We start from the raw sequence: 144179 nt of genomic DNA, 5'->3' as shown, positions 1-144179 counted from the left end.
AGGATAGTTTCATTGTCACAATGACAGTTGGGACAAATAGTATCCACCTGCATTCCTCTCTTTGCCAGAATTGCTTTGACTGGGAGCCACCCTTGATAGCACCTCCACAGGAAGATTCTGATTTTTGAAGGGATTTTCAGGCTCCATAAAAACTTCCACCATTTAGTCATGCTTGTATAGTCTGAAGGAGATCCCTTCCCATCCAGCTCCATAGCTACTGCATATCCACTTCTTGTGGTGTAAGCCCCACGCTTATCATAATGCCAACTCAGCTTATCCTCTTGTCTAGTTTTAGGGAGAGGGATTTGGAGAATACTGTTTATGTCCTCTTGCTCAAAAAATTCTTCCAGAAGATCTCTTCTCCATTGGCCCCTTTCATCTATTAACGCTGCAACAGGGGTATCCAAGTTCATGTTGGGAGAGCTCAATATTTGGAAAGTTTTTTCCCTGGGCAGCCAAGGCTCTCCATTGCCAATCCTCCATCTCATCCCAGCAGTGATAACTTCCCTTGCCCAAAGGATGCTCCTCCAAGTGTACGACCCTGATCTTGGGCAATTTGCTTCTATGAAGGAGCTGTTCTTATAATATCTATACTTATAGATCTTGGCTAGCAAGCTTTCTGGCTTAGTTAATAACCTCCATCCCTGCTTTGCCAGAAGGCTCCTGTTGAAATTTTCTAAGTTTCTGAACCCCATTCCTCCTAAGCACTTTGCTTTACATAGATTTTGCCAAGTAGTCCAGTGTATCTTCTTTGTCTCATCTGTGCTACCCCACCAAAAACGGTTGCAGAGTTTTTCAATAGCCGAAAGCAGGGCCTTTGGGATCTTAAAACAATTCATATAATAGGTTGGGATTGCTTGTATGACAGCTTTGAGAAGAACTTCCTGAATTTGTCAGTGAATTTAAATTGTGAATTCTTGAATAAGCAATGAATTCTTGAATTTGGTATTTCGATTTTTAAATATAAAATTAATTTTAAATGAAATGAAATAAATTGAACATTATATTCGGAGTGTAAGTACAAATTTAAATTGTGAAAAATTATTTGAACTAAAAACATAATTTAAAATTATTTGAACTAGCAGGGTCTGTATTAAGTAATTCAAAATGTCAAAAAACCTTAAGGTTTTCATGGACATACAAATCTGGGGCAAGAAAGCAGGAAGGTTAGTAATGTAGCTATTTGCTGATGTGGTTCCGAAAACTGCTGAAAATTTCCGAGCTCTGTGTACCGGTGAGAAAGGAATGGGCAAGTGTGGAAAACCACTTCACTACAAGGGCTCGACATTTCATACGATCTATCCGAATCACATATGCCAAGGTGGAGATTTCGGAAGTAGAGATAGAAAGGGTGGCGAATCAATATATGGCTTAACTTTTCCAAATGAGAGCTTCAAGCTTAAGCACACTGGAGTTGGTATTTTATCAATGCCAAATTTAGACCGGACAATGCCTCCCAATTCTTAGGAAAAAATCGCATTTTGATGGTGAGCATGTTGTGTTTGGTGAAGTTGTGGAAGTTCTACGAGACTATTGTCGCGGTGTGATTGATAAAATGGAGAAAGTCGGGTGTTCGGCTGCTTGTACTTCTGATATAAATTGTTCGCCTGGAAATATTCCGGACTCGAATCTTTGAATTTATAATCGGGATCGGTTTGAGGTTTGATACTTTAACGAACCTATGCAGATATTCACAGGGCTTGTTTGGTTAAAGACACTTAACCACGTGATCTAAAAGATAATAATCTGGGAGTCACGGACTCAGGCGAGATTAATACCGAAAACTACTCCTAAATTAAAACAATCCGGAGATTGCGGGATAAAAAGCACTGGGCTTGGTTTTTGATTGATTGATTTGTTGATACAAAAATAATAAAGCTCTGAGCTATTTATAGCTCCTCATAATTAAGACTCCTAATTTAACTAGGACTAAGACTCTGAAAGCAAATTACTCCTATCGAGCTACAAACTCCTAATAAAATAGAAAAAGCAATAATAAAAAGGCTTTCCGTTGGGCCTTAATCCCTGATAAGCCCACATGAAGCTCGATCCGGTAATTATTTGGGCCGGTGTAAACAATGCCCCCAACAAGTCTGAAATGTTTATCTTTTGGGCTTGTTCTCCCTTCTCAGTGCTTCCAAGCCCACTACTGAGGCCCAAACCATTCGAAAAAACTTAAAGGGGTGCGCATCTATTGACCTTTCGGTACCCCCTTTAAGCCACGTCGTCTCCAGCTGTTCTCCACGATGCCACATTTTGGCCCCACGACCTTTCGGCTTCCTCTGATTTTGTCATTTAACAAAAATACCATCTCATTTCTTCACTCACCTATTCTCTCTGCATTTATCAAGCTTTCTCTCTCCTCAGCAACCTCGAGCAATTCACCAAGTCTCTTCTGGTAAGTTTTCGCCCTAGCTTCTTTCATCTCTGATTCACCTCTTTTAATCATTCGCCCAATCTGAGAAGTTTTCATTTACAGTTATCATGGCTGCCCCCAACGATACCATCGCCTCCCAAGTGACCGATAAGATTACTGAGATCCGTGCTGCAGCTCCAAATACCGACTTTCAGGTAATAATAAAAACTAATGACAATCAAGAATGCGTCGGTCCAATTCTTGTCTCGCCCAGCCATCTGTGCGACATTGCTACCCCGTTCCATGAAGAAGTACCACCTCGCTTTTCACTCCCCCATCAATCGTCTATCTGGGTGAACACCATGTTCCGAAACTGGCCGACCGAACACAAGGGATACCAAGAATGGGTCACCAGACTAAAACCCCACTTCGGCCAACTATGGAAGGACATAGGTCTTTACGACATGATCAACCTCTGCAAAGCAAGCAGGCCGATAGCGAAGCACTACATTATGGGTGCCTCTCTCTTTTGGTCGACCGCCGTTCATTGCTTCTGTTTCAAGTTCGGCATGATGACAGTCACTCTGTTGGACATGGCGGCCATTCTCAACGTTCCAATCATCGGCGAGCGTATATCGCCCAATCTTGACGCTGAACTGCCCCCATTCAAACTGACAAAGGCTCAACGAAGCTACGGCCCCTTCATAAAACTGTTCATGGGCGAAGAACATTACAAGCCCGAGGTGAAGGAACACATTGCCTTCCTCGCCTTCTTCATAGCCAAGTTCGTCCTCTGTACCTCCTCCTTCAGAGTGACCACAGACTGCTTCACCCTGGCCGCTGCTCTTGCTGAAGGGCGAAAATGCAACATTGGGGAGTTCATGCTTGCCCATCTGTACCGAAGCCTGAATGAAATCGCCCCTCACGGCGAAAAGAGAACCTTTCAATGCCCAAGTGGGCCCCTGTGGGTGTTGCAATTGTGGCTGGCCCTATACTTCCCTGAGCTCTTCGAAGTCGGCCCTCAGATCAAAGCCGAACTTTGCGGCTACCAATTAATCGCCGCTGGTACTCGCCTGCCTCACGTGTTGGACGTGTTGGAAGTTTTTACCAACTCCGTCAGGGCTTCGGCGTTGTTCTGCCCACTCCTCAACTTGAAGTATCTCCCTTCATGGTTCTTCGTCGCCTGGGATTGTGAAAATACAGATGAAGCTAAGGCCGATCCATGGGTGAAACTAGGGGGACAATACTGGGGCAGTTCTCTAAAGTCACGAAACCTTATCGCCGGTTTGGAATATAATCGTAGCAGCATTGAAGCCTATTGCCCCAATTATGTCGCCCGCCAATTCGGCTACTGTCAAGGAATTCCCTGTCCTTTGTTGATCTCCGTCAACAACCGCGGGACCTATAAACCATCAATCGAAGATTACCCTGACCTTCAGTTTATTCTTCGCCTTAACCGTGCTTATCTTCCCCCAATTTCTGAAATTTCTCGCCCTTCTCTTTCCCCTTCCTGTACCTTAGAATATGAAAGCTGGTGGGCTTCAGTTATCGAGTCTTTCTTCGACCTCTCGCCCAAAGAAATACTAAGTCTTCATAATTTTCAATTACCTCCTTTATCTCGAAACCCTACTCATGCCGATCTGTTTCTTTTGCAGGCACCAAAACGCCCCCAATTCGAAGGTAATCTCTTTCACCTCTATGAAATAGCTAAATTCGAACGCTTTTACAAATTTAAATACGACCCCCTAGATCGCCCTGGTATGAACCTTAGGATGCAGCGCCATAGGCGAATGACTAGGCAGAAATATGATGAAAAAATGAAAAAGGTCTGGAAAGAACATTATGAAGTCAAATATCCCTACGATTTTTACCTTGCCCATATTCGCCCAAAATTTAAATATAAGAGCCCACCAGTACCTAAAGTTAACATGTCTACACCCAACCCTATAAAACTTCCAAAGAAAAGGGTAAAAAAACGAAAACCCGAAATAACAAGTGAAGGTGTAACATATACCGGCATCAGATGCCCATCTGATGCTGAGGCGATAAATGAACTTGTCCGAACTGGTTATGATAGAATACCAGGTAAACAGGTCTTTTTATTCGAATTCCCCTATCGGTTTCGGCCATTATTTGCGTTCTAATTTAATTTTCTTTCAGTTGGCGTGCCTCGATGGAACAAAGGGGACGTCTTTGACACTGATGGCGAGGGGGAAGTTGAAGCGAAGAAGGCGAGACAAAAACGCCCGGCGAAAAAGCCATCCAAGAAAGAGCCGAAGGCAAAGAGGGCGAAGAAAGACACAACGGGGTCTCGTATGTTTGACCCTGTTCCTAAGGAAGCCCCGTCTCAACCCAGCGCCCACTCTTCTTCCAGGGGCGACACAGAGACGGCCGATGATCAGACCGGAGATGAAGGTCGTTCAATTCAACGGTCTTTATCCCAAAAGGCCCCTTCAGACGCCACCCCTTCTGAGACAACCCCTACAGTATCTCAGATGCTGGCTTTCTCACCGCGGCCGACGCTGCTATCGCCGCTGAGTTCGTCTCTGGCCAATTTACCGGCGCGCCTTGATGCCCAAAAGACTAAGGTAGCCCTTATCGATTACTTGTCTTTATGATAGTAAATCCGCAGCTGATATTTTATTGTGGCAAAACTTGGCAGATCCCTGATGACACACCCGCTGATCAGGACGATGTGGCAGCTAAGGCAGCGGCGTTCCTGGATTCTGATAGTGACGAAGAGGATTCGCCCCTCCCAGAAAGTGAGATGCGCGAAGTGACCAGCAGTTCCACCGAGAACTGGGGCGATCATCTGGACGTCATTGCAGAACTGAAGTCCCAAGGCACTACTCTTTTCAAATCGCCCAAGGATCTCGAGCGGCTTCAGAAGTCGGCAACTGCCTTGGCCGATGCTCCTCCAGAAGTTCTCAGTGAGAAAGCTCGAGGTGCAATGGTCAAGCTCTCTGCGTCGCTCCCAGCTTTCCGGGCGATCTATGCTGAATCGACCACTATACAATCCAACTATGATGAGCTGATCGCCCAGGAGAATGCTGCCAAGGAAAAGCTGGAAGGGTTGAAGGTGAACGTGAAATCGGCTGTCTCAACCCTTAAATCTCGCCGCGATAACGCCAAGGATTTGAAGGCCAAAGTCGCCGCCTTAAAGCTGGAGCTGGAAAACGAGGAAAAAGCTATTGCCGAGCTCGAAGTGTTGATGGACAAGGACCTTCTTGAAGGTGTTGGTGTAAAGAAGAATCGAAGCGAGCTGAAGCAGGGCCTTGCCAACCTGAAGCCTAAGGTAGCTGAAGCTCGTACCCAATTCAACACCCTTCGCAGCGAGCTGGGCGACATATTCAGCCATTTTTGAAGTTTTATAAGTTCGGAACAATTTATATCGTTTCATTTCTGTAATAGTTTTGAATTTTAATACTATTTGATCGGCCTTGTGGCCGTATCTTGTTACAATTTGACAATGTTCCGGTTTTGTATTTTAATCGGCCAGGTAGCCGAAAGTTTCACTTTCTGTTTGCATTTTAATCGGCCTGTGGGCCGTATCTTGCTTTTGCTGCAATTTTAAAGTTTATTCGGCCACAGAGCCGAAAGTTTTACCCTATATTCGCATCTTGTTTGATTATTTTCATTTTATCGGCATATAGTTAGTCCGATTCGAAATAATGTTTATAAAAACTAATTACATGTTGAGAAAAACGGAGAACCCGTTGAAAAAACTCAATCAGTGCGAACACGCCGAATTCCTAAGTGGTATGATCAAATAATCGGCGATTAATAATAATTGTAACATTTCAGGATGCTTGCAAGTTTACAAACAGCACTACTCTTCGTCGGCTCCAAATAACCGACGGTCTACGCCCTCCCAACAGCTAGGAACGTATTTTTTTAGGAACTGACCGTTGATCGCCCTGTCGTGTTCTTCCCCATCAATGTCTGCCAACAAATAAGCACCGCCTGTTAACTTGTTGACCACGACAAAGGGTCCTTCCCAGTTCGGGCTCCATTTGCCAAGCCGAGTGTCTTTGTGGCCGATAGGCAAGACTGCTTTCCATACTATATCGCCCACCGTAAAAGCTTTCCGTCTTACCCGTTTGTTGTAAGCTCTCTCGACCCTTCTTTTCTGGGCTTCTAAGTGGTCTAACGCCGTCAGACGTTCCTCGTCGAGGTCAAGAGAATCTATCACCATTTTGTCAAAGTAGTCTTCCTTGGACAACTCGCTCTGGTATCTGCGGCGAGTAGACATGACGGTTAGCTCCATTGGCAACATCGCATCATAGCCATAAACTAATCTGAACGGCGAAGTCCCAGTAGCCGACTTCTGACTTGTTCTGTTCGCCCAAACAGCTTCTGATAAAAGCACATGCCATTGTCTTGGGTTTTCTTCGATCATCTTTTGAACTATGAGCTTGATAGCTTTGTTCGTGGCTTCGGCTTGTCCGTTGGCCTGGGCATAGTATGGTGTTGAGTGTAACATTTTTATCTTCATTTGGGAAGCCCACCAACTTATATCGCCTCCTGTGAACATCGTCCCTTGATCTGTGGTTATGGACTCGGGCAAGCCGTGTCGGTGGACGATGTATTCTTTGAAGAACTTGATCACCGCTTCTTGTGTCGGCGACTTCAAGGGTTTAGCCTCGACCCACTTGGTGAAGTAACAAGTGGCGATGATCACAAAAGTATGACCGTCAGACGAGCCGGGGTATACTTTCCCTATCAGGTCGACCGCCCATCCTCTGAATGGCCAAGGCTTGATGATGGAGTGCAGGTCTTCGGCCGGGACGTGTTGTATTGGGCCGAATTTCTGACAGGCTTCGCATCCTTTGGCATATCTTATGCAATCTTGTTCCATTTTCGGCCAATAAAAGCCGTATTTATGGATGAGCCACCTCATTCTGGGGCCCGCCTGGTGGGCGCCTGCTATACCTTCGTGTACTTCGGCCATGGCAAGCATCGCCTCTTTCGGACCGATGCATCTGAATAGTAGCCCTTCAAAGCCCTTCTTATATAACTCGCCGGCTAAGACCACGTAATTAAGGGCTAAAGTCCTCAACCTCCTATTTGTGGCGTCTGGTTTTTCGAACCACTTCAGGAGCTCGTCCCTCCAATCTTGGGTGACGTCCAGCTGGTAAACTGAGAACTGTCTTTCGTCGATCGTGATGCCCCCGGTGTGGAGGTTCGGTGTTTCCCTCTCTATGGCATCGAATTCTCGGTTTACCTTGTAACCGCTACCGTGCTGAGCTAGGTCGTTTGCAACGCCGTTGTCGGCTCTCTCCGTGTATTCTATTCTCGTGTCTTGGAATCCTTCGATCAGGTGTTTCGCCTTGTTGCAATACCTTACCAATAGCTCGGACTCGCATTTAAATTCTCCTGTCACTTGTTTAATGACTAGCAAAGAATCTCCTTTCACGCTGATCGCCCGTGCCCCTAGCTCGGCCAAAATCTCAAAACCGAATATGAGGGCCTCATATTCTGCTTGATTGTTGGTGCATTCGAACTGGAGTCTGAATGATAGCTGGTAGGATGCCCCCAAGGGTGTGACGATGTGTACTCCCGCGCCTGCCCCCTGGCTTGTCCTAGATCCGTCGAACCACATTTCCCACACGGCGATGTCGAAGGTCGTGATGTCTACTTGACCAGATGTCTCTTCCTTGAGGGTAATACCAGGGTGATCGGCCAAGAAGTCTGCCAATACTTGTCCTTTTACTGCTCTTTGAGGAACGTACACCAATGTGAATTCGGACATTGCAATCGCCCATTTTCCAATCCGATTCCTCAGGTATGGCTTTGATAAGATATACTTAATGATGTCGGTCTGGGATAATACATACACTACGACCGGCAACATATAGTATCGCAGCTTGCAGCATGTGAAGTACAGGCATAGACACATTTTTTCTATGTCGGTATAGCGAATCTCTGTGTCCGTCAATCCTCGGCTTAAGTAGTAGACTGCTCTCTCAACCCCATCGTCCTCTTGGGCGAGCATACATCCTAGGGATTCGTGTGCAGCCGATAGGTATAGCAACAACGGCTTATTCGGCTTTGGAGGGGTCATTACCGGAGGTTTCGCCAAGTATCCTTTCAAATCATCGAACACCCTCTGTTGCTCGTCCGTCCATATCCACTCATCGGTCTCTCTTCCCCTCAGCAAAACACTCCAGCTGCGAAGTCGGCCTGCTGTGTTTGCTATGAATCTTCTTAAAAAATTGATTTGACCGATGAGCCTCTGGAGCTGCTTCTTGGTTTTGGGTGGTTCAGCATTGATGATCGCCTTGGCTTTGTTCTTATCTATTTCTACTCCCCGCTGGTGAACCAAGAAACCCAAGAAGTTTCCAGCCGAAACGCCGAACGCGCATTTCAGAGGATTCATTTTTAACCCATTACGTCGTATACGCTCGAAACCTTTCCGGAGGTCGGCCAAATGCTTTTCGCCGGTGTTTGATTTGATTACGACGTCGTCGATGTAGACCTCAAGGCATTCAAGGCCTCTGAACATCTTGTTCATCGCCCTCTGATATGTTGCCCCTGCGTTTTTCAAGCCAAAGGGCATCACGACCCACTCGTACGCCCCGATCGGCCCGGGACATCTAAAAGCCGTTTTGGAGATGTCCTCTTTGCTGATTGGAACTTGGTTGTACCCAGAGTGAGCGTCGAGGAAACTGAGTATTGTGTGTCCGGCTGCCCTATCAATCAGCATATCGGCCACGGGCATTGGGTATTCGTCCTTGGGCGTGGCCAGGTTTAGGTTCCGAAAATCAACGCATACTCGTAGCTTCCCGTTTTTCTTCATTACTGGTACGATGTTAGAGAGCCATTCGGTGTATTGGGCTTCCCGAATAAACTTGGCATCTTCCAGCCGCTTAATCTCATCTTGTATGAGAGTATCCACTTCCCTGGACATTCGCCGGGGAGGTTGCCGAAATGGCCGAAATTCGCTCTTTAATGGAAGCTTATGTTCGGCGATATCAGGATCAAGGCCCGGCATTTCTTCGTACGACCAGGCGAAGCAATCGCGGAACTCAATGAGTAAGTCGATCAGTTGCTCTCTGAATCCTTCGTCCAGTCCTGCGTTGATGTATATGGGTTTGGGCGATTCATCTGTCCCCAGATTGATTTCGAGGAGATCGTCCTGTACTTGGGCGGGATCATCTTCTAACTTCCCGGTTGCCAATCGTATGTCCCCGATCCGCAGCGATCCTGTTGGGTCCTGCTCCTGATCCTCATAGATGCATTCGGCCGAACCAATATCATACAGCGAGGTTAACTGTCTAATCTTCTCCCTCAATTCTTTATGGCGTGCTATCATTTTGAATCTTTGAGGATGGTGGATCGGCCTTTGCCCCCGAGGGTCACTGATACCGGCCGATCCGAGTTAACAAGTAAGCGAGGAACGCTCGTTTCCCCTTTCGAACTAAGGGATTGTATGTTGCGCACCTCTTCATCGTACAAACGTGCTTCGAGCACGTTATGGTCCTCGCCGAAGGGGTTGGGGTCACCCTGCACGACTTCGGCCTCGCCGTCATCTCGCCATATGAAGAGCATCTGATGCATAGTTGAGGGTATACACATGTTGGAGTGTATCCAATCGCGGCCGAGCAAAATGTTGTAGTTGCTCCGGGCGTTGACCACGAAAAACCCTTCTTCGGTTTCTACTCGCCCTACCTTGATTCTGAGGGTAATGTACCCCTCGGCCGGAGTCTCGCCCCCTGCGAAGTCAGTCATGTAAACGTCGGTTGGGTCAAGCTGATCCCGAGTTATGCCCAATTTCTTGAGCATTTTCGCCGGTAGTATGTTGACACCAGCCCCGTTGTCGATGAGGACTCTGTTAATCGACACCCCGTTTAGATCGGCCTTGATATACAGCGGCCGAATATGCCTGGTCATCCTTGTTGGAGGTTTACTGAGGGATACTACCGCGGTATCATCGGCGCTATCTCCTTCTGGTACGATTACATCACCTTCCAACGTTGCCTTCTGCCCTGGTTTACTTCTGTACGAGTTGGGAAGTGTAACCACTTTCACTCCGTATTCGTCCCTTACCACCGGGACCCAGGCTTTCAACATGCCTTTCTTGTGTGAAACGACGACCTCGCGGTCTCTGGGCAATCTCGCTTTAATCTGGCCATCGTGGTGCGATACCAGTACGTCCTTGTAGGACGATCGGCCGTTGGAATTTTCATCCTCCTTGTGAACTACTGCCGCAGCAGATACATCGGCCGCTTGTTTTTCGATCTTCGGTATCCATACCTTCCTTACCTTGGCATTTCGCCTATCAGGTGATTTGGTGTCCGCGTCGGCCTGGTTCCTTGCCCCCAGTCTCTCGGTTATTGGCCTACTCCCGTGCTGCTCCCTGGGAGCCGAATCTGCCCCGTGATTCGCCCGCGACTCCTGTCACAGCCTTTGCATTCGCCTCTTCTGGGTTTTCGTCATACGAGGGGTCTCCTCCGTTGGCCGAAATATCCTCTTGAATACATTAGTGGCAGGCCTCCGTTGTGGCTCATGCCTCTGCCACTGTTCTGTGGGCGATCTCGGTTTAAAGGTCTTGGGATGCTTCCTCGTGTTCTCGCTTCCCTTGACTTTAAAACACGTACTGCATGATGGGCACGTCATATCTGCAGTAGGCGAATTATATCGCTTCCTCTTCTGTTGTTGAGGTTGCCTTTTTTCTCCTCGCCACTTAGAACCATCGGTCTCTACTCTTGGCTTGGGTCTTCTTGGATTCCACTTGCTCCGTATCTGCCCTTGCTCCAGGTAGCTATCAAAGTGAGGCCGAACTGTGTTAATAGACACGTATTTGGCATCGGCCTCTTTCTTTGTTGGGAACAAAAGTTTCCCTTCGTTAATCGCCTTCTGAACCACGTTTCTGAAGTTTACGCAGTTGTTCGTACTGTGCCTCCAGGAATTATGGTACTTGCAATAATCCTTACCGACTAGCTCTTCCGACGGTGGAATCGTATGTCCTTCGCTTAGGGCAATCTGCCCATCCTTCAACAGGGCATCGAATATGTCGTCGGCCTTAGTCAAGTCGAATGAATACTCTTTTTGTACCACCGCGGTCTTATTCCTTTTAACAAAGCCAGGCTTTCGCAAGGCCGAACATTCCAGGGGTTTCGTTCCCAAAAATTCGGCCATGTTGACCTCATCCTCGGAACCACTATCCTCGCTATCGGACACCAAGGCCACGTCGAGCTGGTCTTTGTAATAGGTCCCTTTAGATGCGCCTCTCCTCTGCTCTTTTTCCTGGAGGAGTCTTTCGTAGCTAGTCACCCTGTTCGTTAGCTCGAACAAGTCGCGAAACCTGTGGCCCTCGAAGTGTTCCCTCATGGCGAAACTCATTCCTCTTACCACCATGGGTACGCAATCGGCCTCTGACATTTTGGTGGAGCACCTAGTCCTGAGATTTCTAAATCGGCCGATATACTTTTCCGCCGACTCACTCGGTAGTTGGGAGATTCGGGCGAGGTCAGCTAGGGTGACATCAGGTGGTGCTCTGTAAAACTCTTCATGGAAGAGGATCTCGAGATCCTTCCATGTGTCCACCGAATTGGGCGACAATCTAGAGTACCACGTGAACGCCATTTTCGTCAAAGAGCTGGCGAAAAGCCGGAGCTTCCAGAAATCGTGAGCGGCTGCTTCGCCGCATTGGGCTGAAAACCGGGCGACATGTTCAACCGTCGATTGGCCCTTCTCCTCGCCCGAAAACAAGCTGAACTCTGGCACTTTATACCCCCTTGGGAAAGGATATAACTTGTCGATCCAGTCTGGATACGGTTTCATGTACGATGGGCGAGGCATAGGTCGAAGGTCCACCCCGAGCCTTTCTAGCATGTCCACGAGTTGCCCTTGATTGTATATACTTGGGTCGCCCCCCTCGGAGTACGATCGTTCGCCCGTGTTGGGCTCCTGGGTGTTGGCTCCAGTAGCTTCCCCTTGTGGTCTAGCCTCGCCTTGTGGGTTGGACGAGCTTGCTCCTGGATGATCGGCCCTTCCTGAGAACTCGGCCTCGTTCCTTGTTAAGAGCTTAACGGAACCATATGTATACCCCATCTTGTTGGGTTGTTGTTCGGCCGAACCACCTGGTTGACCAAAACGGCTCGGTGTTTGGTTCTGTTCGGCCCTTCTGTACCCTTGATCGTTGGCGGATTGCCCAGAGAATAATCGCCCTAGGTTCTCCATTGCCTTGTTGAGGCCATCTAAGTTCCCTTGGATCTGCCTCTGGACCGACGTTTGGTCGGCCATGATGTTCCTCATTACTTCGGACATCTGATGCATAGCACCGTCGAACATTTGCTTGTTCTCTTGCGCTATTTCGCCCCTCATGGCCGAGAAGTCGGCCTGTGATAAAGAAGGGCGAGAGGGAGGAAGCTGGCGTGAGTAGTCTATCATGTCATCGGTCGCGTCGTCGACCTTGTCCTTAGGTAGGCTCCCCTCGGCGTCCGTTGTATTCGGCGCCTTGCTTGATTGGTTCACCTGTTTGTCCTTGGCCATGGTTTCTGCTCTATCCGAATCTGATTCGTCTACTATGTCACCTTCCTTCCGTTGTTGTCGGCGTATAGACCGAGCGTGCCTGGAATCGTCTTTAAAGTCCGTTTTTGTGCTAACCATAAACTGTTCCCCAGTGGAGTCGCCAAAAGATGTTCGCCTGGAAATATTCCGGACTCGAATCTTTGAATTTATAATCGGGATCGGTTTGAGGTTTGATACTTTAACGAACCTATGCAGATATTCACAGGGCTTGTTTGGTTAAAGACACTTAACCACGTGATCTAAAAGATAATAATCTGGGAGTCACGGACTCAGGCGAGATTAATACCGAAAACTACTCCTAAATTAAAACAATCCGGAGATTGCGGGATAAAAAGCACTGGGCTTGGTTTTTGATTGATTGATTTGTTGATACAAAAATAATAAAGCTCTGAGCTATTTATAGCTCCTCATAATTAAGACTCCTAATTTAACTAGGACTAAGACTCTGAAAGCAAATTACTCCTATCGAGCTACAAACTCCTAATAAAATAGAAAAAGCAATAATAAAAAGGCTTTCCGTTGGGCCTTAATCCCTGATAAGCCCACATGAAGCTCGATCCGGTAATTATTTGGGCCGGTGTAAACATAAATACAGCAGTTTATCCACCACGTATAATCCCAATCAATGAGATCCTTTACTAGAGATACATCACAGTCAATTGGCTGCAAGGATTTTTCTTTCATCTGTTCCTGTTAACAAGCAGCTAACACAATCTCTCAGCAATTCTCAAATTTTACCAAGTTATCAACAAGCTGAGTCAACTCACTCTAACTCAGCCACAAAACCTTCCCAAGTTTCATGACTCAGATTAAGATGTCAAGTTGAACAGACCTAAATACATCAGAAAATCTATCTCATAATTCTAATTACTCATTTGAATATTAAAAGATTCAGAAACTTCAATTCTTGTCTAGTAAACATTTCTTATATTTTAAATCTTTATCAGATTGGTCACTACTTAAATTTTTAATTAACAACCTAAAATCTAAATATTAAAACAAGACAGTAATTAAACAAATTGGATCAACCAACTTTTTAATCAATTTCAAACTGTTAACAACTGCAGTACCCAAAATAAAAAAACCATAGAAATTTCATTAGTTCATAACAAAATTAAACTATAACATAGAAAAATTAACACCAAATCTAACCCTTTACATCCAAAAAAAAACCCTAGATCCCCAATTTCCAACAAACCAAACCCTAAAAACAAACCCTAATCTAAGAGCTGGTAAACTTAGTAACAGCCTTAGTCCCTTCAGAAACAGCATGCTTAGCCAACTCCCCAGGCAAAACCAATCTCACAGCAGTCTGAATCTCGCGAGAAGTAATGGTAGGCTTCTTGTTATACCTAGCCAGCTTCGAAGATTCCTGAGCAAGCTTCTCGAAAATATCGTTAATAAACGAGTTCATGATGCCCATAGCCTTGCTGGAAATTCCGATATCAGGATGAACTTGCTTCAGCACCTTGAAAATGTAGATCTTGTACGTCTCCACGCTCTTCTTCGTTCTCTTTTTCTTCTTGTCGGTCACGGAGGCTCCTTCTTTGGGAAGCTTTTTCTCCGCTCGTGGCTTCTTCTCCGCCGCCGCTGGGGCTTTCTCCGCCGGCTTCTTCTCGGCGGGTTTCTTCTCCGCTGCCTTTGGTGCCATCTCTTCGGATTCTAAATTCTTTTGAATTTGAGGAGAAATTTAATTGTTTTGAGTGGTTCTGGTAAGTGAAGAGTTACGATTGTTGTTTTGTTTATATAGAGAGGAATGGAGAAATGTTATTGGTTGGTTTTGGTGTCATGCGGATTGATGACGTGGATGGTGGAGATGGAGATGGACGGCTGGATTTGGAAGAGAGGTTTGAATGAATTTTGGTTTTAGCGGTATTTGTGAAATTGCGATTTTTGGGATTGTGGGATTTCGCGGGTCTTTTTTGAAGTACAGTATAGAAGAAAATTTAACTTTTTTCTTACAATGAAACAAAATCTAAAATCTTTGAAAATACAATTTTTTTTTGTTTTTTTTTGGCTTAATTTCTTAAAAAACCCCCACCTTGCACTTTTTTTTCGTTTATACTCTGACCTTGTAAAAACATCATTTGTACCCAATTTTGGGTTTTTATGTTTCATCCCTACCCAAAAGCATTAAATTGTACTCTTTTCATTTAGAAAAGAGTTAAAACATACTTTTTTCTATTTTTAAAAATACAAATAAATCCTTAAACTTAAAAAATGATCAAATATATCCAAATAATTAATTAATTTTTTTAATTATATAAAATAATAAAAAAATTATTATAATTTTTAATTTTTTTGTTGGAAATATTTTTTAAAAAAATTAAAAAAATTAAAAAAATAAACAAAAAATTCGGAATTTTTTTTAAAAAAAATTAAAAAAAATTATTATTATTTTTAATTTTTTGAAGAAAATGGTATTTTTGTACTATTAATAACTTTAATATCTAATTAGTATATAAGTTAAAAATGAAGGATTGTTTTAAACTCTTTTTCAAATGAAAAGAGTACAATTTAATGCTTTTGGGTAGAGATGAAACATAAAAGCTCAAAATTGGGTACAAATGGTGTTTTTACAAGGTCAGGGTATAAACGAAAAAAAAATGCAAGGTGAGGGTTTTTTAAGGAATTAAGCCTTTTTTTTTTTGTATACAATTGGTATTATATATTAGAGGACTTAAGTGGCAATATGCCCTTAAACTTGTAAGCAATGAGCAATTAACATATAAATTAATTTTGTGGGCTAATCAGTACACGGACTTTGTGATTATGGGCAATTTGGCCCATTTTGACAATTTGTCCCCTCAATTTGTAAGTTAATTGTCTCTTAAATTGGCAATTTGCCTCCTTAACATGTAAGTTAATTTGCCAAAATGTGCTAATTGCCCATAACAACCAAATTCGTGTATTTATTTGTCAACAAAATTAATTTATGTATTAATTACCCATTACTTACAAGTTGAAGGGGCAAATTGCTACTTAAGTAAAAAAAATAATAGTTGTAACTTATTAAAAAATATGAACAATGCGATACATGTGAAAACAAATAAATATAAAGACTAATGTAAATTGTCCAAATTACTAACCCAAAAAAAATAAGAAAAAATAAATCCTTAGAGAGCAACTTCCTCTCGTAACTTGTCAGTAGAGTGACTTCGTTCCTATCCGTCTATCATTTTTTCGAGCTTATGGTCTCAAAAAGTATGAAACGCACAAGATGTAATGGGACCGTTTGGAGGAAGCCAATTAAAATGAAGAAGAAGAAAAAGAGCGTAAAAGAAGACTCATTGATCTCCTTTTTTTTTGTTCGAAGTCAATGAATTCCTCTTTCTCTTACGCTATTTTAGTTGGAAAAGCACGGAAGTTTAAGGGTAACTGTAGGTCGGTGGCTACCTAAGGAAACTCCGATTCGATCCATTTTATATATAAAAAAAATATTCTATATGAATGTACAAATATAAAGATAATTAAAATTAAAAAGATATTGATAAAAAATTAAATTAAATTATCATCATAAATTAAATTAAATTAACTTACCATAAAATTTTGCATGCATGTACAATATTGCTAAGACAATTAAAAATTAAATCAATATATTTATAATAAATTAAATTAATCATCATGACTAAATTAAATTAAATCAAATTACCATACATGTATAGGAATGTTTACTTAAGGCCCATATATAGCACAGGCCCAGCTGTAGCATTTGCCTCTCTGTCCAACGGCTAGCAAATATTTAGCGTTAGATGAAGAACAATCAAACGGTCAAGAGTGAATGAAAAAAATAAGACCGTTGGAAGTAGTAGTAGAGGCTAAGGAAGAAGATTCATAACGTTCTCTTTGCTCTCTTCCTATAAAAAGAAATAAGACCGTTGGTAATACACAGTGTTTCTCCAAATTCAAAAAATTATAATAAATTCACAACTCTCTCCAGATTCTTTTCTTTTCGTTGTTTTTGATTTGAATTTTTTTTTTGTCTTTAATAATTGATTTATTTGGGTTGTATAATTGAAGGACCAGAGACTGTTCAAGATTTTGTGATTGGCAAGAAGAAGAATCAGATGAGATGCCTAATCAATTCCTTTTTCTTCCTCATGAGGTCAGTTTTTATGTTGATTGTTTCTGTTTTTGAATTTCTTTTTATTTTGATTGTTTCTGTTCTTGGGTTCCTGCAATTTGGTTTTGATGATTATAAAGAATATTTATTTTCTTGCAATGTTTTCTGAAATATTGGTTCTCTTAATTCTCTATTGATTGAATTTTTGTGTCTGTGTATTCAAGAGAATGTTGTGATTCTTCTGCAAGTGGTATTCAATTTTGATTTACATTGTCAATTGTTTATGTGAATCTGTTTAATAGAGTCAAATTTGAAGCAATTTGGTAATTCCTTTGCATTAAAAGATTGTAAGTTGGCTCATGTACCTGCATATGTAATACCGAATTTAAAGACTGAAAAAATGTATGAAAATCTCATGATTTGCACATATGCTGTATTAGTTGCTATGCCAAGTTTTCTTATTGTCATTGAGGCTGTAAACATTGTCATAATGTAAAACAAGTTATGTTGATCTATCTAATATCTTCAACGAGGCTGATCCTGAGGCTGATCCTTAATCTGTTACAGTTTTTATTAATTTTAATTTTCAACAAGGCTTTAAATTTTATCCTTGTCTTATGGACCTATGGTTTGTTGATTGGGTTGTTAGAAATGTGTAGTAGTCAGTGATGAAGAAATGGTGTAATTGTCACTTAATATGATAAACCTATGATTACATAATTAATTTTTTCAGTCTTTTTAGTTAATTTTAGATTATATTTTGTTTATTTCTGTCATGATTTTTTAATTAACTGGTCAGTTAGATTGAAAGGCAGTGCGATGATTTGTGTCATTGGTCTCGTTCGTCTTAATGGCATACTGCATAGTGTGCCTTGATGACCATCCTGATATATCACCACCACCCATATTCTGAGTCCTATACAGTCAATTTATTCAATTGCTAATATCTGATTACCTTTTCTTGTTGCACTGCTGTTCTTTGGAAGGCTCTCGAGTACGATCGAGTTTCTAAACCTGTCAAGTTTTGATACTTTATTCAGCAGGTTGTGTCCTTTTAGCAACTTGGCCTTCTTCCTCCAGCCTGTTGGCCATTGATTACTTGTCTATGATGAAGAGCAATTCTTTTCATTTCAATGAACATTTTTTTTTACTCTTCTTCTTTTTCATCTGTTCCTTTCTTTGGTAGGGAATGAATCAACAAAAGATGCCAATTTCTTCTTGCTAAAGATGCCAATGTCAAGAGGTGCCGTCAGAAGCGCATGTTCATTGTTATACTCATCGATAAGGCACCCTCAGAAGTACTCCTACCAGGCGAAAAGGACTGGAAGATCTGGATGTGGCACATGGGTTTTTCCTCCAGCTACTGGAGGAGTATCTCTGAAATTTTTGGAGCTCAGTTTTACAAATCATGCAGCAGCAAGCACAGGGATTTTCTTCGTTTTTATGGGTATTTTTCTCAAACTTTTTTGTATGCAAACATCACAATCATTACAAGCAAGAGTTTCCATTCATTTTACTGAATCCTTAGTGTGTTTGTGTAGATGTTTCTCATGGATTTTACATGTGCAGATTTGGGAATATGGTTGAATGCAAGAAACAAATGGGGTGTTCAATAGTTTTTTTTTAAAAAAATTGACTAAATTACATCTCATTGATAAAGTAACTGTATAAAAACAATATCCGACCGCAAAGATGCATTCTATATTTATTTCTTCTTTGTTCCTTATCACTTAAATATTCTGTCTTTGATGAACTACCTATACAATTATTTATGTTATGAATAGTTTTGTATACTTGAAAGGTATATTTATAAATTGCATATGAATAGATGTGGTCCCCTTCTTTACATTTTCATTTCAGATAATTGTTTTGTGCTTTGTTTTTACTCTAATGAATTAAATTTGTCTTGTGACATTGTAGTACTTGAACTTGATAGTTTTATGTTTCTCGATGTTTATGTTGCTCTTCCTGCAAATCTCTTCGCTTGCCCCATCTGACCAGCACATTGGCTGCTCTATGTTTGCAGTATTTCACACCTTGTATCCGAATGGATGGTGAAAGTATGGCTCGTGTTGCTGAACCTTCGATCATTTGCATTGTTGATGTGCGGGGGATGAGAGTGAAGCATCAAGACGCAACAAAACTGCATTTCTTGTGTGCATATGCAGGTAACTTGTTTAGTTGCATTTTTTTTATAAAATATTGACAAAATTTTACATTTTGTTTTATCCATAGAATTTCAAAATTATAGGAAAATAACTGCCTTTACACAATATGATTGTAATGTCCTATTTGATTTTTAAAGGTGAAAATGGCATATGATTAAGAATTGAATTATATCCAAAAGAACACGATTATGGTCCTCGTAGATGGCGCGTAATGTGTAGATAGAAATATAAGAAGTGAGAATTAGTAGGATGATACCTGGAGCTAATTATATACATTATGTGCGCCTTGGAATTGAAACTGCACATCACAGAACATTTTCTATGTCTCCATGAATGGTGGTGAGGCTAGATAATTTCTTATTTTATTTTTTAACTTTTCAGATCAGTTTCTATCTTTCTACATAATTGTAGCTCTCAGTGTACAGCCACAGATATTGTTATCAGCTGCCCTTTTTGCACATTTCAAGTCTTTTCATGTCCGTCGTAATCGAACTTAGGGGGTTTTGACAAGAGAATATATATACCTCTCCTAGCCAGATCTGAAAGCCAGGCAGCACATTAAGGTACCATTTTCGAAATCATCTACAATTTATTTCCAAATTTTTGTGTTTGGAATAAATGAATGTATTAAAACAATTTTTAGAATTGAAATTTTGGAAATGAGTTTAGTTATAATTTGAGGAATCGTAAATCCAACTAAAATATGTGGAATTTGCTAATGAATTTCAAAAATTTAAAAGAACAATTTTATTGGACTAAATTGTCCGTACTTTATAAAACTATTTATTTTCATTCTCTTTTACTTGTAATTTTAGCTACTAATTTTTTTCTATCTTTTTTTTTTAAATTTCCATCTCTATTTTATTTACATATATATTTTTATCTCCAATTTTTAAACATCATTTTAAATCATTTAAAAAAAAAAATTACTTAGAACCAACAATTAGCCGTAAAACACAATTTTGCATAATGAAAAAGTTAAACAATAAATTGATAGTGTAATTGAGGGCTATAGTGTAATATCATAATATTAAAACAAAACAATGTTTAAAAGGATAACAAAATACTTAAAGTCGGAAATTTAGGTTAAAACGGGGCAAAATATTCAAACATATATGATTACTGGCTGTGCGAGCGCACGAAAGGTCCCGTGCGTTCGCACACACCGTCCGCCCGCACACTGACGTGTAGCCCCCGAAAAAGTTATTTTCCGGGCGCTTCGCCACTTCTCGATACTCCCGACATGCTTCCACTTAATTTTAACATATAACCCAATTCAAATCTCACCAAAAACGACAATAGAAACGCGATTACGATTCATTTAATTCGTTTAAAACGAAATAACCCTTATTCATTAATTCTCGCAACAAAAAACGTCGAGTTTACCTCGATTTGAAGCCCATAGATGATAGAGAATGAAATTCTGAACAAATCGATATAAAAAATTCGTGATTTGGACGAGAAACGGTGAAATGGCGGCGGATCGATGATGATCGTCGTTTTTCTTTCTCTGCTCTTGATCCCTTTGTTTCTTTCCTTCTTCATAAGGACATATGTATCTTGGCTAATTAGCCATTCTAAGTCCTTCATTTCTTATCTCCCTATATTTGTGGAGCTATCTCTCTGCCCTGGCTTTTAGGTTAGGGTTTCTTTTCTTCAAACTGAAGATTTCTGCTCGGATTAGTTCCGTTTCTCTTGCTATCTGCTTGTTGTGATAATACCTATTCCCTGAGGAGAGTTGGCTGATATGTGCGCCAATCTCAGACTGACGGAGTGTTCGGCGATCAATTTGGAAGACGTGGTAGACGAAGATATCGAAACAAAGGCTGAACTAAGCCTAGTTTGCAAGCTGTTCACCAAGAAACCTTACAATCTACCCATATGCGCAATGCGTTGAACAATGCATGGAGGATGGCGAAAGGTTTTGAGATGAAAGAGATATAGAGGATAATCTATTCGTTTGCGAATTCTTTTCAAAAACAGATAGAGCTAAGGTTATGCGTGAATCACCGTGGCACTTTGATAAACAACTAATCATCTTTGAGCCCATGATGGGGAATATGCAACCTAACAATTTGGGACTGAAGGAATGTCCTACCTGGCTACGTATCTATGATTTACTGTTGAACTGTAGGGGAAAAGCTGCGATTGGAAAAATATGCGGAAAGGTAGGGAGAGTTCTTGAATGGAACGATGATAATGATTGTGTATGGAACAGGTTTTGTCGAGTGCGGGTGATGATTGATGCCACTAAACCGCTGATTAGAGGGACGAAGGTTGTCGATTGGGTGAGAAGTGTTGGATTTCTTTCAAATATGAAAGAGTCAAATTTTTTGTTATTGGTGTGGGCTCTTCGACCACACTATAGCTGATTGTGAAACAAAGCCGGATGAGACGGAAGTGACGGAGTGGCCATACGGTCCTGTGTTGAGAGCCACACCTAGGAAATGGTTGATGATGGAACAGAAAAAAAATCTCAGAGCAGTGAGGACAATAAAAGAAGAAACGATGCTGTTGAAGATGAGGTTCACGAGGATGAAGTCAACAGGCCACCGGCGGTTAGAAGAGTATTGAACTTGGGTGGTAATGGTGATGTTACTGAGGTTGAGAATCTCTTTAGGGCGCAGAAGCTTGTTCACCATGATAAGGAGGGAGGCGTAGGAACGACGTTAGCTAAAAATAAAGTCCCAATGGATACATGTGAGGGCTTTGTGGATGTTGATGTAACTCAGGTTCAAAATACTGATCAGATAGCAACATTAGCGCGTATTGCTACCCTAAGCAGTAATAAAGCCACGAAGAAGTCTACGTGGACGCGAAGTAAAAGTAACAGAGGTCAGGGAGTGGGAGAGGGGGAGAGCTCGAAGTCCGGAGGAGGTTCTAAACGGTCCCTTATCAAAGCTCAGATCTTTTTATGGATCCAAATAATCTTTTCTCTAAAAAAGCAAGAGATGGGTTATTGGATAAGTTCGACAATATTGAGATATCGGCGGAGGTTGGTAAGCAACCTCGCCGGATGCAATGAAACTCTTCAGTTGGAACCTCCAAGGAGCGGGGAATCCTTGGACGGTACGTGCGCTTAAACATTTTGTTTCTCACTATTCCCCGGATATGTTTTTTTTTAATGGAAACCAAACTCGTTGATAGTGAATTGGTTAACATTAAAAGGAGTTTTCATTTGTTTAATTCCTTTACGGTTGATTGTGTTGGTCGCAAAGGTGGATTAATTCTCTTCTAGAAAAAATCCATTGTTGTAGATATCGTTGGGTTCTCTAGTATATTGTGTTTTCTTCGGTTGATGAGTCGGTTAATTTCAAGTGGTGTGACATGGGTATTTATGGGTGGTCTAAAACGGGTAACAAATGGCGTACGACTGATCATATGCGTGATGTTTGTGTGGGTCTATAAGGGCCGCTTCTCTGCTTTAGCGACTTTAATCTTTGTTTGTCTCATGATGAAAAGTTTGGTGGTAGACTTCGAGAGCAGAGAGAGATTGATGGATTTCGTAACGCTCTTTATGATTGTGAAGTAGAAGACCTGGGATTTGAAGGACCCGCGTTTACTTGGTCCAATATGCGTAGCAACGATCAGAATATTCAAGCTCGGTCCGATTCTTTTGGACACTTTAAATGACCCCATCTCACGAGCTGCCAAACCATACCGATTTGAGAACATGTGGATGATGCATGAGCAGTGTGAAGAGGTTATCCGAGATGCATGGAGATTTGAAGTTGGTGGGAATGTCGGGTTGATGGGGAAAATTGAGGCCTGCGACAATGTTCTCAAGTCGTGGGCTTACTTGAATTTTGGTAGTGTTAGACGAAAGCTTAAGGATAAGTTGAATGAGCTTAAAAAACTGCAGGATGTGCCTTTTACTGACGTGATTAAGGCATATTTTAATGCGGTTAACAGTGAAATTGATGATTTGTTGTTTAAGGAAGAAACAATGTGGAAGCAGCGGTCTAGAGCAGATTGGTTGCGGGAGGGAGATCGTAACACTAAATTCTTCCATAATGATTCCGAGTATGCCAGGCATTACGGGTTGGCTAGAACCGCCGCTAGAGTTCTTGAGAGCGGTTTTTTTTTTGCCGACTCTATTTCGAGATGCCAAGGAGTATGTTGGGCATTGTGACCGGTGTCAACGAGTGGGGAATATCTCGAAGCGAGATGAGATGCCATTGACCTCAATTCAATAGGTAGAAATATTCGATGTTTGGGGGATAGACTTCATGGGGCCATTTCCGATGTCTCATGGGAATCTTTTCATTTTGGTTTGTGTAGACTACGTGTCAAAGTGGGTAGAAGCGGAGGCTTTACCTATGAATGATGCTAAGGTGGTCATACGGTTTCTAAAGCATCTTGTGAATCGTTTTGGCACGCCTAGAGTTGTCATAAGTGATGGGGGCTCACATTTTTGCAACCGGGAATTCGAAGCCTTGATGAGAAAGTATAATGTTTACCACCGTGTTGCAACCCCCTACCATCCCCAAACTAGTGGGTAAGTTGAAGTCTCGAACCGCGAGTTGAAGAGAATCCTAGAGAAAACAGTGAATGGGTCAAGGAAGGATTGGTCTTTGAAGCTGGATGATTCATTGTGGGCATATAGAACGGCCTACAAGACTCCACTTGGTATGTCACCCTTTCGAATCGTCTATGGGAAGGCATGTCACCTTTCTTTGGAGTTGGAGCACAAGGCCTATTGGGTGATTAAGAAGCTCAATTACAATTTTAAAATGGAGGGTGAAAAGCGACTTCTTCAACTTAATGAATTGGATGAGATCCGGGTGATGCACATATCACCCCTAAGGTTTTGAAAGCGGGGTCCTTTGTGGTGCTATACAACTCGAGATTGAAGTTGTTTCCGGGCAAGTTGAAGTCCCGATGGAGTGGGCCATTTAAAATTAAAAAATATGGCAAGTCATGGAGCGGTGGAATTGGAGAATTCTCAAGGCGAGACCTTTAAGGTCAATGGGCATCGATGCAAGCCGTATCTCGAGCCTTTGACCAACCGAGTGGAAGATAAGATATCTTTCACAACTCCTACTTGAGTCCACCATGCGACGGTCAAGCTTTCAACTCTAAACAAGCGCACTTGGGAGGCAATCCCAAGCAGTTTGTTTTCACACTTTCACCTTTTACTAGTTGTTTGTTGTTTTAGTATGTTTGATGTTGTTATTTTTCTTAATTTTTGTTTAAGATAACGTCCGGTATGTTTCGGTTTTGGATGTGTAGGAGATTGGAATGTGTGCAAAAGTTTGAAAAAAATCTCCCTCCCTTTATAAGGTGTCTCGAACCAAGACACCTTGCTAATGGTGTCTCGGAGGCAGATTGTAACGTCCCGGATCGAGACACCCATTTCACATGGGTGTATCGGTCCGAGACACTGATTAAAAAGGGGGGGGGGATTTGAAATGTTTTCATTCTTCTTTACACACTTGGATTGATGATGTGGCGAAATCGTGGCCTTTCAAATAGAAAAACACACCACAAAGATCAATGACATGACAAGATCTTAGCCCTTCTCCTCCTCCATTTGCATTTTTACCATAAAAAGACCTCCAACACTTCATCTTCTCTACTTTCTTTTCCTTATTACGCATAAACTCCATAACCAAAGAAGATAGGATTTGGGTGGTTTATTCTACAATTGGCAAGAAAGGACCTGGATTTTAATGACAACAAGTATGTGATTTTACCCCCGCGTGTGATTGACATCGATCACTTGAGAGCGGGAGCGTATGTGAGCAAGGGCAAGGTGGTTGGCAAGTACAAGAGGGACAATTGGGAAGCTGGGCATCCGGGGCAACCAATTACGGAGCGGATGCAAGGATCGCCTAGAGAGGAACCGACACCAAGGAGGCCGAAAGAGCCGGTTAGAAGGAAAGGAAAGGAAGCGGCCGGAACTAGTGCCAAAGGCGGAAATGTCCACGAAGGAGTGCAATGGGAGCCTCCGGCTTCGAATGTCTCGCAAGGCGGAAGTGATTTTGAGGCAATGCAAATTCGGTTCATGGATGACCAACGAAAAATGTGGGAGCGTATGGAGTATAGGCAAAAGAGGCTTCAGGAGCGCCAAAGGCGACAAGAGGAAAAGCTAAGGGATTACTTCAATGCCCAAGGAGGCCCACGCTATCCTTCACCTACACCATCTCCGGATCCACCGGCGTTTGACTAGCGAGATTTGTTTTTTCTTACTCTATCTCATAAAATTTCTTGCTTAGGGACTAAGCTAGAAATAGCGTGAGGAGGGTTGTGAAATTGTATCTCGCTTTATCTTTATCGCTTTATGTTGTGTGTTTACTTATCATTTTATGTTGGTGTGTTTTCCTTATGTTTGTGTCGTTTTGAGTCTAGTTGTTGTAGGATGTTTGTGTCACCTCCATTAAACTCTTGTACCAAACTTGAAATGTTATCAGTGGAAGTTAGTGAATTTGGCAATTATTTGAAATGTATCAACTTTTGCTATCTCTTGTAGTTGAATGCCATAATGCATGTTTCTAGCCTAAACAATTATTTTCAAATGCTTGCTTAATAAGATGTGTATTGGTATGACATGTTGCGAAGGGATAGTGGTGAAATTGACCTTTAGTTGTTGATTCTTGAATTTGACGGTTTAGCTTAATACGGATGCATGATTTGCGATAATTTTGAAGAATTTGTGTTATCTTAATTTTGAGCATGTTTTGGCATAAGAACATAAGAATTGAGCATGAGGCATAACACCACATTTATTTTTTTGAGCATATTGAGCCTAATTATTTATTGTGAGTGTCGTTTTGTCTGAAATTCCTAGAATTTGCTCGGTGTCCATTCGAGATTGCATTGTTGAGTGATTGATGATTAGATGAGTGTGACATTAGTTGTAAACATTTCGAGAGACCACTTTTAAGCTTACCCCTTTTACCTCTAGAAAACACAAGTTTGGGTCTAGACCTTTGTTGATATTACCATATTCACTCATTAATTCCGTTCTTCCATTTCCACTTTAAACACCGGAACTTGACTTGAGAACTAGTGTAAGGAGGATGAGGTAGTAGCTTGACGAAAACAAAATAGTTTGAACTTGTAATGTGCGGCATACTCGGAATCATGGCAAGCACTCAAAATAGGCATCACTTCTCATGGCGATATCTAGTTTGGCAACACCTTGGTATGCCGACATTGCTAATTATCTATCCTCGGAAAACATGCCTCCGGATTTGACTCATCATCAACGGAAGAAATTTTTATCCGACGTCAAGAGGTATTTATGGGATGAACCCTACTTATTTAAGATTTGTGATGATGGGATGATACAGAGATATGTAGATTTGGGAGAAGTGATGCCTATTTTGAGTGCTTGCCATGATTCCGAGTATGCCGAGCATTACAAGTTCAAACTATTTTGTTTTCGTCAAGCTACTACCTCATACTCCTCACACTAGTTCTCAAGTCAAGTTCAGGTGTTTAAAGTGAAAATGGAAGAACGGAATTAACGAATGAATATGGTAATATCAACAAAGGTCTAGGCCCAAACTTGTGTTTTCTAGAGGTAAAAGGGGTAAGCTTAAAAGTGGTCTATAGAAATGTTTACACCTAATGCCACACTCATCTAATCATCAATCACTCAACAATGTAATCTCGAATGGACACCGAGCAAATTCTAGGAATTTCGGACAAAACGACACTCACAATAAATAATTAGGCTCAACATGCTCAAAAAAATAAATGTGGTGTTATGCCTCATGCTCAAATCTTATGTTCTTATGCCAAAACATGCCCAAAATTAAGATAACACAAATTCTTCAAAATTATCGCAAATCATGCATCCGTATTAAGCTAAACCGTCAAATTCAAGAATCAACAACTAAAGGTCAATTTCACCACTATCCCTTCGCAACATGTCATACCAATACACATCTCATTAAGCAAGCATTTGAGAATAATTGTTTAGGCTAGAAACATGCATTATGGCATTCAACTACAAGAGATAGCAAAAGTTGATACATTTCAAATAATTGCCAAATTCACTAACTTTCACTAATAACATTTCAAGCTTGGTACAAGAGTTTAGTGGAGGTGACACAAACATCCTACAATAACTAGACTCAAAACAACACAAACATAAGGAAAACACACCAACATAAAGCGATAAGTAAACACACAACATAAAGCGATAAAGATAGAGCGAGATACAATTTCACAACTCTCCTCACACTATTTCTAGCTTAGTCCCTAAGCACGAAATAAAATAAAAGCAAGAAATTGAATGAGATAGAGTTAGAAAAAAGAAATCACGCTAGTCAAACGCCGGTGTATCTGGAGATGGTGTAGGTGAAGGATAGCGTGGCCCTCCTTGGGCATTGAAGTAATCCCTTAGCTTTTCCTCTTATCGTCTTTGGCGCTCTTGAAGCCTTTTTTGCCTATACTCCATACGCTCCCATATTTTTCGTTGGTCCTCCATGAACTGAATTTGCATTGCCTCAAAATCACTTCCGCCTTGCGAGACATTCGGAGCCGGAGGCTCCCATTGCACTCATTCGTGGACATTTCTGCCTTCGGCACTAGTTCCGGCCGCTTCTTTTCCTTTCCTTCTAACCGGCTCTTTCGGCCTCCTTGGTGCCGGTTCCTCTCTACGCGATCCTTGCATCCGCTCCGGAATTGGTTGCCCCGGAAGCCCGGCTTCCCAATTGTCCCTCTTGTACTTGCCAACCACCTTGCCCTTGCTCACATACGCTCCCGCTAGCTCTCAAGTGATCGATGTCAATCACACGCGGGGGTAAAATCACATACTTGCTGTCATTAAAATCCGGGTCCTTTCTTGCCAATTGTAGAATAAACCACCCAAATCCTATCTTCTCTGCCACCTCGGGAATCTCTTGCATCATTCTAATAAATCGATATCCAACATTGACTTGCACATCCGCATCATCGGGGTACTTTAGAGCCTTTAAAATGAGCAAGTCCGCTCTAGCTACCTTGCTATACTCGTTGCGCCCGCAATATGTGAGCGCATACTGCTTGAGCACCACTATTGTTCTGATATCTCGCACTTGATTTAATTTGGCCGTGTGGACATCAAAAGAAGGCTTTCCCAATGCTTCATTCCATGCCAAATTATCATCAAATTCGTCGGACCCCGGCATGTATTTGATTCCGTAATCCCACATGGAGAATTCCTCCCTCAATTCGCCCAAGGAGTACTCCCGCTCCTTGCCACCAAATCGAAATGTCATGACTGTATCATCGGTGGGTGACTTAACCAAAGTAGTGACAAACTCATAGGTGAGCGCCTTACAATGATCATGCGATGACGTCGCCATCTTGTCTAATTGCAACCACCCTATGAGTTGCTCCACCACTTCAAAAATTGCTAATTTTCTCATTGAAGCCCAATCAATAACAAAGGGCGGGGCTATACCTCTATCCGCAAGTTTTCCGTACCTCTCACCCTCCTCTACCGAACGTATTTGGAATGGAGCCTTGAATCGCCGAGTCAAAGCGGCCGGAGTGTTAACCCCAACAACTCTAGAACCGGAGGCAGTTGTCTTGCGGGAATGACAGATTGCCCGTGGTGGTTGCTCATCTTGTTCTTGCTCAATAGGCGGGTTGGAAACTTGACCGGTGGCTTTTGATGATCTTAATGTTCGAGACATGGAGATTAGCGAAAAAGGTGTTCTAAAGTGGTGTCGGTTTTGAATTTTTGACCGAAATAGGTGATGGTTAAGGCTTTATAAAAATTTGGCTAGAGGGAAGAGAGTGGAGCTTTTGGTTATTGAGTTTATGCTTAATAAGGAAAAGAAAGTAGAGAAGATGAAGTGTTGGAGGTCTTTTTATGATAAAAATTCAAATGGAGGAGGAGAAGGGCTAAGATCTTGCCATGTCATTGATCTTTGTGGTGTGTTTTTTTATTTGAAAGGCCACGATTTCGCCACATCATCAATCCAAGTGTATAAAGAAGGAGCCAATGAAAACATTTCAAATCCCCCCTTTTTAATGAGTGTCTCGGACCGAGACACCTTATAAAAGGGGAGGGAAATTTTTTTCAAACTTTTGCACACATTCCAATCTCCTACACATCCAAAACCGAAACATATCGGACGTTATCTTGAACAAAAATTACGAAAAATAACAACATCAAACATACTAAAACAACAAACAACTAGTAAAAGGTGAAAGTGTGAAAACGAACCGCTTGGGATTGCTTTCCAAGTGCGCTTGTTTAGAGTCGAAAGCTCGACCGTCGTATGGTGGACTCAAGTAGGAGTTATGAAAAATATCTCATCTTCCACTCGGTTGGTCAAAGGCCCGAGATACGGCTTGCATCGATGCCCATTGACCTTAAAGGTCTCGCCTTGAGAATTCTCCAATTCCACCGCTCCATGACTTACCACATTTTTAATTTTAAATGGCCGACTCCATCGGGACTTCAACTTGCCCGGAACCAACTTAAATCTCGAGTTGTATAGCAACACAAAGGACCCCGCTTTCAAAACCTTAGGGGTGATATGTGCATCATGCCACTTCTTTGTTTTCTCCTTGTATATCTTAGTATTCTCGTAGGCCATGAACCGGATCTCATCCAATTCATTAAGTTGAAGAAGTCGCTTTTCACCCGCCATTTTAAAATCGTAATTGAGCTTCTTAATCACCCAATAGGCCTTGTGCTCCAACTCCAAAGGAAGGTGACATGCCTTCCTATAGACGATTCGAAAGGGTGACATACCAAGTGGAGTCTTGTAGGCCGTTCTATATGCCCACAATGAATCATCCAGCTTTAAAGACCAATCCTTCCTTGACCCATTCACTGTTTTCTCTAGGATTCTCTACAACTCGCGGTTCGAGACTTCAACTTGCCCGCTAGTTTGGGGATGGTAGGGGGTTGCAACACGGTGGTAAACATTATACTTTCTCATCAAGGCTTCGAATTCCCGGTTGCAAAAATGTGAGCCCCATCACTTATGACAACTCTAGGCGTGCCAAAACAATTCACAAGATGCTTTAGAAACCGTATGACCACCTTAGCATCATTCGTAGGTAAAGCCTCCGCTTCAACCCACTTTGACACGTAGTCTACACAAACCAAAATGAAAAGGTTCCCATGAGACATCGGAAATGGCCCCATGAAGTCTATCCCCCAAACATCGAATATTTCTACCTATTGAATGGAGGTCAATGGCATCTCGTCTCTCTTTGAGATATTCCCCACTCGTTGACACCGGTCACAATGCCCAACATACTCCTTGGCATCTCGAAATAGAGTCGGCCAAAAGAAACCGCTCTCAAGAACTCTAGCGGCGGTTCTAGCTGACCCGTAATGCCCGACATACTCGGAATCATGGCAAGCACTCAAAATAGTCATCACTTCTCCCAAATCTACACATATCCGTATCATCCCATCACCACAAATCTTAAATAAGTAGAGTTCATCCCATAAATACCTCTTGACGTCGGATAAAAATTTCTTCTGTTGGTGATGAGTCAAATTCGGAGGCATGATTTCCGAGGATAGATAATTAGCAATGTCGGCATACCAAGGTGTTGCCAAACTAGATATCCCCATGAGCATTTCATCCGAAAACCGTTCATTAATATCAACACCCAAAGGAATAGACTCCGGAATTTCTAACCTCGATAGATGATCCGCCACTACGTTCTTCGTACCTTTCTTGTCCCGGATCTCTATGTCAAACTCTTGCATTAGGAGAATCCATCGAATGAGCCTCGGCTTTGCGTTTTGCTTAGTGAAAAGATATCTCAAGGCGGTATGATCGGTATAGATGATGGACTTTGATCCGAGCAAGTATTGCCGAAATTTTTCCAAGGCAAACACCACCGCCAACATTTCTTTTTCGGTAGTGGTGTAATTGAGTTGCGCTCCCGCCATCGTCCGGCTAGCATAGTAGATCACATGCACCTTCTTATCTTTCCTTTGACCCAATAAACACCCCAAAGCTTGATCGCTTGCGTCACACATAAGCTCAAAGGGTAAGCTCCAATCCGGAGATGAAATAATAGGCGCCGTCACAAGAACCTCTTTCAATTTCTCAAACGCTTCATGGCACTCCTTGGTAAAATCAAAAGGGGCTTCTTTTACTAACAAGCTTGTTAGGGGCCTTGCGAAATGAACCGGCGATAAAAACCCGCATGGCCCAAGAATGCCCATACTCCTTTAACCGTGACCGGAGCAACTAATTTCTCAATGACCTCCGTCTTTGCTCTATCAACCTCAATGCCCGCTTCCGAGATTCTATGCCCAAGCACAATACCCTCTTCTACCATGAAATGGCATTTCTCCCAATTAAGCACCAAGTTGGTCTCCTCACATCGTGCCAACACACGCTCAAGATTTGCCAAACAACCGTCAAATGAATTACCAAAAACAGAAAAATCATCCATAAATACCTCTATTATATCCTCCACCATATTATTGAAGATCGATGTCATACATCGTTGAAAGGTTGCGGGGGCATTGCACAATCCGAAGGGCATCCGTCTATAAGCAAACGTACCGTAAGGGCAAGTGAATGTTGTTTTCTCTTGGTCATCCGGGAAGATGAGTATTTGATTATACCTGGAGTAACCGTCAAGAAAGCAATAATATTTGTGTCCCGCCACTCTTTCAAGCATTTGATCAATAAACGGTAGAGGGTAGTGGTCCTTTCGGGTCTCCGCGTTCAACCTCTGGTAGTCGATACAAACTCTCCACCCGGTCACCGTTCTTGTAGAGATTTGTTCCCCCTTTTCATTTTCCACTACTGTCATTCCTCCCTTCTTGGGTACGCATTGAACCGGACTAACCCAACCACTATCAGAGATTGGGTAGATGATCCCCGCGTCGAGAAGCTTCACTATTTCCTTGTGCACAACTTCCTTCATGTTCGGATTTAATCTCCTTTGCTTTTGAGTACACTTCTTGACTTCATCCTCAAGGTGGATCTTGTGCATCACCACTTGAGGACTTATGCCTCGGATGTCGGAGATTTGCCATCCCATGGCTAAGACATGACCCTTCACTACTTCAACAACTTGCTTCTCTTGCGCTTCCGAAAGCTTGTTAGAAATTATGATCGGAAGCGTCTCATTTTCTCCCACAAAAGCGTACCGGAGGTGGTTAGGTAGGGGTTTCATCTCCATTTAGGGTGGTACTTGAGAGGATGGAGGTGTAACCCCCACATTCATGATCAAAGTTTCGGTGTTGAGTGCATCTTCGTCGGAATATTCATTGTCAAGCTCATCAAAATGGAACGTCACCTTGGAAACCTCATGAAAGTTCACATCCCTCTCGTTATACCTTCTCTCGGATCGAGACACTTGAGTGGGGGATGTGTCTCGGTCCGGGACGTTAGCTCCTGGATGGCCATTCCTTATGTCTCGATCCGAGACACCTATAGAAAGAGGGAGTCTCGATCCGAGACATGAGGAATAGTCTCCAAAAGCTTGAAAATTTTCCATACTTCCTCGATTAACCGCTTCCAAGTTCGCTTCAAGTTGATCCTTCACGAGGTCATCTACCAAATCAATCCTCATACACTCTTCCTCCTCGATGGTACCCTCATAACTTTCTTCATATCAAACTCGACCATTTCTTCATCAATTCTCAAGGTCAACTTCCCACCATGCACATCAATCAAAGCCCTTCCGGTGTTCATAAAGGGTCGCCCCAAGATCATTGGGCACTTCTTGTCTACCGCATAGTCCAATATAACAAAATCAACCGGAAAGATGAACTTATCTACCTTGACAAGCACATCCTCAACAATCCCAAACGGCCTTTTCAACGAATGATCCGCTAGTTGGAGTACCATCGAGGTGCTTTTCACAGTTTGGTCTCCACATAGTGTCCTGAAAAGAGGTAAAGGCATAAGATTAATACTAGCACCAAGATCAAATAGGCAATTTATAGAACTCATATTTCCTATAGTGCAAGGTATAGAAAAACTCCATGGGTCCTTCAACTTAGCCGGTAGATCATTCAAGATGATTGAGCTACACACTTCCGGAATGGGAACCGTTGCACCATTATCCCAACTCCGTTTGTTGGTAATGATGTTCTTCAAGAACTTGGCATATTGCGGCATCTCTCGGAGTGCATCCGTCAAGCTAAGATTAATTTGCAATTTCTTGAAGATCTCAAGGAACTTATGAAATTTTTCGTCCCCTTGAGCTTTCCTTAACCGGCTTGGAAATGGGACCGGTGGTACAAACAGTGGCGGCGGTGGCGGCCTCACATAAGGCTCTTCAACCTCGATAACCACTTCCTCACATTCCTTTGGTAAATCTTGACTTCAGCTTGCTATATCAACAACAATTTGAGGCTCATCCTCCTCAACAACATGCTTTTTCCCATTGGCTTTCTCAAGGTTTCTCCCACTTTGGAGCTCTACCGCTTTAACATGTTCTCTAGGGTTATTCTCCGTAGTGGATGGCAATCCCCCTTGAGGTCTACCTTGAAGATTGATAGCAAGTTGTGAGATTTGAGTTTCAAGCATTTGATTAGTGGCGGCTTGGTTCTTTTAAAGTTGCTTCATCTCTCTTATCTCCTCCATCAACTTGCAAGCATATTCCCTTCATCCATATTTCTTTGAGGTTGAAAACCGGGGGATGTTGAGGTCTAGCACCCGAATTGTTGCCATGACCTTGATTGTGATGGTAATTTTCTTGTTGTTGTGGAGGTCTATTTCCACCTTGGAAGCTTGAACCCGCTTGATTAGACCCTTGAGCATTGCCTTGGCCCTCTTGGTTTCTCCATCCAAAGTTAGGATGGTTCCTCCATCCGGGATTATAGGTATTCGAGTAAGGATCATTTCCTTGCATTTGACCTCCCACATAGTTCACTTGTTCACTCCATGCTTGACCCGTGGCATAACACTCACTACTATCATGATTGAAGTCCCCACAATGTTCACATCCCTCTTGGACATATGCCACCGGAGCATTCCGGGGGGTCACTTGCTTCTTCAAGGCATCGACTTGGCTTTGCAAAGAGGCATTCATGGCCTTCATAGCTTCAAACTCTTTTGATTGGTCAAGTGTCATTAATGCCTTTTGAGCCGATGGTCTTCTTCTTTCCGAGGACCAATTGCTACTAACCATTTCCAATTTCTCAATCAATTCATTAGCTTCATCAAACGTCTTTTGCATCAAAGAACCACCCGATGCCGAATCAATGGTCGACCTTGTAATCTCACCCAAGCCATTATAGAATATTTGGAGCACATGCTCCCTTACAAGGCGATGATGAGGGACATGTCTTTGGAGATCTTTGAACCTCTCCCAAGTTTCATAAAGAGATTCCCCATCATATTGATAATAGTCAATGATGTCTTCGGTTAACTTTGCGGTTCTCCCCATCGGAAAGTACTTATAGAGAAAAGCTTGAGCAAGGTCCCGCCAATTATGGACTGATGCATTCGGTAGTGAACGAAGCCACAAGCTTGCATTATCTCTTAGTGAAAATGGGAACATTTGGAGCTTGATTTGATCGGCGGTAATATTATGAAGCTTGAATGTGTCCAAAACCCCCAAGAACTTTGCAATGTGTTCATTCGGATCCTTGCTCGGTAGTCCATAGAAGGCGCATCGATTCTCTAGAAGTTGAATCGTGCTAGGCTTGATTTCAAAAGTGGCCGCGGTGACCGGTCGAGCAAAGCACCCATAGGCGGCGTTATCCACATCCGGGTGGAAGAAGTCCCCCAAAGTTTGCCTTTGCGCTTGATGGCCTTGAACTTGAGGGTGGTCTTCCCCTTGTTGATCTTGCCGATTTCTCTCATCGAGTGGAGGAGGCGGATGTTGCCTCACTCCATCGACTTGAGGATGATATTGCTCTTCCTCATAATCATCTTCCCCATGTTCCATGATAGCGGGCCTACGATTTTCCCGTCTCACACTTCTTTCAAATCCCCCGAGGTTGGCTTGGAACTGTTCTAGTGGAAGATTCGCCCTTCGTGTATTGTGCATACACTATAGTTGATCTCCTACACAAACAACAACAAGCAAACCACGCGTAAACCCGGAAAGAAGCAAAAATAACAATAGTAACAAAAAAAAACAGAAAATAAAACTAACTCGACCGAACTACAACTACTTTCAATCAATCAATAAACACTCGTCACTCCCCAGCAACGGCGGCAAAAACTTGTTAGCAAAAAGCCAACTCGTAGTAATCCAGAAGTCGGATATCGATCCCACGAGGAGTGAATCTAGAGCGATTGACGAGAATGAACTTTAGTTGTTATTCAATTCGTTTAGCGCAACAAACAATTGGATTTAGATTCAAGAATCAATTTAACACTAACAATTCAACTAATCACCAACTTGCAACTAACAACTAGAATTGACAATTAATTTAACAATTGTAAAAGACTAAAAGCGATTAACTATAAACGAGAATTCAAATGATAAAAGAGGTTTGGAGGTCAACAATCCACCTAGGTCATGCATTATCGGGGTTAAGGTCTAGGGTCATAAAACGAGGGCCGAGCATTTCTAAATCACAATTCCCGCTCTCTCGAGCCTCAAAGAGCTACAAAATCACAACTAATCAAGCTTAACCTACTCTCGTAGAACTAAACACAATTAGGGCCATTACAGTAAATCACAACCCAAATGCCACTTAATTACTAACCCACTCTCATAGTGTCACTAATTAAGCATCTAATTCCAATTAACAAACCCTCTCTCAAGGTGAGTCTTAATCTAACAACAATACTTAGGTAGCTAATCTAAGCAAGCCTTAAGAATATTAATTAGAACATCAACACAAACCCTAACCCTAACCCAATCATGCCTTAACTAGGATTCATATCAACCCCCAAATAAAGGGGGTTTAGCCACTCATGCTTAAAGCAACACAAGCAAACAATGAATAAGAACAATAGAGCATTAGAAAGTAAAGAGGGGTTACCTTAATTAAATGAGTAGAGCAATAAACCATAAGAGATAATAAAGATCCAATAATAAATAAGCTTGCAATAATTATGAAGACCTTACAAAGCAATAAAAGCTTCGAAGCACCAACAATGGTGGAAGCTATGGAAAACTAATTTCTAAAAAGATTCAATCTATTCTAAGAGAAGCAACTTTTCAAAAGGAATAAAAATCTGAGTATTAATTGCTTAACCTAAAATAGAGATAAAGTTGTATTTATAGTCTTTACAAATGAGGAGATAAAGTCATCCTAGTACAAGTTGTGTCTAGCTAAATGGGGAAGTGGGCCTTGAGCCTTTGATCCATTGAAAGAAAGCTGAGATCCTTCATCTAGTGCATGTCTCGGATCGAGACACCTAAGTTGAGGGAGTGTCTCGGTCCGAGACGATAGTTTATGGGCATTCTGCCTATCAGTTCCTTGTGTCTTGGACCGAGACACCTATGTAAAGGGGGTGTCTCGATCCGAGACAAGGCAAAATGCCTTGTTTCCTTGATCATTTCGCTTCCCGGCTTCCCTCGCTCCTTGCTTTCGTCGATTCTTCCCATATTTGATGCCAAAATGCTCTGCAATGCTCTCAAACACCTGAAACGCTCACACATGCAATAAGATATACAAAATACTAGAAAAAGCACGGTGAAACATAGCAAAAGCATGCAGAAAACAAATCAATACATAGGAGTATTTTACTCCTATCAGGAGGTGGTCACGGCATTGAAGCAGATGGGAGCTTTGAAGGCCCCGAGCCCTGATGGATACATCTTATTGGTATATAGTTGGAAAAGAGGTGGTGAAATGTGTGCTCAATTTTATGCTTACCGGGTTGATGCCTGCGGACACGAATCACACCTTTATTACGCTTATTCCCAAGAAAATGCCGCCAAAATCGATGAAAGACTACCATCCTATTAGCCTTTGCAATGTTGTGTATAAGCTGATCGATAAGGTTCTTGCCAATAGACTCAAAACGGTGCTGCCTTGCCTAATTAAAGTGTCTCAGAGTGCGTTTGTCCCAGGGCGTCTCATTACGGTAATGCGTTGATAGCTTTCGAGCTATTCCATTCTATGGCAAAGAGATCTCAGGGTAAAAAAGGGTCGATAGCGCTAAAGATGGATATGAGTAAGGCCTACAACAGGGTTGAATGGAGTTTCATTGAGAAAAAGCTATGGTGCAAATGCGGTTTCCTGAGCATTTTACCAAGCTTATTTTATCCTGCATTTCTTCGGTCTAGTTTTCCTTTATGGTTAATGGTGCCCCCCATGGATTTCTTAAGCCTCAGAGAGGTCTTCGTCAAGGAGACCCGCTATTGCCATACCTGTTTTTGTTTTGTATGGAAGGATTATCAGCCCTTTTGCGGCGTGGAGTCAATGTCGGGGATATATCTGGTAGCCGTATTTGCAGGGGGGCTCCAAAGATAAACCACCTTTTCTTTGCAGATGATAGCATCTTATTCGCTCAGGCTACAATGAAGGAATGTAGGGCGCTGAAGAATATCATTGGGACCTTCGAAGAGGCTTCGGGACAGCTTGTTAGTTTTGAAGAGTCTGAGCTTATGTTTAGTGCCAAAGTCGATCAGGCTAACCGAGATTCTATACAACATCTTCTTGGCATTCAAGTGGTGGGTCACTTCAAGAAATACTTAGGAATGCCTACTATGGTGGGTCGCTCTAAAAAACCAATATTCGCCTTTCTCAAAGATCGACTGCACAAAAGCGTTCTTGGGTGGAAGGAGCGGTTTCTGTAAAAGGCGGGGAGAGAGGTGCTAATTAAATCTATAGCTCAATCTATACCTACTTATATTATGAGTTGTTTTGCTTTGCCCATCTCATTTTGTTCAGAGATGCAGAGCATTATAGCTAAGTTTTGGTGGAGCAGGAGCGATGATAAGAGGAAGATTGCTTGGGTGAGTTGGAAGAAAATTTGTAAAGCTAAGAAAGATGGAGGTCTCGGATTTCGTAACTTGCGTGCCTTCAACCTTGCGATGCTTGCAAAACAGGCTTGGCGATTTATTCAATCTCCACAGTCTCTTTGTGCTCGGGTGTTTAAAGCCAAATACTTCCCCAAGGTCGAGTTTCTTCAAGCTTGTTCGAGACCCGGGTCGAGCTATGTATGGAACAGTATTATGGAAGGTAAAAAGATTATTGATTCGGGTATTGCGTGGCGTATAGGCAATGGACAATCGGTGAACGCGAGGAAGGATAATTGGATCACTACAGCTCGGTATATGAAGCCTCTTGGCCATTTTGATGCTCCCGCAGATTGTAAGGTCAGCTACTTCATCGACGCTCCATCCGCAACGTGGGACAGAGATAAGCTAGCAGCGATGCTTAACCCGCAGGAAGTTACTGATATATTAAAAATCCCATTGAGTAGAAGACTGCCTCCAGACAAGTTATTTTGGCCTCTTAACAAGCATGGTTTTTATATCGTTAAGTCAGGATATTATAGAGCTTGTGAAATTGCTAACTGTGATGATGCGAGCTCTTCAAGTTCGATTGAGCAGAATGGGTTGTGGAAAAAGTTATGGAGGTGCCCGGTTAAGCCTAAAATTCGACACTTTCTGTGGAGGATCTGCCATGGTACTCTTCCATGTAATGATAATTTGATGAAGCGATCAGTCCCGGTGATGAATTTCTGCCAGCGATGTGGAGTAGCAACCAAGACAGATGTGCACGCCTTGAGAGATTGTGAGGAGGTTAGGGGCCTGTGGCTCTCTTCGCCTCTGAGCCTAAGGACAGACACATTTCAAGCCTCTTCAATGGTGGATTGGTTGACAATGATGTTTACGGTGCTGAAGGGAGAGGAGGTTCAGGACTTTCTCACGTGCCTTTGGGTTATATGGAACGACCGTAATAATATTGTTTTTAATAATAAGCGCAGGCACGTATCTATGTTGGTCAACTGCGTTGCTGAGTTTCGAAGGAGAAATGGGAATGTCTAGGTCGACCCTCGTCGTGTTGCAGGTCCTGAGGAATGGGAAGCTCCGCCGATGAATATGGTTAAAATCAACACAGATGCAACAGTAGTAATTCAGTAAAATCTGTTTGTGGCAGCTGCGGTGTGTCGCGACAATGCTGGGAAGGTGGTTAAATGCGGGGTGAAGATATTGCATGGCACTGTTGACGTTGAGACTGCAGAAACATACGGTATTCTTTTAGGGTTGCAGCTGCTGGGAGATGTTCAGGGAATGCAAGTCATGGTGGAATCTGAGGCGCTTAATGTTATCCAGTGTTTGCAGCAGCCCGAGATTGCTATAGATCATACCCAGCTCATTATTGAAGATTGCTTAAAGTTGGCTAAGGATAGAGAGGTTGTTTTTCGACATATTCAGAGAAATGGTAATGTAGTTGCCCACGCCCTTGCTAAATGGGGTGTTTTCTTCGGAAAAGATAGATTATTTGACGGTGAAATTTCTTTCCCGGTCAATGAACTTGTATCTTCTATTTATTAATCAATAAAGCTCATTTTCTCTAAAAAAAAACAAAATAAATGAAGTGCAATTATTAACAAGTGGAGTGAAAAATTCACGCTCTATTAATAATTTTAATATTATTAATTTTAAATATTTATATTTATAATATTTAATAAGTTTCTATTATAAAAAAAATATAATGTCATTTCTATCTTATAGTATTTTTAATAAAAAAATTATAAGGTCATGGGCATAAAATTATAAAACAAGGCTTAATGGCAAAAAAAAACCTAAACCTTTACGACTTGTTGCAATTATATCCAAACATTTTAATTTTTGCAATAATATCCAAATTCCATTATTTTGTTGCAATAATCCAAATTGCACTATTTATGTGAATTTGTTTGAGTTTTTTGCCATTTTTTGGGACTTTTATTATATTATATTATACATTAAAACATAATAATAGTCTAATATCTTCATTGAAAACAACAAATTTAACCATCAATTTGACTATTATTACTATAAAAAATGCAATTTGGATAATATTGCAACAAAAAATGCAATTTGGATATTATTACAAAAATTAAAAGGTTTGGATATAATTGCAACAAGTCGTAAAAGTTTGAGTTTTTTTTTACCATTAGGCCTATAAACAATTCTAGAATTCATTCAAATCTATAGAATTCATTTCAATTCTAAATTTTATATTTTTTCATTTCTAACGGCGTAATTCATTTAAAATGAATTCTAATTGACAGTTGGAAATGTTCCAAAGAGGGCCTTAAATTTAAAGGAAAACTAAAAGAGTAAACTTTAGAGATTAAATTTGAGAATTACAAAACAGTTTCAAACATGGCGAGTGGAACCAAAAAAAAACAATGAGCTAGCTCAAATAATATATGCGTTGGTCAACAATTGCTACATCGTGAATTAAAGTGGTCCCATAAATGCTCTTCATTTACAGCCCATTGTGCTCTTCATTTACAGCCCCTTCGTGCGACACATTCTGCTCTTCATGTACACCCCCGCCCAATGGCACATTCTGCCCCTCATTCATAGCCTCCTCCGGTATATCATTGTTCCCCTCAGGAACATCCTCCTCTCTTACACTAGGTATTTCAAACAGCTCCCGAAGCTCTGCTGAAAGCCCATCTAATAACTCATCGAAGTTTCCCCATTTTTGCCACTGGTCCTCAACCTGACTTGGCCTCTCAGTTTCCTATCGCTCATCACCAGCAGGGCCCTCCTGATTAACTTCTTGATTGACCTCATCAAGGTCCCCTTGGTTCCACAGTCCATCAGTAGCAAGTAACTCTTCATAAAGCCCTCACTAACCCTATCTATTCACATCTGCCACTGCTCATCATCGTTTGCCCCCTCATTTTGGCCCTCACTCACCCCATCTTTCTGCCCCTCGTTCAGCTGCTCATTCAGTTCCTCACTTAGTCCCTCATTCAGACTTTGATTTTGTCCCCCCTCAAGCCCCTTAGTTGGAATTTGCCCCTCACTACTCCCCGCACTCACCAACATGTGTGTCCACAGGGGGGAGTTCAAGTTCCCATTTACCTTGAATCGTTAGTGGCCCTTGACTTGCTGACCTTGTTCTCAACCATGACCCCTGGCTCCTTGGAGTTTTCACCCCTGTTCCCTGACTTTGTACCCTTCTGATCGCACCTGGCCCCTCTTTTTTGAAGCCAAGATCCCCATGCTTCGTCCAATTTTCCTGACTCAACACTAGGCCCGGTCTAGAGGAGGAGGACTAGGACTTTTCTTAGGCTTTAACTTCCTAACATCCCCAGCGGAGTACTCCCTAACGTACACCTCAACAGTCCCCGCCTTTGCCCCAGTCCTAGCCATTTCCATAAAATGCTCCTCATAATTAATTGGTTTTATCCCTTCGTTATATTCTACGGCTGTATCTTTCCAATGGTAGTCAACAAGCTTCTTGGGTAACAGTTTTGCCACCCATTTATCAAACTTAGCCATTCTAATGACATCAAGGTTAAGGATATTAAACTCTATAGATCACTAAACTTTCCTCAAATTACAGAAAGGTCACTAAAAAAACTTTTGTTACAAAATGGTCATTGAAATATAACTTTTATTACAAAGGGATTCAGCCATCTAAAACGTTGCGTTTTAAGCAAAAACACATCATTTTTGCTTACGTGGCAAGCCAAATTTACAAAAAGGAACATAGTTCAATGACCTTTTTGTAATAAGAGGTATTATCTAGTGACATTTTTGTAATTCACGAAAAGTTTAGTGTTGTTTTTGTAGCAACATAAACATTTTTGTAGTAAAAAGTATAGTTCAATGATCATTTTGTAACAAAACTTTTTTTAATGATCTTTCTGTAATTTGAGTAAAGTCTAATGATCTACAGAGTTTAATATCCTCAAGGTTAAATACCCTACTCTTCACTTCCCCGTTATGATATCTCCACTCCCCAAGTTCCCCACCAATGTGTAAGTTGATAATAAAATAATTTACATCTGCTGTGGAAACTGAAAAACAGAAAATAGGCAACAATACATTCAACCAACAAACCAACCAACTAACAAACAACAACCATCATTAAACAACAATACTTAATTGTATAAAACAACAGTTCCAACACATAAAGACATATTAAAAACTCAATTATCACAGTCACCAAGCATACAAAACATATTCTATTATTTAAAAAAGCATACAAAGCCAAAAGAAATGGTCTCAAAGCAATCAACTAATTTCTCTCTAAAAAATAACCAATTTGACATGTTTCTAATTAAGTGGTCCTATAAATTCATCAACTTTAACAGTCATCAACCCCGCCAATTTCTTAGCACAAATGTCCGATAAATTAGACTACAAGCGTATGCTTGAACTATATCCATCAAGCCATACCGAGAAGTTCCAGAAATCCTATCTCTCTTCTGGACTCACTCTTTTCTTTTTGTTTTCCTTTTCTCAATCATTTTTTCTTCATTTTTTTTGCACCCACACAAACTTCAAACCAGTCAGCCATGTTAGTGAAGTTAAAATTTCTAACCAACCCACAAAAAATCAAATAGCCAGTTACTAAGTTTAATTTTCTTACCTTTATCAAAAAACAATCTTCAACTACTCTCTTGATCACTTTCTTCTTCTTTGTTGCAGATGTAATGTTCTCTTTTTGTATGGTTTTTCAGCGAATTTTCTTATATTTTTTACAAAGGTGTTCTTTTTCGGTAAAGGGTGACAATGTTGAACAATGGAGGAAGAATGGGGAACAATGAAAGGAAGAATGAGAAAGAATGAAAGGAAAATGGAAAACGATCAAACCCTAGGTCGGCCTCAGTTGAAGGAACTAAAAAGACGAAGAGAGGAAATAATATTTGAAAAGAAAAGAAAATAAAACGAGACTGAGGATGAGAGAGAGGGAAAAGAAAAAGTAAGAGAGAGAAACAGAAAACTTACCGCGTTTAACTGTCATTTTATTTTGTTTAATCTTTTTTAAAAAAGTCAACTGACAGACCCTGACACAAAGCAAGCAAATGTCAGACATGCGTGCAGGGGGGACAAGCGCCGCCAGATGGTGTCTGGACGAGGAATCGGGTGCCACGTCGGCAAAAAATGAAAAAAGCGCCGAGTAATTCACTCAGGGGGTTTTGTGAGCGCCGCCATAAAAATGAGGGGGTTTTGTGCCCGTTTTTAAACTTTAGGGGGTTTTGTGCACGTACCCCTAAAGGGCCATGGGTGATTAATAGCCTTATTTAATAAATTTCAATCTTTTTATCCGTCTTAGTTTAGTGATTTTTTTATCTTTTTCGTTCTATTCTATTTCATTTTTGAATTGAAAAACATTTTTGTTGTATTAAAATATGATTATACTTAGGATTCTAATCAATTGGGAGAATAAAAAAAAAAGAGGACGGGGTGTGTAAACAGAACTTCTGCTTAATTTAGTGATTTTTTTATCTTTTTCGTTCTATTCTATTTCATTTTTGAATTGAAAAACATTTTTGTTGTATTAAAATCTGATTATACTTAGGATTCTAATCAATTGGGAGAATAAAAAAAATAGGATAGGGTGTGTAAACAGAACTTCTGCTTATACAGAAATTCTGTTTATTATTCTTATTCGGGTGCACCTACTAGTTATATTTGGCTTAATCATTAAAAAATGTCAAACCTATACGTCTTGTGTTAGTTATGTAACCAAAACTTTTAAGACCATCAGATTTAGTCAATTTTGCTATATTCAATTTTTTTAAACCATTTTTGAATCGAACCGAAATTATTATCTCCATGTCATCCATGTCAACAACTCAGCAAAATTAGCTGACATGGCACATCTCAAACCACTAACCTAACTTAACCTAACCAATTATCAAATCAAGTAAAATCAAATTCAATTCACTTAAATCAAATTAATTATTAATTAATTATTAAAATTTATATTTTAATTATCTCAATATTATAAATTAAAAAAAATCACCGCCACACTTTTTTTACCTCGCCGTCTTTTTTCCGACGTATATTCAAAATAATTAATATTTTCTAATTAATTAATATAAGTAAATTTTTTATTAATTTTATTAAATTTAAATAATTTTTTAAAAATAATATTTTTAAAAATCCGTTCATCTTTCTCGTGACGCATCCGCCATTAAGACCCACCGCTGCCGCTGAAAACCGACCGCAAAAAAGGAACAGATCTACTCCTTCTCAGGCGAGAAGCAAGACTGCTCTGCTCCTTCTCAAGAGCAAGGCGACCTGTTCCTTCTCACGCCTGAGAAGGAGCAGATGGCTCCTTCTCAAGCAAGAAAAGAGCTCCCCCTTCTCGGTCGAGAAGGAGCAGAGCAAATATGCTTCTTCTCGCTTGAGATATGCTCCTTCTCACCTAAGATCTACTCCTTCTTTGTTGGATTTTGATGGCGGCGGGTCTCGGTGATGGCGGGTTTGTCACGAGGAAGACGATTTTTCTTTAAAAACATTTAATTAAAAAAAACAATTTTATTCAATTTATCTAAATTGAATAAAATTAATTAAAATGTTACGCATACTAATTAGAAAAAAATAATTATTTTGAATATATCTCGGAGTCGGAAAAAAGACGGCGAGATCGAAGGAGTGTGGTGGTAATTGTTTTTATATTATAATATTGAGATAATAAGAATATAAATTTTAATAATTAATTAATAATTGATTTGATTTAGTTGAATTTGGTTTTTCTTGATTTACTATTTGGTTTGGTTAAATTGGGTAGTGGTTTGTGATATTGCCATGTCTTCTAATTTTGCTGAGTTGGAAGTGACATGGGGGATAATAGTTCTCGTTTGATTCAAATATGGCTGAAAAAGAAACTGAATATAAATTGGCTAAATCTGGTGGTTTCGAAAGTTTTAGCTATAACTGACACACGACGTATAAATTTGATATTTTTAGTGTTAAGCTTTTATATTTTGGTCCTCCTAATTGTTCGAAAATCAAATGTTTTGTTCTCTCACTTGATTATGTCAACAATTTAGTCTCTCCGTCTATTTTTGGTATTAGTCAACTAAGTTAAAGGATTTGAGGGTAAATTAATTTTTTGATTTAATTCTTTGACTCGGTTGTCTAACATCAAAAATGGACGAAAAGACTAAATTATTGTTTATAACAAAATTGAAGGAACAAATCGTTTAATTTCCAAACAAAAAAGATTAAAGTGTAAATTATAACATATGTGAAGGTTCTCATAGTGATTTGCTCTAAAATAATTTGACAAAATAGTATTTACATAGTCTAACACTTTAAATGAAGATTTATAAATTTTTAACGTGTCAAAATTATGTTGCAAGGTGGTTTAAATGACGAGTTATAAATTTTTAAACTTGTTAAAATTATTTTAAATTTAAAGTATGGTAAAAATATTTTTTTTGTTTTTTTAATATTTATGAATTTTATTGTCAATAAGTTATATCTATATTATATATGGAAAACACAGATAAAGAGATGGACATACATATTTATATTAATGCTCTTAAAAGTTAAAACTATTAAGACAATTTTTCTTAAAGTTTATATACTGTTTATACAAACTAGCTATTCAGATATTGTTTTTATAAACGAAAGTTTAATTATTATAATATGCTTATTATTCAATTTTCAACAAAATGATCAAAATTTAATAAAATTATTAAACAATAATTTTAAATATGGTAAAAATAATTTGTTTTTTGTTTTTTTAATGTATATGAATTTTTTTGTCAATCAGCTATATCTATATTATATATGAAAAAAACAGATAAAGAGATGGACATACATATTTATATTAATGCTCTTAAAAGTTAAAACTATTAGAACAATTTTTTTTAAAGTTTATACACTTTTTATACAAACTAGCTATTCTGATATTGTTTTATAAACAAAAGTTTATTTATTATAAGATGATTATTCAATTTTCAACAAAATGATCAAAATTTAATGTTCATGATTTTTAATAATTCCAAAGATATTTTTTTTAAATTTCTAATATAATTATATACATATTTATTTTATTTCAAATAATATAAATTAACAAAACAGTTATATTTTATTTAAATTATTTTAAATTGAATTAGTATATTGACGCATAAAATTGTTACAGAGAAGGAAATTAAAAGAATTTATTATTAGATTATTCTTTATTTGTATAATAAATAAAAGACTAATAAAATATAAATTAAGCCACGAAAGTGAAATTAGTATAACTAATATCTGCAACCTATTGAAAATATTAACAATACGATATATGTAAAAATAAAAAATAATATAAAGACCAATGTTAATTGTCCAAATATTTAATCCATGATCATAAATGTATAATCATGGATTGTAACACCTAACTTGGGTTTTACTATTTGCCGCCCTTTTTACTTAAAACCACCCCTACAAAAGATATTTTCGCCCTTCTAGCAAAACTAAAACAAAAAAAAGTCTCTCAACTCATTCGAACAAATACGTAAAAAGTCGATTAAAATGACGGACAACGATTATAATTCGCCGGGTAACGATTATCAATGTTCGGAAACAAATTTTTACGGCTTTTCCGAAATAAAAAACGATTTTTTTTATTTTCTAAATTTTAGAGGGATGTCCCGGGGGGGACAAATTAAATTTTATAAACTGTTAAACGTAATTATTTATGTTAAACGTAATTTTATAAATTGTTAAACGTAATTATTTATGTTAAACGTTATTTTATAAATTGTTAAACGTAATTATTTATGTTAAACGTAATTTTATAAATTGTTAAACATAATTATTTATATTAAACATAATTTTATAAATTGTTAAACGTAATTATTTATGTTAAACGTAATTTTATAAATTGTTAGACGTAATTATTTATGTTAAACGTAATTTTATAAATTGTTAAACGTAATTGATTACAACGATCAGTTTTTTTTTCTTCAGAACATGGGTTTGATGGATATTAAACTCTGTAGGTCACTAGGCTTTTCTCAAATTACATAAAGTTCACTAAAAAAAACTTTTGTTACAAAATGGTCATTAAACTGTACCTTTTATTACAAAGGGGTTCAACCATATAAAACGTTGCGTTTTACGCAAAAACGCAACATTCATACTTACGTGGCAAGCCAAAATTACAAAAAAGAACATAGTTCAGTGACCTTTTTGTAATAAAAGATATTATCCGATTACTTTTTTGTAATTCACAAATAGTTTAATGTTCATTTTATAACAACATAAACATTTTTGTAATAAAAGGTATAGTTCAATGACCATTTTGTAACAAAAGTTTTTTTAGTGACCTTTCTATAATTTGAGTGAAGTCCAGTGATCTACAAAGTTTAATATCCTGGGTTTGATACCGATGCTGTAATAATTAGTTGGGCTAAGAATATTACTATAGGGATTGAGTTTGAGTTAATCATTTCGTCTCATAAGAGCGGGAGAAAACGAAAACTTTTGAGATGTGCTCGGGGTGAGTGTTATAAAGGTTCGGTCACAGATTCAGATTCAGCCGTACGAAAAAATATTAAGTCATACTACCAATATTCAGTAAATATTAAATCGATTAAGTTTTTAAAATAAGTAAAATTACAAAAACAATTAATTATATATATATTTTTTTATAAGAAAACCCGGCTGCGACGTTTTCGGTCGCAGCCGGAAACAGCCCCTTGAAGGGGGACAGCTAGGGGTATGCATCGGTCGGTTAGGTTCGGTAGTGGGAGTTGCAAAATCGACGGTTCCGATTAACAAGGAAATGAAAAATCAAATTGCCTATTTTTTTTTCAAAAACTGAATAATTTATAACCAAAATTTAATGGTCGGTTCAATTCGGTTTTGGTTCGGTATTATGATTTGGGCCTTACATAAGGCCCATATTAAAAAAATATACAATTGCAGTTAAAGCCCATTGAATTCATATTTATACAGAAATTTTCAGAATCCCCTTAAAGTTTTACAGTAATTTTCTAACCCCCTTAACAAAATGTACAAAATTTATACAAATCCATTGATAAATACAAAAAGAAGACAAATGAATCTATTCTTGAGCAGCAGCAGGAATCAATGAGCAGCAGCAGCACACAAGAGATAAGGTGGAGAATAGAGATGTAGTACAAGAGTTAAATTAGAAGAAAGCTGTAAAGAAAAATTAAAACAAAATACAAACAAAGAGAACAAGTATAAGTTTAAAAAAGCAAGTTTTGAAAGCTGTTAAACTTCACAAGTTTTGAAAAATTGAAACTAAAGTTTTTCAATTTGCAAACCAAAATAAATTTTTTAAAAAATGGGGCTTAGAATTGTGCTTATCGTTTCATTTGTAAAGCGACCAAAATATCAAATGATATGGTGGCTCAAAAAGGTGCCAAAACATCATACCAGAAAACTGAAGGCTTCACAAAATCTGAATGTGGTGGAAGCTTCATCACAGCCCAAAATACTAATTCAAAATACTTTAAATATAGTTATAATTTTAAAAGACCTAAACACATTTATAAAGTAGCTTGAAAGTTTCAAACCATAAATTAAACAGTTTCAAAATAGCTTGAAACCTTTGAAAATAAATACAATAAAGTGAGAAAATCTTACTTGAAAAACATTTGAAAAGAAACATAAGTATGAAAGTTAAAAAAATCATACTTGCACAAAGTCAGCAAATGCTTTGTTTCCACCATCATATTCTGATCAGAAGGGACAAAGTCAAGGACAAATTGATCCTTAGATCAATTTTCATTCAGAAGGGACAGGGGCCAAAATTGATCCTTGGATCATTAACCATTCAGAAGGGACAGAGACCATGTAAGAATTCGCTTCCACCAGAAGGTCCAAAACACTTCATGTGTTTCCAAAAAACAAAAAAGCAACATCTGATTGATTCAAGTTGCAGGTGGACCAATATTTGGCAACTCTGGAATAACAAAAAAAGTAAAGAAGTTCAGAATATAAATGTGAAACTAAAGTAAAAAAATTGAATATGAAAATAATAAGGAGAGAGTTCATAACCTTTCTTAAAAGAGTCCAATTCATCCAAGCATTCTTCAACAACAAGAGGGGCCTTATAAGCTCTTAGCCAATCTTGTGTGCAGATTAAAGCCTCCACCAATTTAGGAGTTAAAGAACTCCTAAAGCAATCTAGAACCCTTCCTACAGTACTGAAAGCTGATTCTGAAGCTATAGTGGAAATGGGAACACCAAGAATATCCATTGCAAGCTTTGATAGAATTGGAAAACGTTGAGCATTTTGCTTCCACCAGGATAAAACCTCCAATTCATCACCATCTTCTACCAAATCCTCACTGAGGTATATTTCAAGCTCACTCTTTCGAGAACTTGCAGTTCCCATTTCCAATCTATGTTGCTTAAATCTAGCATTGCTGACAGAAGCAGGCTTTCTGTTCCTAGTACTAGTTGAACCAGGCACAACAGAGGCTAAGACATTGCCTCCTTGAGGTTGAGCCAACTCAGACTGAGAACTTAGAGAATGTACATTGTTTCCACCACATTCATACAAACTAACATACTCATTAGACAAAACATTTAACTCATCAACCACATATTTATACAAGCTACCACCCTTTTAAGGACCAAACATGATTTTCAAATTATATTCCATTCCCTCCAACTTAGAGATAGAATAAAAAATGCAAGCAAAGAAAATAAGCTTATTTATTTTTTCAGGATCCCCCCAATACTTATCAAATTTGGTTTTCATTTTTTCACCCAATATTCTGACCTCACTATCCTCACTCTCAATCATATCACACAAAACTACATTTAAATCACATATTTCTTGGAAATGCATATTAGCAGTGACATACAAAGACCCAGAAATTCGTAAAGTGACAGAGTAAAAGTGAGATAGACAATCAGCAAATTTTCTAACCATTTCCCAGTCAGTTAAATCAGGAACGCTTTGTTTCAAATCAGTTTTAAAAGAAGACTCATCCTCCCCATACTTTTCAAAAGCCTTTTCAAACAAGCAAGCAGTACTAAGCATCAAAAAAGTTGAATTCCAATGAGTAGGCACATCAAGACATAAAGATTTTTTTGTTTCAATCCCAACAAAATCAGCAGCCTCTTTAAATTTTCTAAACCTAGCAGGACTATTTCTGATATATCTAACACAATCTCCCACTTTCTTAATAGAAATATTCAAATCTTTCAGACCATCACTCACAACAAGATTTAAAATGTGTGCTATACATCTCATATGCAAATATTCCCCCTTAGCTACCCCGGTTCCTCATTGTAGTAATTTTTTCCTAAAGCCAGAAACTGCTGTATCATTGCTACTAGCATTATCCATAGTGATAGTAAATACATTTTTAAGACCCCAATCAACCAACCAATTCTCTAAGGACTTAAATATCTATTCACCCCTATGGCCAGTTACAGGCATGAAAGCTATGATACATTTATGCAACACCCATAAATCATCAACCCAATGGCAAGTAACACACATGTAATTAATCCTCTGAATACTAGTCCATGTGTCAGTCGTTATACTAACCTTTTGACTATGACTCTTTAAAAGAACTTTCAACTTTAACCTCTTTTCTGCATACAATTTAAAGCAGTCCCTAGTCACAGTTCACCTAGAGGGTATGATAAACCTTGGACAGACAATGTTCATTAGTCTTTTAAACCCTAACCCCTCAACAAACCTAAATGGAAGTTCATCAACAATGATCATATAACATAGAGCATCCCTAACAGCATCTTGACTAAATTTCCAGGCTCCCACAACAACATTATCATCAATAGCATTCAAAGAGTTTACAACTGGAACCATTGTTAACAAAGTTTGCCTAGTGTGTTTACTATGTAGGTTTTTAAGGCAGGCAAGCATGTGTGCTCTCAAAGTAGAGGTACCATTCAGTTTAGAGTGACAATTATAGACTCGAGTGATAGGAGTGAAATACTCCTATAATTAGAGTGCTATTTTCGTATGCTTTTGTATGTTTTCACCTCGCTTTTCTATAAAAATGTATACCTTATAGCGTGTGTGTATGTTTCAGGGAATCAAGAGCGTTGCGGAGTGTTTTGAGGCCAAAAGAGTGAAGAATCGTCAAAAGCGGAAGTCGAGTGCGAAAGTCGGAAGCAAGCGAAGACTTCTTCCCCATCTCAGAGGGTGTCTCGATTCGAGACACCCAACTTAAAAGCCCATCTCGATTCGAGATGAACTAGAAGAGGGGGCAGTAGGTTTTTATAGGATTGTCTCGAATCGAGACAATTCCTTAAGTTGAATGTCTCGATTCGAGACATGAAGAAAGGAGGAATCTCAGCTTTTTCTCAACACTTGCTCATGGTTTCCTCATTTGACCAAGCACACTTTTATGAGTTGTCTCCTATTTCCTCATTTGTAAACACTATATAAACCATTTTATCTCCTTTTTAGGTTAAGTGTGATTTGATAAAGAATCATTGTCACCTTCATTATTGTAGCAACAACTTTTCTCTCAATTCATTAGTATTGTTCTTATTGTTCTTCCTAATTGTAGTAAGAAATCATCATAGTTCTTTGTGTTCTTAAAGTTATTTCCAGATTTTGCTATTTTGGGAAAGTTATTCAATACAAGTATCATTTTAATTATTGAAGCTTCATTATCTAGTTCATGCTTTTAAGATTCATTTATTATTCCAAGGTACTAAATCTTTACTCTATGTTTAATCTTTGTTATTGCTTAATTAATTGTGTTATGATGATGGTTAGTGGCTAAACCCTTGTTTAGGGGTTGTTATGATTGCCATGTTGCTTTGATAGGAGGTTAGGGTTAGGGTTTTGGATTGAGTTGGTAGTTGTGCTCCTTGGACCTAGTGCTTAGATTAAAGTGATCTCTTAATCTATGATTTGTGATGTTATTAGGAGGGCGAGAGCTAACTAATTAGATTATACCTAAGGGAGTACAAGGTTTAATCCTAGATGCACTAGCGTGATTTAGGATTATCTCGGTTGTGAAGTTTGCTTGATTAGTTGACTTGATTAGTTCTATCGAAGTCTATAAGCACGAGAGTGGATTAGACTTCGGTATTGTTAATCAAGATTCGACTCGTTCACTTCCGGCTCGAGAGAGCGGAATTGGTTCCGTAGAATAACTTGACCCGACCTAGAATCCAATTACCTTGACCCGAACCGCCTAGTTATTACTTTGGCATGACTAGCAACCTCTAAGCTTTTACTCTTATTGATTTAAATCTTGTGTTAATTAGTGGATTATTTAGTTGATTGTTTAGTTAAGTAGCATTTTGATTAATAGTTGTTTGTTTGATCGTTTTAATCGCAACCAAAACCAATCTTTCTATTGCTTTCCGAATTGAATTTCACAATCAATTTCCTTCACTTTAAACCTCTAGCCTTGTGGGTTCGACCTCGACTTGTCGAGTACTACGAGTTGGCTTTTCGCTAACAAGTTTTTGGCGCCGTTGCCGGGGACTAGGTTGCGTTTAATTGATTGAAAGTATTTTGAAATTCGGTCGAGTTAGTGTCATTTTCTGTTTTTGCTTTTTGTTGTTCATCTTGCGTGTTTTTGTGATTTACGCTCGGTTCTCTTGTCTTTGTTTGTGTAGGAATTCACCCTTTGTGTATGCATAATACACGACGTGCTAACCTCCCACTAGAACCTTTCCAAGAGGATCTCGGTAGTTACGAAAGAGGCGTGAGAAGAAGAGCCCGAATTCCTTTAGTTATGGAGGGTGACGGGCATGATTATGAGGTAGAAGAAGGATTCAATCCTCTAGTGGATGAAGGGGAACAACAATATCCACCCCCTCCTCCGCTAGAGAATGTGAATCAACCAAGGCAACAAGAGCGACCAAGGGATGCTCACCCTCGAGTGCACCCGCAAGTGCAAAACCAACCGAGGCAAACTTTGGGCAAGTTCTTCTTGCCGGATGTGGATAACGCCACGTTCGGATGTTTCGCTATGCCGGTTCAAGCGGCGACTTTTGAGATCAAGCCTAGTACTATCCAACTCTTGGAGAACCGTTGTGCTTTCTATGGGTTGAAGCATGAGGATCCAAATGCCCACATAGCTAAGTTTTTGGGTGTTCTTAACACATTCAAGCTTCATGGGATAACCGCGGATCAAATCAAGCTCCGGATGTTCCCCTTCTCTTTAAGGGATAAAGCTAGTTTGTGGCTCCAATCTCTACCCAATGAATCGATCCATACTTGGCGGGAGCTAGCTCAAGCTTTTCTTAACAAGTACTTTCCACATGGCAAGACAACAAAGCTAACCAAAGACATTCTCGAGTTTGTGCAATTCGACGGGGAGTCGCTCTATGAAGCTTGGGAGCGTTTTAAGGATTTACAAAGGAGTGTTCCCCATCATAAGCTTAACAAGGAGCATGTGATTCAAATTTTTTATGATGCAACAAATGTCACCACTAGAGCCACTATTGATGCGGCTTCGGGGGGGTCTTTGATGCAAAAGACATATGAAGAGGCTCTTGAGTTGGTAGAAAAGTTGGCCATGGTTAGTAGCACATGGGGGCCCATGGATAGAAGAGCACCGGCTAGTCAAAAGTCGGTAATGACGCTTGACCAAGTTAGAGAAATGGAGGCTATCAAGAAAAAAAACGTTTCACTTCAAGCGCAAGTGGATGCCTTGAAGAAACAAGTTGCTCCAAGAAATGCTCCGGTGGCCTATGTCCAAGTAGGATGTGAGTTTTGTGGGGATTTCAACCACTCGGGAGGCGAATGCCTAGTTACGGGGCAAAGTATGAGTGAGCAAGTGAACTACATCGGGGGTCAAAGGCAAGCCGATGATCCTTATTCCAACACTTATAACCCCGGATGGAGGAATCATCCGAATTTCGGGTGGAGAAATCAAGAGGGGCAAGGCAATGCTCAAGGATCTAATCAAGCGGGTTCAAACTTTCAAAGTCACAATAGACCTCCACAACAACAAGGTCACTATCAAGGGAACCCCAACCATGGGAACAATTATGGTGGTAGACCGCAACACCCTCCCGGGTTCCAACAACCAAGGAATACGGATGAGGGAAATGTGATGGCAAGGATGATGTAAAAGTTAGAAAAGATGGAGCTTGAGAATAGACAACTTCACAAGAACCAAGCCGCTACTAACCAAATCCTCGAGACTCAAATCTCCCAACTTGGCCTAGCCCTTCAAGGTAGACCTCAAGGAGGATTGCCCTCTACTACGGAGAACAACCCAAGGGAGCATGTTAAGGCGGTAGAGCTCCGAAGTGGGAGAAACCTTGAGAAAGCAAATGGGAAGAAGCATGTTGTGGAGGAGGATGAGCCTCAAATTGTGATTGATATAGCAAGCTCAAGCCAAGAATTACCAAGGGAGCGTGAGGAAGTGGCTATCGAGGTTGAAGAGCCTTATGTGAGGCCGCCACCGCCACCACCGTTTGTGCCGCCGGTCCCGTTCCCAAGCCGGTTGAGGAAAGCTCAAGGGACCGAAAAGTTTCATAAGTTCCTTGAGATCTTCAAGAAATTGCAAATCAACCTTAGTTTGGCGGATGCGCTTCGAGAGATGCCACAATATGCCAAGTTCTTGAAGGACATCATTACCAACAAACGAAGTTGGGATAGTGGCGCAACGATTCCCATTCCGGAAGTGTGTAGCTCCATTATTTTGAATGACCTACCGGCTAAGTTGAAGGATCCAGGGAGTTTTTCTATACCTTGTACTATAGGAAATATGAGTTCAATAAATTGCTTATGTGATCTCGGTGCTAGCATTAATCTTATGCCTCTAACTCTTTTCAGGAATTTATGTGGTGATCAAACCGTGAAGAGCACCTCGATGGTACTCCAACTAGCGGATCATTCATTGAAGAGGCCGTATGGGATTGTTGAGGATGTACTTGTGAAAGTGGATAAGTTCATATTCCCGGTTGATTTTGTCATATTGGACTATGCGGTTGATAAGGAGTGCCCAATGATCTTAGGGCGACCCTTTATGAACACCGGGAGAGCTTTGATTGATGTGCATGGTGGAAAATTGACTTTGCGAATCGACGAAGAAACGGTTGAGTTTGATATGAAGAAGGTCATGAGGAGTACCATCGAGGAGGAGGATTGCATGAGGGTTGATTTGGTTGATGAATTTTTGAGGGATCAACTTGAAGCGAGTATGGAAGTATTCGATCAAGACGGAACAAGAAAATTTGAGCTTCTGAGTTCCCCAGATGAGTGTCTCGATTCGAGACACCCTACTTATGATGGTGTCTCGATTCGAGACACTACAAAAAAGCAAACAGTAGCTTCTGAAGGACTTGTCTCGAATCGAGACAATCCCATAAATAGATTGTCTCGAATCGAGACAAGACAAAAAGGGAGGGAATCACTTTTTTTTGAGATTTCGAAGGTCACGTTCCATTCCGAAGAGTTTGGTGATGAGTCATCCGAAGAAGATGAGCCCGAACAAGAGAATTTGAGCAAGAATGAGGGAGTTACTCCTCCTTCCTCCGTTGTGCCTCCTATTGTGGAAATGAAGCCCTTGCCGACACATCTCCGGTACACCTTTGTGGGAGAAAACAACACGCTTCCGATCATCATTTCCAACAAACTATCGGCGGCTCAAGAGAAACAAGTAGTGCAAGTGGTGAAGAGTCATGTGCTAGCCATGGGGTGGCAAATTTCCGACATCCGAGGGATAAGTCCTCAAGTGATGATGCATAAAATCCACTTGGAAGACGAATCTAAGAAATGTACACAAAGGCAAAGGAGGTTGAACCCGAACATGAAGGAGGTTGTGCACAAGGAAATTGTGAAGCTTCTAGACGCCGAGATTATATATCCGATTTCGGATAGTGGTTGGGTTAGTCCGGTTCAATGCATGCCTAAGAAGGGAGGAATGACGGTTGTGGAAAACGAAAAGGGGGAACAAATCTCTACAAGAACGGTCACCGGATGGAGAGTTTGTATCGACTACCGGAGATTGAATGCGGAGAATCGCAAGGACCACTATCCCCTACCGTTCATTGATCAAATGCTCGAAAGAGTAGCGGGTCACAAGTATTATTGTTTTCTCGATGGATACTCCGGCTACAACCAAATTTTGATCTTTCCGGACGACCAAGAGAAAACGACATTCACTTGTCCCTACGGTACTTTTGCTTATAGACGAATGCCCTTTGGATTGTGCAATGCTCCCGCGACCTTCCAACGATGTATGACCTCGATCTTCAACGATATGGTAGAAGACATAATGGAGGTATTTATGGATGATTTTTCTGTTTTTGGTGATTCATTTGATGATTGTTTGGCCAACCTTGAGCGTGTGTTGGCAAGATGTGAGGAGACCAATTTGGTGCTTAATTGGGAGAAATGCCATTTTATGGTTGAAGAGGGAATTGTACTTGGGCACAAGATCTCGGAAGCGGGCATTGAGGTTGATAGAGCAAAGACGGAGGTTATTGAGAAATTAGTTGCTCCGGTCACGGTTAAGGGAGTCCGGGCATTCTTGGGCCATGCGGGGTTCTATCGCCGGTTCATCAAGGACTTCTCGTCTATTGCACGGCCATTGACAAGTTTGTTAGTGAAGGATGCGCCGTTTGAGTTCACAAAGGAGTGTCACGTTGCTTTTGAGAAACTAAAGGAGGCGCTTGTGACCGCTCCTATTATTGCATCTCCGGATTGGACCCTTCCTTTCGAGCTCATGTGTGATGCAAGCGACCAAGCTTTGGGATGTGTGTTGGGACAACGGAAGGACAGGCGGGTGCATGTGATCTATTATGCAAGCCGGACAATGGCAGGAGCGCAACTCAATTACACTACCACCGAAAAGGAGATGTTGGCGGTAGTCTTTGCCTTGGATAAATTTCGACAATACTTGCTTGGATCCAAGTGCATCATCTACACCGACCATGCCGCTTTGAAATACCTCTTCACCAAGAAAGATGCCAAGCCAAGACTCATTCGATGGATCCTCCTAATGCAAGAATTCGATATTGAGATTCGGGATAAGAAGGGCACGGAAAATGTGGTAGCGGACCATTTGTCAAGATTTGAGAACCCGGAGCCAATTCCTATCGGTATGGAAATCAACGAGTGGTTTCCGGACGAAACACTTATGGCGATCCGGGAAATGGAAACTCCATGGTATGCCGATATTGCGAATTTTCTCTCATCCAAGGTAATGCCTCCGGATTTGACACACCATCAAAGGAAGAAGTTCCTTTCCGATGCTAAGAGGTTCCTTTGGGATGAGCCTTATTTGTTCAAGGAATATGGAGACGGCATGTTGAGGCGATGTGTTGCTTTGAAGGAAATGATGCCCATCTTGGAAGCTTGTCATACATCCGATTATGCCAGTCACTACGGAGTGGCAAGGACCGCCGCTAAGGTGTTGGAGAGCGGGTTCTTTTGGCCTACTTTGTTCCGTGACGCTAAGGACTTCGTAAGCCATTGTGATAGATGTCAAAGGGTTGGCAACATCTCTAAACGTGATGAGATGCCATTAACTTCCGTGCAAGAGGTGGAGATCTTCGATGTGTAGGGGATAGACTTCATGGGACCATTTCCGATGTCACATGGGAATCTTTATATTCTAGTTGGCGTGTGTTATGTTTCGAAATGGGTAGAGGCGGAGGCCTTGCCTACAAATGACGCTAAAGTAGTTTTGAAGTTCCTCAAACGGTTAATGAATAGGTTCGGCACCCCAAGGATTATTATTAGTGACGGTGGGTCACATTTTTGCAACCGGCAATTTGATGCTTTGATGAAGAGATACAATGTGTACCACCGGGTCGCTACTCCCTACCACCCGCAAACAAGCGGGTAAGTTGAGGTCTCCAACCGGGAGTTGAAGCGGATACTTGAGAAAACGGTGAGTGGTACTCGTAAGGATTGGAGTTTGAAGCTTGACGACGCGTTGTGGGCATATCGCACGGCAATCAAAACGCCATTAGGTATGACCCCTTATCGCATTGTGTATGGGAAAGCTTGCCATTTACTCTTGGAATTGGAGCACCGGGCCTATTGGGCGATTAAAAAGTTGAATTTTGATCTCAAGGCGGCGGGGGAAAAACGCTTATTGCAATTGAATGAATTGGAGGAATTCCGGTTCTCGGCATACGAAAATGCGAAGCTCTATAAGGAGAAGACCAAGCGTTGGCATGACGCCCACATTTCCCCCAAAACTTTTGAGGTAGGAGCTTACATTGTGGTGTACAATTCGCGGTTGAGATTATTTCCGGGCAAGCTTAGGTCCCGATGGAGTGGGCCATATAGGATTCGGAGTGTGGCGAATCATGGTGCCATCGAGTTGGAGAATCAAGGAGGGGAAACGTTCAAGGTCAACGGACACCGTTGCAAGCTTTACTTGGGGCCTTTGACGGATCAAATTGGGGAGCAATGCTATCTCGACCCCACTACTTGAGTTCACCACGTGACGGTCGAGCTTCGACCTTAAACAAGCGCGCTTGGGAGGCATTCCCAAGAGGTTCGGTTTTATTGCTTTCCCTATTTTTCGCTTGATTGTCATTATTTGCTTTTCATTTTGTTTTCTTTATGTTCAAGATAACACGTGGTATGTTCGGTTTTTGGATGTGTAGGAGTCCGGCAAGTCGATTTGTTTCGAGAAATCTAAGTCCCCCAAGTGAAGAGAGGCGTAGGGTATTTCCTACCCCTGTCTCGAATCGAGACAAGCTACTTAGGAAGCTGTCTCGATTCGAGACAAAGTAGGAAAAACCTACTGCCTCTTCAGTAGGTGTGTCTCGAATCGAGACACTCCTTTTAGGAAGCTGTCTCGATTCGAGACAAGATCTTTAAAAAGGGAGGACTTATTTTTTCTCATTGGTTCTTATTTAATTCACATGGATTGATGACGTGGCTCGATCCTAACCCTCCAAGATTCAAATTTGTGACATGGATCAACAAACTCCAACAAATCTTGGCCTTTCAATCCATTGCTATGAATTTAGCCATAAAAAGGACTCCATCACTTCATCTTCTCCACCATTCTATTCCAAAAATAGAAAACCTCCATATCCAAAAGCTTCTTTCTCTTTCATCTAGCCAAAGCTTCCACCACCCCTAGCCGCCACATAGTCCGGCCAAACTAAAAACCGAAACCACTCTCGGACACCCTTTACGCCACTCTAGCCATGTCACGAATTACACGATCAAAGAAGACCGACGCGCAAACTTTGAACCCACCACCACCGGAGGTTGAACCAACGCTAGGGACCTTCCGTTTCAATCGCAAGAAAAGTGCTTCCGGGTCCAATGTTTTCGGGGTTAACACTCCGGGGGCTCTTCGACACCGTTTTGATACGCCTTTTGATATCCGTACCGAGGCGGAAGGGAATTTGTTCAAGACCCTTAAAAAGAAAGGTATTTCCGCTCCATATAAGATTTGTTGGGAGAGCATGAAGAAGTTGGGAATCCATGGGGTTGTAGCACCCTATCTCGCTTGGTTGGATTTCACAAAAATGGAGGCTTCTCCACATGAGTATTGTGAGGACCTTACCTATGAGTTCTTCACCACAATCAAGCCATCACCAACAAGCGAGACAACTATCACTTTCCGGCTAGGAGGGAAAGAGCGGGAATACACGTTGGCCAACTTGATTGAAGATTTTTCGTTGTGGGATATGGGATTGAAGTTTATGCCGGAAGAATTTGATGACAATTTGGCTTGGAATGGGGCGTCGGGTAAAGCGGTGTTTGATAGCCACAATGCGAAGCTCAATAAAGTGAGGGATATCGGTGCCATAGTCTTGCTCAAGTGGTATGCTCATTCCTATGTCGGGCGCCATGAGTACAACAAGGTAACACGATCGGATTTGCTAATTCTTCGAGTACTCAAGGATCAAACCAACCCGGATGTGCAAGTTAATGTGGGCTACCGATTCATGAAAATTTTGTTAGAAGCTCCGGAAAAGAAGAAGAAACTCGGACATGGTTGGTTTGTGATGCACTTGGCAAGAAAAGATCCCGAGTTTGATGAAAGCAAATACAAGTTGTTGCCTCCAAAGATGATCGATGTGGATCATCTCTCGCATGGGGGCTATGCAAGGAAACAACGGGTTGTTGGAAAATACTTGCAAGATCATTGGGAAGACAACCATCCCGGCGTTCCTTTCCCTAGAGCGAGTCAGTGTGAGCCAAGAGAAGAGCCCATTCCGAGGCGGCCAAAGGAGCAACCTAGAAGAAAAGACAAGCATATGGCCGGCACTAGTGCCGAAGGTGGAGAAGAATTCGAGGGTGTTCCGGAGGGAGTCCAATGGGAGCAACCGGCTCCTTATGATTTCGAAGCGGCTCATAAGGCATTTGTGGAGGAACAAAGAAAAATGTGGAAGAGGATGGAGTACAAACAAGACCGCACGCATGCTAGGCTAAGGAGGCACGAACAAAAAGTGCAAGAATTCTACAATGCTCAAGGCGGTCCGCGGTTTCCGTCTCCAACTCCATCGCCCGAGCCACCCGAGTTCGATTGAACTCTAATATTTGCTTTCTCCAACTCTAACTCATGCAATTTTCTGTTTTATTTCATTGCAATGCGGACATGGCATTGAAATAGTGTGAGGAGGGTTGAAAAGTGAATGTGTTAGAGTTTTATTTGTGTTATCTTTATTGCTTTCTTGTGTTAGGATTGTTTAGTTTATTTTCTTGCAAGCTTTGTTATTTTGTTAAGTGTTTAGGTTGTAGTGTTGCCTAGCACTAATCTCTTGTCTTGAGATCATGTTTATGGAAATGAGAATTTATGCAATTTTCGAAAATTTGTCAACAATTAGTATCTCCCGGTTTATGAATGTCTAAATGCTTTTGTTTAGTCTAAGCAATTTATGGTTGATGCTTGCTTAATGAAATGCAATGGAATTAGACATGTGTAATTAGCATTCAAACGAACCTTAAAATGGTGTGATTTTTGGGTATGATCGAGGTACTTGATTCGGATTCATGATATGTGCTTTAAATTGAAATTTTTGTGTCACTTGGAGTATGAGCATATTTTGGCATGAATTCATAGGATTTAAGCATGTGAGCATGACACCTTTTTTGCTAATTTTTGAGAGCATTTTGAGCCAAATTAATTATTGTGAGTGTCATTTTGTGCCGGAATTCCTAGAATTTGCTTAGTGTCCATTCGAGATTACATTGTTGAGTGATTAATGATTAGATGAATATGGCAATAGGTGTAACCAATTCTAGAGACCACTTTAAATGCTTACCTTGTACCTCTAGATAGCCAAGTTGGGCCTAGACCTTTGTTGATATAACCGTATTCACACACCAATCCCGTCTTCCATTTCCACTCTAAACACCCGAACTTGATTTGAGAACTAGTGTGAGGAGGTTGAGGTAGTAGCTTGAGGAAAAAGAAAAAAATTGAACTTGAACTTATTAGAAAGTTTTATGCCTAGAAAGAAAAATCAAAACAAAGAAAGAATAAAGGAAAAATAAGAAAGAAGAAGAAAATTACAAAAATAGAAAGCAAGAGGAAAAAAAAAAGGCATTAGAATGTAATAAGAGTTCAAAAAGAGTTTAATTGTGCTAAAATTCCAAGCTAACCCAACATGTTGATGTTAATGTATTATCTAGTTCCAAGTCAAGTTTTAGCCTAAATATCAACTTCGACCTACCCCGACCCTTGGCCAAGTTACAACCCCTAAAAGTCCATATGATAATTGTCGATCACCGAGCTAAGTAGTGGAGCTTAGGACTATGAGCAAACCTATGGGAATTCCGTGTTTTGTGTGCTTCATTTCTTTACCTTAAACACTTGAGTGTGAAAGCGAAATCTTGTGAGAAATATTTGCTAGTGTTTAATGCTTATGAGTGATTGCCATTGTGTTCATGTTTTGAGATTGACCAAATGCTCGCATGTCCCTTAAATGATAGTACTCTCGTGATTGCCGTTGAAAAGATTTGTTTAAATTGTTGACTTGTCTTGAGTGCCATCTTCATATGTCTTATCTATTGCATTCTTCATTTGTTTGCATGGAACATGAGTTGTTGACACTAGACGATTGCATTTGCATCTTCATCGATTGGGAGTATTTTTGTTGACTAGTAGTCGGTTTTTGCTAAGTTCTTGATTCCTAGCTGTTAAGTGAGTCTTGTTCTTACTTGAGGACAAGCAAGAGTTTAGTGTGAGGAGGTTTGATAGGAGTGAAATACTCCTATAATTAGAGTGCTATTTCATATGCTTTTGTATGTTTTCACCTCGCTTTTCTATAAAATGTATACCTTATAGCGTGTGTGTATGTTTCAGGGAATCAAGAGCGTTGCGGAGTGTTTTGAGGCCAAAAGAGTGAAGAATCGTCAAAAGCGGAAGTCGAGTGCGAAAGTCGGAAGCAAGCGAAGACTTCTTCCCCATCTCAGAGGGTGTCTCGATTCGAGACACCCAACTTAAAAGCCCATCTCGATTCGAGATGAACTAGAAGAGGGGGCAGTAGGTTTTTAAAGGATTGTCTCGAATCGAGACAATTCCTTAAGTTGAATGTCTCGATTCGAGACATGAAGAAAGGAGGAATCTCAGCTTTTTCTCAACACTTGCTCATGGTTTCCTCATTTGGCCAAGCACACTTTTATGAGTTGTCTCCTATTTCCTCATTTGTAAACACTATATAAACCATTTTATCTCCTTTTTAGGTTAAGTGTGATTTGATAAAGAATCATTGTCACCTTCATTATTGTAGCAACAACTTTTCTCTCAATTCATTAGTATTGTTCTTATTGTTCTTCCTAATTGTAGTAAGAAATCATCATAGTTCTTTGTGTTCTTAAAGTTATTTCCAGATTTTGCTATTTTGGGAAAGTTATTCAATACAAGTATCATTTTAATTATTGAAGCTTCATTATCTAGTTCATGCTTTTAAGATTCATTTATTATTCCAAGGTACTAAATCTTTACTCTATGCTTAATCTTTGTTATTGCTTAATTAATTGTGTTATGATGATGGTTAGTGGCTAAACCCTTGTTTAGGGGTTGTTATGATTGCCATGTTGCTTTGATAGGAGGTTAGGGTTAGGGTTTTGGATTGAGTTGGTAGTTGTGCTCCTTGGACCTAGTGCTTAGATTAAAGTGATCTCTTAATCTATGATTTGTGATGTTATTAGGAGGGCGAGAGCTAACTAATTAGATTATACCTAAGGGAGTACAAGGTTTAATCCTAGATGCACTAGCGTGATTTAGGATTATCTCGGTTGTGAAGTTTGCTTGATTAGTTGACTTGATTAGTTCTATCGAAGTCTATGAGCACGAGAGTGGATTAGACTTCGGTATTGTTAATCAAGATTCGACTCGTTCACTTCCGGCTCGAGAGAGCGGAATTGGTTCCGTAGAATAACTTGACCCGACCTAGAATCCAATTACCTTGACCCGAACCGCCTAGTTATTACTTTGGCATGACTAGCAACCTCTAAGCTTTTACTCTTATTGATTTAAATCTTGTGTTAATTAGTGGATTATTTAGTTGATTGTTTAGTTAAGTAGCATTTTGATTAATAGTTGTTTGTTTGATCGTTTTAATCGCAACCAAAACCAATCTTTCTATTGCTTTCCGAATTGAATTTCACAATCATTTTCCTTCACTTTAAACCTCTAGTCCTTGTGGATTCGACCTCGACTTGTCGAGTACTACGAGTTGGCTTTTCGCTAACATCGAGCACAATACAAACATTTAGCATTTAAGACTACACCGTTTTCATCACAGACCCTTTCAAAATGATCCCAGACAGGAGACCTACTTGCCATTTTCCTCCTCTTTCTTGTTTGGGCAACACCCTCTACAACAGGCACAGGTTGAGGGCCATTTGTGCCTTCAACCATCAACGACGCGGCAGCAGCAGCAGGAGCAGGATTGGGAACATCATTGTTCTCAGTCCCAACTTCATGAACTGTGGGCATCTGCAAAGAGTAAGAAAACACAATTAGCATCAAAAGATGAAACAGTTATAAACATTTGAAACTTAAAAAATAAAACTAAAAGCATAAAGCTTACCGTCGAATTTGTTGCCATTAAGACTTAAGAGGATGCAGATCAACAAGAAATGGTTCAAATTTCAGAGGGATCAAATGTTGCTTCCACAAAAAAAATGCAATCAGACAATGGATTTCTAATTCCTTCCGAAAGAAACAGATCAAGGCTTCCACCACTTGTTTTCTCAAAAAATCAGAAAAGAAATTTGTATCAGACACAATCAAATACAGCAGTTTAAACGAGAAACGAAATTTGCATCAGAAAAAATCAGACACTCACCTTTTGAAGTCAAGTGAATCATTGCTCAAAGTTAGATCCATGAGAAACAGATCAAACACCAAACATACATGAACAGAAAGATCAATTTAGCAACACAGCCCAGAAATCATCGCATAAATATATTAACAAATCACAACCCAGAGAATGAAACACTCACCAACGGTTAGTCTGATGTCCATAAAAGAAAGGAATCACCGGTCAAAAGTTAGATCCATGTTCCATAAGAATGAATATGTCAAAAAAAAATCAAACAGAAACAGTTAGAAGCAGGAACTCAACCGAATCAAGGAAGGAAAAAATGGTAAACCACTCACCGATGATGTTATTCACATAAACTTCAGTTTTTATTAACTGGGTGTTAATAAAAAATAGATGCATGTTCCTTTAAGGGAGACCAAAGGTCGAAGCCTTCGAAATATAACATCAGTCAAGAACTAAAAATGGTGGAATCTATCTGAATAAAAACCCCAAAACAAGAGTTTAATGGAAGTTTAGAGGATAAACCATTGTTGATTGCATAATAATAGGGTTTGAAAGGGTCGTGTTTTGAAAATCGAAGAGAAGAAGAGAATGGAGTCTGAAATTTTCAGAGAGAAAAGAAGAGTCTGGAAGATGAAGAGAGAAAAGAGGCGGTGAGAAATAAAATTAGAGTTAGGGTTTTTTTAAGAGGCATATAAATACCCTACACAAAACACATCGGTTTGTGTAGGGTAATCAGCGAGCTTCATACGTACTGGGACCAGTCCCACGTGCAGCACTCCCTCATCAAAACGATGTCGTCTTGCTGGATCAGTTTTTCGGTTAAATCAGTGGCTTTCTAACCAAGACCAAACCGATTATCAAAAACCGATATTTTCACCCTGTTGAAACCAAACGGTGCCGTTTTGTCCTTTAATACCGAATTGAATTCTAATTTTCGGTTTAATTCGATTCGATTTTCGGTTTAATTTGATTTATGCACACCCCTACGGACAGTCACGTAGAATATGGTTTTATTTTGAATGGATTGAGAGGTTTTAGTTTTGTATAGAAATAGGAAAAAGGGTAAAGTGTAGGGACAATGGGTAGTAAAAAGAGGCGGTATTTAGTAATCCAGAAAGAATTTTAGATAATATATATGCAATTATGCAATTGGATAATTATTGACTATATAAATAATTACAATAAATATATATAACTAAGAAAGTTATATTTTTGTATGATGATTAAGATTAAATAAAATATTAATAAAACATTAAATTGGATTACAAGAATTTATTTGAGGAAATTTCACCTCTTACGCCTTTTTTTTATATTCTTTGCAGTGATACTCTCTGAAAAATAGTCTTATCAAACGTGTAGATGATAACTTCTTCATTGAAAAGGGTGTTTATGTAAGAAGCCCAATTTATTTGAGGCCCAAACTTAATAGGCCCAGCAAGAGCATGTCCCTCTCTATGCAACGGCTAGAAAAATCGCAATCGAAAAGCAATATAAAAGCAACAGCGTTAGACGAAGAAAAAAATACGACCGTTGGAAATAGTAGTAGTAACAGAGGGAGGCTCGTGTAACATTCTCTAAGCTCTTCTCTAGAAAAATAAGACCGTTGGTAATACTCAGTGTTTCTCCAAATTCAAATAATTTAAATAAATTCACAACTCGCTGCTCTGATTCTGTTCTCTCCGGCGATTCCTTCTCCAGGTTCTTTTCTCTCTGATTCTAAAATTCTTTCTGTCTTTAATAAAGATATGGCATTTTAATTTTTTTCATTATTTTGTTTGTGTTTGGGATCTTATAATAATCTTATTTCATTTGATCGTTTTTTGGGTTTCTTTTTATTTTGACTGTTTCTGTTTTTGGGTTTCTTTTTGTTTTGAATATCTATGTTTTTGGGATGATTCCTGCAATTTGGTTTTGACTGATTATCAAGAATATTTATTTTCTTGCAGTGTTTGGATTTCTTTATTCGTTATTGCTTGAAGTTTTGTTTCTGTGTATTATTCAACTCATAAGAGTAAGTGTATCCAATTTTTTAGATTTACATTGTCAACTAATTATCTGAATCTGTTTAAATACAGTCAAATTTGAAGCAATTTGGTAATCCATTTGCACTAAATGATGATAAGTTGGCTCATGTATCATCTGACAGAGGTGTCTAAATCTCAATTTTTTGGACTTTGGAATCATTTTTGAGCCTCGGTGACAATATTAGGGTGATTTTTGAGCCTAAAAGAACATTAAGATCATGTTCTATTAGAGTTATTTTTGAATCTTTTCCCGTTAATTATAATTTATAGAAAAAAATCTTTGACTTGTTTAGAGACTGAATTGTTATGTATGAAAAGCACATGATTTGCACATTAGTTGCTATGGGTGCTGAGAGGATGTTTTTGCATTTATAGTTATAATGTTGCACTATTAATTTCTCCCTAATACCATAGACTTATTCAGCCTTTTGACATGTATAGAAAATAACTATAAGCCATGTCCTCAAACAAGTTTTCTTTTTCTTTTCCATTTTCCTTCTGTTGCATCATCCTCTATGTTTGATGACCCGTATTATGATGCTGCCGTTGTTATTTGTGTAGGCTTCAGAAGCTGCTGAAGTTAAACTGATTATGCTTTTGTCAGAGGAAGCAAAATTTAGTATATAGTTTGTATGCAGTATCATAGAAATACAATGCAAAATCAAGTGACACAAAATATATGATATTATTGTGGATACCACTATTAAATTTTGATTTTTGGTCTTCATTTGGCATTAGGATTGATGATGATATGGGCATTCTCAATCTGATTCTGAAGCAGGGCATTTTCCCCAAGTCAATGAGTACTTCATCACCATCAGGTTGAGTTTGATGACATGACGACGAAGGGCATGCAGCTGGAGAGTGGGGGCGTTTATGCTCTCCTCAAGCAGTTTTGGAAGTGGGGAATTTCGTAATAGATATAGATCAACTGAGGAGCTCAAAAAAGCCATAAAGAATGTAGTTGATGGGCTTTTGAGGGCTTTGACATCTCAGCTGCTACAGGTCGAGAATAATTCCTGTTGGTGATGAAGATGATATTGTCATTGAGGCTGATTAATGAAGCATTTTCCATGATTAAGGGGATTAAAAAGAAATGAGCGATCATATCCGAACCAGTATGCATTTTCTATGAGCAGGTTCGATAATCATCTCGTGTTCAATACTCCATAGTTATTATATCTTGTGCAGGCTTCACAAACATTAAGCAATATAACTATGAAATGCGCTTTTTTTATGAACGTTGAACCGACAAGCATATATCAGCTGCGCTAAAGGTTAAATTAATATAAATATTTTCATAATTTAAAAATATTGTCATTGAGGCTGTAAATATAGAAAGACCTCATATAAATACTGTCATAATGTAGAGAACAAGTTATGTTGATAATCTTCTCAATGAGGTTGATCCTTCATCTCTTCTACAGTTTTTATTAATTTTTAAATTTCAACAACTCTAAATTATTTTCATTTCATTGAACATTTCTCTTTACTCCTCTTCTTTGTCATCGATTCCTTTCTTCTGCAGGAAGAGTACCTTCTTGCTATATCACTGGTTCTTAATGTCAAGAGGTGCCGTCAGAAGCGCATGTGTTCATTGTTATACTCACCGACAAGACACCCTCAGAAATACTCCTACCAGGTGAAAAGGATTGGAAGATCTGGATGCATAGATGTTTAAGGTGTCCCTGGACCAATGGTTTTCTCCAGCTACTCGAAGAGTATCTCTGAAATTTTTGGAGCTCAGTTTTTCAAATCATGCAGCAGCAAGCAGAGAGTGGTCAGCCGCGGTCATTCTCTACACAGGGATTTTCTTCGTTTTTATGGGTATTTTTCTCAATCTTTTTTGTATGCTGCACCAATGAAGTGCTTATGTGTTCCTGATGCTGAAAACAACACAATCATTACAAGCAAAAGTTTCTCATGGATTTTACATGTGCAGATTTGGGAATATGGTTGCATGCAAGTGTAGGGTACAATATCACAAGTCACCGCAAAGATGCATTCTATATATTTCTCATTTTTATTTGCTCTCATTCACTATTGGTTACCTAAAGAATTGTTCCTTGATTCAACAACAAATTGATTCTCACTTCTTGATTTTAGACTAGGCACTTAAATATTCTGTCTTGGATTGTTAATTTTGTGATGAAACTACTACCTATACAATTATTATGTTATGAATAATTTGTGTACTTGAAAGGATATTTTCATTTCAGATAATTGTTTTGTGCTTTGTTTTTACTCTAATGAATTAAATTTGTCTTGTGACATTGTAGTACTTGAACTTGATAGTTTTATGTTTCTCGATGTTTATGTTGCTCTTCCCGCTAATCTCTTCGCTTGCCCCGTCTGACCAGCACATTGTGGCTGCTCTATGTTTGCAGTATTTCACACCTTGTTTCCAAATGGATGGCGAAAGTGAAAAGCTAGTTTCAAATCTTTTTAGCATGGCTCGTGTTACTGAACCTTCGATCATTTTCATTGATGATGTGCAGGGAATGAGAATGAAGCATCCAGACGCATCAAAACTGCATTTCTTGTGCATATGCAGGTAACTTGTTTAGTTGGATGTGGGTACCGAGCCTAGTGCTTCGTCTTGCATCTCTTTATATCCAATTTCTACTCAGAAAGGGAAGCATAATGGCATCTTCTTGCATTTCCTCCCCCCCTTAAATATGGTCTTTCTAGGTAATATTCTGAGTTTGTCTTCAGATTAATATTGACAAAATTTTACATTTTATTTTATAAATAACTGCTTTACACAATAATTGTAATGTCATATTTGATTTTGATAAAGGTGAAAATGGCATGATTAAGATTATATCCAAACGAATAATAATATGTGTTTTTTGGAATTTGGAAGTTAACGGAGACAAAAGTAGGTTCAATGAAACTGCACTTTGCGCCTTGGAATTGAAACTGCACTTTACAGAACATTTTCTGTAAAAGATAGCTAGCTGTTCTCATGTCTTTATGAATGGTGGTGAGGCTAGATAATCTCTTATTTTACATTTGTAGCTTTCTCAGTGTACAGCCATAAATCTTGTTATCAGCTGGCATTTTTGCACATTCAAGTTGTTTCATGTCCGTCGTAATCAAAATTAGGGATTGTTTATGCATTTCACTTGTTCTTGCAGCCCACAAATACTCCATAGTTTCTTTATAATCAATGAACAATGCTAAGTGAATTAGGCGGCAGTTTCGACAAGCGAATATGCATACCTCTCCCAGATCTGAAAGCCAGGCAGCACATGTTCAAGGTACTATTTCTGAAATCATCTAGGCCTTTAATTTATTTTCATTATTACTAGGATTGGATACAGGTCACGAGCAGGTCTCGGAGATAGATTCACAACTTACGGGGATGTTAATTGATGCAAAAGGCCTGCGTCAAAGGTATGTATTGCTTAATAGAAAATACTTGAACCTAGGAATTCATCTTTAATATTTGCAACAATAACTTCGGGATTAGTTAGTTTGCTCGGTTTGATGAATAATACTTTTTCCTATGGTTCTATAATATCAAGTCCTGCAGGCCATCATGGCCACTGCATTTAATTGACCATTCAAATTGCTGATAATTTTATAAATACATTAGGAATTCCTAGATCTATACATAGTTTTATTCCTAGATCATTACTATGATAATGAACCACTAAGCTTGTAGTATTTTGGTACAAGCTGGACCAGTAAAAAAGCAGAAAAAAGAAAAGTTGCCTATATGAAATTCAAATCTCAAAAAGTTAGAACAGCATGCCTATCAAATTATTATATACAAACTCAAAAGAAGTACTAATAAAATCTTTCAAATAAATTAAAAAACTAGTCGAATACCCGCGCAATTGCGCGGAGTAATATTATTAATTATCTATTTTGTTTAAATAAAAAATATAGTAAAATTATAGATAAAATTTAATACAAAAAAATAAAATTTTATATATAATCTATAAAACATATAAAAGAACATTATTAAAAATCTCTTAAATTTAGCGTACTTTATTTTATTCTGACTTGTACTAACTAACTCTAATAACTGAGTTTTTTTGAAAAAACATTGTCTATAATACATTTTGTTTTACTTTTCACTTCACTAAAAAAATATTTGTTGGATGTTTGAATTTATTTCTTTGAAAAAAAAAATTGTATTGCTCGGTATTCTTTTTATCTGGTTGTTATGAGGGGTAGATCATATATAATATTCTCTATAATTGAAAATAAAGCAAGCTTTTGAATTTTGATTTGTAACAGAGTTGGAATGACAATTTAAAGAAATTGTAAATAATATTTTCGCTACTAATTTCTGCAATTGATAACAATTTTTTTTTTCATTATAAAAATTTGCTTATTATTGATTATAATATAAAATTTGAATTATGACACATAAAAAGATATATAATTTTTTTGACCATTTTCTAACAATAAATAATTTGTTGAACTTATTCTAAAAATAGTGTCGGATTTTCCGTAGGTTGCAATTTATTAAAGGGTTTTTTAGACGACTACCTTCAAAACACCTAAATATTCTCAAGAGTACCTATTGAGTAAAATTAATTAAAATTTACGATCTGACCAAAATTTGTTGCAAAAATAAACTTTTTATTTTGAAAACTACAGTTTCTAACGAACTCCCAAATTTATTTCCCTTTGCATCGGTTCGTCAAATCCTACTTCGCGACCTTATAGCGGAGCATCCATGGCGATTTTTCTTTCAAGATCGATGAAGCATAGACGAACAAGATGGATAACTCGGTTTGTGCATCTTGTCCTCTAGGTGCTGCTCTTGTTTATATTCATCTGGATTGATTTTTCTTTTTCTTCACGTTGACAGAAAGATCTATTAGAGAATACTTTCTGCAAATTCAAGCAAAATATTTTGATTTTCATCTAATAGAAAGGTCTATTAGAGAAGCAGTTCACTGGGCATCGATTGGATAGATCTATTTGTGATTGGTTCTTGTATGAAATGTCGATTGGATAGATCTATTTGTGATTGGTTCTTAAATGAAATCATTTCTCAAGAAGATTCCTTTAAGGTATTTTTTTCTAATCAAAATCATCATTTTTTTATTCTAAAAAGCAATTCAGTATTAATTTGGCATTTTTAATTTATGGAGCTCTTTTCATGTGTAGTCTTCATCTTTAAACTGGTTTCTTGAGTTTTTGTGGGAATTTTCCTGATTTTGTGAATTAAAAGGTTGGTTCTTCATTTGATTTAAGTTTAAATTAACTAGCTTTTATTTAACTGGATTTCTTTGTTTAATTTATGTTTTGTTCCAATTCAGGCATTTGTTTAAGGCTAGTGATGGAGGAACAGTTGCTTTGGATTAGCTTAAGTATTCTGATATTGGCCAATGCTCTTAGTTTTGATCCTTTTAATCTGAATTTTTGTACTTTTAATTTAGTTAATGGTGTATTAGCTGAAATTTGTCTCGAATTTGTTGTACAATTGTAATTTGCAGTTGAACAAGGTGTTTCTTATAAAAGTGATCATGTAATATCAGTTAACCAAGGTGTGGATAATTTTTATTATAAGTTTACTGACTGCTTACTAGCTGTTTACTTAAAAAAAAAAAACTAATTTACTATTGTTTATTTTTCAAATTATAAAATTTTAAAATAAAATTATTGCTTAGTTTACTTTTAGTATTATAAATTATGTGCGAAATTAGTTTCTTTTCTTATAAAAATTGAACACGTTTACTATAAGTTTACTCAAGACATTTTGAGTAACCTATTAGTACACCTATATCAATGTTAAAGGGATGTAAAATAAGTTTTATTGGTTAACTTTTAAAAATATATTAAAAAATTTTAGGGATATTTATTGGTTAACTTTGGGTTACCTAATAGTTGAAAGTGTAACCTATCAGGAAAAGTATTTGGTAATCATTTAGTAGACCTTTAGTAATCTATTAATAAACATAAAGTCATACTATTCCGATTTAAATTGTTTTATTATCGGTGAATATTAGAAAATCTATTAGTAAACTTTTTTGGAAACCTTAGGTATCTTAATAGTACACATATTTTTATAGTATACTGATACAAAATTAGTGAATTTTGGGATATCTATTAGTTTCCATTAGATAACCTATTAGTAAGCACTTAAAATTCTATTAACAAATATTAAAAATATCCTTACACAATTTGATTTATTATTTTAGTTTTTATAAATTCAGTAGTTGTTTAGTAAACTGTTAGTGAACTTGCAAAAACTATATGTATTTTTTTTTGTAAAAATATTGGTCTATTATAAATTAACTTACGGCCTACTATTAGTTAACTAATAGGAAGTTAACTATTGGTCTACTATCAATTCACTATATTTGTTTGTCCTTTACGATTGAGACTCTGTTGGATATTTTTATTAAAAGATGGAAATAATATTTTGATAAAAAGCTACAATTTTTACAATCAATTAATTAAAAGATAAATTTACTATTGATTTACTATCAATTTTATAAATATACAAAAATAGTTTATCTTTTGATTTACTAAACGAGTAGTTAACTAATGGTCTACTATCACTTAACTAATAGGTGTTTAACTATTGGTCTACTATCAATTTCCTAACGGTCTACTATTAGTTAATTAATAGGTAGTTAACTATTGGTCTATTATCAATTTACTATATTTATTTGTCCTTTACGATTGCGACTTTGTTGGCTATCTTTTAAAAAACAATATGGAAATAATATTTGTAAAAAGATACAATTATTAAAACATAAATTTATTATTAATTGATTTACTATAAATATTATAAATATGTATAAAATTAGTTTATCTTTTGGTTTACTAGACGAGTAGTTAACTTACGGTCTACTATCAATTAACTAATAGGTAGTTAAGTATTGGTCTACTATCAGTTAACTAATAGGTAGTTAACTATTGGTCTACTATCAAATTACTATATTTGTTTGTCCTTTCAGATTGCGACTTTGCTGGATATTTTTCTTAAAAAATGAAAATAATATTTTGATAAAAAGATACATAAGTGACGGCGGCCCCTGCACCACCAGCTCCAGCAGAAGTTCAGCCTACCTTAGCCGCCGTCAAAGTTCCCGTTGAAGTTGTATGCTAGTTTTTTGTAATTTGTTTAGATATTGTTTTGCTGCATATGTATTGTTTGCTTATGGTTTTTAGAGCCGCGGTGAGTTCAATTTGGGTTTTGCAGTGTTAAATTCATAGAAAAACATTAATCTTCCGCAGTTAAAGCTCCTTTGAATAGAGCTCTTGAAGATGTATAGTAAAGGGATTTAGAGAGAAGATATCTTTTGAAAAGCAAAACACTGTCTTTTGAAAAGAAAGGTTATTCTAGGTAAAAGGTGGTGTTAACATCAAAAACGTCATTCATTTTGGAATATTATAAATTGTCTAAAACGCCATTCATTAAGGAACGGAAGGAGTATCTACGAGTTCACTAACAGTTTACTAATGGTCTACTATTGTTTTACTTAAAAATCTATTAGTAAACATTTAGCAAACCTCTAGTAACCTTTTAAAAAACAAATTAAAAGTAAAGTTCATCAACATATCTTTTTAAAAAAACAAATTTTAAGTCCTTTTAGAAGGAGAGTTAAAATTGCATACTATGGTTTAACAAATAACCTGATGAAATTTGGGGTTCTGAAAAGTAAAGTTCATCAACATATCCTCTTGGTCCAGCAACATCTCCTTCTCTAGCCGCTTTAAGTATACTGCTTGTGCTAATTCCATGAGACAATTTGATTTTAATATTTTTCCTAATGCATATTCGCTCTTTGCCTAAGTATTTTTGACAGAGCTTGTGCTAAGTGCTAACTCCATGAGACAATTTGACTTTAATATTTTTTCTAATACATAGTTTGACAGTATTAAAACATCACTTCACCTTCTCCCCTACAAGTTGGACAAATAGACACTTAATATGTACAAGAAAACAGAGACATAAGCAACAAAATACAATAATAATCTTATGTAAATTAGTGAATGTATATTCATATAAAATGAAATTATAAACTTTTCTTTAAGAGTAACAACAATCAACCACATGAAGAGTATGTTGTTTAAAGTAACTGAACCTCTTTTTTAATGACTCAAAATTAGCATCCACTTTTCCATTCGTTAATCACAGACACACTAAATCAAGAATTATCAATTTGAATGATAAATAATCAAATTTACTACAATTTCAATGTGCTTGTAAAGATAAATTCAACTTATTTCTACTCACAATTCTTTTCTCCCTATCTTTTTTAGAACAATAACAAAACATAATCATTTGTCTCCAGTAAGAGAAAATGTTAAACAGATCTAAACTTTTTTAACTTAGCTTTCGCAAAAGCCATCACTTTAAGGGTACAAAAAACCATTAATCTTCTTATCAAATAATTCTCGCTGTACAGTATAAAGGTGCGGATTTTGGAGGTGGGTTTTGGTCCGTTAGTGAAATAGATTGGTCTGTTGAGAGAACAAATCGACCGATGACTGTTGACGGAGAAAGCAAAACTCAACTAGTGACCGTTGACAGAGAGAAAAGCTGTGCCGCAATTTTCAATATTTTTAACAGTAAAAACATCAAGTTAAAAGGTAAAAGAGAGATTGAGAAAAGAGGATGATATATTATTGAAGGAAGACACGCGCGATCGTATTATTGAGATTATTTAGGTGTTGTGCGGTGGTCAGCCTAATTTCCTCTTTATTAAAAATCAAAATTATTATCTCATTGTTAATTGTGGCTCAAAACTTTTATAATATATATTAAATAAATAAAAACTATGAGAATAATGAAAGTACGGGTTTAAATTATTTGAGTTTGTGAGATTGAAATGAATAAATTCAAGCATAACTAAATTTATAATTATCAGACAAATAAGATGTGTTTTAAAAATCGGACCGGCCCGTTCGGTCGGACCGGTTAAACTGCGAACCGGTCAGTGGTCCGGTCTGAAAAGGCAAAAAACCGGATATACCAATGGCAATGAATTATCTCAAATAATATAAACATTAGACGGCAATTTGCTAGGTCATGTTCTTTTCACAAATGTTCTCCTCTCTCCAATTATAAAAATAAAAAAAATAATTATTCTTAAACTTTACAATATTAAATAAAAAATTACAAAAAGACACAAATACCAAAAGCTGGTTGATCCCGTTGTCCTTATATTGCAGCCTGCAAAAGTACAAAATTGTATATCTTTTTATGTGTCACCATGAACTCCATAGATTTGAGAAATAAAATGGACATAGCATCTTTATAAATATCAATATATTGTTGATAAAATACACAATAAACGATCTGCTTGCTTCGTTTTAGCAGATTGGACTCTTAAAATAAACTATTCCCCTTTGCTGCCAAAAATAAATTATCAAATTCACCATGTTAATCAATCTATAATATAACATGCACTGGCCCAAAAAGAGCTCATATGGGCTAATTCGGGTTTTTGAGCCCAAAAGCCATCAACTATCCTTTTGTTCCTATCTTAGCTTAATAGTTATCTTTTTTAGTCATTATCTTATTTTTAGTCATTATCTTAATTATTTAGTTTAGTATTATCTAAATAAGAGATTGTATCTCACTAGACTAGGTTTTCTATTTTAGGGTTTGTCCCCTATAAATAGCTAGCTTTAGGTTTTATATTAACTACAACTCAAATCAATCAAACAAATACAACTTCAAAGCCCTGTGCTTTTCTATCCCCAACCTCCGCGGTTGGTTAATTTAGGAGTAGTTTTCAGTATTAATCTCGCCTGAGTTCATAGCTCCCAGATTATTACTATTAGATCACGTGGTTAAGTGTCTTTAACCAAACAACACACTTTTCTGACTAAATTTCGGTCTAAAGCATACTTCCATACAGAACCCATCTATAAATTCAAAGATTCGAGTTTGGAAATATTTTCCTGCGAACATCTTTTGGCGACTCCACTGGGGACGTGTTATGGTTGACACAAGGACTGCATTTAAAAAGAAAGTGTCAAATTCAGACTATTTGCAAGCTGTGGTGCGATCATAGTTTTGATCAAATCATGTCTTATTATTCGAGTCAACTATCGGCGATCGTAGAGAATATGAGAGCCGAACGTGCTGCTATCCAAAGGGAGATTAGGGCCGATTTTAATAAATTAACTTCGGCTATAAATAATCTTGCCAAAGTGTTAGGAGGCGAACAAATCAAAGAGCCAGTTTTTGAGTACGAGATTACCGAGTTTTCTTTAATCTCTACTAAGGAGATCGATAGTGTTGATGAAATATACACTGATGATGATATCGACGCCGATCTTAATGTTAGCGATATTGAGAAAGAAGAGGCTTGCATCAATGATGATTCTAATATCAGTATTGACCTTGATAATATCAAGGCTGATATTGCTAGGCGAGTCAAGGATACTGGGGGGCATGGGCAATCTCTTTCCCTCTTAAGAGATCAAATGCAATCGGTTTTTGTACAAGCCGATATTGTTGAGGATGAAAACGCCGAGAGACAAGGCCGATCACCATTCGCCTTGACGAGTCATGCCGAATTGATTGTTAAGAATTTACCAAGGTATTCGTCGCGGTCAATGATTCTTGGAAAATGGAATGGAATTTTCAGTCAAGGTACAACTTATTTTTTACTATGCTTTCGGCTAAGAATTCAATATATGAATGATCAGAATAAGCCGATTTATAATAAAAAAGTTCACTTTAAATTTTGGACAATCTATTTGAAACAACCACGAAGAAAAAAGCAGATCGTCCAAATTGAAGGTAAGCCGATCACAATATTACTAATTGATTGATGTTGTGTTAAGTGGTCGGTTAAAAATAGGTCTTCAATAAATAGTCGACCAAATAGCAAAATGAGCATAATGGTTTGGATCGGCCCTTAAAGTTTTTTTTTGTGGCCGATTAAAATAGTTGGTTGTTTCAGGAATCTCACTTACTCCGTAAATAACTAATCAAGTTGCATGGAATTCAAATAATGGACAAAGGTGTTAACCAAATATTGGTATTAAAGATCGCCCAATCAGGTGAAAGTTGAGATTAAATGAATGGAAGTGAGTATGTAGCAGGTGATATGGCAATTCTTTGGATGAGAGTAGTGGGCTATTAAAATTGATATATCAAGAAAAGGAGCAGTTTTGGCATTAATTTTTAATGGATCGCCCAATTACTTATTCATAGACTTGGCCGATTAATTATATCGGCAAAGATTGGGCATCAAACTTAGTTTTTTTATTCGATCTCAACAATGACCGATTAAATCATTGGACAAATGAGAGACTAAAAATACATCACAAAAATACGTCTTCTCACCTTTCTTGACATCAGCTAAAAAAACGTGGGGGGCATTGTTTGCACTGGCCCAAAAAGAGCTCATATGGGCTAATTCGGGTTTTTGAGCCCAAAAGCCATCAACTATCCTTTTGTTCCTATCTTAGCTTAATAGTTATCTTTTTTAGTCATTATCTTATTTTTAGTCATTATCTTAATTATTTAGTTTAGTATTATCTAAATAAGAGATTGTATCTCATTAGACTAGGTTTTCTATTTTAGGGTTTGTCCGCTATAAATAGCTAGCTTTAGGTTTGTATTAACTACAACTCAAATCAATCAAACAAATACAACTTCAAAGCCCTGTGCTTTTCTATCCCCAACCTCCGCGGTTGGTTAATTTAGGAGTAGTTTTCAGTATTAATCTCGCCTGAGTTCATAGCTCCCAGATTATTACTATTAGATCACGTGGTTAAGTGTCTTTAACCAAACAACACACTTTTCTGACTAAATTTCGGTCTAAAGCATACTTCCATACAGAACCCATCTATAAATTCAAAGATTCGAGTTTGGAAATATTTTCCTGCGAACAAATATATATAATCTATATTCATAAATAAAAATATAATCTATAAAAACATGCATTAAAACTGAATTATAGACTTCATATATGGTAATGGAAATGACGTATAAGCCACATTCCCAGCCATTGATCACTTGTTTAGGTGAAATAATAATCGTCAAATTAAAAAAATTTAGAATTATATAAATAGAAATCAGAAGAGAGTTTGTATTGTAATAGGAATAGATGTTTGAGATAAATGTAAATAGTTTATCAAAAATTCATTAAAAATATTAAAAGTAAAAGAAGTGTTTTAAAAAAAGAATCAATGAGAGGACTCCGTTGGTACTCTCAATTATATAAGTATATATAGATGGAGAACAATTATATCACGTACACCTAGTTTAAAAAACATCAAATAACATTTCTTTCTCAACTTTTTTTTTTTGTTATTGTTAAAAGCACATTTCTATTTCTTTTTTGCTTATTGACCAATGTTTTAGAGGAAATTAGACTCAACACTATTAAGAATAATTCCAAAAAAATTCCGGCGGTGTTTGGGTCGGTTGTTGGGTTAGATTGGGTCGGGTTTTAACCTTTTAATTTAAAAAAATAAAAATTATTTTATATTTAAATAATTATTTAATTTTTTAAAAATTATTGAATTTAAATTTCTTTAGTGGGCCGGATAGCGGCTATAAAATCATTCAAATATCGAAATAAGTTTTTTTAACAAATACCCTACATGTGTCAAAATAATCTAAATTTTACTAGAGCAAAAAAGAAAATTGAAAAATACAATTACCAACTTTCAAATTGCACAAATAACTTATTTAATTTAATAAATACGGTCAACTATTATTAAGGAAACCAACTGTCATAAAATTAAAAAATCCTACAAAACCTCAAACTTACATATATAGAAAAGATTTTCAAGAATATTCAAGAATCATTAATTACAATAATAATTTATTTAAAAGCAATTCCCATTTATAGCGGCAAATATATGATTATTCAAATACATGATTCTTCAAACCAATAACAATTTATTTAAATCAACTGTAATTATTTTTTCAAAAAAAACCGATTTGAATTTTTTTAAAATAATAAAATTTTATTATGACAGAGTTTGGAAGGAAGATCTTTATGTGGACATTAAGTTTATTTTCAGTTAACTAATAGTATACTACTACTCATTAAAAAATATTAATTTATTTTTAATAACTCAACATTTAGTTGAAAAGTAAAGTTAACATGAAGTTAACATGCAATTAACTATTAAGATATTATTATATAATCCATTCTCATGTTATCTATAAATTTACTACTTCAAAAGTTTCTTTATTTTGACATTGTGTTTACTTTCAGTTAAAAAGTATACTATTACTCATTAAAAAACATCAATTTGTTTTTAATAACTTAACATTTGGTTGAAAAATAAAAGTTAACATGAAGTTAACTTGCAGTTAACTAGTAGGATATTATTAATACACCATTGGTTAACCAACTAGAAAATCAAGCCATAAAATACAAAAATTGATGTTGCTTCGCGGACATAAATTACAACGATATATCAGATTCAAATGAATAGAGAATACAAAAAAATCGAACAAAAGAAATACAAAAACTCCATCTTGTTAAAGAAAAAATAGCACTTTTGATTCCATCTTGTTGTTGTTAACAACGAATCATCTCTCTTCTTTAAAACTATCGGAGCCGTCGTCGCTGCCGTTGAGAAAGATAAAGAATATGGATTTGTTGTTGTACTTGGGGATGGCACGAACGGTTGGCGATGAGTGGGTGGCTGCCGGAGCGGAGATGAAGAGATCGCCGGTGGAGAGAGGAGAGCCGAAGGAAAAGATTTCGCAAGAGGAAAGAGAAGAGATCGCCAAATGAGAAGAAGATGCGGACCACCGTAGGAAAAGGAAAAATTGTTGGAGGAAAAGGAAAAAGAGAGAAACAATTAAAATGAAATGGAAAGATTTGGTTAATTGGGTAATGGAGAGAAATATGGCAAAAATCTATGAAAATCTAAGAGAAATGGAAACATGCAAATCAATTATGAGAGTTTACCAATAATGAGAGAATCATGGGAGGTTACCATTTTAGGTAGTTGTATTTTGCTAATTTAAAAAGTATCTTTTTGCAAAGCAAAATCATTAAATTCAAATTAGAAAATTGGTAATAGTATAATTCAAAATGGACTTTTGCTCCAGTAAAATTCAAAATAAAATGGCCTAAGCTAGTAACCTGGGTAATTTTCTCTATCGAAATTAAGTGCTATCAGCTTAATCAAGTGCTATCATCAGCTTATTTATTTATTTTAAAAGTGTTGTTCCCAATAAAAAGTGAGTTTGCTTAACTAGATTGACTCGTTAAAAATAACACAAAATAAAAATAAAAGCAAACACATAAAAGCAAAAACAACCTAAGCTCCATGATATTAGTTCATGCAATGAAATAAAAATAAAATAGAACTGAAATATAACACGAAAAATCCGACTTGGTAGCATCTCACTCTTTTTCCTCAAATAAAACTCAGGTTTTTTTCTTTTTTGCCAAAAACATAAAACTCAGGTGTTAAGCATAAAATATGTTTTTCCATCATATTCGGAATGAAACCTTTCTAAGTAGTTAAAGATTTTGTTGCACCATCCTCTCACGCTATTTTTTCGCCCTTTCCACCAATGCATTGGCACTTCTCAATTCACCCCATGATATTAGTTCATGCAATGAAATAAAAATAAAATAGAACTGAAACATAACATGAAAAATCCGACTTGGTAGCATCTCACTCTTTCCTCAAATAAAACTCAGGTGTTCAACATAAAATATGTTTTTTCATCATACTCGGAATCAAACCAAAGCTAAGTAGTTAAATATTTTGTTGCACCATCCTCTCCCACTTCTCAATTCATCCCATAGTCTTTTGGAGCATCCATTGTTATTGATATAACTCGCTTTGCTTTTTTCTCCATCATTTCAAAGAATCTATCTATTTTTCTTGAGATAGACTCCTAAAAAACACTCTAGTGGTCTTAATATGGGGTCGTCGTTTGCATTGAAGTCCAAGTTTGCATTGAAAAACCCCCGGTTATTATTTCAATCAAAACTTTGATGGTTGATATCATACATGTCAGAATAAGAATCACTAGCTTGTCATTGGCCATCTAGCTTGACATCTGCTCCAGTGTGATAAAAACTCCCACAAATAAAATGCTAAAATCAAGCCGAACTTAGACGATGTCATACTTTTCTCGGTAATGGTGCCAAAATTTTGTTGGTAAAAATTTGCAAGCACACGTACTCGTTATCTTACTTATTATTAATACATTGTTGATTAAAACACACGGCCTATTAGAACAATAATCAAAAACTAATTGTTACAAGAACCCATAAATTCAATTAATACTCCGAAGATATTTAGCTACTCATAATTATAAAAATCTCAATAATTAAATGGCATAGTTAATAAGAAAAACAACAATATATATCTAGGGTTTTTGTCTAATTATCAAGCGAACCTTTATGTTTGTTGTGTTTTATTTCGAGCTTCATGAATCAAAAACGCATCGGCCAAAGGTTATATTGCAACGTGAGACTTTCTTTGCTCCAAATCCACTCCAAAATGAATTCGATTGCAATGATAAACACGATTAACACACTAAACGACTCTTCCTATCAAACATCATCACACTTGCTTGCCCTCAACATAGAATAGTGCCACAATGGCGATTTCCTTGCTAGAATATATGACTAAAGCATTTTTAGACCCCTCATCAATCAAAATGTACCACATGAACTAATATCATGATTTCAAAATCAAATTGATTATAGGGAAATCTAAATTCAAGAACAACAAACGAAACTCAAGAAAATGAGCAAAATCGCAAGCTTGTATTAACCAAGTACAACCTCACAAGGTAGTCCCTCGCACAAGCGTTAACATCAACTGGAAACTAACCACGTTCAGCTCTTCAAAAATTCCAATCTCTTTTACTTTTTATGCCTTGATTTCTTATTTTTAGATTTATACGTTTTTAAGCTCAAATTTCTGTTTTTTTTCTTTTCCTGAACTTCAGTCAATTTGTCAAGTCACGATATGGTAGAAAAGAGGAAATGAGAAAAGGTTCAGTATGTTAAATGTGTAAAACAAAAATAAGGCTAAGGTTTGACGTGGGTAAACTAATGGAAAATGGGTAGGCTATATATTTAAAATTGTCTAAAGAATGAGTTATCTACTAAATGCTATCACATTCAAATTAAACATACAATGCAATTTTATCGTGGACGCAAGATAAATTCTAAAAAACCACATGTATCGACTCACACCACAAAAAAGAGACATAATAAATATGCTCAATTAGGCTCAAAAATCATCTCATAAAAATTTGGGTTAAATGAAAACGAGGTGATTTATATTTATGTTTGATACCATGTCAAAAATTATGACATGGCATAAAACATAACATAGCAAAACATCCACCATATATGGTTCGCTACAAAACACTATCCTACATAACGAAGCAACATAAAGAAAAACAAAAAGTAAAGAAAACATGATAAGAAAATATAACAATCCTACGCTAAAATAATTTTCTTTTCCCCCACCCTCACACTAGTTCATGTATTATCCCCAACGCAATGAAATAAAAGAAAATAAAAAAAATTGAAAATAAAGCGAAATATAGTACAAAAATGAGTAATAACCCCCAGTAGAGGCTGGTACGATTCAATTCAACATTTTGTTCGTTCGGGTTTGATTGTGTCATAGTTTTATAACTAATTGAGATTAGATTTATCGTTGGATGAACTGCATTGCTGATATTGACCCCAAAAAAGAGACGGTAGGTACAGCTAGTCCGTGAACAGCCAACCATCGTACTCTACGTCAGCTGTCTCTGTATTTTCTACGTCTCTGTCCATAGCCCGCATATGCTGACCCATATGAACCCATCCATACTCTGCTGGCTGACCCATACCTGGTGACCCTGAGTGCGGATCATCCTGCTCATCCCGATCCTTAGACTGCCGAGCTTGCTGATCCACAAAATTCTCCCCATGCTCTACTCGCTCAGCCTGCTGTCCTGCCCCATATTTCTCCAACCAACCTGTCCTCATCTAAAATGAGATGATATGCCATCATTATCCACCACATTGCACTTCTTTAAGCAATCCAGGTCGATGTATTTGACCAAATCTTGAGGTAATCCGACTAACTCGCAACCTTCTTGGGCTGCTGCATCTGGAGATTAATCTTCAATTCACGGTCCTCATGATGTAGTAGAGAGAGTAAAGAACAATCAAATCCTTCAGTCCCACTTTGTTGGCCTCCTCAAGTCCATAAATGTTGTACCTGAACCACGTGAATTCCACTAAAATAGAGACATCTTTGATCATATTAGCCTTTACATCGTTGACAAACCTCGGCTCGCCTGAAATCTCTTGCCACATAATTCTGCCACCGTTTACATTGAGCTGACTCATGAGTTTTTCACTACGTTAGCAAGGGGGGAGGATGCTAAAATGATGGATTTTGGTCTGGCTGAGGAGTATTTTTCCACGAACAGTGGCAGAATTAGGTTGCTTCTTCGTGAGTTTACACTGGCCGATGTTTGTCAAGGATGTCTCTGTTTTAGTGGCATTCAAGAGGTTCAGGTACAATATTTATGGACTTGAGGAGGCCAACAAAGTGGGGCTGAAGGATTTGATTGTTCTTTACTCTCTGGTGCATCCTGAGGACCGCAAATTAAAGATTAATATGCCCTACATGATTTTGGACATGCTTCTCCAGATGCAGCAGCTAAAAAAGGCCGCGAGTCCTTTTGGTATGGGGTTGCTTGTCACTGCGATTGCAAATCGCCTCCCGGTTTACATGAAGTGCAATGTGGTTGATAATGATGATGCTATCATCCCATTTCAGATGAGGATAGGTTGGTTGAAGAAATATGGGACAGGAGAGAAGGCTCAGCGAGTACTCGTATGAGAAGAATTCTATGGATCAGCAAGCTCAACAGTCCGAGGCTTAGGACGAGTAGGATGATGATCTACACTCAAAAGGACCACCAGGTATGGGTCAGCCAGCTGCAGAGTATGGATGGATTCATATGGGTTTATAGCATATGCGGGCTATGGAGAGGCAGATGAATAAGCAGCAGAGGACAGATACAACTGACTCAGATGCAGGAGATGCAACAACAGATGTGGGACTTACAACGATATCATGAGCAGATGCTGAGGGGAATCCATACCGATGATCCAGCGGTAGTCTCAGAGTAACCTCACTGAATCTGGATGCACTAGAAAAATGTGAGTCAATGCACTAGTTTCCAAATCGGCAAGCGTCCAATGAACATAACGGCCCTCCACATCCATATGATAAAAGTGGCCCACCAGGTCCTTACCCTCAAAACCCGATCTCCTCAGGTTATCTCTGTAGTTGTAAATTTATTTTCTGGTAGAGTTATCAAATGGATTTTTCTCATGCAGGGCCTCCCAAATAGCACACGGCTTAGCTTGTGCCGTGCTCATATCTCGCACAATCTGTTTGGACGCGGGACTCAGTCCACTCATCTGACGATGTCCCTCGGGATGGACAACCAAGTCATGGTTATGCATAATCGTACTCCCGGATTTTGCAACGACTTTTCATTCAACTCCCTTCAACTGCACCACAATCGTAAAAGGGCATCTACACACGCCTTCGTCTTCGTATTCTTCCTCTATAACGCTCACCCCGAGAACATTTCAAAAGGTTTCGTGTCCCCCCATTTTGTGAGAAGAAATAACCAACTCGAACCCAATATGAATGGCAACTCGTTTCGCCCATTGAATTGCTTCATCGTCGCTTTTAAACTTAATTTCGGGATTGAACTGTGCACTGTAGTCAACACTATCATCATCACTAAAAACTTCAAATTGAATCTGTACAGTAATAAAAAAATATTAGGTGCATATATTAATAATTAATTTTTAAAATATTTTTTAAAAAATTAAAAGGATACCTTTTTCAGGTTATGCAGGTGGAAACGTCCACGAAGGACGTTTCTGCAGGTTGAAACGTCCTTGGTGGACAGTACGAAAAAAAATTAGATACTGTTCCACAGGTGAACAGTACGAAAAAAAATTACAGAACGAAAAAAAACGTAAAAAAAACATAAAAAAACTTAAAAAATACCTCGGGAGAAGCCGGAGAATCTATTTCCGGTACTTGATATTCAAATCCCGATGAATTTTTATCGGTCATTACGTTTTTCGAGATTCGAATAGGTTGAGAGAATGTCTTTTTTTTCTTCAGTTTTTAGTAAAAGGTTAAAATTGTAATAATTAATGGGGTAGTTAGTCAAATTAGGGCGGTATTTACCAACAACACCCTTTATTAATGGGTGATAAATGAGTTAAAACCCTTACAACCCATAAATGTACGAGTCACATTAGGGTTGGGTATGGGTACCCATTTTATCCATTAATTTATAAGATAATCTTTATTAATAGATCCAAAGGGCCCAACTAATAAATTAGATACTGTTCTTTTTTCATCTTCCTAGCATTATTGGCTATTATTATTATTATATATTTATATCTGTAATAATTATTAATAATTTGTATTTTAAAAATTATAATTACATAAAATACCACATTTTTATTTTCATTATTCCATAAAATGTAAATATGCATATAATTTTAATTAGACAAAAAATTTCTATTTTAGTTAAATAAAAATTAAACCAAAAAATAATATTAAAATGCAAAATTAAATCGTAATTTTATAATCACGCACGAGCGGCATTCTTGGTCGAGGTTGCCGGCACGAGTTTTGTGACAGAATTCGTGAGCGATGATAAGGATTGGCGGCGACCGACGACGCTGACAAATCCGGTGGCGACGAGCAACGGGTAGTTTAGCCATCTGCCGGCTAGGATCTGTCGGCTACAGGGGCTGGCTGCGATCTACTGGCGATTGAGGTGGCTAGTGTGGCGACGGAGGTGGCTACCGGCGCCGCCATGGATCTTAAAGGTTGAGACTAATAGTTGAGGTGAAGGATAGAGATAGAGAAGAAGAACGACTAAAAATAAAACGGAGAAGAAGAATATAAAAATAAGCTGAAACTCTTGGATATATAAAAGATATGGGTAAAATGGGTGGGTAGGGTTATAAAGATATGGGTACTCATATAAAATTTTAATGGGTTATAAAAATGGGCATATTACCCGTTTATATAACCCTACCCATTTAAATTTTACCTATAGCCACCTAAACCATATCCATTTGCCACCTCTACTTTCTTGAGTCAACCACTCGTTTTAGCTTTTTAGATTTTGTTGGACAATACATAAAGAATTGAGCTTTCAAATCAAAAAACCAGATTTCGAAAAGAAGAAGAAGAGCGGACGCAGCAAAACAGCGGCGCTGCATCAGAATTATGTGAACACAAAATAAGCAAATCAACCAATAATCACATGATTATATAAGAGATAGAGAGAAAATAATCATTACTTACATTTGTGTTCAAATCAAAAATCATCATTGCTGAAGAAAATAAATAAATTTCAGTGAATCAAAGAAATCTAGACCGACAACGGCAACGACAGTGAAAGAACGGTGAAGGCGGAACGATAACGGCGGTGAAAGGAATGAAGACGGACCGAGCGGCAGTGGAAGAACAGTGAAGGCGGAACGACAATGGCGGTGAAAGGATGGTGAAGATGGACCGAGCGACAGCGGAAGAACGGTGAAGACGAACGACAACGGCGGTGAAAGGATGGTGAAGACGGAACGAGCGACAACGGAAGAACGGTGAAAGCGAAACGACAACGGCGGTGAAAGAATGGTGAAGACAGACTGATATTTAGTATTACCAAGAAGAAGAAGGAAGAAGGCCAGTAGTTATTAATGTTATAAACTCAAATGCGTGTTGTGTAAAAGTAAATGGAAAAACTGTCCTTATAAAAATTAATAAAACATGAATGTTAATTATTTGTGTAAAAAGCCTCAAATAAAATATTAAGAGAGATTTAGGGAATTACCTAAATAAGAAAATTACCTAAAAACAATAGAAAAATAGAGTAATTTTTTTTTTTTTGAAATTGAAATACTGAGAACAAATCTATACTATATATAAAAGCACGGATTGGGGGGGATATGCAAATTTACTGAATAATCCTTTTCAGTGTATTACTAAATAAAAGTTTTATAGTCATTAACTAATTAGTTATTTAATTAATAACTATTGTAATTAAAGTACTAATTGGAATAGGTAGCTAAATTATCTCCAATTTATTTTTTAGTATGTAAAAAATAACTAAATTGTCTCCAAATTAATAGGAATACCTATATTTTAGTTTGATTGAACTACAAAACTAAAATACTGTAATTGGTCAATATATTAAAATTTAAATTTTTATTTTAAATATATGATTAATAAAATTAGGTTAATTATTTAATTATGGTAATTATAAAACCAAAAGAAGAATAAATTTAGTATGGAAAAAAATTTAATAATAGAATATATTATATTTATTTTTATAAATTTTTTTAACTAATTTAATATTAATCATAAATAAAAAATTGATATAATTATAATAAATTTACTAATATTGATATTGACGAATTATGTTACGAGCCACGTGCATTGTACGTAATGCAAAACTAGTAAGTTTAAAAAGGGAGTTTTTTTTAGGGCTTTTTACACAAACAACCTACATTTGCTAATTATTTACTTTTATACATGACATACTTTCCACTTACTAAACTACCACACACGGAGCTAATTATAACTTTTATACGGATCTTATATATTCAGCCCTAATATCACAATTTCATTTATTTTCTCTCTCCTCATCATTCATTCTCTCTTCTTCTCAGCTCATATTTCTCTCTCTTCCTCTCACCTCATTTTCCTCTCTTTTCTCTACCGTTCTTTATTTTTCTGTTCTGTCGTCTTCCGCTTCGCCGTCCTTCGCTCCTCCGTCATCGTTCTCATCATCATCTTTGTTGTCATCTTCGCCAACGCCATCATCTCCTCTACTCGTCGTCGTCATTTATTTGATTTCAGATCTACAATTTATTCATTCTTCTTCTTTTTTATTTTCAGATCTATACTTTTTTTACTGTTTCTCACCATTAAACATGTATAGAGATTATATTTCAAGAATATAATGCTAATTTCATGTTATGTAATATCAATTAATGGTTATATGGAATAATTTTTTGTTATTTCTGTATTTTTTTGTGTTTGGTTGTATTTCTGTGTTTTTTTATTCTGCAGCTCGATTTGTTGATGATGGTTGATTGCTGAAATATTATAATATTACAGTGATGTTGATTTTATGTTGATTTTGTGTTGATAATCAGTTGGTATTTCCTTAATTTTAACATTGAAAAAATTTATTCTAAAAAATACATTAGCAAATTAGATAATTTTGTGCGTGAAATAAACTGAAAAAAAAAACAAAATTTAAATGAGATTAGATAAGAATATGTTAGCATTATCATGTTGACAAGTTGTTGATTTCTTGTTGATATTTTATCGATTGTCACAATTTTTCAAAAAAATATGTTTTATTTTATTCCTTATGTTGATTTGTTGTTGAAATTATGTTGATATGTATTTCAACTTTTTTTGATTTTCAATTTTATGTTGACATGTTGTTGATATACTGTTGATAACATGTTGATTTTTCAATCATTGAAAGAAAAATAAAGTTAGTCTTAAATTGATGTATTAATGAACTATTGATATGTTTTTGATAATATGTTGATTGTTTTTGACTTAAATCAATCAATGTTCTCATTTTACAAACATCTTGACTAAATTAACATTAATTGTTGATTCGTTGTTGATTTATTGTTGACATTATGTTGATAAGTATTTTAACTTTTTTTGATTTTCAATTTTATGTTGACATGTTGTTGATATACTGTTGATAACATGTTGATTTTTCAATCATTAAAAGAAAAGTAAAGTTAGTCTTAAATTGCTGTATTGATGAGCTGTTGACATGTTTTTGATAATATGGTGATTGTTTTTGACTTAAATCAATCGATGCTCTCATTTTACAAACATCTTGACTAAATTAGCAATAATTGTTGATATCATGTTGACATTATGTTGATAACTTGTTAATATGATAGTAGTAATTCTACTAAAGAACAATAAAGGTAAAAAATGTTTAAAATAAATGAATCAGATAAAGATGTTAGCAGAGTAAGTAATCAAAACAATATGAAAAAACAACAACAATAATTCAAATGAAAAAATAAAATTATTCTTACATATAAAAATAAAAATATATTAAATATACACCAACACAACAGTTCACAAATTAAAGAAATCTATTTCAAAATATATTTTTTTCCTCAATTCTCTTTGCAGTTGCACAGTTTCTTCAAAATCACTTGTATAATTATTTTGTGTTCCACCTCTCATACCTAACTAAATTTCGACAAAGACAGCTATGATACAGTTTCATTTCATCCAACTAAAGTTTATTTCACAGACAATATTATCTTATTTGTCAATGTTAAAATAAAAAGAATCAGCAGATATCAACATAATATCAACATAAAGTCAACATAAAATCAACAACACTGTAACATTACAATAATTCAGCAATCAATCATCAATAACAAATCGTTCTGCAGAATAAAAAAAACGCAGAAATACAACAAAACACAAAAAAATGCAGAAATAACAGAATTTTATTATATAAAATCACAAAATTATTATATATAACATGAAATAAGTATTAGATTCTTTAAAGATACTCTTTATACATGTTTAATGGTGAATCAACAGTAAAAGATAAACAAATTACAGATCTGAAAATAAAAAAAAAGAACAAAAAATTTCAGATCTAAAATTAAAAAGATAAAAGAAAGATGGCGCGGCGAGACAAAGGCGGAACGATGGAGGCGAAACGGCGGAGGCGCAACAGCGGAGGCGAAACGGCGGAAGTGAAGGAGTAGAAATCGTGAATTTTTTTTCACAACTCAAAAGAATTTACTGTTATATAAGCAAGAACGATTGAGATAATGATGAAATAGAAGTAAAAATGAGAGAAGCAAGAGGAGTCGTGCAGTAATGGAGATAACGCACAACAAAATCGTGAAGAAGAGAAGCGAAAATGGCGGAGAAGAATGAAGAAACCGTCAATTGAGAAGGAAAATAACAAAACGGTAAAAAAGAAAGAAATCCAAAAAAAAAGGTTAGGTTTCATAAAATTGATGGTGTGAAAAGTAAAGATATGCATTGGGCTGTATAAAAGTAAAGTCTAGCCCAAATCCTGTATTTTATATAAAAAGCCCTTTTTTTATGCAAATTTCTCGAATATTAATAAAACATTAAATTGGATAACAGGAATTTAGTTGAGGCTCAAACTGAATAGGCCCAGCAGTAGCATGTCCCATTTTTCGCAACAACGGCTAGAAAAATCGAAATTGAAAAGCATAAAAGCAACAGCGTTAGACGAAGAAAAAATATGACCGTTGGCATAACATTCTCTAAGCTCTTCTCTGAAAAAATAAGACCGTTGGTAATACTCAGTGTTTCTCCAAATTCAAATAATTTAAATAAATTCACAACTCTCCGCTCTGATTCTGTTCCTTCCTGCGATTCCTTCTCCAGGTTCTTTTCTCTCTGATTCTAAAATTCTTTTTGTCTTCAATAATTGATTAATGAGTTTTATGCACTAACTTTTGTATAATTGAAGGACCGAAGACTGTTCAAGATTTTGTGATTTGCCAAGAAGAAGAAGAAAGAATCAGATATGGCTTCATCAATTCCATTTCTTCCTCATGTGGTATATTACTCTCTTGCAACCCTAATTTTAGCATTATTATTCAACTTATTATTGATTGATTTTTTGGTGTATTGTAAAGAAATTAAGATATGGCCTTCTAATTTTGTTTGTGTTTGGGTTCTTATAATCTTTTTTCATTTGATCGTTTTTTGGGTTTCTTTTTTATTTTGATTGTTTCTGTTTTTTGGGTTTTCTTAAATCTCATTTTTTAGGTGACAATATTAGGGTGATTTTTGAGCCTAAATTAAGATAATTTTTACCCTCCATGGAAATATTAGAGTTGTTAATTATAATTTATAGAAAAATCTTTGACCAATTTAGAGACTGAATTGTTATGTGTGAAAAGCCCATGATTTGCACATATGATGTATTAGTTGATATGCCATGTGCTGAGAGGTTAATTTCTCCATAATACCATACATTTATTCAGCCTTTTGACATGTATATAAACAACTACATAAGATATGTCCTGAATCTAGTTTTCTTGTTCTTTTTCATTTTCCTTCCTGTTGCATCATCCTCTATGTTATTATGATGACTTATAATGCGGCCACTACTGCAGCGTAAACCTGTGATCTTCGGAGTGTGCTTGGCTAACAATTGCTTTATGGCTAAGATATCAATTTCAGTACTAACAATTTTTGAAGTGATTCTAGATTCAATTTGTAAAAGAAATGAAAATCTCATAGCATAACATATATGAGTCTATATCAAAATTTAGCACTTCAAAATAAAAGTGATTATTAGGCTGTGTTTGATCTTTTTTTTTAATTGCATTTCCTTTTTTTTGTTCTTGTCTGCAGTTTTTCTTATGGTATCAAATTCTTCTGTACTTCGAAAGACCTTCAAGCTCAATAGAGATGTAACAACTGATTTCCTGACACTTGAAATCTTGATATACAACATTAGCCTCAAGTTTTCATCAGGCGGTCTCAATCCACGGGGAAACTCTAATGGGAGAAAATTGTACAATGTTGCTACGAAGTTTAGTAAAGCTGCTATCTCTTAACCATAGTCTGGATGTTAGTACTCCACCATCAGCTGCTAGTTTGGCCAGCTCTAAGCCACTTGGCTTGATGCCAGGCTGGGCGCTATTAACGAGCTCAACCAATTGAGCTGAAATGGATATAAATTTAGAAAAACTGAGAGATGTCACATTGGCCATGTCGTAGAAATGAGCGATCAATATCTGGACCAGTATGCATTTTCTATGAACAGGTTCGATAATCATCTCATGTTAAACATTGTTATTTGTGTAGGCTTCAGAAACATTAAGTAAATATATCAGCTGCTAAAGTTAAACTGATTATGCTTTTGTTAGGGGAAGTAAAATTTAGTATATATTTTCTAAGCAGAGTATCATAGAAATAAAATGCAAAATCAAATGACTCAAATTTAAGATATTATTGTGGATACCACTATTAAATTTTGATTTTTTGTCTTAATTTGGCATTAGGATTGATGATGATGGATGTGTTTTCAATCTGATTCTGAAGCAAGGCATTTCCCCTAGTGAATGAGTACTTCCATCACCATCAGGTTGAGTTTGATGACATGACGATGAAGGGCATGCAGCTGGAAAGTGGGGGCGCTTATGCTCCTCAAGCAGTTTTGAAAGTGGGGGATTTCGTAATAGAGATATTGATCAACTGAGGAGCTCGAAAAAGCCATAAAGAATGTTGTTGATGGGCATTTCAGGGCTTTGGTATCTCAGCTGCTACAGGTTGAGAATAATTCCTGTTGGTGATGAAGATGATACTGTCATTGAGGCTGATTAATGAAGCGTTTTCCATGATTAAGGGGATTAATTTATTTTCCTGTTGTGCAATTTTAGGAGATGTCACTTGGGGTTGGAGCAATGGCCATGTTGCAGAAATGAGCGATCAGTATCCAAACCAGTATGCATTTTCTATGAACAGGTTCGATAATCATCTCGTGTGCTCCATTGTTATTATATCTTGTGCAGGCTTCACAAACATTAAGCAATATAACTATGAAATGTGCTTTTTTTATGCACGTAGAACCGACAAGCATATATCAGCTGCTAAAGGTTAACTAATATAAATATTTTCATAATATTGTCATTGAGGCTGTTAATATAGAAAGAGACCTCATATAAATATTGTCATAATGTAGAGAACAAGTTATGTTGATCTATCTAATATCTTCTCAACGAGGCTGATCCTTAATCTTTTACAGTTTTTATTAATTTTAAATTTCAAACTCTTTAAATTTTATCCTTGTCTTATGATTAGTTGATTGGGTTGTTTCAAATGTTTAGTAGTCAGTGATAAAGAAATGGTTTAATTGTCACTTAATATGACCTTTAAATTTGAACAACTCTTTAAATTATTTTCATTTCATTGAACATTTTTCTCTTTACTCTTCTTCTTTTTCATCAGTTACTTTCTTCTGTAGGAAATAGATCACCTAAAGATGGCAGTAGCAAAGATGGATGCCCGCCAATTTGCATACGAGTACCTTCTTGCTAAAGATATATCACTGGCTGTTAATGTCAAGAGGTGCCGTCAGAAGCGTATGTTCATTGTTATACTCATCGACAAGGCACCCTCAGAAATACTCCTACCAGGTGATAAGGATTGGAAGATGTGGATGTGGCACAGATGTTTAAGTTGTCCCTAAGGATTGGAAGATGTGGATGTGGCACAGATGTTTAAGTTGTCCCTGGACCAATGTTTTTCCTCCAGCGACTCGTCAGTTTTTCAAATAATGCAGCAGCAAGCAGAGACACAGGGACTGTCTTCGTTTTTATGGGTATTTTATCTTTTTTGTCTGCTGCACCGATGAAGTGCCTTTTTAGTCACCCACAGTGTGTTCCTGATGCTGAAAAACATCACAATCATTACAAGTTCCATTCATTTTAATGAATCCTCAATATGTTTATGTAGATGTTTCTCATGAATTTTACATGTGCAGATTTGGGAATATGGTTGCATGCAAGAAGAAACAAATGGGGTGCAATAGTTTTTTAAAAAATGCATTCTATATTTATTTCTCATTTTTATTTGCTCTTGTTCCTTTTATGTTTTCTAAATGACTACATCAATTTAACTCTATACTATTTTTCTGTGGCCAATGCAAATAGGCACTTAAATATTCTGTCTTGGATTTGTGGTATATTTATAAATTGCATATGAAAATGTGGTCCCCTTTTTTACATTTTCATTTCAGATAATTGTTTTGTGCTTTGTTTTTACTCTAATGAATTAAATCTGTCTTGTGACTTTGTGGTATTTGCCTATACTTGAACTTGATATTTTTATGTTTCTCGATGTTTATGTTGCTCTTCCTGCGAATCTCTTCGCTTGCCCCATCTGACAGCACATTGGCTGCTCTAGGTTTGCAGTATTTCACACCTTGTTTCCAACTGGATGGTGAAAGTGAAAAGCTAGTTTCAAATCTTTTTTTGCATGGCTCGTGTTACTGAACCTTCGATCATTTTCATTGATGATGTGCAGGGGCATCAAAACTGCATTTCTTGTGCATACGCAGGTAACTTGTTTAGTTGGATGTGGGTACCGAGCCTAGTGCTTCTTGCATCTTTTTATATCCAATTTCTACTCGGAAAGGGAAGCAATCTTCTTGCATTTCCCCCCCCTTAAATATGGTCTTTCTAGGTAATATTCTGAGTTTGTCAAGATTCGGAATAATATTGACAAATTTTACATTTTATTTTATAAATAACTGCTTTTACTCAATATGATTGTAATGTCATATTTGATTTTGATAAAGGTGAAAATGGCATGATTAATTATATCCAAAAGAATAATATGTGTTTAATTGGAATTTGGAAGTTAAGATGTACTAGTAATGAAGACAAAAGTAGGTTCAATGAAACTGCACTTTACAGAACATTTTCTGTAAAAGATAGCTAGCTGTTCTCATGTCTTTATATGGTGAGGCTAGATAATATCTTATTTTATTTTATTTTTATATATAACTTTCAGATCAGTTAGCTCTCTCAGTGTACAGCCCTATCTTGTTATCAGCTAGCATTTTTGCACATTCAAGTCTTTTCATGTCCGACGTAATCAAAATTAGTGATTAAGTTTATGCATTTCACTTGTTCTTGCAGCCCACAAATACTCCATTATAATCAATGAACAATGCTAAGTGAATTAGGCGGCAGTTTTGACAAGAGAATATGCATACCTCTCCCAGATCTGAAAGCTAGGCAGCACATGTTCAAGGTACTATTTTTGAATCATCTAGGCCTTTAATTTATTTTCATTATTACGGGGATCGGATACAAGTCATGAGCAGGTCTTGGAGATACACACAGGTGATTTCACTCGTCAAAGGTTTCTCAGTTTCAGACTGTACTTGATGCAGCGTCAAAGGTATGTATTACTTAAAAGAAAATACTATTGCACCACACACAACATATTTGAAACAATAACTTCGGGATTAGTTAGTTTGCTCGGTTTGATTAATAAAAATCCTGCAGGCCATCATGGCCACTGCATTTAATTGACCATTCAAATTGCAGATATTTTTATAAAGTACATTAGGAATTCCTAAATCTTCCTCTGCAATAATATGGATGTATCAATATTAACCCAATACAGAGTTATTCGTATGATAATGAACCACTAAGCTTTATGGTACAAGCTGGACCAGTAAAAAAGCAGAAAAAAGAAAAGTTGCCTACATGAAATGAGATGGAAACAGTTTTCAAATCTCAAAATGTTAGAACAAAAGAAGTGCTGATATCGTCTCAAGAAAGAAAAATGGATTTTAAATTTTAAAAAATGAAAATTATTTTATATTTAGAAAAATTATTTAATTTTTTAAAAATTATTGAATGTTTCTTTAACGGGTCGGATAAATCATTGAAAATATCGTCAATTAATCTTATAGAGGTGGTGTATTTACGGATATAAATTTTTATTTATATTAATTAAAAAATTATGAATAAGGTTTATAATTTTTAAATATGATATTATTGTTAATTTGGAAGTGAAAGATTGTAATTTGGATATATTTGGTGGTTTTATAACGAGAGCATGAAAAACCAACCTTTTTAGGATTTAGAGTTTAGGATTTATGATAGTTTATGGAGGATTTTAGGATTTAAGTTCAGGAAGGCAAAATGGGAAGTGCAAAAATATCAGAGCATGAAAAACCAAATAAAAGTAAAAACAACCTAAGCTAAAAACAAATTAAAAACAAAACATTTGCATCACTTTTTTCCATCATTTCAAAGAATCTATCTATTTCTGCTGTTTTCCAAAAACTTCGATGGTTTTTGTGTTTATACACATGTCAAAATAAGAATTACTAGCTTGCCAAGTGTGATAAACGCCCATAAATGTACAACTCTGATCCAATTATGCTTCTTCAAATAAGTACACCATATGTATATGGAGATTAAACCCACATCGTAAAACAAAATAATAAAAAAAAAACAAAAAAAAAAAATGTTAATCAAGCCGAGCTATCGTAAATTTAATGATGTCATATTTTTCCAACAAGGGTGCCAAAAACTGGTAGGTAAAAAGTCAGCAAGCGTGTACTGCCCACTCGTGCAATACAGGAAAAACAAGCAAACAATTAATAAACAAACTACCCACTCTCGTGTTATTAACTCTTAAACACATACTCGTTAACTCACTCTCGTATTATTAACTCTTACGTTGTTGATTAAACAGTGTATTTCCATCCAACTCTTACAAGTTACAATTAAAACACACGACCTAGAACAATAATCAAAAACTAATTGTGACAAGAGCCCATAAATCCAATCAATAATATCTCCGAAGATTTAGCTACTTATAATTATAAAAATCTCAATAGTTAAGAAAAATTATCTATCTCTACGAGTGGCGCGACGCGCCACATAAATTTTCTCCAAAAGGCACGACGTGCCCTTTGTGGATTGGATCCAATATGCAATACTTGGACACAACAATAAAAACCAAAACGAATTTCTACTCCATTAAATATCCTCACACTTACCTTTTTACTTGTCCTCAACGTAGTAGAACAGTGCCAAGTGCCAAAACATGAACTAATATAAAAAAACATGATTGAAATCACATTGACCAAAGGCAATAAACGAAACTCAAGCAAATGAGCAAAATCGCAAGCCTGTATAATGAAATCACCAATACAACTGGAAACTATAATCTTGCCATAACAAACAATATTTAGATAATCAATCTAATATTTTACATCCATCCACTAGTTCCTTAAAGTATCAGTCAATTTGTCAAGTGATTGGTAGAAAAGGAGACAAAATCATCTCACAAAAATTTGGGGTAAACAAATTGCTCAAAATTTTGAAATTTCAAAAGTGCTTTTGTCAAGATTGCCATGCTAACAAGTCAAAGGTACCAACTCATTTAATAGGGTGGGGGGACAAAAACACTAAAAATGTCAATTTTTTTGACAATGCACAAAACACCAACATAACAAAACATCCATATAAGGTTCGCTACAAAACACCATCCTATATAAAGAAAAACGAAAAGTAAAGAAAACATGACAAGAAAATAAATCAATCCTACGCCAAAATAAGAAGTTTTCTTTCCCCCACTTTCACACTAGTTCATGCATCCCCAACACATAATGCCCCCTCAACATCTGCTCATGATATCGCTGGGAGTCCCACATTTGCTGCTGCATCTCATGCATTTAGTCAGTTGGCGCTGAACCCATACCTGGTGGTTCCTCTGCGTGCATCCGCGGCTGGCTGACCCCATACCTGGTGGTTCCTCTGCGTGCATCCGCAGCTGGCTGACCCATACCTGGTGGTTCCTCTGCGTGCATCCGCAGCTGGCTGACCCATACCTGGTGGTTCCTCTGCGTGCATCCGCAGCTGGCTGACCCATACCTGGTGGTTCCTCTGCGTGCATCCGCTCGTCCCTAGCCTTAGAATGTTGAGCTTGCTGATCCACAAAATTCTCCCCATGCTCAGCCTACCGTCCTGCCCCATATTTCTTCAACCAACCTGTCTTAATATGAAATGGGATGATAATCATCATTATCCACCACATTGCACTTCTTCAAGTAATCCAGGACGATATATTTGGCCAAATCCTGAGGTAATTAGACTAACTCATCATCTGTGTAATCTATTGTCACTTTTAACACATACTTTGCGTTATGTAACCTAACCATGCTTAGGTAATCGGAACGACGTTAAAGAGACTTGAGACACGTCCTCCTAATCTAGCATCACTTTTTACGCACTCTTTGCGTAATATAACCATGCTTAGGTAATCAGAAAGATGCGTCAAAAAGACTTGAGACGCGACAGACTCATCTATTGTCATTTTTCAAGCACAGTTTGCGTAATATAAACTAACCATGCTTGTATTTGGAACGACATGTCAAAGAGACTTGTGATGCGACATAAGCATGGTAATCGAAACAACGCGTTAAAGAGACTTTAGATGCGGCATACTAATCTAACGTCATGTTTCACGCACACTGCGCGTAATATAACCTAACCATGCTTAGGTAATCGAACCGACGCATTAAAGAGACTTGAGACGCGACATACTAATCTATTGTCACTTTTCACACACACTCTGCGTAATATGACCAAACCATGCTTAGGTAATCGGAACGAGGGGCTAAAGAGACTTGTGATGCGACATAAGCATGGTAATCAAAACGACGCGTTAAAGAGACTTGAGACACTACATACTAATCGAGCGTCACGTTTCACGCACACTTTGCGTAATATAACCTAACCATGCTTAGGTAATCGGAACGACGGGTTAAAGATACTTTTGACGCGACATACTAATATAGCGTCAGTTTTCACGCACACTTTGCGTAATATAACCTAACCATGATTAGGTAATTGGGACAACACGTTAAAGAGTGTCACTCGACATAGTAATCTAGCGTCACTTTTAATTCACACTTTCATGCTTAGGTAATCGGAACGACGCGTTAGATAGACTTGTGAGGCGACTTAAGCATGATAATCGAAACGACGCGTTAAAGAGACTTGAGACGCGACATACTAATCTAACATCACTTTTCACACACCCTTTGCGTAATATAACCTAACCATGCTTAGGTAATCGGAACGATGCGTTAAAGAAACTTTTGACGCGACATAGTAATCTAGCGTCACTTTTAACGCACACTTTGCATAATATAACATAACAATGCCTAGGTAATCGGAACGACACGTTAGAGAGACTTGTTACGCGACATAAGCATGGTAATCGAAACGACGCGGTAACGAGACTTGAGATACGACATACTAAGCTAGCGTCACTTTTCACGCACACTTTGCTTAATATAACCTAACCATGTTTAGGTAATCGGAACGACGCGTTAAGAAGACTTTAGACGCGACTATTGTAGCTTTTAACGCATAGTTTGCGTAATATAACCTAACCATACTAAGATAATCAGAACGACGCGTTAAAGAAACTTGAGACAGGACATACTGATATATCATCACTTTTTACGCACTCTATGCGTAATATAATCTAACATGCTTTTGTCATCGGAACGATCAGTCAAAAAGACTTGATATGTACATACTAATCTATTGTCACTTTTTCACGCACACTTTGGGTAATATAAAACAAACCATGCTTAGGTAGTTTAAACGACGCGTTAGAGCGACTTGTGACGCGACATAAGCATGGTAATCGAAACGACGCCTTAAAGAGACTTTAGATGCTACATATCTAGCGTCATTTTTCACGCACACTTTGCGTAATATAACCTAACCATGTTAAGGTTATCGGACCGACGCGTTAAAGAGAGTTGAGACGCGACATATTAATCTAGCGTCACTTTTCACGCACATTTTGCGTAATATAACCTAACCATGCTTAGGAATTTGGAATGACGCGTTAAAGAGACTTGTGACGGGACATAAGCATGGTAACCAAAACGTCCTGTTAAAGAGACTTGAGACGCGACATACTAATCTAGCGTCACTTTTTACGCACACTTTGCGTAATATAACTTAACCATGTTTAGGTAATCATACTGACGCGTCAAAGAGACTTTAGACGCGACATAGTAATCTAGCGTCACTTTTTACGTACACTTTGCATAATATAACCCGACCATACTTTGGTAATCAGAACGACGCGTTAAAGAGACTTGCGACCAACATACTAATTGATAACGTAGTACATTTAATAGGGGCGAAGCAAAAGAACATTGCTAAGTCAAGCATTCCACCGACCTGATAACGACTTCCGACCATCTCCTAAATCATAGACCACGCAACCTGGGGGGTCACCGGATCGATGAACATTTGAACATCATTCGAGATACGGGCTTCCGACAAGGTCGGATCGAAGATTCCGTCCGAGCTTCTAGACAAGGGACATGAAAGCTTGGAACAGATGACCCGAGCTTCGAGACACACTCAAGCTCAAATGCTAGATATATGAAAGCTTGGCTCGAGCAATCCGAGCTCCAGGCTTTGACCGAGCTCAGAGAGCTGGCCCACGAGCACACACACGTGTACCAGATCCTGGGACCCCAGAAGATCCTCTGATAGGTGCATGAGGAATGTTCCCTCCACCTGACACAACTAACAACCTGCGCCCCATACGGGAATATCCTCCACGTAGGCATAACCGTTTTTTAGGGACCACTCCAAGGACAGCCTGCCAGCAAGGCAAGGTTTGTCCTTAAACCCTAACTATAAACCTGGAGGCGATCTGCAATTGTAGTTACAAGCAACCCTATACCAAGAGGACTCATAGCCTTCTTTGGCTGCTGCATCTGGAGAAGCGTGTCCAGAATTCTATAGGATATATCTTCAATTCACGGTCCTCAGGACTGCAGCAGAGAGTAAAGAACAATGAAACCCCACTTTGTTGGCCTTCTCAAGTCCACAAACGTTGTCCCTGAACCACTTGAATGCCACTAAAATAGAGTCATCCTTGACAAACCTCGGCTCGCCTGAAATCTCTCGCCATATAACGTGCTTATCAAGCTCAGTAGAAGCAACCTAATTCTGCCACTGTTCGTGGAAACAATAATAATCTTCAGCTACGCCAAATCCATCATGTACTAACCCCCCCCCCCCCCTCATCCAAAAGTGTAATCTGGCTCAACATCCTTCCCCCTTGCTAACATAGTGAAAAACTCACAGGTCGGCTCAATGTAAACGGTATGAAAGCTATCCATCAATATAAAACAGCCCAATCTCTGCATATGCGTGTTAATTGCATCCTCAGTACCTAGTCTCCATAGTCGGATGATTAATAGCCCTACACCTTAATACTTTCCTTTTCACCAAAGCGTTATACCGTTTGCCCTCCTCTACAATGTATATAGGGAAAGAATAACCATACCTCGAAGCCAAAATCCCTTCTCTGTCTATTGCCTTCCAATTCACTTCAAATTCCACCCAAATTCCCAATACCTAAATTATAATCCCAATTTTGGACCTAATGACACAAACTTCCCTGAAGATGAATCAATGGCTTCCTGACTCTCCACCTCCACCTCCGGCATTACTATGCCGTGGACGATCAAGGACAGCCGCTACGGGCACTACTTCCACTACTACACCTGCTGCAGGCAACAGACAGGGAAGGAATTTGGCTTCGAGGTATGGTTTTTCTTTCCCTATATACACTGTGGAGGAGGGAAAAAAGTACAAGGCTTTGGAGAAAAGGAAAGTGTTAGGGTCTATTGATCAAGCTTGACTCTAGGTATTGAGGATGCAATTAATACGCATATGCAGAGATGGGGCGGTTTGTATTGATGGATAGCTCTTATACCGTTTACATTGAGCTGACTTGTGAGTTTTTCACTACGTTAGCAAAGGGGAAGGATGTTAAGCCAAATTATACTTTTCGGATGATAGGGGTAGAGAGGAGTATTTTTTTTTCCACGAACTGTGGCAGAATTAGGTTGCTTCCTCCTGAGTTTGATAAGCACGTTATATGATGAGAGATTTCATGCGAGCCGTGGTTTGTCAAGGATGCGAAGGCTAACTTTATCAAGGATGTGTCTGTTTTAGTGGCATTCAAGTGGTTCAGGTACAATATTTGTGGACTTGAGGAGGCCAACAAAGTGGGACTGAAGGATTTGACTGTTCTTTACTCTCTACTGCATTTAGAGGACCGCGAATTGAAGATTAATATGTCCTACAGGATTCTGGACATGCTTCTCCAGATGCAGCAGCCAAACAAGGTTGCGAGATAATGATGATGCTATCATCCTATTTCCGTTGATCAGCAAGTTCCTCCACCACCACCACCGGTAGATTACTATAGTTCTTTTTCCTTTTCACACTCTTTTGTGCTTTATTTTCAGTTTTGTTTTCTTTTATTTCATTGCATTGGGGCAATGCATGAACTAGTGTGAGTGTGGGGGAAAAGAAAACTTGTTATTTTAGCGTATAATTTTTTATTTACTTTTTCATTTTTCTTTATGTTGCTTTGTTATGTAGGTTGACGTTTTGTAGCGAACCTTATATGGGTGATTTGATTTGTTGTTTGCTATATCATGCCTATGTCATATTTTATGCTATGCCAGAATTTTTGACATTTTAGTGTTTTCACCCCTTATTTAATGAGTTGGTTAATCTTTTTTCCTTTGCACTATAAAAAAGTATGTTTCCTCTTTTAAATATTGTGATTTTTGGCATGACAGTCTTGGCTGGAGCACTTTTGAAATTTTGAGCAATTGAACACGTTTGTATAAAAAAATCACTTCGTTTTCAATTAACCCAAATTTTTGTGAGATGATTTTGAGCCTTATTGAGCATATCTAGTATGTCTCGTTTTTGTGGTGTGATTCGATACATTTTGATTTCCTAAAACTTGCCTTGCGTCCACAATAAAATTGCATTATAGGTTAAATAATTTGAAAGTGATAAATGACATTTAAGATACGAATGGAACGTCATGCCATTTGGACTAAAAAATGCACCGTCTGAGCTTCAAAGGATTATTAATGACATTTTATTAATCCATTTTTTAAATTTTGCATCATTTACACTGTTGATGTTCTAGTTTACTCAAATTCAATAGAACAACATTTTAAACATCTTGAAACATTCTTCCATGTTACAAAGAAAAATGGTTTAGTTGGTCTCCAAGACCAAAATATCAGTTTTCAAACTCGTGTTAGATTCTTAGGTCATTATATTTTTCAAGAAACTGTCACACCATCGTTCAACGATCATGAGCACACTCAGATAGTCCAATAAATTAAATTACAAGTATCATGCATTCCATGCTTGCAAATTGCTGATCCAACTGCTCCTAAAATTGTTAAAACGGATGCATCAAATTTAGTTTATGGTGGAATTTTAAAACAGTTGTAAGACTAAAAAGAATGCATAGTACAGTTTACATCTGCACACTGAAATGATATCGAGAAAAATTATTCCACAATAAAAAAGGAAAGTCTTTCCATTGTCAAGCATATCAAAATTTCAAAGCGATTTATTACGAATTGATTATAAATTTGCAAAAGAAGTTTTGTAAAAGGATGTACAAAATATAGATTCTAAATAAATTTTTACTCGTTTGCAAGCTATTTTGATTATTTTTGATTTTGATATTACAAATTTCATCTCAGATTTCTAACCAGATAGTCGTAGAAGGAGAAAACAAAAATAAATTACAAGAGACTGTTCTTCAAGTACTCAACCAAGTTCTTCAGCTATCCAAGACTGGGTAGCATCTCTTTCCAAATCGCCAGAAATACTACTGGCATTATAAAATCTCACAAACAAGCCAGCACCAGCGTCAACATCAGGTATAACATCTGAACTTGTTTCTACAAACAAAAAGAAGGGAATTTCAGTACAAAAATCCGCTTCTCAATTTTTTTACAAAGCGACTCAACATAATCTTCACAGATTATTTTAAGTCAACAAAATACAAAATTACTTTTTCAATATTTTTTGAAAACAAATTTTCAAAATGTATTAACCATATAAGAAGATTTTTTTCATAAAAATCCCCTCATGGCAGTACAATTTTTTTTCCAAAGGGCTGGTATTTTAAACCATGGGATTTACAAAAACCCCAGTCCTATAACCAAGCAATTTTGGAGTTGACAAATTCCGCCACTTTCAAACATTTCTACTTCCCAAACAAGGTCCATCAAGACCCTGCATATTCCACCTGTAAAATACAAAAAATCTTGTCTCCAAGCCAATAGGGTCATGATTTAGCAAAACCAAAATCTCTTCCAATTTCTTTCCAAACTCACATTACAAATTTTACAATATTTGGGACTACCAGCAAGCGTGGTTCAACACATTCCTTATGTAGAATTTTGGAGGAAGCCACTTTTGACTTATCAATTTTGATAAGAGAAGCCCAATTACAAGTTCCAAATTGGTTCTCACAATGGTGGGATTATTTTGAGTTTCATTTCTATTCAAAAAAATTTACGCCATGAGTTTTGGCTTGGTACTTTGACTGCAACACAAAGCCCAATGATCTGACCATTCTGACCCGCAAGTTCAAGGTTATGGTGGAACAAGTACACGATTATCAATGAATGTTTCACATATGCGGTACATAACTAGTTAGTCAAGAGAACCCACTTGAGCCCATTATAAATCCAGCAACCTCAACATTTTTGGTCCTGAAGTCTCATGCCGAGACTCTCCCAGCCCAAGCCAAAAGTAAAGAGGAATACTTTACAATCATGCAGCAACTACTTGGGACTAGGCCCAACTCGTTTGTTGCATTAGCACAATCAAACACAGACTCTGAACCTATCATAAATTTAGGGGATGGCAATGAAGATGATTGTTTTGGTATTTTTTTTCCTGTTCCAAAAAAATAGACTCTATCGTTTAAATGTATGTTTTGTTATTGTTTTTATTGTTAAAAAAAGTATAAAACGATAAGTGACAGCACCCACATGGAGCACCACACCACATGAAGTGCAACCTTATCATTTACAACATAATTGAATCTCGTGACAAAGGCCCCATCAGCTAGCCACTCAGACTCAGTTATTCAAGCTATTATAAAAGAAGGTTCCAGACAGCTACCACTCATCATAAGAGGGTCCTTGCTAGCTACCAATCCTTACAATCCTCCAAAATGAAGCACATGGCCCTAGACCACATGTTTTTAATAATGGAGAAGCATCTTATAAGACTTAAGGCTCTATAAAAGGGTGGGGTGGGGGAGGAATGCAAACAAATGAAGATTAAACAACCCTAAAGCCTATTTGCACATTCTCTTTCTTTTTCTCTCTGAAAAAAAAAGTTGCTAAGGCCTTCCTCTCCCCTTTTATAGAGCCTTAGGTCTTATAAGACACTACTCCATTATTGAAAGCATGTGGTCCAGGGTCATGTGCTTCATTTTGGAGGTTTATAAGGATTGGTAGCTGGAAGGGACCCTCTTGCGATGAGTGGTAGCTGTCTGGAACCTTCTTTAGTAACAAGTTGAATAATCGAGTCCGAGTGGATGGCTGATGGGGGCCTTTGCTATGAGATTCAATTATGTTTGTAGATGATAAGGTTGCACTCCATATGGTGTGGTGCTCCATGTGGGTGCTGTCACTTGTCGTTTTATACTTTTTTTTACAGTAAAAATAATAACAAAACATACATTTAAACGGTAGAGCCTATTTCTTTTTGGGAACAGGGGAGAAAATACCACAACAATCATCTTCATTGTCATCACCTAAATTAATGATAGGTTCAGAGTCTGTGTCTAATTGTGCTTATCCAGCAGACGAGCTGGGCCTAGTCCCAAGTAGTTGATGCATGATTGTAAGGTATTCCTCTTAGCTTTTGGCTTGGGCTAGGAGAATTTGGACAAAAAATGTTAAGGTTGCTGGATTTGTAATGGGCTCAACATGGGCTCTCTCTAGACTAACCAGATATGTACCGTAGATGTGAAATATTCATTTATAGTCTTGTACTTGTCCCACCATTTAACCTTGAACTTACGGGTCGGAATGGTAAGACCATTGGGTTTTGTGTTGTAGTCAAAGTACCAAGCCAAAACCCATGACGTAAATTTTTTGTTGAACATAAGTGAAAAAGGGTATCCAGCCTTTTTTTCTGATCTGTTGGCTTGAAAATAGTGAAAAAATAGTTATATCCATTTTAGGCCTAGGGAATGAGAATTTCCAGGATGGCCCCCAAAATAATCCCACCATTGTGAGAACCAATTTGAAACACTTGTAATTGAGCCAAAAGTGGCTTCCTCCAAAATTCTGCATAAGAACTAGGCTTGCTGTTAGTCCCAATAATTGTAAAATTTGTAATGTGTCTGGGTAGTTTGGAAAGAAATGGAAAATGTTTTGGTTTTGCTAAATCTTGACCTCATTGCCTTGGAGACAAGATTTTTTGTATTTTGCAGGTGGAATATGCTGGGTCTTGATGGACCTTGTCTGGGAAGTAGAAATATTTTAAAGTGGCATAATTTGTCACCTCCAAAATTGCTCGGTAGTAGGACTGAAGTTTTTGTAAATCGCATGGCTTAAATATCAGCCTTTTGGAAAAACATTTTGTACTGCCACGAGGGGGGTTTTTTATGAAAAAATTCTTCATATATGGTTAATACATTTTGAAAATTTGTTTTCAGAAAATATTGAGAAACTAATTTTGTATTTTTTTGACTCAACACAGTCTGTAAAGAATGTGTTGAGTCGCTTTGTAAAAAAAATTAAGAAGCGGGTTTTTGTACTGAAATTCCCTTCTTTTTGTTTGTAGAAACAAGTTCAGATGTTATACCTGATGTTCCCGCCAGTGCTGGATGATTTGTAAGATTTTGTAATGCCAGTAGTATTTCTGGCGATTTGGAAAGAGATGCTACCCAGTTTTGGATAACTGAAGAACTTGGTTGAGTACTTGAAGAAAAACTCTTATAATTTGTTTTCGTTTTCTCCTTCTACGACCATATCATGTCAATCCATGATTTGATTGGTTTTGTAAAGGGTAATTGCAATGGTTTTTTGTCCTTACCCTTTTTGGAAGGCATCAGGACCTGTATTGTAAGAACTCTCTGGTTAGGAAGTCTGAGATGAAATTTTTATCTCCTTTGATATATTCTATATCAAAATAAAAAAATACTCAAAATAGCTTGCCAACGAGCAAAACTTTGTTTAAAAGCTATATTTTGTACATCCTTTTGTAAAACTTCTTTTGCAAATTTACAATAAATTCATAATAAATCGCTTTGAAATTTTGAAATACACTTGACAATGGAAAGAACTTCCTTCTTTATTTTGGAGTATTTTTTCTCGGTTTTATTCCAGTGTGCAGATACTGTAATATGCATCCTTTTTAGTCTCGCAACTGTTTTAAATTCCACCAAAACCTAAATTTGATGCATCAGTTTCAACAAATGTATGTGAAGTTGGATCAGCAATATGTAAGCATGGAATGCATGATACTTATAATTTAATTTGGTGGACTATTCAGGTGTGCTCGTCTGTCCACGGTGTTAGATTTGTTTTTAACCTATCAAGCAATGGTTTAGCAAGAAGATTAAAATTTGAAAAAGAATCCAAAATATAATTTAGGCTTCCTAAGAACCTTTATAATTGTGTTTTATCCAATATCTGATCAGGAGATTTATTTATAAATTGTAATGATCGTTCGATTGGTGTGACAGTTCCTTTTGAAAAATAATGATCCAAGAATCTAATACGAGTTTGAAAAAGTGATATTTTGGTCTTAGAGACCACTAAATCATTTTTCTTTGTGACATGGAAGAATGTTTCAAGATGTTTGAAATGTTGTTCTATTGAATTTGAGTACACACTAGAACATCATTAGTGTAAAACGATATAAAATTTAGAAAATGGATTAAAAATGTCATTGATAATCATTTGAAACTCAGATGGCGCATTTTTTAGTCCAAATGGCATTACGTACCATTCATATCCTCGAAATGGAACTATGAATGCGGTTTTGTAACGATGTTTCTGGTCAATTTATAACTGCCAGAATCCTGATCTCATATCAAATTTTGAAAAAATGAATGCAAAATGTAATTTTTGTAAAAGGTCCTTTTTGTTAGGGATGGGGTATCTGATCCATCTAAGGGCTTTGTTCAAGGGTTTGTAATTGATAACTAATCGTGGAACACCACGCTCTTGTTCGGATGCCTTAGAGACATAAAAGGCTGCACAACTCCAAGGTGATCTAGATTTGGAAATTATGCCTCCGTTAAGCAAATCTTGGATTTCTATTGGACTATGTTGTTCTAGGTATTGGTTCATTTGTATAGGTCTGGCTTTTTTAGGGATTTCCTTTTCATCGAAATCAACTTCGTAAGGTAGGTCGACTATTGTTGTTTCCCATCCCAAAAAGCATCTGGTAAATCTGAACAGAGAACCTTTTCAACTTAATTTTGAAAATCAGAAATCTGCTGTTTTGTAGAGGCCTTTTGTAATTGTAATTCAATCCTTTGTAAAGAAACATCCTTTTTTAGGGTTTGTAAGTGGAACTCTTTTCCTTTGATCAAATTATAAATCTCATTTTCATAGATAGAATGTGCCTTGATGATATGAAGATTTCCTGTGGTTTTTGTATGAAAGGGAAAATGATTCTTGTATTTTTTGCTTTGCAGAAAATGCCATCATGATTAACTTTATAAAGAGTTATAAGGTTAATGAAGGTGTTCCTAGGATGACATTATGATGCATATTTCCTATTAAGACAAAAGAGGGTCTAACAAAAATGTTTGTATTTGAGACTGAGGCCGAAGCCTTGCTTTTGATTGTCATTTTGGAATTGTTAATTGCTGAGAGCTTTTCCTTTGTAAATTCATGAAATTTTTTAGGGACTATCCATTCTTTAATACAATAGAGGTATGCTTCTGTATCAAATAAGGCGACAATATTGATTTTGAAATCTTTTGAAAAGACAATTGTAACTTGGATGAGATATTTTCTAGAAGTAATTCTAAAACATATTAAGAAAATCTTATGGAATTTTCTCAAGACTTTCAACCTTGAAATCATCATGTCGGTCTTCATCAGATTCCTCAGTGTCATTAAGTTGTTTTTGTAAAAGCATTTGTATGGTTTTAGAATGCTGAGCATGTTTTTCTTTAAGCTCTTTTAGCTCCCCTTTTATGACTTTGATTTCAGTTTGTAGAAACATGACTCTTTTTCTTTTTTGCCAAAATAGTTGTAAGGTCATACGTAGTAGGTCCTATACTAGGCAAACTAGAAGGTGATGGTTGGTCTATAGGTTTTTGATCAAAAGACTGGAGGAACCTGTCCAGATAGTTTTTTGGGCATTTGAGTCGTGAATGTGTTTTACTACTTTTATGAGTATTTTTTGGTCCTTTGTTAAAACACTATCACATTTTGTAGTTGGTTCTGCATCTGAGATGGATGAGGAAGTATTGACTAGCTCATCTATTTGTAAAGGGTAGTCATCTTCTTAATAAAATTCATGTTAAGATGAATTGGTGGTAAGGAAGGCTTCCATTTTAGACAAGACCTCTTGCTCCAATTGTAATTCTTGTATTTTTCTACGTACTCTACAGAATTTGGCAACGTGCCCTTTTTTTCCACATTTGAAACATGTGATATCTTCGGATTTGGACTTAGGTTTCATCTCTAGGCTTCGTATGTCTTTCACTGTACCTAGAATAGCTATGAAACGTTCTTTTTTTTGTAAGGCTTTATTTTGGAGCAATCTCCACCACAATCTTGTGGGAATTTCTCAGTGGAAATGTCAAATTGTTTGCAGAAAGAACCTAATTCTTATTTGGTCCTTTTGAGTTCCCATTTAAGAGTTTTTTTTTGTAATTTAATGTCTTGGCAAATTTGTAATTGTACCCGTTGGGTTAGGCTGACTAACTCTCTCCATAAGTGAGCATGTTATAAGGTATTGGTTTGCCAAACTTTTGTTTGATGAGGTCTCTAATCATAATGCTGAGAAGGGTTGGGAGGCATGCTAGAAATTTTTCTTTCTAGAAAGGCTGATTGGAATCTTCCCTAAGCATAAATCTAGTCAGGAAGGTGTTTTTGTAATTTTGGAAATCACTTAGCTTTCTACACCCGAGATTGGATAAAAGTTATGTGTTCTTATCTTTAAGGTGTGTTGGATCTCCATGAAATATAAAGAGATCATAATGATCAAGGTGGATACTGCATCTTTGAAGGGATTTCCTGATTCATCAAGGATAGGGGTGCCTTTCTCAGTGACCCGTATGGCATTTAGAATGTCTAAATGTTGCTCTGGGTCAGATGGCAGTCTCACCAACATTTTAGCTGTCCTGAGAATCCTGCTATGAGGAGCTCAGTAATGGCTTTGTCTTGGACATTTGCCTAGGTTTTGTAAGCATTGGCTGCCATAGTCATCTGCTATAGAAGACTAAGGATTTTGTATTCGGGAAGGCCATCTAGATTCCATTCATAAACAGAAATGGAATTGAACCTTCACTATTGAAAGGTCATAACAGGAGAGCCTATGTCTGGGTTATCAGAGGTTTTTTGCTAGTTCCCATTGTAATTTATGAATTATAGGTTGAGACTCTTGAAAAGCTCCTATGTCTGAAAAATCTATGTCCGAGTTTTGATCTAAGACATGGATGGTTCTAGAGGGATTGTCATTTTGGGTAGTGTCTCGCGCTACCTGATTTGTATTTGACGAGGAGGATTGTATCCTACTCAACCGATCTCTAATATCCGAGGTAAACTCTTGCCTATTAGTTTGGAAATCTAGCTGGGTAGTTCTAGACACTTGGAATGACTTAAAAATTGGATTTTTAAGTCATTTGTTTAGTGGTTTTGGACCAACATCCTGGGTAGTTACAACTTTCTGAATATGTGATTCGATTCTAGAAAGCTGGTTACCTATGGAATGTAAATGTGTATTTGTAAAATTATTTTGTTTGACAATGTTTTTAATGTTGTTAGAATCATTTTCCAAAACATTTTTGTAAGGTGTAGCTTCTATTGGTTAATCAAGGTGGATTATTGTAAGCATTCTATGGGGTGGATGTTCTGACTCCACTGTTCTTCCATCAGCTAATCCCCATTCATGTATCTTACTTCTCACAGTGATGAGATTTGGAGATTTTGTAAATAATGGGTAAGAAATCTCATTTTCTTTCGCATAAATTTCAAACCAATCGATAAAGTGTATTTGAATTTTATGTTCGTAGAGAAAATTGTAAATTTTTTGTTGAATTGCTTTTCGCATTTTAAGAAAATATTAGAAAAACCACATCCTTTTTGGGTGTTGTGAAAAGCATATAATTCATTTTGTAAAACTTGTTTGTCAACCTCAAAATCCTTTTCCAAAACATTTAATTCATTGTTAATATTTTCTGTTATTGCAGAAAAGGTTAGAGAAGTTGGTGAGGGAGGTCGGAATGATTGTCTTTCAGATTAACTAGCATAGACTGACTGAGGTACACTAGTCGTGTAGTCAATATTTTGTGAAGTTGGACTCGGTAAATTCGAAGTAGAATACATAGGTTGGTAGTCAACATGACTTCTCCTACGAACTAAGCTAGGAATTTATTCTTCTTCAGGTTCTACTGAGACGTATGGAAGGTTGATGACTGAAGGAAGTCTTGAGACTCTTCGTAAGTCGTTTGTACTACCAGGAGATGAGGCGTCAGATAACCTAGAGCTAACTAAAGGTCTACTAAAGGTCAATTTGACTCTGCCATCAGAATACTGGCTTATCTCACTATTCGGGGCAGATTGACCAGGCTGCTCAGATTTAACGGCTCCTTTAGGATCCATTCTTGTGGCAATGCTATGTCTTCTATTGGATAAACCGTGGGATTACAGCATTAGATTTAGCCAAATCTGTTTGTAAAAGTAGTGTTTCACCCTTCCTATTGTGACATCTGTGCTTAGTTAAACGCAGAAATCATAGCTTTGTAATGAACTTGAAAATTAATGCAACGGGTAGTGAGCCTCTCATCATCTTGTAATTATGTGTCTTTATTTGTAAAACCAAAGATTGTAAAATGTTTGTCATTTAAGGACACTGTAAAATTTGGATAATAATAAAAAGAAACAGGGCCATTGGAAAGACTTGATTCAACCGAACTCAGTTAAGAATCTTGGAACTCTAGGGACCGATTGTCTCTTAGGACTACAAGGATTGAGGTGTTCAATCCTTCCGTTGTAAGAGGTTTAATGCCAACTTGGACTAAACCTATATGAATGTAATTGCATTGCTTGTCTTTATGTTTTTGTAAAGAGTTCTGAGAAAGAAGATATATAGTTTCAAAAGGCTTAGAAAGCTATATATCTCTTTCCTCAGTTTTAATTGTAAAGTCTATTTTGAAAACATTTGTAAATTTGGATGTCTTGTAAATCTAGTCCTTTTGTATTTTGGGAATATCCCAATTATCGATGGATTTATCGAAATCTTCAATAGTACTTTCTTCACTATTGAAAATCCTCTTAGCCTCATTTACGAATGTAGAAGAGCTAGAAAAAGAAGCATTCCAACATAGGAGAGAGTTTATATTGTAGTATAGTAAAAGTAGTACTATACACGGCCTACGATCGGAGCTAAATGGACTCACTCCCTTAAAATGGGTCTTACTGCTATAAAATCTCCCCAAATAACTCGGCAAATGTAAATTCTAAATTTACTATATTATAATATTAACAAGTACTGTTTAGATCTGCTCATTCCTTTAATAGTATACCCATTTTTCTTTAGTTTACCCAAGTTGAGCCTTAGCCTTACTTTTGTTAATTTACACATTTTATTATACATTTTACCTTTTTCTCATTTCCCTCTTTTTAACCATGTTGTGACTTGGCAAATTGACTGATATATGTAAGGAACTAGTGTGAGGACGTAGAACATCCTCAGATCGTGAATGTTAGATTGATTATCTTTTATTTGCTATGATTGGTGTTGTCTTTTGAAGTTCAGGAAAAGATAAAAAAGTGAAAGCTTGAAAAGAAAAAGAAATAAAAACATAAATTTGAGCTTAAAAAAATATAAATCTAAAAATAAGAACTCAACACATGAAAAGTAAAGAAAAAGAGATTGAATTTTTTGAAGAGCTGAATGTGATTACTTGTTTAGTTTCTAGTTGATGTTCGTCAGCTTGTCAAGTCATTTTTACCACATCATTTACCTTTTAAGACACCATAACCTAGACTCCATAACAACCCTTTGAAAGTCCATTTTAATTCATTTTGTTTAACTAAGTTTAGCAGTGGAGCTGTGGACTATAGGCAAGCTTATGGCAGGAATACAAGTATTGATTTGAGAGCTTAATTGTTATACCTTAAGCACTAATGTGCAACAGATTACCTTGTGAGGTTGTACTTGGTGATTTCATTATACAAGCTAGTGATTTTGCTCATTTGCTTGAGTTTCATTTGTTGTTCTTGAATTGATTGGATTGCCTTTTGATCAATGTGATTTCGTAATCATGTTATAATGAGTGCATTTGTGTAGTCTCGGTGTTATTAGTTCATGTTTGGCATTTGGCACTGTTATTTGATGCTATTTTCTTGGTTGTTCTTTAGCTCAAAGATACATTTTGATTGATTCATTACTTGGGGGGTTGGGGGGGAGGGGGGGGGGGTTTCAAAATGCTTTAGGTTCATATATTTTTGCAAGGTTTTATGATTGGCAAAGTGGCATTTTTCTATGTTTGTTTGAGGGCCGTTTAGTGTTTTTATCGTGTTTTTATCATTAAAATCGAGTTCATTTTGGTTTTTATTATTTTGTCTAAGTATTGCAGGCGTGTGCATGGAAATGGATGAATTCTGAGCTTAATGGAGTATTATTTGACCCATGGGAAGAGTCATGAAGCATTAGAGTGGTTCAAAGTGGATTTGGAGCAACAGTTGAAGTCTCACGTCGCGCTACCCCTCTTCACGTCGCGACATAACCTTGGCCCCATTCCAGAATTTTTGCACGACGGAGGAGAGACAAGGGGCACGTCACGCCCCTTGGAGAAAATTTATGTGGCACGTCGCGCTAGGGGGTGGCACGTCGTGCCACTCAATAAACCTGAATGCTGATTTTACAATTTTGGCCGGTGCGTTTTTAATTCAACCAACTGAAGTCCCGGGGCATTTTAGACATTACATAAAGCTCAAAATTAGATTAAACCTTACTTGTTTAAGGGTATAAATACACAACATAAACATCTTGTAAAGGGTTCGCGTAATTTTTAGACATATTTAACATTAGTTAATTGTTCTTTGATTTGATTACTCTAGTTCTGGATTTTCTCATCAATTTTATATTAGATTTTTAGCAATCAAGGTACGACAATTTGTTCTTTTTCTTATTAACTATGACTCCCATTTATATTATATTGAGTTTTCTATAATTATGAGTAGTTAAGCCCATTTTCGGGGAGTATTGATTGGATTTATGCGTATTTAATCATATTGGATTTATGGGTTTTTGTTATAATTGCATATTGATTACTGTTCTTAATGCCTAGTTTAATCTGATCACCTAAACTATTGCCTTGTGTTTTAATTGTAACTTGAGAGGTTGAATTGAAATAGCCACATAATCAATAATGTATGAGTTAACAACACGCGAGGGAATTAACGAGTGCGTGTTCTTAACGTTCGCATAACAAACATCAATAAATTAGCTAAGTTAATTATAACACGAGAGTTAGTAGTTGTCTGCTAATTGATTAATTGTCTGTATTTACCTGTAGTGGCGTGAGAGAGAGTTATAAGTGCCTTAGATTAGCTTGAACCGTAATTTGACAATGAAATCTATAACCCATGATATTAATGGCATAATGAGATTAATAATTTCTGATATTTCCCATTATTGTTTAAATCTTATTTTTGTTACAGGTTTAGTTTACTTTAATCTTAATTGTTTAACTTTATAATTTAATTTAATTGCTTCATTCAAATTATCCTTTTGGCTATTTAAGGGCCTGTTTGGTTCAGCTGTTTCTTGTAGCTGGTACCTGTTGGCTGGTAGCTGATAGACCATACGTGTTTGGTGAGATTTGACTAGCTGTTGCTGTTTATATATAAAATGGCCGTAAAGGGCATATTTTTTATTTTTATTTATTAAACTATAAATATATTATATTGTATAATATTTAATAAAAATATTAATAATTTTTTTTATAAGAGGCAATATTTAGTTTAATTTTATTTAGAGATTTTTTTTTTGATAAATTTATGATTTATTTTAAAAAAATTATTATATTATAATTTTTTTTATGTAATTTATAAACAATTACAGTATTTAAAAATAATTTAAATAATTTTATATATTAAAAGAATGATATATTCTAATAGGGGTAATTTTGTCTAAATTATTAAAAAAAACTGAAACAGCTATCAGCTGTTGGCAAAAAGCTCCAAAATGGAGCTTTTCAAACAGCAGCTGTTGGAGGTTCAAAAAGCTGTAAAAAGCTCCTAAAATAATCTCACCAAACGCTTTGCTGGAACTTTTTGAAAAGCAAAAGCTAAAAACTCCATCAAAAAGCTGAACCAAACACCCCCTAAATTTAGTATTGTAACTGGGTGTATTTAGTAGCTTTCCCTGTGGGTATGTCAACTTGTAATATAGACTGCAAAGTCCAGAATCGTACCCACAGAAAAAGTCGAATAATGGCTGGTTTGGATTAATTTACATGCATAAAACCTAAAACCGGATGTCTAAGTGAGATATATTTTATTTTAAGTCATCTTGAATAACCTACAACCTCTAATCACATTTTTCATGGCAGTCCTAAGATGTCTATGTGATTTGTTAGATTTGATTGATTTGATTACTAATTTAACGTGGTTAATTCTTTAGCTTGTTAATAATTGGACTTTGCATGCTTTTGGAAAGCATTTAAACAATTTCAGCATTCACATGAGCAGATGGTAAAAATGAAAGGTTAGAAATATTTTTAAACCTCGTCGACCGGAGTGTCTAACAATCAATGCGATTTGACCATCGGTGTGGAACCGGGTTTCGGACAGAACTGAGTTCTTCATCTCGTCAATACGGTCCAATGGTTTGAACCGCGATTGTTTCCGAGTTCAAACAAACTCGGAATCTCTTCTGGAAGTTTCTGGTTGATTTGACTGTGGGTTTTAGGGCTTAGTTGGCTTAATGGGTTACAAGTTTGGGCTTCGAGGCACGAATTAAAGTGGGTCAAACCCATTACACATGTGATTATAATACTACAACTAAATCAATATATGTGGGCTCAAACGGGGCCCAATTCCGAACTCAAACGAGCCCAAAAAATAAGGTCGAATTGGGTTTGGAAGGATTTGGAAAGCAAACTGGGTAAGGGGGAGTGATGAACTCGGCGCCACTGTGAGTGGTGGCAGCACCACCCCATAGTGGCAGCGGAGGCAGTATGAACTGCCGCCGGTTCTGTCCGGATTCTGAGAGCAATTTTTGGGTTTGGAAACATGCAAAAATAGCTTGAAAACACATCAAAACGTGCAAAAACATTTTAAAGTGTACTGGATTTAAGATATAATGTCTAAACATTAATTAAACATCCTAAAACATGATTTTCTAAGCTGATTTTAAAGCCAATTTAGCAAAAATATCAAAAATACTTACATATGGCAATGCGATCCCAACATGAATCCTAAACGCCAAAATCCAATGAAATTTGAGTGCTCTTCCACAAATTTAGACATATGCTTTAGATGGTTTACTTTAAGTGTCTTGTCAACTCTAAAGTAGGGGTATAGAGTTGAGTTCAAACACTGTCAAAATCGAGTTTGATTCGACTCTAAAATTTAAAAATTAAAGTTCGACTAGAATTCGATCAAGTTTCAATTTGAGAGCTTGAGCTCAAACTCAATATATTAATTAAGACACCAATTCGATTCGACTCACAAGTTTAGCGAATGAAATATTTTGATCCCAAACTTGACTTGATAATTAAGTCGAGTAACTCGAACTCAACTCAATATTAATCGAGTCGATTTCGAATATTTTTTTAAATCAATCTGTAACATCTCACGATACTTGAATTTTAAGCATTACAAGCTCTTAAACATTTTCAATCTGGGATGATACATACATTATCTGTAATTTTGTGATGTCCTAGTTGCGAGTAGTCTCAGTTATAGTTTTAGATGTTGTGCAAAGTTATTTTATCCATTAATAGACATGTAATATATATACAGATGTTAACATCATAACAAAGGAAATTAATTTTGTATATTATAATAATTGGTTGACTTAATCATATTCCTCGATGTGCTGCTGAACAAAGGATCACTTTACCCCCTCAACTTGGCACGAAATACCAAAAACGTCCAAAGCTATAAAATTGGATCACTTTTATCCTGAACTTGTCAAAACTAGTTTAAAACCCCCCCATGCTGACGTGACGCCTTAATTGGAGAGTGAGTTTTATAAATATCATAATTTATTCTAATTAATTATAATTAAATTCTCATTAAATCAGGGGCTTTTTTGAACTTTTTCAAAAAAAACTCAATTTTTTTTGATTTCTGGCAAGGAGGAGCTACTGCTCCTCGGTCTGTTCTCGAAGAATAGACATGGGTCTGTTCCAATTTTTAAAAAAATTAGAAAAATTTAATTGTTAAAAATATAAAATTTGAGGGTCAATTTGCTATATATATAAAATTTGAGGGTTAAGTTGTTATATAAATTTTTAAACTGAAGGGATTAAATTGTTTTTTTTAATTATTAGATATCAATTTAAAATGTTAAAAAATAATTAGGACCATTTTAAACCTTTTTCTGTCAAAAACCACCTTGGAAAATTAAAACCACCATTAAAATCGGAGAGTGTTCTCACTCCCTTTGGGGAGAGTGGGGGGGTTTTTGACCCAATTTTAACGAGTTCGGGTAAAAGTGATCCCTTTTTGTTAATTTTGACGTTTTGATACTTTGTGCCAAGTTGAGGGGGTAAAGTGATCCTTTATTCATGTGCTGCTATATCAATGGGATTCTTATGCATTATTGCCATCATGCCCCCGCAAGATAGAGCTTCCTTCGACGATGCCTATCTTGGAACGATGAAGATGAAATTTTCTGCGAGGAAGAGCCTTTGTTAAAGAGTTTGCCATTTGATAATTTGTGTTGAATGTGAGATACAAACAGCTGATTCCTTGCAACTCGATCGCGAACAAACAAAAGATCAATAACAAAATGTTTCATACGGCTACAAAATATAGAGTTAGCACATACATATGTGTCTCCAATATTATCACAATATATAACATGATTGTTAGGAAGTTGCAGATGAGCATCCACTAACATCACCGAAAACATTATTAAAATACTTTTACGAGAAGGTTTTATTGAAAATGTCAGGATACACCAGGAAGGCAACAAATTTTTTTTGGTTTTAACCCTACGACATAGAAGAAAAAGGAAAGGGCCAGATAGAACTAGTCTAAATTTAAAACGGATCAGCCGACCTGGTCTACGAATCTATTCTAACTATCAAAAAATTCCTAGAATTTTGGGCGGAATGGGTATATAATTATTTCGACTTCTCGGGGTATAATGACCGATCCAATTGAGTTCAACAGATGATGCAATAGCTCGATATTTAGCCTCAGTAGAAGAATGAGCTACTATGGTTTGTTTTTTGGAACTCCAGCTGCTAGGAATGGTGCCGAGAAAGACAATATAGGCTGTAGTTGACCGTCGATAATCATGATCCCCCGCCCACAAATGCATGAAGATGGATAGTAGATTTTCGGTGTATAACTAAACAATGATCAAGGCTGTCTTTAAGGTAGCGAAGAACACGCTTGACCGCATGAAGAGCAGTAGGTCGACGCATAAATTGAGAGAGTTTGTTGACATCAAAGGAAACATCTGAACAGGTTAATTAAAGATATTGAAGAGATCTGAGAACTTGGCGATATTGGATGGCATCAGTTGGAGCACTACCATCGCTAAGTTTTAAGGTGTCAATTGAGGGAAGCGGTGTGGAGACAAGCTTTGCATCTTGCATATGAGTCTTGGTGAGTAGATCACAAATATACTTTTTCCGAGATAAAATAAGTCCATGAGAAGAAGTGTAGGCCTCTACACGAGAAAATAACTCAAGCTACCAAGGTCTTTGATAGAGAATTTGTGAGCTAGAGTTAGGATAAAGTCTTGGATAATTGATGCCGATGAGCCATGATAATGTCTTCGACATATACACGCATGTATAGGGTGTGTTCCGAACAATATCTAGCGTTGGGTGGTGGTAGAGATGTTAGATATTGATTTAGCATTACTATGTGCAAGTGGAAAAACACTTTCGACAAACACGACATGACGAGACACGTAAATGCGATTAGTTTGCGATTAGTCCGGTTGCAAACCACACCCACATGCTGTGGTTCGTCAGTACCCCTTCTCCTAAAATTCTGGACACCACAAAGCACTCGAGTCTGATACCAACTATAACAGCTCGAACTTAGCCGACACAAATTATATTTCATGCCTAATCCACTAGTCCAAATTATTAACTTAAGTTGATCTTCTTGTTGAATCCGAAGCAATATAAGCCATTCAAACAAATCTTGAATGTGGGACATTACACAATCTCAAATAACTCACAAGTTGGCTCGACGGCCTACTACAAACGAAAGCTATTGCAAAAATTTGTGGTAAGGGAAGCAATTCTTATGCTATTTACATTTGGAAGCATGCCAGTGTTATTGTAAAATAAGGCAATCTTTGCTACCTTTGCCCTATTTTACAGTTACACTAAATGATTGTTATTTTGTTGAATTGAATGACTTCGTATTACAAGATCTACAAAAAGACAAAAAATGAAATATTTGTACCTTGGAGATGGCAGTAAACTGTGAAACAATAACAGAGTGCTTGCTGGACTCTCATAAACTCAGCTGTTACCATTACTTACACTTCTGAGTTTCAACATTAGCTGTTCACGTTCCGTTTCAACCTCTGCACATTTAATACTCATGTGGAAGTATCGTTCCCGCAAATCAGTTAACTCTTTCGCAAGCATTGATGCACTGCCCTCCGACTCTTTTACTACTTCGTTTTTATCTGTCTCATTGTTGAGAGAACCTGAATGATCTATGCATCCCTTCAACAAAAAACTGAATACAAACAGCAGGTTGATATTCGGTCATGTTTGGCATTTACAGAAATAAAATACAAATGGAAATTAATTCCTAAATCCTAAAAAATATTGTTTTGATCACATTTTCAAGATAGCCAAATAGGACCACAGAGCCAGCCTGGTAATAAGCTTTAAATTTTGTTTTTTGTTTTTTATGTTTTTCACTAAATTTTTCAGAATCTGCTTTTGGGGGAAACTAATTCCAACTTCTTTCAAAAAATTCGTCTTTGGAATCGCTAAATTTTTCTCCAAAAATCTGTTCCAAACAGAACCTTAGAAATGTTATAAAAATACTTCGATTCTTTGTCAACCACCAAAGTAAAAATTACATCCTATTAAAGAAAGAGTTTTTATTCCCAATTGCATGATTTTTGGATAATTTACATCAAGAAACACATTATGCACACTAGAGTATTTTACATGTCTTTTCAGGCAGAAAGAAGTCACTGAATTTCTTTAGTCAACAATAAAAAGCAACGTAAATCATTGGAAATTAATTAGACAAAAACTCATGTGATTGTATATAAATCAGTCAGCAATTTTAACTGGAAGTGATACAAGTCATCTGTGTTGTGATATTTCCTTTTACTCAATCGTACTAAAAAAACGTGTAAAAATTCCGAGAGATAGGCATAAAGCAATGAGGGAGCATGATTATGTTTGATGTTCAAATGAATTGAATGCTTGAGAAATTAAAATTGAATAAAATGAAAAAGAGTACTAATCACCTCTTTAGCTGCGCTTTGTACATGTTGTTTGCTTCTGAGGCCTCTGCTAGTTTAGTTTCGAGCAGCTGTATTTTTGATGAAGATTCAGTGTCTATAACTTGCAACCTTCCGGGGGCACAATCACATTTGACATCAACCTAATACAAAGATGAACAAGAAAACACACAATGTCATGATTCCTCGTGTAATTCTTAACGGATAAAATTTAGTTTGAATTAAAATATAAGCAAATTGGACCTCATTCATAATTCTTATTAACTCTTGTTCTTATTCATAGTTCCTCTTCTTATTCCGAAAAAACCTTTGACCTCATTTACTCGTCTTATTCTTAATGAACAAAATTTAGTTTGCAAGTTAATATAAGCAAATTGATAGCCTTAAGAACACATTAATGAAATCAATAAATTTCACTCGAGTATGATGTCGGAACTAGAAGATACAAACCTTTGAGAGCTTCAATTCACCAGAAGAGGAACTACTAATGGCACTCGATTCTGGACAAATATGTCGTCTAGTGCCACAGGACTTTTGTGAATCCTCTATTGCTTCCATCCGGTTCTCTTCTTGAAGGTGTCTTATCTTATTGCGTAGTTCATTGTTTGCTCTCTTAGCCCATGCCAGCTCATTTTTCAGCTCAGCCTCTTGAGCACCAACTGCCTCTCTTGCAGTTAAATCTCCTTCCAGCCGTAAAAGCTTTTCCTCAAGGGAAATCTTATTACGTTTACAGTGCTCTAATTCAGAAACAGCTATCTCCATTTCCGAAATCATCTGCAAAAGTTGCACCTTCTCAGCCTTCATCTCTTCATAATCCCCGGATAGCATATGCAGTGAAACTTCAAGTCTCTGATTTTCAAATTGAACCTCATTGATGGATTTCTTAAGAGCCAAAATTTCATTTTCAAGCAATGCCGTTTTCTGCAGTTGAACTCTAAGGCAAGAAATTTCTTCCTCTAATTGTAGCCTCTCATAAGCAGAAGCTTTGAGTTTCAACTCAAGCCCCCTAACAACACTTTTATGTTTTTCTTCATTGAATTTCACGTCTTCCAACAATTCTAATAGCTTTTCATGGTCAGCCATCAGAATTTCCTGGTTTTGTTTCGAAGCTACGAGCTCATTCTGAAGTCCAAACAGCTTCGTTTCTGATTCCATCTGGAGGGTACTGAGATTACTCTCAGATAATTTAAGTTTTCCTTGGAAATTTTGCAGTGAAGCTTCACTAATAGCTTTATCTGCACGTAATTGAGATGCTTCAAGTACAGCTGCCAAAGCTGTCCTTTCCTTCTCATCTTGATTTGCAGATATATATTCAGTAAGGTGTCTAATCTCTTTGTGTAGATTATCCACCTCAGTTGCCTTCTCCAAGTACATCTGATTCAGCAGGCTCTCCTCCTTGATGAGTATTTTTTTATATTGTTCGTTATCTTGCAAAAGCATATCTAGTTCTAAACAAAGGGCTTTCTCTTTTGAAGCAATTTCTTCCAACGTCAAAATATATTTTCCGTCAAGAGCTTCAACTTCCTGGAACATATCATCCAAGCTTTTCCGGGATTCCCTCAGTTCAGCTTCCAAGATTCTACAATGCTCATGTAATTCCGTTTTTTGCTTTCTTAGCTCTATAACTGACTTTTGAAGAACACTACATTCATCAATAAGACTTTCAGATACATTTCGCAATTTCAAATTCGCTATTTTCAGATATTCACACTCTGCTTGAGCTTCTAACCATAGGTCTTGCATTTCCTGCAACTTCTGCTTCCTATTGCCCTTTTCTGCTTCCAATCCACTCTTCAATCTTTTTACGTCTTGCTGGAGACTGAAAGCACTTGATTCTGAATTCTGTAATTCCAAGCGGCTTGACTCCTTCTCATCAGTCAAGTATCTTAATTGTGCTTCCAAGCCGCATATTCGTTCTGATAACTGTACATTTTCTTTTACTAGTTCAGCCAGGTGAAGTTCTATTTCACTTTTACCACATTCTAGCTCTGACTTCCTCGCAGGAATCTCACTGGAAAAAACATGGGAATCTATGCTACTATTAGTCACCAATTCATCATTTTGTGAAGCACCCAAGTCAGTCAATAATATCATATTACTATTGAGCACCATAGTTTCTTTTTGCGAATCATCCATACAAATTGATGACATCGTACTTTTTTCCAGCATAACTTCAATCTTTTCCTGCAATTTCCTTTTCTCATTTTGAAGACTAGAAATTTGAGTTTCCAAGTCCTTCTGACAACATCTTAGAGCTTCCACCTCCTTCGCCCTCAACAAAGTATCAGATTTAAGTTCATCTGTTATTTCCGATTTAAATTCCATTTGCTGACCTTCCTGTCCCAGACTTGGAGCATTAAAAGTGTTCTCCTGATCCTCGAATTTGTCCTGAATCTCATTAACATTTGCGGCTGTTGCTCCGATTTCCCCGTTCTGCTTCAGTTCACCATTGCATGTGGTAACTTTTGCTTCAAACAGATCTTTTAGCCGGATAAAGCTGTTTAAAATAGCCACTGCTTGTTCTTTTTGACCACAAGAATCTGCAGGATTTGAAAGACGTTTGTTGCTAGAATCATAGTAACAGTCTGTTGTCTTGTCAAAAAAACAGTCTGTTGTTACAGGTGCGTACAAAATAAATTGTTGCTTTGTTAAATTGGCTAGACAGGATTGAATCTGTTCATGTAACTCGGACAGTGTTTTGGACATTTCAACAGCATCATCTGATTCGGAAGTTTTAATTTCAGTAAGATCGTCAGATAGATGACAATTAGTCTTAGTTTCCTTCATCTGGTAAGATTCTAACTGTTGTTGCAGGTCAGTGATCATAATTCCCTTCTCTTCTGCTCTGGCATGATATTTACAGAGTTCATTGTCCAGATAACTTGTTTTATCCTTGAAAGCCTGTAACTGAATCTCCAGGCCAGCACAGTTCTTCTCAAGATCTAAACATTGTACCTGCAAGTGATCAGTGGATATTTGTTCAATAAGCACGTCTTTCTTGTTGAGTTCCTCTTCAGGATTGCATATTTGGTATTTCAATTTGCTTATTTCAGATTCAGAGATAGAAAGAGAACCATTCTCTGCATGTTCATTCGAAAATGAATTAGAAGAGGCACTGGATTTCGATAGATCTTGTTCTGATTGCTTTAGCTTGAGTACAAGTTCTAGATTTTCATCTGTAAGCTCACTGCAGTCCTTCTCAAGCTCCTCTATCTTCTGTCTCAAAACTTCAGCTTCTTCAATCAAATTGTTGCGGCCTCCATTTAAACTATCACCAGAATTGAGAGAATCAGATAGCTTTGATTCCAAATTGATGATTTCTTCCTCTTTTGCAGATAATTTATCTTTCCATTGAGCTTCACAGTCCATCAGATCTTGACTCTTCAAAACTTGAACAGCTTCTAACTCATGGATCTTTTCCTGCAGAGATGTTTCCAACAGCTGGATGGTGAATTCTAACTTCTTTTGAGATTCCTGAAACTCCCGCAACTCCAGCTCTGTATTCCTGTCATCCTTTTGTTCGAAAAATGCAGGTGAATTCCCCACTACTCTACTGCCTTCCTCATTTTTCTTATCTTCAAATCCATTGCCATATGTTACTACATTATTATCACTGGATTGCATCTTATATAAATTAGCAATTTCCATTTTCTGTTTTTCTATAGTGTCCTCTAGTTCTTGAAGTATTGAAACAAGTTCAATATTTGACTCTTGGGTTTTGTCTAGCTGTAAAGCCAAGTTAGCATTGGACTCTTTCTCAAACCTTACTTCATCTTCCAATTCTTTCTGAAGATTCCCCATCTCTTTTGCTTGAAACTCTATATTCTCAGCAGATTTTTGCTTTGCTGTTGATTCCTCCAACAAGATCTTCAATTGTTCAATTTCATGTTTCAAGTCACTACATTCTCTCTGTGATTGTGAAATCTCCATTTCAAGATTTGACTGACGCTTTGACTGGTCTGATAAGTCCTTCCGCAATTTTTCGAGATCATTCATTAATTTTCGAGCATTTTGTTCCCACATTCTAGCTTCTGCTCGTAGTTCTTCAATTTTAGATTCTGCAGCTTCTAGAAGGTCCTTAGACGAACCGGCATTCCTAAAGGGTGACGAGGCAACAGACCGAGATTCCTGATTACTTTCATCTCTTTGAATCTGAAAGCTGCTGCGTGCCTTTGAGTTAAGAGATGAGTGATTTGATCTACAAGAATCATTAAAAGAATAAGAGCCATGAGAGCTGTTTTGGGAGCCAGTTGAATCCTGTCTTCCAACTTGATTGTTTGTGATGCTGTTTAAGTTATTTTGTGGGGAATAAGTATCCCTGCCCAAGGAACCTTCCAGCGGGTCAAAGCTATAACGTGAACCTGATGCTGACAAACTATTATCCTGTTACAACAAGAGAGAGAGTCGTTATTTTACCTACTTTGACCACACATACTAGATGATCAGGTTAGTGGATGCGAAAAGTACTATATAAATTTAGCATGATTGGGACGACCATAACAAGAATGGGTTAAGAATGAACGACTCTTATTACTTTCACACATAAAAACTAATGATCTTTGCAGGCAAATTTCCGAAACAGTACTCAAACATCTCCTCAACCCTACCATCACAAACTTAGGAATAGCTGCTTATAAAAATGATACCGAAGACATATCAAATAAACCAAAAGCTGACCATGAGTTTCTTGATCTATAGTCCGCCAACTGATATCTTTCACAGCATTGGCAAAGAACAGGCCCGATTGTACTGTGAACTGAGGTGAAAGGAGCATGTACACATTTAGAAAAAGGTTCTGTGGTTCATTAAATGGCTAAGAATAAACAGTAACAATTTGGCTACAGTGGTCATATGAAAATGCAGTATGTCATTGTTTTAGAGCTATTTGCTAGTTAAATGTAAGTTAATAACTAATCAATAAATGCCACTATCTTTTGCATCAGGAACAAACAGGACCATCTGCTCTTAAGCTTAAATATGAAGTTTAAGATAAATAAATTTAGAATAACTCGCATGTATATGGAAATTGAATATAAACTGTCAATGTAGATTGATGCACATTCGAGAATAAATAATCTAAATTATAAACACAACAGAATAACGACTTAAACACAATGCACATACCCTACTAAGTAGTTCTCCTGCATCAAACGGACTATCCAAGTGGTTACTGGAAAAAGACCCGGCACTCTGGGTCAATGAACTATCAGAAATGTCTGATTTGCTTTCCACATCATCATCGCCAACATTCAAATCCTCTGCACATGAAGACGTCTTTTCCCACTGCTCCTCCCTTTAAAAAAGATGACTTCAAGTCTTTTCGAACATATAGAAACATAATGGCTAAACAATGCAAAAATTCCGCATGGGCAACAAACCTGATTTTTTCTTTTGGAGTTAGACATTGAATTTTAAGCTGAAAAATAAAAGCAGAAGCTAAATGTTAGACACCTATGATATGCCAGTGGTGAAGAACATTACGAAATTAGAAGAGTCCGACAAACAAAAACATTATGGTGAAGCTGTCTCATTTTGGAAGCATGGTGGTAACTTAGATCGTGCATTGAGAAATACATGAAAATACAACTTTACTATATAATTTTCAATTATAAAGCTTGACAACACAGATGCAACTACTATCACAAAAATTTGACGGATGACTTACTTGTAAGATAGTCCCATGGATACATTTTTTGAGAGGCAATGAAACAGGAACAGCAGTTTTTGAATCCCTGTAGCTTGCCAAATTAAGATTGGCCTCTCCAAGAATGCTAGTTCTAGCAGATCCCTGAAAGTATTACATCATTTGATTAAGCAAATACCGTTTCAAGTAAGTACATAATTTCAACCAACTAAAATCAGCACCTAGGTAGCACGAACACGGACACTGGAAGATGGAACACTTGCACACGGACAAAGCAAAACGTGTTGTTTAAAGGTTTCTTATGTAAAAAGTGAAGTTTCATGTCCGAAACGTTAAGCGACTTCTGAAACGGGAAACGTTGATTAAATGAAGTGTCCGTGCTACCTAGATCAACACCACTACATATCATAATAAAAATCACACCATGGAAACAACAAGCTTAAAGAGGCAATCTCCAGTCGGTTTCGAAGTATCCCGTTGCGAAATCGAGATCGACTCCGATAAAGTCTCTGTCCATTGGCAACTTCCATTCCTTACTGACGACTTTCCTGATTTAGTTACTGTTTTTCCTGTTTCTGCTGAAACTATTGACACATACAGCTTGTCCCATCCTTTAGGTACCTACATTTCCCAAAACAATTGAGGAAAAAAAACCCAATAATCAACAAATAACTTAGTATATGAATAACCAACAAGATAAAGCTCAAACAGTGGGTTCAATTCCTCCCACAAGCGCTACATTTTTCCAAATATAAAAAAAAAAATATAAGAATACATGATTTTCAATTTTCTACTCCATTAAAGTTTTTCCACTTTTATTCTAAAAATAGAAAGAAACAAAAAATATCTACAAAAAATCTAAAAGAACAAAGCCTAAAGTGAATCATTCCTTAAATATCTAAACATATCTATAGTTTGACTTTATAATAAATCAATTAACTAATAATAAAAGAACCAATTAAAAAAGTAAATTAATACTAATAATAATCTAAAGTAAAGTAATCACTAAACAAACATTACTAAACAATAAATATTTCAATTATCAACAACATTACAACAATTAAACCATTAATATACAAAAATAAACAGTAAATTTTTTTAAAAAAATAACGGATTGAAAGAAGAACCTGAAGAGCATGAAAATTGAAGAATTTGAAGTCAAATCTTTCTCCAAATTTTTGAGACTTTTGCTTACTGTGCAACCTAAACATTTTTCTTCTTTAATGTGGATTTTCTGTTTCAGTTTGTTATAAAGAAAAACAAAAAATCTGAGTTCGATGATCATATACAGACCGAGTGACTCAGTCACATGGTTTACTGACAGTGAGAGAGAGAATGAAAGGTGTGTTGAAGCCGAACGTTAGCTGTTTTATTTGCTATACCAACTAACATTTCTCGTTTATTTATTTTTTTCATTTATACCCTTTCTAATTTCTTTCTTTTCACTTTTAGTTCTTCAATAATTAGTTATTTCGTACTCACGTATAATAATTTAATTAATTATATTATTAATAAATAAATTTAAACGTATTTTAACGTGTCTTAGTTGGATTTAACCTATTTAACTCGCTATATAACCGTATCATAAACGGGTTGACGCGTTTATAATCCGAACCTATTTAAGCTCAACCTACATCCGCTTAACTTCATGTCATTTTAATGGGTCGTGTAAAAATTATTAGCCCTGATTAGAAGTTAGTAAAAATTTAATAAAACAAAATTAACCGATTAAATCAATCTATTTCAATTGAATTTAGTTATTTTGATTAGCTGAAATGATATCAATCGATTAATAAAAAATATAGTTTATTTATTAAAATAGTATTTTTAGAGCATTTAAACCTATTATTTAGTGACAAGCATATTAATAAAATTGTGTCCGTGTTATTATGACAAAAACTAGTAGTTCGTGTATTTTTATGTTAAAATTAAAAATTTGTATTAAATACAGAAAACACGTGATAATTTGTGATTTTTAAAGCATTTAAACGTATTACTTACCACTCAAAGTTCCTATATCTGTACATTTACCTTCTGAAATAAACATTTGTAGTGGTTAAACATATTGTTAGCTCTCTCTTTAAACTTTTTTCTCTCTCAACTCTGGCTTTTTTTTCCACAAATCATAATAGCCTCTTTTATGAGGAGGTAACCAATTTTTGGTCAAAAATCACCTCCTCACACTCAAATCTTTTCATAAATTGTGTAAAATAAATAATTCTATCATATAAGTTTATTGTTGTTTTTTTTTATTTTGCGTTTCACTCTTTATGAGTTGATTATTTTTATGGAGTATTGTCTTTTTCAAATGAGTTTTGCAAAAAATTGCCTACTTGAAAGGTTAACTTACAAATTTAAATCTTTTTAATTTGATTAGGTCTATTGCTTTTCTTATTGTAATTATTTAAATTTATAATTTATTATTGATTTTTAACTAGATTTAATTTTTAAATTTAGTTATTTTGATTTATATATTTGGGTGACTTTTGGTGATTGTATTTTAACAGCTCTCGTCATTTTTTAATAGAATAGTTTAATCAATGTGTTGAGAACCCGTTTATGTAATTTTTGTTATTATTAATGGTAATTTTAGTCTTTCATAAAAAAAAAAACATTTGTGAGTATTTTACCGGAAACGAGCCCCAAATCTGAATTAACCTCTCTGATAGGTGTGACATGGCAGACATATGTAAGTTAAGAAAAGCGAGTACCAAAATGTTCACACTCGAGACTGTAGATTGACGAAGTTTAAGGGCCCCTTGTATTATAATTTTCCCTAGAAAAGGGTACAAATGAACGTGATTTGATGAATTCTATACTTTATTTAACAAATTAGGAATATAATTTTATCTACCAAAGTGTAATAAAGCCAACCTTATGGATCAATCCATGTTCTTCATAATGCTTATTTGTCTCTTCTAAGTATAATAATATTCAACTTTTTTAATGTCTCCACAAAACGTTATCCACCATTTTATTTCAGTTTTTTAAAAATAATTTTATTTTATCTTTTATAATTTTACTCTTTAATAACTCTAAAAAATATGATAACCTTCCTAATAGAATTTATATTAATGTTCTTATCAAAATTTAGTAGAATAAAAGATCAATTCACCCCCTTGGCTTGGCACGAAATATCAAAAAAGTCATTTTAAAAGGTTTTGAATCAAACAAACCCGAAACTATGTCAAAGTACATTAAATCAGCCCATCTAACACAAAAACTCCCAAAAAAAAGAGTGAGATTTCTAAACTCAAAAATTAATCCCAACTAATTATAATTTAAAACAAATTAAACATAATTAAAAATGTAATTAACACTAATTAAATTTAAATAATTTAAATAGACACCTAAACATAATCTAATTGAAGCCGCCGGAAACCGCCACCCCTACCAGAAACCAACCGGCCATAACTAACCCTAATTAAACCTAAAATCTTAATTGAAATCCTAACTAATATTAGTTAAACTTAGTAACCCAAATGAAACCCTAATTTAACACACATTAAGCCCTAAAACTCAAATTGAACCAAATTTAGCTGTCGCCACTATCATGACTGCTACAGTTTCCTCTTTCCCTTTTTGATATAGCGTTTTTCTGATCGTGGAGTGGAAATTTGCGATGTAGTGGACTTATACATAACGAATGAGGATGCTCGCAGATCATTGGTAGTTGTGGAATGCTAAGTTGTATGTGTGGTCTGTTACTTTGTCTAACTGTAGCAGCTGTTGAGACTGCTCCGATAACATAACGGATTCCATCATCCGTAGCAAGCTGCATAGAGAACACAACAAACACCAGCACTTAACCATCTATAGCGAAACAAATCATATAGAGAACAACTACCAAATTGAAAGCGTAATACATTACCTTTGAGAAGATGATTCCAAAACGTGTACTAATTATGTCCCCTTGACTTTGGATAATCTTCCAAACACGAAAACGAACTCAGTATATATTTCGTTAAGACTAAATACATTAAGTAAAAGGCTAACAAATTCAGAAAACTAACTAAAAACAAGGTTGAAATGAAAACCACAATAAACACAATTGAATATGAAATACCAAAAGCTAACAAACAAACAAAATTGAAACGCAAATAGCAACTGACCTTATATTACAGCTGAGTGTGCATCTAGTCTCTTTGCTTAGGCATTGAAGCAATTTGTTGAGAAGCAACTGTACTTTTAAGTTTGTCTTTTTTTTTTCATTTTAGAAGTTGACGGAGTGCTTCCACTAGCTTGGGATTTGTTTGTGGATTTAGAACCTCTGGGTCTACCACAAGGATGCTGAAAATAGATATTTTAAAATTCAGATTTAAATGATAAAATTCTTAACCAACATCAACTAAAATGCTTACCTTTGCAGGACGTTCTGCAGGGTCTTTATCTTTTCTTTGACAATCACATTTATAGTGTTCTTCAAGAAGGCAATGGATGCATGTCACTGCCACCCCTTTCCTGGCATACCATGGATCTTTCTTTAGCTCTTCATCGTCCTTTCGTCTGTTCTTCTTCAGCCTCCAAGGCAGCTTTCTATAAGGCGGTGGCAGAATTGTAGTCTCACGACCTCTAGGCCACATTTTGATACCATTAATTAGTTGAAGGGAGAACTCATACACTTTCTCATATTTTCCCTTTTTGTAAACATCATCCACATAATCAGCGACGTTGTAGCGCATGAAGTTTATGCAGACAAAGAGCATGGGCACAAGGTATGCCATTTATATCCCATACTCTATAAGTGCAGGTCTTTCTTTTGAGGCAGACAACAAACTGATCCACCTCACAGGTCACCTGGAATGCCTCCCCCCTTTTGAAGGTGTAGCTGAGCAAAAGTTGGTCGAAATCTGATTCTTGTCGATCCACTCTCGTATTTTTGGACAAATTTCTTCAGGTGCATTCGCCATCAGGGCTGACTTCGTATACATCCTCTCCATCAAAGATGTTCGAATCTCCTCCAGCATGTGAATTGGCTGCTATTGTCTAGCCTTTGTAATGTACCCATTGAATATCTCAACCAAGTTGCTAGTAATAGCATCTTACTTGGTAGTAGGCCTAACAAACGATTTGCAGAAAACATTGTCGACTTGCCTCATGAAATTTTTATATTTTGAAAACTTTTCAGCTTTCATAATGGCCACGTGACTGTCAAATTCACCCAAATTTGATGCATTCACGGCATACCAAAAGACTCGCTTGAACTCTATATCTTTACGCTTCTTTTTACAATTGGCATATATGTGTCGTATACAGTTTTGGTGCTCCGTATAAGGCACCACATTTGCTATTGCATTTTTTAAACTCCGTAAGGAAGAAAAATTAAGTTCAGTTCTATTTGAAACACAGCTACTGAACCCAATTCAAACAGCCAATATATACCATATACGCAAGTTTTAAAGTCCAAATACAGACAGCCTACATATACCAAATTAAACCAGCCTTTATAGTCCAAATATGAGGAAATACTATAGGTGCAAATTCAAGCATTTATAGATTAGTTTATAAACCCAATTCAAACAGCCAACATATACCATATACACATTTTTGAAAGTTGCAAATATAGACAATCTGCATATACCAAATTAAACCAGCCTTTATAGTCCAAATATGAGTAAATCCTAAAGATGCAAATCCAAGCATTTATAGATTAGTTATGAACCCAATTCAAATAGCCAACATATACCATATGCACAATTTTGAAAGTTGCAAATATAGGCAGCCTATTGACAATAAAAATATGCATTTATAAAACGCATTTATAGCCACATATTCAAACCAAAAATTAAAATCAATGTTGGTGATATTACTTAAATTTGACTAACCTTCTGTTGGTCACTTATCAGTGTCAAAAGGAGCCCTTCTCCTAATCCAAAATTTGATATTAGCAACTCCATAAATCATGTCCAAATTTCTTCATTTTTTGCTTCAGCTATTGCCCACATGATAGGGAACATTTGATTATTCTCGTCTGGGCCTACGACGCTTAAAAGACAGCCACCAACTAGGGTCTTCAAAAAAGCACCCATCAATGCACAAAACAGGCCTACAACCATTTCTGAAACCTTTTTATAATCTAGAAGAACTAACAAAGTATCTTTGAAATATTGGGGCATTGGTTTTTGGTTAATTATGAAGTGAAATCTGAATACCCTTCCTTGTCCATCCTTTTCAGGCACGCGTCATATGCTTTCAAATTAGCATAATGACTCTCAAGTAAGCCTTTGATGATATTCATCGCTATTATTGTAACTCTATAACAGGTTGAAATTGATACTATCAGTCCAACATACTTCTTCTTAGACCAACTTGCATATGCTGGGGAAGGTACCCGGGATCTCTCCTAAATTTTTGAATAAACTCCTTTGCTACACACTGAGCCGTCGTTTTTCTATTTGTTGTTGCTCGTTGACATGTGTGTTCCTTAGTCAGCCCCTTAATCTGGAATGATGTGGATAATTTTTTCCTGCTAGCATAGAACCTCCAGGACCAGCCAGTGAGCCTTTAATCGTAAACACTCACTCTTTCTCCATGTAATATCATGCCCCTGGCATAATGCCCATTGTTGTACAGCCTGTTTTGCTTGGATCCTGTTGAGAAAGAGCATGTCAATCTCAAATTATAACTCTCCGTGATTGCATTTAGAATTATAATAAACCTTGTTTGCTTTCGTCTTCTTTCGAATCTTTAGATCTTCCTCTCCATTACCAGATGGGGTGATAAGCCCGTCATCAGTATCAGCGTAATCACTTTCACCCTCATTCCCACCCGTTCTTGGTGAAACATCTACATTCCCAATTGATCCCCCTTCCCATTACTTGCCATTAAAGTTATAACACCTCCCGGAGCATTAAGCATATCATTCAATCCCAACCCCAACCCAAAAACTGAATCAACAACGGTACTTCATAACCTTTTTTTCCCTTGCATTCGCATACTTTTCATCAAAATCAGTTCCCCCGTCACTAACATTATCACCATCATATTTGGCATGAATGACGCAAAAGAAAGTGCTATCAGAGCTATCAAAGTCTACATTTTCCATTCCCTTTGTCCTAACAGTTGGTGGATCAACTTCATTTGTCAGCGTCCATGTCTTCTATTCTGGAATTTTCAGTCACTGAATCTTCTTCCTAGTCAGCCTTGTTATTCATCATCACATGTCTAAATAATTCCTCTCTATCAAACATTTCATACTCTGGATCAGGGGCATTGCCTCTGTCTACCACATTGACACCGACCTTACACGGTGCCCTGACAACAAAAGAGGACTAGGAAATTAACAAACAAACTTGACATAATAGGCCCTATATATAAACTATTAATTAAAAAACAAACCATAAATTAAATAAACGAACATTTGACATACGTGGCCTATGTATATGACAAAAATTAACAATGAAACTACACATACTTACCTCTAAATACAACATTATGCCCGATAGTGAAACACAAACAATAGACATATTTAGCAAACAAACTTAACCCTATATACAACCATAAATCAACAAACAAAGTGCAGACCTAATTAAATCACATAGATAGCAAACAAAGCAACCAACATATACTACACCATACAACCAGCAATTAACTGTGGACTTGTACATAAAAAAAGGCTTAATGTCTTAAAAAACCCAGATCTTTCATCCCCTTTTTAATTCTACCCTGACGTTGCAAATCAGTCAATTTTACCCTATTTTGTATTTTTTTTTCATTTCAATTGTACCCTAAAGCATAAAATTGACCTTTTTTTTTATTTGGCAAAATTTTGTAAATTGATCCTTTTTGCATTAGATTAACTTTTTGGATTAATTCCAAAAAAGTCACAACCTTTACACGAATTTTCATTTCAATCACGACTTTTAAAAATTGCCATATAAAATCATGACCTTTCATTTTTTATCAAATCTATCGCCGATTATTTTTCCGATGAATTTTACCTTTCATTTTTTTCAAATCTGCTGGATTATGGTGGCCATGTCATCAAAAATACACCAAAAATTGATTTGGTGATAGATTTAAAAAAATATAAAGGTCGTGATTTTATATGCCAACTTTTAAAAGTCGTGATTAAAATAAAAATTTATGTAAAAGTCGTGACTCTTTATGGAATTAACCTTAACTTTTTCTATTAAATTGACCATTTTTGAAGAATTCTTTTGAAGTTTTATCAAATAAATAAAGGTAAATTTTATGCTTCAGGGTACAATTGAAATAAAAAAAATGCAAAATGGGGTACAATTGACAAATTTTCAACGACAGGGTATGATTGAAAAGGGGATGAAAGGTCGGCGTTTTTTAAGGCATTAAGCCTAAAAAAACTATGCAGCATATATTGCAATAATTAACCCTAACATTAATTAACAGAAAATTAACATGCTTGGTGTGAGCGGAGTGGGGTTCGGGTCGCTTGCCCAAACTTATTGCTGATTTTAAATCTGTAAAGATTTAAAAAAATGGAGTCGCCACCTACTTCAACTAGGAAATGCGTTTTACACCAACTAGATAACCTTACTCGTTTATGGGTATTATTATCGTACGCCGGACCAAAAGACCGGGTTAATGGACCTCCCTAATACTCGTGTGCTTGTCTTATCAATTACTAGTTTATTTGTTGGACATATTCTGTTATCTCATCTCAACATTCAATTGGCAGGCCACATATGATATAGTACTGGAAATGTAAACAACTATAAAAGCAGTAAACACATATACTCGCATATGACTTTGAGGCAAATAGCACTTATCCCTAAGCATACATCTAAACCTAGCAGTTTCTATTAAGTAATCGAATGATGGCTGGTCAGGATTAATTTACATACACAAAGCCTAAAACAGGATGTTTAAGTGAGGTTGATTTTACTTGAATAACTTATACAAGCTCTATTTATATTTTTCATGATAGTCAGAGGCGGATGCATGTTGTAGAGACCCCACCCTTTTTAAAAAAAAATTCTTATATAGATGTCATACATGTGAGATCATAAAAAAGAAGTCTTTAATTTTCTATAGGGTTCCGGATTTTACAACTTCATGTGGCCCCCATCTCTTCAAAAGAAAGAAAAATTATTATTCCCACATTGAAATAGTAGTGTATAGTCAAATCACAAAGACTTCCAATTCCTTTCTACATACAAATTTTTATTTCCCACATTGAAAACCACAATCTTTTTTAAATCACACAAATCCCTATATATGCTGTTACATGATAATAAAAATAGTATAACAAGTCAAGCATTCTTTAATTCATTGGTTATTATATATTTGTCATAAAAACTAAAGCAGCCTCATATTTTTATTTTATTTATAAAACGGATAATTTTTTTGAGAATAACCAAAGTGGCATCAGTTCAAATTAACATCCAGAGCAGATGAATTAAAAATTTATTAAGGTACGCATATTTTGTATTCATTTATTTTTATTATATTTTAAAAATATAAATTCATTCAAATTGTACAATTAAATTTAATTTATAATTTCATTAGTATGCAGTGAACTGTAAAATCACGTTAAAATATTATAAAAAGAAAGATTCGTCTACACTCGAGTCCAATAATTTATTAGTTTCTCAATCATTTGATTATGCACATGAACAAATTCCTATTCAAGAGGATAAATTCGAGGATAGTATGAAAACACAAGCGTATTTGACAAAACAAAAAGGAGTTGATTTGAATGCTCTTTCTTCTGATCCTGGAGAACGATTAAAAATTAACAGTTATCATCCAAATGATCGAGATGAAGTTAGAAGGGCATATCTTCGAAAAGGCCCTTTTCAACCTTGTAGTCATGATTTTCAACAAAGAGATATTGGAGGTAGACTACGTCGATTCAATTCCAGTTGGTTTGATGAATATAAATATTGATTAGAATACAGTATAAAAGAGGAAGCGGCATTTTTCCTATGTTGTTATTTATTTAACACTGAAATTAAAAATCAAAGTGGTTCTGAATCTTTTGTAAGTGAAGGATTTAAAGCTTGGAATAAAAAACGCGGCTGGATGTTCATGATGCTGGAAATCCACATACTATGGCAGTTCATAATGTCAAGATTTGATGAATCAAGCTCAATCCATTCAATTTGCATTTGACAGGCAAACAGACTTAGCTAAAAATGAGTACAAAATTAGATTGAATGCCTCTATTGATTGTATACGATTCCTTTTAAGACAAGGATTGCCTTTTCATGGTCATGATGAGCATGAAAATTCAAACAACATTTTCTTAAGCTTCTACATTTTTATGCAGAACGTAATGATGAAGTGGGTAGAGTTGTATTGCATAATGCTCCAAGAAATCAAAAAATGATAGCTCCTTCAATCCAAAAAGACATTGTGCATGCAGCTGCAAAAGAAACAACCAAAGCTATTATTGATGATCTCGAAGATGATTATTTTACGATTTTAGTTGATGAATGTCGCGATGTTTCATGCAAAGAACAAATGACTTTGAGATATGTAGATAAAGGAATATTTATAGTGGAGAGGTTTATCGGTCTCACCCATGTTTCTGATACTTCAGCCGCATCACTTAAAGATGCTGTCAGTTCTATGCTTCCAGAACACAAACTAAGTCTCTCCAGAATTCGAGGGCAAGGTTATGATGGTGCTAGTAACATGCGAGGCGAGTTCAATGGCTTGAAAAGTTTGATTATGAGAGAAACTGGATCTGCATATTATGTTTATTATTTTTCTCATCAGTTACAATTAGCACTTATTTTTGTTGCAAATAATCATTTTACAATCAGTGATTTCTTTGATTTAATGGCCCATTTGTTAATTGTGGTTGGAGTTTCTTGTAAGCGTCGAGATAAGCTTTTGGAGTAACAAGCAAACAGTGTTATTGAATCATTGATCAAAATGGTGAATTACAAACTGGTAGGGATTTGATCCAAGAAGTGAGTATTAAAAGGTCTGGTGATACTTGTTGGGGATCTCATTATGCTTCACTTTTAAATATAATGACTATATTTTCTTCAATTATCTATGTACTTGAAGATGTTGAAAGACATGGCACCTATCAAGATCAAAAAGCAAAAGCACGTCGTCTCTTGGAGCTATTAGAATCATTTGATTTTATTTTTAGTATTTAATGGTGGCAATTTTGGGGATTACTAATGAGTTGAATTTAGTTTTGCAGAAAAACGATCAAGAAATTGTAAATGCTATGTCACTTATTAGAACTGCAAAGGAAAGATTGCAGCAAATGAGAGACAGCGGATGGGAGGATTTAATGAAGGATGTTTTTTCATTTTGCAATGAGGTGAAAATTATAATACCGGAGATGGAAGATGCATATGTTAAAGGAGGGCGCCGCAGAACTTCACATGTTAGTAATTTAAGATGCATATTGTAAAGGAGGGCGCCGCAGAACTTCACATGTTAGTAATTTACACCATTATCAAATTGATGTCTTTTATGCAGTAATTGATATGCAACTTCAAGAGCTCAATCGTCGTTTTGATGAAGTCAATACTAAAAGACTCATTTAGTGCATTTGATAAGAAAAAGTTAGTCAAGATGGCTGAATTCTATCCGTGTGAGTTTTCTAGTGTTGAACTTATTGGACATAAAAATCAACTTGAAAACTATATTACGGATGTACGTGGGTACGACAAATTTAGTAATTTGAATGGAGTAGGAGAGCTTTCAAAGAGGATGGTGGAGGTCAAGAAATATAATATTTACTCACTGGTGTATTTGCTATTAAAGTTGGCGCTAATTTTGCCTGTAGCTACAACATCCGTGGAGCGAGTTTTTTCTACAATGAAATTGATAAAGAGTGATTTACGAAATAAAATGAGTGATCAGTGGATGAATGACTGTCTAATAGCATGCATCGAGAAGGATATATTTAATAGTGTCACTAACGATGCAATTATTCAGTATTTTCAGGATATGAAAACTCGTTGAGGACAATTGTAAAAAATTAATTTATTATTTGAATTTTTTTAAGTTTATATATATTTATAATTTAAATTGTTATGGACCCCACCATGCTAAATTTCTGGATCTACCGCTGATGCTAGTCTTAAAATGTCTAAGCGATTGCTGGATTTGATTGCTAATTTAACTGAACCATCAGAAAGAAAATTTAATTCTCATTCTTTTAAGGGTTAATTCCTAAAAAACTACGAACTTTATACGAAGTTTCATTTGAATCATGACCTTTAAAAATTGCCATTTAAAGGCACGAACTTTCATATTATTTCAAATTCATCATTTCAGTGTATTTTTATTAACTAAATTCTTCACTAATCCATTAACGAAAGACCCAAGTTATTAATCAACATCAAATCTTATTATCTTTCAATTAGAGTATCTAGGATTAGGAATTTTTAATCAGATAAAATACACTGAATTTTACTTTGGTGATAGATTTGAAATAAAATGAAAGTTCGTACCTTTAAATGACAATTTTTAAAGGTCATGATTAAAATAAAATTTCATATAAAGTTTGTAATTTTATTAGGAACTAACCCTTTTTTTAATATTAAAGGGTCATCACGATAGACCTTTTATCTGCGTGAAGTGTGTAAATTTCAAATTTCTTTTTTCAATCAACGAGATAATCAACACTTCCACAACAGTCTCGAAGAGATTAAGGCCCACACTAGCTCTCTATCAAATTCCTTAAATAGAGCCTCGCTTTTAATGTCTATAGTTGAAGCTGTATGAAAAAAATAAGAGTTACAGAGCATTTATATTAAGGAATGAGATTCCCTCAAGTTCATTTTAAAATTGAGGGGATCATGTTCACGATATACACCGTTCTTACAAATTGAACGGTGTAGATCAAAAAAACACAATTTTAATTAAATTAATCTACACCGTTTATTTTATAATGAACGGTGTAGATTATGAACATGACCCCCTCAAGTTTAAATGAATTTGAGGAAATTCCAATCCCAATCCTTATATTAATAGTATCTTAAGTCTGCAATTTTTTTTTATCTTTGCGGATCATTTGAAGAAGGTAATATAAATAAAAAGAGAAAAATATTATAGAAAAAAAAAAGTTACACATGTTATCTCTCATGGTATACTTTTAAGTAAAATCAAAAGTTATAATAATATTATATTAATTATATTTGACTGAACAAAAAATGTCTCTTCTTAAATAATAGTTGAATTTCTATTTTTTTCTAATTTTTTTTTAGATTTTTTTTATCCAGATATAAAGTAAAAGTTAAATATAATCATTTCTCATAAGTGAGTAATGTAGTTAATGTTTTGTTTACGCACTAATACAAATTGATTGAAAAATGTTTAACATGAGATAATTTTATTAATTATTGAAGCAATTTAACCATTTATTACAATCTTTCCGACCCAAAATGGCTAACATTAAATTCTAAATCTTAAATTTTAATGTAAAGTAGATGGAGATTTCATAACACATGTGCACTGGTTATGAATAGAACAGACACAAGTATTACAAAAGCATTTGTTAGGGCCGAGACAATCTTGATCACTTTGGCAATAGAAAGAAATAACAGGACCTCTGTTCTCGGAAGCATCGGTACTAACATCACGGGCATTAACCATTTTCGAACCTGTAAAATGTACACACAGACAAATATATCAATTATAATATACTACTTAAAAAAATTAGAGAGAAATTATTTTATTTATAAAAAAAAATCCAATCCAATATATTATTATGAGTTTAATGGCGGAACTAGCAAATATATACAAGAAAAAAGGAGAATAAAAATATCTAATGACATTGAAAGTGGTATATGGAGACAATCGCCGATGGTGCCCAAAGTCGACGACTCTTAGTTCAGCCACCGCATGATCTTATTCAATAATTTCATATATTTAGTAAGTTTTTATAATATTGTTTAAAACTAAGTCAATAAACTATACTATACTTTTCTTCACATATTCTTTATAAATTAAACTTTATATTCCACTAAAAAACAATTATAAAAATATATTAATTGAAAATGAAAAAAATTGAAGTAAAAGAATTTTATAAATAAAACTTATCAATTAGAATGAAGCATCTCAAAAGTAAGATTTTATACATTGAGTTAGATTAAAGAGGGCATAAAATTAAATTTGATAAAAAAAACTGTAACAAAAAGAAAAGGAAGGCAAAAGCTAATTACATGAAGTAAAAGCCAAGAGAGCAACAATAAAAAAAGCCAGCTTCAATGAACATTTGACTGCCATTTTTTCTTTTTGTTTACAAGGATTTATCTGCTTTGCTTTTGTAAAGGAAGAGTGTGCATCAACTTGTTTAGACCAAATTCTTTTTATAGTTAAAATTTTATTAGTTTATAAAGAAATAAAATCTTTGTTGCTGTACATACTTATTAAGACAGATTATATACTATAATAGTAAAATTATTTAGATAATGAAAGATTGTGAATTATTGGTATAGTGTATATTAGGACCAGTAGTATGTGGAGAAATTATTATATAGATTTATCTGTAACTGAACCAATCACATTATAACACGTCATCGATGACGTATTATAACATGGTTGGTTGAATCGATTGATGACGTGTTAGACTAAATTTATCTAATAATTTCTCCTAATATATGTTATGTGAAAACTATATAAGCAAATAAATCTTCTTGAAGGAGAATAACTCTAAATATTATATATATATATATATATATGGATATTAAACTCCGTAGATCATTAGACTTTACTCAAATTACAAAAAGATCACTAAAAAAACTTTTGTTACAAAATGGTCATTGATCTATAACTTTTATTACAAAAATGTTTATGTTGTTACACAAACAACACTAAACTTTTCGTGAATTACAAAAATGTCACTAGATAATACCTCTTATTACAAAAAGGTCACTCAACTATGTTCCTTTTTGTAATTTTGGCATGCCACGTCAGCAAAAATGTTGCGTTTTTGCTTAAAACGCAACGTTTTAGATGGCTGAACCCCTTTGTAATAAAAGGTATAGTTTAATGACCATTTTATAACAAAAGTTCTTTTAGTGACCTTTTTGTAATTTGAGTAAAGTTTAGTGATCTACAGAGTTTAATATCCATATATATATATATATATATATATATATATATATTATGGTAACATGTTATTGTTATAAATTTATAATTTATTTTTATATAAAATATAGGCAAAATGTAATGATCTGATCCCATGTATTTCTAATGGATTTTCCTTTAGTTCAGAGCTAATTTCTTTTTTACTTCACATGCTGCGAGAAAGTTAATCTCGCATTATATTTTGGCCTAATTACTTAAAAATTATCCACGTTAAATTTTTTTTTTTCATTTATATTCTCATATAGAAAAATAACCAATTGTACCTTTTTTGGATTTTAGATTTCACCTCTATCCCGAAGTATTAAAATGATCGTTTTTCATTTAAAAAAGTTCAAAATAATCTTTCATTTTTAACTCATATTCTAATTAAACACTAATATTACTAATTATACAAAAACAACTTCTTCTTAAAAAAAGTTAACAAATAATAATAATTTTTAAATTTAATTTATATTAATTGTCAATTATTTTTTAAAATAAAAAACCGTAAATATATTCCGGATACCCCCGCTCCTTCTCAAATAGAGCCGCTCCTTCTCCAGATTAGAGAAGGAGCAAGGAGCGAGCTGCTCCTTCTCATCGGAGAGGGAGCTGCTGCTCCTTCTACGATCTGAGAAGGAGCCCGCTCCTTCGATATGACGGAGTGGGTCGGTCGGGAATTTTTTTTAATTTATTTTAAAAAAAGCAAAAATTAATAAATTATTAAGTGTATTTGAATATTTTTAAAGTTTAAGGATTTGTTTGTATTTTTTCAAATAGAAAAAAATATAATATAACCCTTATATTTAGTTGTTTCTAATATTTACATCCCTAAATTAATTAAATCGTCAATTTTATCCTTGTCTGGGTAGAGATGAAAACTAAAAACCCAAAAAAAGTACAAACGATTATTTTCCTACGTGAGGATATAAATGAAAAAAAAATTCAACGTGGGTGGTTTTTAAGTACTTAGGCCTTATATTTTTATAACATGCGATATTAATGCTAGTAAATTTCATTTTTTTATAGTTTTATTATTTTTATTTAAATCAGGTCCCTCAAATGAGTTTATATAAATATATTTATGCACATTAAATAATCACATATGTTAATATAAAACAAATAAATACAAACTTATATATAAAATAAAAAAATTGAAAATAAATTTTCATTGGTATATAAATTGTGAGAATTGATGTTATTTTTAAAATAACTTTTGTAAAAATATTTAATAAAGATAATCTATATATTTTTCAGAAGACTAAAATATGTTTTTAGTAGTTTTAGACTTCTATGAATTCTTATTAATTATTTATTAAAAAGGGTTAATTCCTAAAAAAACTCACGAACTTTACACGTAATTTCATTTTAATCATGACCTTTAAAAGTTGTCATTTAAAGGCACGAACTTTCATTTTATTTCAAATTTATCACCAAGGTAAAATTCGGCGTATTTTATCTGACTAAAAATTCCTAATCCTAGATATTCTAACTAAAAGATAATAAGATTTGATGTTGATTAATAACTTGGGTCTTTCATTAATGGTTTAGTGAAGAAATTAGTCTATAAAAATACACTGAAATGATGAATTTGAAACAATATGAAAGTTCGTGCCTTTAAATGGCAACTTTTAAAGGTCATGATTAAAATGAAACTTCATGTGAAGTTCGTGATTTTTTTAGAAATTAACCCTATTAAAAAACATCAAGTTAAAAGTAGTTTTCTCATGAGTATTTAATCGTTAATCAGTTTACAAAGATTTTATAGGTCAATTTATAATTTAAAATATATTCTTAATGAAAATCAGATGACTTATTCGCATGAAAATATTTCCTCACTCGAATCTTTAAATTTATAGATGGGATTGGTTTGAGTTTTGATGTTTTAATAAAACCGTGAAAATATTTACACATGGCTTTTTTGGTTAATAAATTAACTGATTAAACTAATAAGAATTAATCTGAATGTTAAGAAACTCAGACGAAAATAATATCAAAACTGCACCTAAATTAAAACAGTCCGAAAATTGTGGGATAAAAAATAGTGGGCTTGGTTTTTAATTGATGACTTATTTATACAAACTACTATTTTTTATTAACTTAATCTCATATTATTACTCCATCTTTTTGTTTTTTGAAAAATACAATTCCTTTTTTTTAAAATTTTTATACTTTTTCTTTTACATAACTACGAATTACTCTTGTAATTCCTTCATAAACTATTTTCTTCAATTCAAACTCAAACCTTTTTTTATTTTATTTCACTGCCAAAAACAAAAGTTAACCCTAAAAGTTTCTCAAGCTGGCCGCCAACCTTAAGCTTGTCGATGCCGCCGTCCCTCCGCCATCACAGCCACCATCGAGTTCCTCTTTTGAGAATAGAACGTTTGTCAAGCCCGCCGCCCCGCCTCTGACGCAAGCCCTCCGTCATCGCAACCACCATCGAGTTCGTCTTTTGAGAATAGAACGTCAAGCGGCAACCACTTAAGCAGCCACCATCGAGATTGCCTTCTCCACCGCTGTTACTTTTGTTGTTGGTTCCTCACCGTTCGTTGTGGGTCCTCGTCACCGCTCCTTCATTCATTGTTTTTCTTTTGTGAACGACGCCAGTGATGTGGTGGTGGTTCGATTTTTTTGGTGTTGCACAACATGCACTCTGGGTGTTTGAAGAAATGCTTATGAGAATACCTCTTGATGGGTGTAATGTTTTGGGTGTTGGTTAACCATTGGTTAACATTGAGTAAAATGTTGGTTAACTTGTAATAAATTTTATTTTATCATTAATAAATCGTTAGTAAACTGTTACTGAATTTTATTTGTTGTTGTTTAACCAATGGTGTATTAATGGTACACCAATAACCTTGATTGTAGTACACTGTTAGTAGACGTTGAGTTAACTGTTGGTAAACTTGTAATAATTATTATTTTGAATATATGGTTAATAAATCGGTGGTAAATCGTTGGTATACTTGAATTGTGTATATCAAACAAACTATACTTTTAAAAAAACTAATAATTTTGTTAGAATACCGTTAGTGAACCGTGAGTAAACTGCTGATAAACTTATAGTTAATTAATTTTTAGTATATCGTTAATAATTT

At 36.5% G+C, this 144179-nt stretch overlaps 6 protein-coding genes, 2 long non-coding RNA genes and 2 other non-coding genes across 22 annotated transcripts; 5 read left to right on the top strand and 5 right to left on the bottom strand.

The window, feature by feature from the left end:
- Positions 1 to 13968: 13968 nt before the first annotated feature.
- On the bottom strand, positions 13969 to 14616 carry LOC126659826 (probable histone H2B.3). Its single transcript, XM_050353156.2, has one exon. The coding sequence runs from the start codon at positions 14541 to 14543 to the stop codon at positions 14115 to 14117; it is 429 nt and encodes a 142-aa protein (XP_050209113.1). The 5' UTR covers positions 14544 to 14616; the 3' UTR covers positions 13969 to 14114.
- A 3148-nt stretch (positions 14617 to 17764) lies between these two features.
- LOC126662384 (small nucleolar RNA Z43) lies at positions 17765 to 17872 on the top strand. The gene has a single exon (XR_007635761.1). It is a non-coding gene; the product is annotated as a small nucleolar RNA Z43 (small nucleolar RNA).
- Positions 17873 to 29355: 11483 nt separating this feature from the next.
- LOC126661921 (uncharacterized) lies at positions 29356 to 30224 on the bottom strand. Its single transcript, XM_050355804.1, has 2 exons — positions 30093 to 30224; positions 29356 to 29925 (listed from the first exon to the last, which is right to left on the bottom strand). Exons 1-2 carry the CDS (start codon positions 30222 to 30224, stop codon positions 29356 to 29358), a joined length of 702 nt encoding a protein of 233 aa, XP_050211761.1.
- A 2401-nt stretch (positions 30225 to 32625) lies between these two features.
- Positions 32626 to 33591, bottom strand: LOC126661920 (uncharacterized). The gene is made up of 3 exons (XM_050355803.1): positions 33487 to 33591; positions 33308 to 33369; positions 32626 to 33202 (listed from the first exon to the last, which is right to left on the bottom strand). The coding sequence occupies exons 1-3, from the start codon at positions 33589 to 33591 to the stop codon at positions 32626 to 32628; spliced, it is 744 nt and encodes a 247-aa protein (XP_050211760.1).
- A 740-nt stretch (positions 33592 to 34331) lies between these two features.
- Positions 34332 to 34438, top strand: LOC126662408 (small nucleolar RNA R71). Its single transcript, XR_007635783.1, has one exon. It is a non-coding gene; the product is annotated as a small nucleolar RNA R71 (small nucleolar RNA).
- Positions 34439 to 48780: 14342 nt separating this feature from the next.
- Positions 48781 to 50203, bottom strand: LOC126661919 (zinc finger BED domain-containing protein RICESLEEPER 2-like). The gene is made up of 4 exons (XM_050355801.1): positions 50139 to 50203; positions 49638 to 50022; positions 48908 to 49478; positions 48781 to 48812 (listed from the first exon to the last, which is right to left on the bottom strand). The coding sequence occupies exons 1-4, from the start codon at positions 50201 to 50203 to the stop codon at positions 48781 to 48783; spliced, it is 1053 nt and encodes a 350-aa protein (XP_050211758.1).
- A 15368-nt stretch (positions 50204 to 65571) lies between these two features.
- LOC126659827 (uncharacterized) lies at positions 65572 to 113877 on the top strand. 12 transcript variants are annotated; one of them, XR_008789665.1, is made up of 16 exons: positions 65572 to 65770; positions 66019 to 66083; positions 66835 to 67235; positions 67625 to 67923; positions 68595 to 68650; positions 69237 to 69495; positions 90259 to 90525; positions 90611 to 90700; positions 91504 to 91918; positions 92157 to 92423; positions 92535 to 92619; positions 93119 to 94213; positions 94797 to 95061; positions 108232 to 110711; positions 110962 to 111033; positions 111157 to 111567. It is a non-coding gene; the product is annotated as an uncharacterized LOC126659827 (long non-coding RNA). The 12 variants fall into 12 exon arrangements; XR_008789666.1 differs by having other exon boundaries at positions 110962 to 111567; XR_008789672.1 differs by lacking the exons at positions 108232 to 110711; positions 110962 to 111033; positions 111157 to 111567 and adding an exon at positions 113353 to 113877 and having other exon boundaries at positions 65573 to 65770; positions 94797 to 94911; positions 94985 to 95061.
- LOC130014914 (uncharacterized) lies at positions 70111 to 71565 on the top strand. Its single transcript, XR_008789673.1, has 3 exons — positions 70111 to 71132; positions 71230 to 71293; positions 71382 to 71565. It is a non-coding gene; the product is annotated as an uncharacterized LOC130014914 (long non-coding RNA).
- A 5220-nt stretch (positions 113878 to 119097) lies between the features above and the next one.
- Positions 119098 to 127431, bottom strand: LOC126660270 (uncharacterized). 2 transcript variants are annotated; one of them, XM_050353672.2, is made up of 8 exons: positions 127182 to 127431; positions 126478 to 126675; positions 126076 to 126198; positions 125789 to 125826; positions 125535 to 125703; positions 120861 to 124793; positions 120417 to 120553; positions 119098 to 119665 (listed from the first exon to the last, which is right to left on the bottom strand). In XM_050353672.2, the coding sequence occupies exons 1-8, from the start codon at positions 127263 to 127265 to the stop codon at positions 119443 to 119445; spliced, it is 4905 nt and encodes a 1634-aa protein (XP_050209629.1). In that variant the 5' UTR covers positions 127266 to 127431; the 3' UTR covers positions 119098 to 119442. The 2 variants fall into 2 exon arrangements, with proteins under 2 accessions (XP_050209629.1, XP_050209631.1); XM_050353674.1 differs by lacking the exons at positions 125535 to 125703; positions 125789 to 125826; positions 126076 to 126198; positions 126478 to 126675; positions 127182 to 127431 and adding an exon at positions 125088 to 125166.
- A 7418-nt stretch (positions 127432 to 134849) lies between these two features.
- Positions 134850 to 137147, top strand: LOC126661918 (uncharacterized). Its single transcript, XM_050355800.1, has 4 exons — positions 134850 to 134856; positions 135548 to 135871; positions 136304 to 136877; positions 136937 to 137147. The coding sequence occupies exons 1-4, from the start codon at positions 134850 to 134852 to the stop codon at positions 137145 to 137147; spliced, it is 1116 nt and encodes a 371-aa protein (XP_050211757.1).
- The last annotated feature ends 7032 nt before the right edge of the window (positions 137148 to 144179 follow it).

Source organism: Mercurialis annua, linkage group LG8, assembly GCF_937616625.2.
Source record: "Mercurialis annua linkage group LG8, ddMerAnnu1.2, whole genome shotgun sequence".
Taxonomy (NCBI): domain Eukaryota; kingdom Viridiplantae; phylum Streptophyta; class Magnoliopsida; order Malpighiales; family Euphorbiaceae; genus Mercurialis; species Mercurialis annua.
The sequence above is the reverse complement of the archived record's forward strand: the minus strand, read 5'-3'. Positions and strand labels throughout refer to the sequence as shown.

What these genes read in the sequence shown, in the direction of transcription:
- LOC126661919 (XM_050355801.1), bottom strand. Translation starts at nt 50,203, where the DNA reads ATGCTAGTAGCAATGATACAGCAGTTTCTGGCTTTAGGAAAAAATTAC. An exon ending in TTGAGAGTGAGGATAGTGAG is followed by an intron (nt 49,479 to 49,637) that starts GTCAGAATATTG and finishes GGTCCTTAAAAG; the next exon opens with GGTGGTAGCTTGTATAAATA. An exon ending in ATTGGACTCTTTTAAGAAAG is followed by an intron (nt 48,813 to 48,907) that starts GTTATGAACTCT and finishes TTGTTATTCCAG; the next exon opens with AGTTGCCAAATATTGGTCCA.
- LOC126659826 (XM_050353156.2), bottom strand. Translation starts at nt 14,543, where the DNA reads ATGGCACCAAAGGCAGCGGAGAAGAAACCCGCCGAGAAGAAGCCGGCG.
- LOC126661918 (XM_050355800.1), top strand. An exon ending in TCAACAAAGAGATATTGGAG is followed by an intron (nt 135,872 to 136,303) that starts GTAGACTACGTC and finishes ATTTTTATGCAG; the next exon opens with AACGTAATGATGAAGTGGGT. An exon ending in CGTCGAGATAAGCTTTTGGA is followed by an intron (nt 136,878 to 136,936) that starts GTAACAAGCAAA and finishes ACAAACTGGTAG; the next exon opens with GGATTTGATCCAAGAAGTGA.
- LOC126661920 (XM_050355803.1), bottom strand. Translation starts at nt 33,591, where the DNA reads ATGCTTGAAACTCAAATCTCACAACTTGCTATCAATCTTCAAGGTAGA. An exon ending in CTAGAGAACATGTTAAAGCG is followed by an intron (nt 33,370 to 33,486) that starts GTAGAGCTCCAA and finishes GATTTACCAAAG; the next exon opens with GAATGTGAGGAAGTGGTTAT. An exon ending in AGGCCGCCACCGCCGCCACT is followed by an intron (nt 33,203 to 33,307) that starts GTTTGTACCACC and finishes AATTAATCTTAG; the next exon opens with CTTGACGGATGCACTCCGAG.
- LOC126661921 (XM_050355804.1), bottom strand. Translation starts at nt 30,224, where the DNA reads ATGGGGCCATTTCCGATGTCTCATGGGAACCTTTTCATTTTGGTTTGT. An exon ending in TACGGTTTCTAAAGCATCTT is followed by an intron (nt 29,926 to 30,092) that starts GTGAATTGTTTT and finishes CGCGAGTTGTAG; the next exon opens with AGAATCCTAGAGAAAACAGT.
- LOC126660270 (XM_050353672.2), bottom strand. Translation starts at nt 127,265, where the DNA reads ATGTTTAGGTTGCACAGTAAGCAAAAGTCTCAAAAATTTGGAGAAAGA. An exon ending in TTAAGCTTGTTGTTTCCATG is followed by an intron (nt 126,199 to 126,477) that starts GTGTGATTTTTA and finishes TAATACTTTCAG; the next exon opens with GGATCTGCTAGAACTAGCAT. An exon ending in TCCATGGGACTATCTTACAA is followed by an intron (nt 125,827 to 126,075) that starts GTAAGTCATCCG and finishes TTTATTTTTCAG; the next exon opens with CTTAAAATTCAATGTCTAAC.